The sequence below is a fragment of the Pipistrellus kuhlii genome, unplaced genomic scaffold, assembly GCF_014108245.1.
Source record: "Pipistrellus kuhlii isolate mPipKuh1 unplaced genomic scaffold, mPipKuh1.p scaffold_m20_p_8, whole genome shotgun sequence".
NCBI lineage: Eukaryota > Metazoa > Chordata > Mammalia > Chiroptera > Vespertilionidae > Pipistrellus > Pipistrellus kuhlii.
In genome coordinates this window covers 68,426,011-68,538,987 of record NW_023425584.1, presented here as the reverse complement: position 1 = coordinate 68,538,987, position 112,977 = coordinate 68,426,011, and the positions used below count along the sequence as shown (strand labels likewise).

Below are 112,977 nucleotides of genomic sequence, written 5' to 3'. Positions count from 1 at the left end.
CCACAACCAGCTTATCTAGAGTTTCCAAAAATTCTTCAGCTGCTTTCACATCAGCACTTGTATTTTTACATTATGCAATAAATGACAATTCCCGAATCATTGGAACCACCCAGAGCTAGCAGTGAATTCAACACTGTGGTCTGGCCCAGCCTCTTCTTTCAACATCGCAAACAATGTGTTTGCTTTGGTTGTGATCATCCTGGTGCTGAGAGGGACACACACACTTCAGTGTCTGGTCTTCAATCCAGGTCATTAGAAGTTACTCCACGTCGGATATACGCCCTTCTCAAATTTTTGTTAGTCAGGCTTTTCAATGGAGCCGATCCTCTAACAGCTTCTGTTGCTTTGTTCTTGTTCTTCAAGATCGCAGCAACAGTGGAATGAGGCATGTCTGACTGGTGAGCAATGACCATCACTGATTTTCCACCTTCATAAGCCCTTAATCGTTTTAAATTGTTTCCAGGTCAATCATTCGAGGTGGCCTCTTACAGGAAATGCTGGCAGTGAATTTTATATGGATAGGGGCCATGATGGACAAAACAATATGAGATTAAATCAAGTATAAGAGAAAATTATGCAATCAAGAGATGAGGTAAACATGAGATGTATGAGGCTGTTGATGGTATAACGGGCGTACGGTTTACAGTAAACTTAAATATATATATATATATTTTATTGATTTTTTTACAGAGAGGAAGAGAGAGGGATAGAGAGTTAGAAACATTGATGAGAGAGAATCATCGATCAGCTGCCTCTTGTACACCCCTTACTGGGGATGTGCCCGCAACCAAGGTACATGCCCTTGACCAGAATTGAACCTGGGACCTTTCAGTCCGCAGGCCGACGCTCTATCCACTGAGCCAAACCAGTTTCGGCTAAACTTTTTTTATAAGTAGAAAAAGTGCACTTTGAAATAACAACCATAGTATAGCGTAACTAATGCATAAACCAGTGGGTATTAAAAGTTAAGAAAGCAGCATTCTTTGTCTCCAGGAAGCTCTCCATCTAGTGGAAAAGACAAGATCATGACAATGTGGTATTAACATTATCAAGTGTTATGTACTTTAGATAATTGTACGTGCTATAGTTTTATATGACTGGCAGCACAGTAGGTTTATTTACGTAAATATCAACACAAAACATGACTAATGTGTTGCACTATAATGTTATGACACCTATGGCATCAATAGGTGATAGGAAATTTTGAGCCCCATTATAATCTTATTAGAGGCCCGGTGCACACATTTGTGCACTGTGGGGAGGCATGTCCCTCAGCCTGGCCTGCACCCTCTCCCGGTCTGGGACCCCTAAGGGGAAGTCTGACAGCTTAGGCCCACTCCCCACCTAAATCAGACATCCCCCTTAGCACTGCTCCAGAGGTGGGCGAGGCTGTCAGTGTGTTAGCCAGCCATGAGCCCGGCTTCTGGATGAGCAGCACTTCCCCTGTAGGAGCGCACTGACCACTAGGAAGCAGCAGCTCCTGCACTGAGCACCTGCCCTCTGGTGGTCAATGTGTATCATAGTGACTGGTTGTTCTGCCGTTCAGTTGATTTGCATATTAGCCTTTTATTATATATGATGGGGCCACCATCGAATATGCAATCAATTGTTGGCATAAACCTAGCTATGTGGCACATGACTGTATTTGGATCAGGGATGTGTTCATGATAAGCTATGAGTAAGAATGGGACAGATCCATAGGCTGATAAATATTTTTTGATTTGCTAGAAAGCATTGATGAGCAGGATAGCACTCCCCGCTCCCAACATGGTAACATAAATGTCAGTGAGGGCATGAGTCTAATTTTCTTACCCTAAGGAGTTCCTATCTTCTTTCGTGGTAACGAATGAGGCACAAGGTGGTATCTTTATAAACTTTCCACCTCTCATTGGAGAGCCAGAACCATCACAGGGAAGTAACTACGTCTTAAATCTCTCAAGTGTGACCCCTTATCTCCACACCTGTGGCCATGGCTTTAGCCCATACATGAAGCTTAGAACCCAACTCTACAATTTAGTAGCTACATGACCTCAGGCAAGTTAGTTAACTCCTCTGAGCTTCAGTTTTTACCTCTGTAACATGGGACTAATAATAATTTACTCCTCATAGAATGCTGTGAGCATGTAAGGCAGAATAAAGGAAGCACCTAGAAAATATAAGATAGATGTTCGATGTTCAATAAGTATAGTTCCCTTTCCTTTCTCTTCCCTTCCTTCCTTCCCTCCTTCCTTCCTTCCTTCCTTCCTTCCTTCCTTCCTTCCTTCCTTCCTTCCTTCCTTCCTTCCTTTCTTCTTTCCTTTTTGACCCACATTCTTTTAAAAAAAATAAATATTTTTTTATTTCAGAGAGGAAGGGAGTGGGAGAGATAGAAACATCAATGATGAAAGAGAATCATTGATTGGCTGCCTCCTGCATGCTCCTTACTGGGGACTGAGCCCACAACCTGGGCATGTGCCCTAACCAGGAACTGAACTGTTACCTTCTGGTGCATGGGTCAATGCTCAACCACGAGCCACACCGGCCAGGCCCACATTTTTTTATATTCCATGGCAGAGTCAATTACTGACTGCTAAAGAAGACCTAATGGTAATGATGTTTGTTTAGGGTCATTGTCCGTAACACCAACCACAGAAAAGTTCTTCATTATTCCACTGCAATTTTTCCACTCCTTTGGTTTGCACTGATTAATACCACATTGTCATGATCTTGTCTTTTCCACTAGATTGAGAGCTTCCTGGAGGCAAAGAATTCTGTTTTCTTAACTTTTAATACCCACTTTCCCACGTTCTAGAACTGTACCACACGCATTCAGTTTGAATGAATTCATTCTCTTTATTGTGAAAAGGAATGGATTCATGCCATCCAGCTTGTAGAGGCAACATGGTACAGCTATAGGTTTAGATCTGATCTTAAGTCTCAACTTAGCCACTCATCAGCTGTGCCACTTAGGGTTATTTACTATCCTTTCTGAGGGTCACTTTCCTTATCTATAAAGTGGAAAAATTAACCTACAGAATTGTCTTATGACTCTGTTATAAGTACTTACTACATTTTTATTTATCTTAGACTCTAAAGGAGAGGAGAGCCAATGTTACTTATTGATGTTTTTTAAAACCTTGACTTTTTTGCTTATTTGTCTAAATGTTTAAAAATATAACTTGGTCTAGAAGAAATGGTTACCTTTGGTGGCTATGTGTGAATAAGAGAGTCCCTAACAATGACTTGACAAGTTTTTAAAATTTTTAAAGAGTTTGAAAAAATTTCCCTGCAGTCAGAGTGGGAGAAGGATTCAGGGAACTGAACCGCCTTCGCAGGAGCTTCGGAGCGTGTTCTGCCTGGTGTGGGCTGGTGGAGAGGGGTAAACGACAAAGCTTCGGTCGGTCAGAAGCCCATCCCAGCTCCAGAAAGCTAATGGTGGAAGGGAAGGAGAGGAAAAGAGGGACGAGAGAGGGGTACCTATGAAGGGCTGAAGGCAGAGCTAATTAAAAAAGACAAAGACACATGCCTTAACCTGTTTGGCTAAGTGGATAGAGCGTCAGCCTGCGGACTTAAGGGTCCCAGTTTTGATTCCCGTCAAAGGCATGTCCCTTGGTTGTGGGCACATCCCCAGTGGGGGGTATGCAGGATGAAGCTGATTGATGTTTCTCATTGATGTTTCTAGCTCTCTATCCCTCTCCCTTCCTCTCCGTAAAAAAAAAAAATCAATAAAATATATTTTTTAAAAAGATAAAGACATGTGAATAGCCTATTTGACATTTTACAGAAATGTTAGGATAACTGGAATAAAACAATGTGGCTGAGGAAACTAAGGGGTGCCGATGGTGGAGAAAGCTGGAACCCCCTTCCACAAAGCATGCCCCCTAGAGTGGGTGGTTTAACTACAGCACCTGCAGGCCCTGAAGGTGGCTCCTCAGGCATTTGAGCGGAGGACACAGGTGGTGCTATGTAGACATTAGAGAGGGCAGGACAAGAGGGGGCTGGTTACAGAATGGGAGACACTGAGATCTGGGGTGGGCATCGCCCGGCTTTTGAAAGGAGACAACTAGGATGTCTCCTCTGTGGACTTCCAGAAATCAAATTTCCTCTCTTCACTTCCATTACCAATTTATTACGGCCCACAGCAAGCCCGGGGCCGTTAGATAGACAAGCCCAGACGCGCCAGCTATGAGCACGTGGCAGGACTGCGCAGAGGCCTGGGTCATCCGCATGCACCACTCAGGTCCCGAGCCTGGGTGGCCCTGCCGCTCAGCAGGGGGCGAGGCTCCACGACTTCACAGACCTGGCACCCTCATCGGGACGATCTTCTCACGCGTCAATAGAACTCCAGGTGGAAGCACATGTCTAAGTGAAACTTCTGGAGATGTGAGGAAATAGACAAGTGTTTTGCCCTTTATGGACTACAAAAGCAATTGTTTTAATGACCGGAGCCTTGGTTACTGTTCTGTTGCTTGGGACCCTTTCCTAGGTGACCAAACAAGGCCTGGGGCGTGTCCTTGGTCTGTGTTGTTGATTGTCCTCAGGAAGTATTAGGCACCTAATGATGTCCATTCTACCACGGTCCCCACCGAGAAGTGCTCCCACATCTCCCTGGGTTTTCATGAGAAAAAAAAGTGAAGCAAAGCGCGTCAATGACATGTTCTTAACTTTATTGCAATTCTTTCTTACAAAGGGTCTGATGTGTTTTAGGCCAGGCCTAATGTCCTTTAGTCCCTGCAACATAGGCCCATGGGGATTTCCACGTCCCCTTAAGTAGGTATGTAAACTAGTAGACTTATTATTTTTTTTAAGGTTCAACACTTATCACCATCATTTTTAGTTGATGTAAGACAAGGCTTGTGTTTTCCCAAATGAAAAGACCAAGTAAGAACGTCATGCGGGTCTTCATCGCTGGGGTAACTGGCTTCTTTGCCAGAACCACTTTGGGAATCTATCCCATTCCATGTGACATCTTTCCACTTTAGTATTCCCCCCCCCAATACAAACATTGCAATGTGCTCAGCTATGATGTAAACAGTGCCATGTTTATATATGCATACATAGATTGGCTCTGGAAAAAGTGCATGAGTACATGCGAGTTATGTAAACATAGCAATGGGTCAGAAAGAGAGTCTCTGATCGTTAGAGGGCATTAACGAATAACAAGCATATTGTAAGCAAATAACAACCAATAACACATATTGGTTTCGTTGTCAGCGAGGAGCTTGGTTGGGCCCACCCCTGGAGGGTCCCTTTCCCCAGTCAGGCTGATGCTCGCCTATGCCCCCACGTGAGGTGGGTCTGTGCTTCCTCGCTGGTCCTGGAACACACAGGTGGCCCATTTTGATCTCCCTCTTGTGTCAAAAGCAGAATATGATGCCCCTATCACCAGGAGAGGGTGCGGATGGAGGATTTGCAGAAGCCCAGGGCCTTTCTTCCTCATTTCCTTCTCCTCTTACCCATCAGGACACACCCAGGCGGCCTGGAAGGTTCAATGTCATCACCTCCAAACAGCTCTGAGATGGAGGCGACTTGGCTTGAACCCTGACTGCCGGATGTATGAGTGTTGGTCTCTGTTTAACCCCGACCACCCCCACCTCACCCTCCAAATCACCCTTCCTTCTCTGGGAATGGTTGGCCTGGGAGCCAGTCATGTCTTCCCTTGCATGCATCCTCCATATGTTTGGGAATAAGTAACCTTTCTAGGCACACAGGTCTTGCACCCGAGCTTCTTGCTCAAGCCTAGCAAAGACACACTAAGGTTCACGTGGACACCATGGTCTCCATCATTCTCCCCTTTTATGACTTCTAGGCCAGGTGAATGCAGGTAAGATCTTACTTACCTGAGCTAACACGCCTTTTAGAAACGCCGCAAAGTGGGTACATTTAGTACCCAAGACACTTTAGCACACCTGGTGATCATTCAGTAAATGTGAGTTTCACTCTCCTTTTCCAAATCCAAATTAATTCCTGCAGGTGATTCGATTTCCCTCTCATTCCTACAGCCGTCACTTCCCCAAACCAACAAAAGGATGCAGAGGCAGCGTAAAGAGGGGAAGCCGGATTGTTCAGGATTGTCTCTTGCTGGGAAGGAAGATGTCAAAACTCTTGGATGAACTGAGGTTTGGGAATTATCCGAAGAGTGAATGATCCGTGATATCTCCCTCCCATCTCCACTGCGGCATTTGTCTCCAACATAGTGCCAGCATCCACCTGTAACTGACAGACCGAAGGGAACATGGATGTTGAGGCCTGAAGCATGGTGCTTCGAAGGCTGGGCAAAATGGCGATCCAGTCCACTGGGATTCCACCCTCAGGAGCTCTGGTGGAAGGAAGATCCAGGCTGTAGGTCCCAGAGATACAGTTTGGAGCAGATGTCCAAGAGGAGAATGATGACAGGCCACTGAGGTCTTGGGATAGGAATGGGGTGGGGGGGAGGATGCTGGCTTAGACAGGGCAGAGGTGTGGTCAGAGGTGCCCCAGCGATGCCCCCACCCTAGGAAGGCAGGAAGGGGGCTGGGCAGTGGGGCCCAGACCTTGGCTGTGTCCACTTTCAGTGTCTGATGCACGTCACTCCAGCGTCCTCAGCGTGCCCGCAGTTTGTCACCCCCCACTTGGAGAAGGTGCAGCGGAAGATGGTGTCTTCTGTGCCCTTGCAGGCGACATCATCCATCCAAATTCTCCCTGTACCTATGGAGACAATGCAACACGGTTTCTTTAGCAGGCATGCAGGAGAACAGGACAGAGAGAAATGAGAGCATTGCTGTGTCTGTCCTGGACCAGGTTGTCCAAGGCTGTGCTGGCAACTCTGTGCCATCTCCAATGCATCAAGACAAAATACTTATTTTCTGAGCTACATCTCTTGAGGGAAGAATAACAGTGATTGGTAGTGGTGATGGTAGTATTTACTGAGTGCTTCCTATGATCTTCCTCCATTCTCACCATGGTGTGGCCAGACAGGTAATAACAAACCCATTTCATAGATAGGAAAACTGAGGCCCAGGAAGCAATCAATGCAAGGTTGCTCAGCTTGTAAGTGGCAGAGTGTGAATTCAAGCCACATACAAGCTCACATTTTTTATGAGACCTGTGTAACTTCTGATGTTCGGCATGTTGCAGTCTTGTTGATGAATACTCAGGCGGGGCCAGATCAGAGAGACCGTGCCAGACAGAACCTGGATTGGGTAGATCCAAAGGCCATTACCAAGTACTTCAGTGCCAACATTATCTCCAGTCTTCTGAAGTTGAACCTACATGGTTCCTATTCTAGGAGTCCCAAACAATGGTGCTGGAACAGCAGAGAACCCCAGAATTTCACATTGCAACTAGACATATATTTGATGGCAGGCAGAAGCCTCCCTAACTATAGTTATTGGATCAGTCCCCAAAATTCAATTTGAGTTTTGCCTGCAGTCAGGTCTGCTCACTCAGATCTCAAGGGGACAGACCTGCAGGTCTGAAGCACCCATGCAGGCAGCGGTTAGAGGGCTTTCCCAGACCTACACCTGAGAGACATGAACTTGGCATTGAGGTCCCTCAATAAATGTCAGGGGAATTGGGCAGCAGGTGAGGCTCCCACAGGGGAGGGAGAGGGCTTGTCTGAGGTCACAGGGGTCAGTGGAGAGGGGAGGGGCTACACCAGAAGTCCCTGGAGTCCCCACCAATGAACTGGTAGGACCGTCACCCCTGGTTCTGGTGGGCTCTCTGGGCTGGGGCCTGGTATGGCCATCAGGGCTGAACTTCGGGGCTGCTGTGGAAGCGATGCTTAGGGCTCTGCTTCTCACAGGGTGGTCCTGGCCCACAGCATCGCCGCCATCGCCAGAGCTTGTTAGAAACCCAAAACCCCAGGCCCTGCCCTGGACCCGCCGAACTGGACTCTACCTTTTAACCAAGAGGTTGTCATTACAGTGTGAGGAGCTCCAGCACAGCAAGAGGAGGGCTGTGCAATACGTACGATGGTCCTGGATTCAAACCTTGGTCCCATCTCGGGGGCCGTTTCCATGTTAAAACGGGGATGTGAGACTTTTTATGCGAAAACTGGGTAAGTTCTGGGTAAACTGGATGGTTAGTCACTCCAGCACTTTAACTTACTAGGTCTATGTGCTGGCAACCAAAAGCATGAGGTTAAAGGTCATAACATGGGTTTCAACATGACTGAACTATGACAACCTGAGCAAACGAGATCGTAAACCATCCCTACATTCTGATGCCAGACCTGCCTCCTCCCCGTCCCCTCTGTCAGCAGCCACACAACCCCTCCATGGACTGTTCAAACCTTAAAACTGCCGCTCGCTCTCCAACTGCCTGGGAGAAACCCTACATCAGTGGCGGGAACTAATATTTCTGTTATGCAGAAATCAGCCCATCTGTTGTCATGGGACGGCTGAGTGGGGAGCTGGGGGTGGGGGGCGGGAGAGGGGGAGGTGGGAGGACAGGCCTCCTTCCGCTGTCCTTGGACGCTGTTTCTTCACCAGAACCTCTTTCCCGGCCGGATCCCCTGTGCCTCTTACACAATAAACCATCTGAGGCCGAGCAATGAGTCTCTGATTAAATGTCTCCTGGAAAACATATCAGCTTACAAATTACCCGGGAAAAGGCTGCGGGCCCAAGAGCAGTGTGGGATTAGTCACACCCAAAACAAATAAAGAAGGAAGTCAAGGGGACTGAGGAACACCGAGCAGGCCCCAGGTTAGCCGCCCAAATGCGGACAGAGGATCACGAAGCTCCAAACCCTAGTTGGTGCTTAGCCAGGGAGTCCGGGCTAATGTTCGCCAGGGATGAGCTAATAGAATGAGAGCAGGGTCGCTAAATCAGCAGCACTGAATATCTGCCGTTAGTGAGAGGGTGAGGGGCCCTTGAGCCCGCAAACCGTCTCTCCTCACCGTGTCGGAGAAGCGAGCACTCCCTCGGCTCCAGGGACCAAGCACCACTTTAGCTTCAGAACCGAGCTCTGATTACTCCAAGTGTAGCCTGAGGACCAGGAGCAGAGCATCACCGGGGAGCTTGTTTGAAAGGCAGAGTCGTGGGCCCACCTGGTCTGAGTCGGAGCCTGCCTCTGAGCAAGAGCTCCAGGGCACGGTCTGAGAGGCCCTTCCCTACCCCGGGTCTGCACTCCCACGGGTTTCTCTTTGAGCTTCCTAGCAAGCCCCATCAGGCGAGCAGGCTAGGTACGCTGCTCCCCCTATACAGGTCAGGAAAATGGAGCCCCTGGCTGACATTTGATCTTGGGGAGGCAAAGCTGGGACTAGTGGCCAGGTCCTCTGACAGAGCACTTGGGGCTGTTTGGAGCTGATATTGTTGGAATGAGTCAGAAGAGATTTTATTTGACCCTTATCATTCATCATTCAACAAATATTTAAGGGCCCATTCCATGCTCAGCACTATTCTGGGTATTTGGACTATGTTATTGAACAGAAAAGGATAGAATTGACAAAAATCTCTCTGCTTCATGGAGCTAACGTTTTAGCATCTGCATGTTTATGTAGAGTAACATTAAAAGACAGAATAGCCCAGCTGGTGTGGCTCCCTGGTTGAGTGACAACTATGAACCAAGAGGTCATTAGTTTGATTCCCTGTCATGGCACACGCCTGGGTTGTGGGCTCGATCCCTGGTAAGGAATGTGCAGGAGGCAGCCAATTGATGTTTGCTTTCACATAGATGTTTCTCTCTCTCTCTCTTTCTCTCTCTCTCTCTCTTCCCCTTCCTCTCTTTCTAAAAATCTAAGGGCAGAGACTAGGTTTCTCATCTCCGTGGCTCTGCACACACTGAGCCCAGCTCTGGCCCCCAGGTGATGCCTAGAAATTGCCATGGAAAGAAGGGAGTGCAGCCCTGGCTGATTTGGCTTGGTGGATAGAGTGTCAGCCTGCACATGTAGGGTCCTGGGTTCGATTTCAATCAAGAACACATGCTCGGGTTGTGGGCTTGGTCCCCAGTAGGAGGCACGTGGGAAGCAGCCAATCAATGGTTCTCTCTCGCCATTTATGTCTCTATCTCTCTCTCCCTTCCTCTCTGAAATCGAGGACAGGGAGGATGAGAAGCCCATTTTGGCTTTTCTAAAAGTTTATCATCCTCTCCCCCCTGCCCCTTTTCACACACACACACACATACACACACACACACACACACACACACACACAAAATGTTTTACTTTCACTTATTAGGAACAAGTCCTCCTTAGACTCAAACACTGACAGTGAGGACTGTCTCTACTATTTGTTTCTTATGCAACCAAAAATGGCAGTTTTTGTTAAAGAAAACAGGCTGAAATTCAGCCCCACATGTTAAATGGGAGGTGAGTGCTCTGCCCGGTGGCCCTGGGGGCTGGCCTCCTGGGCGGGGCCCTGTGAGCCGCTGCGCACGCTGGCCTTTGAAGTAGGGAGGCTGGTATGCGTGGGGTCAAGTGGCCGCACCCCGCCAGCTGTCACAACAGATTTCACCAAGAGCCACTTTCGGTCAGTGCGATTGTCTTAGGCAGCCCGGCCGCTGTAGCAAGGCCCCACAGGCACTTATTTCTCCAGCTCTAGATGCTGGAGGTCTGAGACCAGGAGCCAGCAGGTCGTCGGGCTCTGGTGAGGGCCCCCTTTTGGGTTTAGACTTCTCTGTGTCTCCTCACAGAAGGAGGGAGAGGGAGCTCTTAGGGGCCCCCTTTAGAAGGGCACTAATCCCATCAGAAGGCCCCACCCATGTCCAAAGGGCCCCTCTCCTGATAACATGTTGGGGATTAGCATCCCAGCACGTGAGTCTGGGGGAGATACAAATATCCAGTCCGCAGCAGTGACTGAGGTCTAAGGGACACGATGCTGAGCAAGAGCTGCAGCAGCCCATCATGGGGGAGTGAGCAGGACAGCAGCTGGGAGCCGTGGAGGGCTCCACAGCCAGTCTGGATGGGACCTGGCTCCGTTTCCCTGTCTGGACAGGACGTGGCCCCTCCTCTCATGTATTTCCCACAAGTCCCTGCCGCGGTCCGCACGGTCAGCACTGTCCGAAGACGGGCTGGCTTGCCTGGGGGACAGAGAGCTTCTCTCTGGGCAGAGCCAGGTGGCCATGGCAGGAGGGCTGCAGACGGGACGCGGGCTATGGGAGAGGAGACCAGTGCTAGGCTTCCCGGGCCTTTTCCCCGTGGCCTTCTCCTCCGGAGTGCCTTACCTTGCCCGAACCGAGCCGTCCGGGCCACCTCCTGTGCGCCCCGGAAGCCCAGCATGCGGCACACCACGTCCCCGTCCTTCTTGTCCCAGCCGTCGTCGCACACGGTGCCCCAGCGCCGGTCGTGGTACACCTCCACCCGGCCCTCGTGCGGGCCGGAGCCGTTCACCAGCCGGATCATCAGGGACTCCAGGCCACCTGTTGGGAGCAGCCCACAGTCACTCCTCTGCTCTGGGTATTAACCCCCTCGCTTAGCTCCAGGGATCTTCCTGGACTCCCCTCCACCAACCCCTCCTGCCCAGGGAAGAGGCGCTGCGGCTACAGCCACAACCCAAACCGTGACCGGCCGAAACCATGCTGGGTGGCCACGGCCCTTTACCAGCCTTCTTCTCGCCCCCTCTTGTTTTCTTTGAATGGAATGTATTTTTTTTATTTATTTTTTTTAGATTACAGTTCACATGGACTATTATTCATATTCATTTCAGGTGTATAGCACCTCACAAAGGGCTCCCCCGATGTTCCCAGCGCTCACCTGGCACCAATACAGTTATCGCAACAACACTGACCGTCCTCCCCATGCTGTACTTTACGTTCCTGTGAATATTTTGTAACTACCAATGTGTACTTCTAATCCCTCACCTTTGTCACCCAGCCTCCTGGCAGCCATCTCTGTGAGAACAGACTTTACTTTTTAAGAGCACTTTTGGGTTTACAGCAAAATTGACAGGAGGGTACAGAGGTTCCCCACACCATCCGCCCACATGCACAGCCTCCCCCAGTATCATCATCCCTCACCAAAGTGGCACATTAGTTGCAATTGACAACATTGACATGTCATCACCACCTGAAGTCCATAGCTTCCATTAGGGTTCACTCTTTGGTGTTGTACATTCTTTGCCTCTGGACAAATGTATATAATCTCATACAGCTTAGTTTCACTCCCCTGAAAAGCCACTGGGCTCTGCCTGTGAAAAATGCAGATTCCTGAGCCCATTCAGACCTCCTGGGTCCGAATCTTGGTGGCAGCAATCAGAGACCTGTATTTTTCACATGCCCCAAACGATTTTGAGGTCACATATGTGTGGACTGGTGCCAGCAGTGACAGGCTCAGATGCTCTGTAATATTCCTTTCAGCTCCAGTGTTCATGATTCTAAGGCCAGGGAAGATGTCAAAGTGGTATTTTTATTTATTTATTTTTTTTTGCAGCCAGAAGTCACCTAGGACGTGTAGGGTGGAGGTGGGACACAGTGACAAGTGGGTGCCATGATGCAGGAGGCCCCCATGTTGAACTGCCAGAGGAAGCAGTTCTGCTCCCATAAGGGCTGCGGCTTTGGACTACATCTTCTGTGGGGCGCAGCTACAGAGTTTGGACAGGTTCAAGCCTTGAATTGATGAGAGGGCACAGTCCTCTCGTGGCCACGTACAAGTCCCAGCGTGGAGGGCAGAGCCCTCCCAGCACAATGATAGCCAACGGCTGTAGCTGTAAGCTTGAACCTACGGCCCGAACACGTGGCCCCACCTGCCTGAGTGATACAGGCTGCAAGTAAACAAAGCTGGATCAGGTGCATGTGGTTGAGTAGGATTGAAACTCCCGAGAATGTTGAAAACATCTTGATCACGCCCTTACTTTGCCTCGTGGCATCTGCTATAAAGTACAGAGATGGCTTGTCGTTGGTGGTGCTGTCTCTCCGTGAGGAAGCAGCGTCCTACCAAGACCCAGCTTTCATTCTCTTGTCTGTCTTTTCTAAGCCTTTTAGCCACCGTCACTCAGGGTCACTGAACCTGGCTGAGCTGGGGCGGCCCAGAAGGTGTCCTGGGGCTGAGTATGCCATGGCCATGCCAGCCTGCCACAATCTTCCCTCCCTTTTCTTAGCCAGGTGGGCTGGGGGATTCTTCTAATGACTGTGCCTTGCCAAAGACCTTCACAGATCCCTGAAGATGGCAGAATTGATAAACCCCACATTTGTGCCACACGAAAAAGGAGAGGAGGCAGAACTGGCCATGTGTCTGCTACATGCTGCCTGGGCAGGGAAAACCCCACAATATTCTGCTTGGGGGAACCAAAGAAGTCACCAGGATAGCACACTGTTTCCAAGCTGCTGAGAAATTACGGGGTGACAACTTTAATGCCATTTTGTATGCTTCCCGCATCTCTCACTGTTCTCTCCATGCACATTTACTGCAAGTCCCCCTAAGCCAGTAGTCGGCAAACTCATTCATCAACAGAGCCAAATATCAACAGTACAACGATTGAAATTTCTTTTGAGAGCCAAGTTTTTTAAATGTAAACTCCTTCTAATGCCACTTCTTCAAAATAGACTCACCCAGGCTGTGGTATTTTGTGGAAGAGCCACACTCAAGGGGCCAAAGAGCCGCATGTGGCTTGCGAGCCACAGTTTGCCAACCAGAGTCCTAGGTTGTCGAAAAAGCCGAGGATGAGCAAAGGAACACAGGAAATCTGGACAGAAGGAAAACCTGGAGAGAAGCTGGAAGGCAGAGGCAGGGCCTGAGACAGAGAAACCCCCTGCATGCTAACCTGGAGCCAGGAGCCACGAAGGCCTGGCCGCTGGCTGGCTAGGGGGTTGGCCCTGGGTAGGTTTGGCTGAGGCCAAGACGTCAGCCTTGATTTCTCACAGACCTGCCTCGCCTCTGTCAGCACCTGACAAGGAGGCAGAGGGCCACCGTGGCCGGGAGGCCTCCAACAGAAGCCTCGGGTGGGATCATAAGCAGAAGGAGGATGCAGTGGGTCCAAATGACCCAGGCAGAGTTCAGAGTTCAGGGTGTCAGGTGAAAATAATAGGAGGAGACTGGGTCAGGGGTGGGCAGCCAGGGCTGATGTTCGGAGGCTCTCCCTTATCCTTTCTGCTCCGCCATCCTGAACTCACTCTGTTTGCTTCTTTGTTGAGCAAAATCAGTGACTGACCATCTCTTAGGGGCCTGCTCCTGTGCTAGATGGGTACATCTAGGAACAGTCTCTGCCTTCATGGACTGCTACTTTAGTGGGAAAGATGAACAAGAAAGCTGAAAAACAAATACAAATATAATTACAGCCAAGTGTTGATGAGCGCATCGATGGAACAGAAGCATGGAAAGGGGAGGGAGAGTGAGTGGAGGCACCCTTTGGATGGGGAGACTTGGGCAGAGCTTTTGCCTTGTGCCCCCACAGTAGGGACACCCAGATGTTCACAGATGCACTTAAGGAATTGCTACCATATTCCCAAATTGGGCAGGGTATTAAGGATGCATGGGTAAATAAGCATTGTATTTGTCCTTGAGGTATTCTGGATAAGAACACAGAATGTCAGAGCTCGTAGAGACCTCAGTGACTGCTCCATCCAAACCCCACATCTAGAAACGAGGAAATTGAGGTCCAGAGAGAGTAAGCAACCAGCTGTTACAGGGATGCCAAGTCCCGCCCTTTTCTAGATGCTGGCTCTTTCCAATGCCGGCCACTTTCAGTACTGCCTAAGCTGTACCAGAGTTAAGCTGGTTCAACCAGTAGGTCCAAGATGGAGGCAGGCTGGCACTCCTCAGACCAGAGGGCACTGCTTGGGAGAGCTCAAGCCACGCTCTGTCCCAGAGGGCTACCTGTACATATCAGATTTCCCCCTGGGGAGAGTTCCCTGCGAAGAGAGATGATGATTTATTTGTCCACGATCCCTCAATACTTAATATTATGCTTGGCTGGCTGAAAACGCTAAGTAAATGTTTGAGGAATAGATGGGCTGGAGACCAGATGGCTGGTTGGATGCATGGCTTTTTTAGTCAGTATGACTGGAATCTCCAGCCGAATGCCTCAGATTTCTCTGTCTCTCTGGTTCCAGGCTTACTCTTCGGTGCCTGGCTGTTGAGAATGGGTGCTGTGCCCACTCACGGATCCCTCCAGCTCAGGCAGGAGTGGTGGTGCTCCAGGATGGAGACCAGGCACTCACTGTTCACATAGTCACTGGGGATCTCAACTCTGGGTTGCATCTCTTTGTGCTGCCTTTATGTAGGTCATTGTAGACTCCCTGTTATTGGCTGATCTTTAAACATGTATTGACCCAGCCTTAGGGACACAGAGGAATAGGAACCCTACATACTTCTTCTCTGGACATAAAAATACTAGGAGACAATTCCAAGATGCCACTGCTAAGTGCCATTGGAGTGGATCTGGGCAGGCAGTGGGGATGGTGAGGAGAGCAGTGAGCAGGAGGGGACTCGCAGGGAGCTGGTCAAGGCATGCTGCCAAGTACTCTTCTTACGTCTGAGGGGCACTAAGACACACTCTCTCCCCCATTTCTTCACTGGTCACACTCACTTCCCAAGGTGTTCAGGGGATCAGTGACAAAGAATCTCTCCTTGCTCAAACCCTAACCAGGCTCTCCTGAGCCTTCTCATCTACAAGGCCCACACCTTGGCCTGTGCAGATGTGAACAGAACACTAACATAGTTGTTAACAGCTCAAAACCAACGCATGGCCCTCCCCTCTCCTAAAGCGCCTGCCTGAGAAATCTCAAGATTATCAAAAGAATTTACTGTTCGTCCAGCCAACGCCTGAAGACAGGTCCCTGCCTCACAGCCTTTCTGGGAGGGGAGAAACCGAATGGGACAAGCGCCAGATGGCTTTCATAGGGACCAAATCCCTCCTGCTTTTTGTAATTTTTCACTTCCCTGACTCTACTGAGCCCCCACTCACCCCTGCCCTGTCTCCGCATTGGCCCTTTAAAATGCCCAGTCACCTCTGTACAAATAAAATTTTAGTTCCGTCCATGCTGGTCTCTTTTTCCTATTGCAATTGTGCATTACTGATTCAAGTGCATCCCGAGCACTTTAACTACCAGCTGGTTTTGTTTATCTCTAATGTCAGATGTGATAAGACTGCTCTTAGTCAACCGGCCAAGGTGTAAGCCATGCTCTCTGCACATGCTAAGGACATGGAGGATGGGTCTGGCTCAAAAGTTCTGTCCAAACTGCTGTGACGATGGTTGTCAGGACCACCCAGCTTCTCTCAGGAATCTGAGCTGGGGAAATGGAGAAAGCCGAGCAGAAGCAAGAAGAGGCAGGGGCAAGAGTGAATAAGCCACGTTGCAGACGAGACACTAAAGTGAAGACATGAACCCCTGGTGCTGTCTTAGATCTGAATGCCCTCCCCATTCCAGGCCCACTTATATCACGAGACCTGATTTTCTAAGGAAGGTGTCCTGATCAAAAGCCCACATTACTTAAAGAGGCCCACCGGATCCCTGGTCCTCTCCAGCAACAATCCCCAAAGAGGCGCCTGTGAATCCAGCACACCAGCCTGAGAGCTTAGCTACTTACCTCTTGGGCCGAGGGTGGATTTGGGGGTTTGGATGGAGGAAACAGCGCGGGGAGGCACCAGGGGAGAGTGGAAAGAGACTGGGTCTGGACTTAGGCACAGGGCTTGAACTCTGGCTCTGCTTCAGGCCAGAGGTGACCCCTCGACCCCTACCCTCTTCTTAAAACGGGTGCAATGGTGGTGGGTGCAAGCAATAGCACGTGGCACATTATGGGCAGCCCCTACCTCTGGCAGGTCAGCACTTTGCACAGCAACACATGGGTGAGCTCCGCGGGGTCGTCAGGAGATGCTGAGGACGGCTGGATACCCTTGAAACCCTCTTTGCAAAGCAACCCTGCTGTATGGGGAGGAGGAGCAAAAGGGGGTTCATCCTTCCAATTGGATTCCTCTCCTAACTTCCTCTCCTCTACCCAGGGCACAGTTCCCAGGATCCGGATCCGTAGCATATTAGGGGAGGGGGACAGGGGCTTCGGCAGAAGTCCGGCTCCTGCTGTCAGCAACTGTCTGCTCTCTCATGTGAGCTGGATGGGATTCCTTAAGCAGAGCAGCTCTGGAATGGCCCGGGAATGTGGTGCGAGGGCTGAGGCCACGGTGGGGCTCCTAGCACAGATCTCCCAGATCTCCTAGGTGGGGATTCTCTTCTCAGAATGGGTGTTTCTTCATTCTCTGTGCCTTGTTTACATATCTATAGGAAAAACAAGGTCATGGACAAAGCAGGCTGGATCTACCCCAGACTCCCTGGATTTGAATCTTGAGCTCCAGAGCCGTAAGGGGCTGTGCCACCCTTGCCCACTTCAAACACAGGAATCCTCTCCACCCAGCATCACGCCCGGCAGCTGCTCATCCTGCCTCTAGGGATGGAAGGGAATGCGACACTATCTCTTGGGCATCCGTCCCAGGATTTTGAAACCAGCATCTGGTTCTATTCACCGGGCGCTGGTATCTCCAAGCGGCTCCAGTGTTTCTTCATCTAATGATTCCCCACCTTTGTTTTGCTCTATATGCTTTGGGTTTTGTGCTTATAATTGGGAGAGAGGGGGCGAGATGTCAAATATCTCCCTCTTTCTCTGGCATCGGGAGGGAGCACAACTGAGGGAGTGGCTTTATTACTGAGCCCCTCAGTGAGCCCGGGAAGACAGCCTAAGGGCCAGTGGCTACCATCTCAAGAACCGATTTCCAGGGCTGGGGTAGCTTTCGAACCACCTACTCCCTGCAGGGCTTGTCCCTCAAACCCAACAACAACAAAGCCAGGTCCTGGGAGCTGCCTGGGAGAGATGCCAAGTTAAGGAGAGAATGTGCGCTCAGTTCTGACTGCATTAGGCATGTGCAAAGTGCTTCATGCATACATTTCCTCATGCTTCTTCACTGAGTTAGTGATGGCTCCCCCTTACGAGAAAAACGAGCCCAGAAAAGTCAAGTAATTTGCAGCTGGTCACACAGCTGCTACAAGGTGAAGCCAGGGAGAAGAGCACAGTCCTTTCATTTTCAAACCACAGACATGACTGTCAGACTGAATACCCAAGACAAGTACTTAACAACAGCCCTCTCCATGCATGAAACACCTTTCATCTATGTCCCGGCAGCCTTATGGGGTCTGCAGTCATTAGCGTCTTTAACAGGATGGAAAAGAGCCTTGGATGACAGCAGAGATTCTCAGCCCTGGCTACATGGAAGAATCGCCCTGGGCGCTTTAAGAGGAGGCCAGGCTAGTTGCCAACAGCTCACAGGTGATGTAATGCACGGCCAGGGCTCGGAGTACTGTTTGAAGGGACGGATCTGGGATCAAGTCCCAGCTACACAGCTGTCAGGCCTTGTGAGTAAGGCCTATAGATGTCACCTCCTCTGGAAGGGTTCCCCTGACCTGTGGCCCCAGGAAGTGCTCTGCACACAAGAGAAATATTACACTGCCCCTTCCTCTTCCAAGGCTGTCCACACTCACCAGTGTAAGCCCTGTGAAAGCCAGGGTCATGGCCATAGCAGCCCCATGGGTCCCCGTAGCAGGTGGAGAGTACAGTGCTCAGCCAACTGAGCGGGTGAGTGAGTGAGTGAGTGAATGCGTGAATGAACAGAATTCACAGCCCTTTTGAGGGGCTCTTGGAACAGATCTGATCCACAAATAAGCCTCGATCCTGCTTGGCTGTGCATCAGGGAGGGCCCCCAACCCAGAGAACTTTGCTTCTCAAGAAAAGCAGAGAAGGGAAACCCACCCAGCCTGAGCCTGACACATCGCAGCTCCTTTAGGTTTGTTTATCCTGACTTCCCGGCCCCCGCCAAAGCAAAACAAGTCGAAAGAAAGGAGGTTGTGGAGAATAGAAATAAACACACGGGGGTGGGAAAACAGGCTCTGATTTTCTGCAGCTGCAGAGAGCCCGGGCCATAATCTGGACCAGCTGCCCACGAAGGAAGTTGAACTTTTATTCTCTTGAGCAGAAAGAACTCCCCAGGCACCCAGCTGCCCTGCAGCCTGGGGTCTCAGAGCCCCCTTCCTGAGGTGGGGAGAGTTGGGCTGTGTCCTTGTGTGGACCTTTCTTTCGCTCTGACATCCACAGGAAATGGAGTTCACATGGGAAGGACAGCAGTCATCCCCTAAGCAAACTGAGGGATTTCTGGTCAGGCATTGCTGGAGGGCATCGCTTTTAAAATGTGGTCTGGCCTGGGGGTGTGCTTTACAAAATGCTATTTCCCAATGGCAATTAGGAAACTTAATATGCTCTTAATATGGCGCTTTGTGCCTCTTCACAGACATTTTGTCAGATGGTCTCATTTGACCTCTGCAGTCCCCCCTCTAAGGTGGAAGAGATTGCACCCTTGAACAGGTGAGGAAGCTCAGCCTTAGAGAAGGATTCTCAAGGTCACCTGACAAAGCGGCCACCCCTGAGCCTCCCACCCACAGCCCTTGGGGCCACTGCACAGTGTCTTTGATTGCGAGTCCCGCTGGGTGCTTGGCATCTCTGCGTAAAAGAAGTAGCAGAAATGTCTCCCAAGTCAACACCGCATTAGGCTTGCTGGGTGGGTTTTAAATGTTGACTCACCCGCTGGTCTTCCCTCTCCTATTGCAGGTCCTTTGGAAACTGGGAGTTTGTCTTGGCTGATTTTGTTTCTCCGACACCCTGCTCATGGCCGCCTGGCTCCCAGTTTTCCCAAGGAAAACGTGTCTGATCAAACAGGAAACGAAGCACTTTTCCTGCCCAGCCCTGAAGCAGGAGCCCTCCCCATTGCAGCGGGAGGACATCTCCATGGCCCAGAAAGTCAGTTCAGAGCTGGATTTGCAGGAAGTTACTTGGCAGCCAGGGGCAGAGGTGAGACCTTTGTCTTGCTTTTGCTCCTGGGGCCCCTCAAAGGGCAGTGAGAGTCGACAGGCTTTTGGGACGAGACAGAAATGCTGTGGATCCAGGAGCAAGTTACTGATGCCGAGCTTCATTTTATATATAACTGAGGAGGTGCGATGCTTATACAACAGCCCTGTAAAGGCTTCGTGGACCCACTGCCTGGACCTCTGAGTCCAACGTCTAGAACTAAGGGGCCTTTCCTAAGAAGGCTCTTTCACACCCTCTGCCTTCACTCACACACTATCCTGTCTTGTTTTTTCTCGAAGTTCTGCTCTCCTTCAAGTTAAAAGCCTTCGAACCTTGTCTGGAAGGCTTCCCTGCCTCCATACTTTAAATCCTTGAAGCAGGACCTGCCTTTAGCACCATATTGATTACCTTCTAGCTCATGACATTGGGCAAAGATTTGAACCTCTCAAAATATGGAGTTTCCTCATCTGGGATAACCACACATACCTTAGGGAGTTACTCTGAAATATACTTGAGCTCAGTGCCTGGGGTGGTCGCTTCTCAAGAAATAGTGTTGAACCCAAGATAAGCCCCGAAGATCATGCTGGGGGACTGAGGCACTGCTGCCAGGACTCACCCAGCTTTTGAGTCAGTGAGGAAACCAGCCCCGACACCCTCCTATCACAGCACCCACAGACCTCAGAGGTGTCCACAGGCTGTGCCTCCCTCTTTCCTCTCTTTTCTTCCATTAGAATTCTACAACAGGCTCTTTAGAAGACAGGCTGAAATCTGGGGCAAGGGGAAATCAGCCCATGTAGAGAACTGGCTCCAAGTTCACCCTGAGGGTGTTCCCCATTGTTAAGGTGGACTGCGAAGCAGCTAAAGCTGATTCCATTTACATCAACAAAGACACTGTGGGCCCTAGCTGGTTTGGTTCAGTGGATAGAGTGTCAGCCTGTGGACTGAAGGGTCCCAGGTTTGATTCCAGTCAAGGGCACATGCCCAAGTTGTGGGCTTGGTCCCCAGTAGGGGTTGTGCAGGAGGCAGCCAATCGGCGATTCTCTTTCATCATCAATGTTTCTTATCTCTCCTTTCCTCTCTGAAACGAATAAAAATGTATATATATGTTTTAAAGACACTGCGGGGACCTCCCTGATGGAATGAATCTGCAGTGAATTCAGCACGGCTCTCTCCCATCCTCAGAGAAGAGAGTGCAAGGTCATGGGGGTAAAGATCAATTCCTGAGTTTGTTAGAATTGCCTTCTGCATAAGCAGTGTAATCATCCCTGGTTTTAAAGTACATCTCAACTTTAAACTTTCTTTGTACAAACCCACATCAAAGACCAAAACGCCAGCTCTTCCGTAGTGTTGAGGCATTTTTGTGTTGTTTTTTTTTGAGGAAATTCCTTGGTCACCTTCACTGGGAAAGTTTGTCATTGAAGGAGTTTTCTTGCAGGGCACATCCCAGAGGCCACCGCACGCTTGCCAAGGGGCTGGGAATGCCAGCCAACGGGGGCTGCCCAGGCCCTTCTGGGAAGGACGGGCACAGCAGTGTCAGCTAAACACAGGGAAGCAGGGACACGGGGATGGCATGGGACGGGCCCCCTTGCTCACTCACCATAGAAAGGATGGGTGTATAGGGCACAGACTGGTCACCTCCACTCGAAAGCGTGAGCTATACCCCACTAGACGAAGGTAAAAAGAGCAAACCTTCTCAAATTCCACTTACACACTTGGCTGCTAATCCTTAACATAAACTCCAAACACTGGCATGTTTATTTTCTCCCAGTTTGTCCTCAGTTTTGGCTTTCAGTGGGTTCCTGCTTTCACTTAGCATGTATTTATAAAACAAGCACTCCTGGGCCTGCTGGTGACCTCCGAGCACCGCCGGAGCACAGATTCCCAGGGGCTTCCCTTCCCCTGCCTAAGCTATTTCTCCTCGCGAGGGCCCACGCTGCAGCTCTTCTTTCTGCGATTTTGTAAGGCACCAATGTAACGGGCTCACTATCTCAGCTGTTCCTAGAAACAGGAACACTATTTGGGTTCAACACTGTTTCTCAGGCACTCCCCTCCCCCCCATCACACAGCCACATTTTACCACCTGGCTTCTTAAAGGAGCCAGGCCTTTTGTGTTTCCAGCCCCTCTGGAATCTATTTGAGGTCATCAGACCAAGGGAAGCGTGGATTAATCGGAGCGGAAATGCTTTCTGCACACAGCCATGTATGTAAAAGCTCTCTTGGAAGGGGTCACCAGGACGCTCTCAGGAAAAGTCACTGAATTTGTTTTTGGAAGGCTTAAGATAGGCTCTTGGCAAACCAGAATGTTTCAAAGGCCAGATTCTGTTCTCTGCACAGTACTGGGGAAGAGGAGATGGTGGAGGCTGAGGGACAGGCCTCAGCGCTGGGTCAGCAGGGGACTCGGGTCTCAGGATTGCTACTCCATGGCCTGTGCTGCTCCCCAGAGCTCACATGTCATCTTCCCAGGAGCTATGTTTCTGCTAAGGACAGACAGAATAGCCCATAAGGACCCCATGCTGTCAAAGGCCAGGAGAATAAAAGGTAACTCAAGATGGTAGCAGAAGGGCTTGGGCCAGACAGGCCCCATCTATGTCCCCTCCACACCTTAAGGACTCAGTGACATCGGCCAGGTTCCTTCTCCTTCTTCCCCAGCCTCCTCCTCACCTCCCTGCCCTTGAAAATTACTGTGAGAATTCAGTGCATAATACACAGAAGCTTTCCTCCCCATAGTGCCAGGTACACGCTTGTTGGTAGTTTTATCTGAGTGGTTCATTTTCCTTGGGAGTAGGGTTTACTTTTAAGTCATGTTGTCAGAGGGGTATCCAAACTGTAGGAGGAAAAGAGGATGTCTACGCACTAAGTGAATAAGGAAATATGATTATATATAAAAGGTCTGGTAGCTCTGTCTCTCCTTGCCTGAAAAAAAATGCTAACTTCCGGTGCTACATTATCCTTAACAGATTCCCGGAGGCACTGCTTGCAGCTAGCTGTAGGTGCAGGGAGGGGAGGAAGAGAATTCACAAACTCTGAAGGACTCTCTTTGCATCCCTTATTCTAAACCAGATCAAAACATCTCAGTAGCTAGGGAGGAAAACTATCTAAAAGCCAACATCCTGATAATTTATTTTGAGCTCATGCAGCACGCTGGGGTGCCCACTGCTTCCCACCCTTCAAACTTACATCCCTAAATATTAAAAACACACATAAGATGTTGGATAGTTTTCAAGTTTTCTGAGATGCCACTGGTAAGTATCCACATGTGCTGGCTTAGAATTAACCCTGGGTCGTCCTGCATATATTTTCCATGTGAAACCAAATTGAGGAAAATATTTTAAACAATCTGAACTTAGATCCTGCTTTAAATTCATGCTGTGGGGCTTAAACAAAATCGAATCCTTTCCCCACCCCCTAGCTGCAAAAGTACTATTTATTTTTCTTGCAAATGGACCATAGACGAAGGTAAAACAAATGTCTTTCTGTCTTGAGATGTATATATCTTTTCTGGCCAAGCTCCCCACAGCCAAACATCTAACAGAATGACTAATATAGCTCTTGCCTGGAATAAAAACAACAACTTTACCTCTCATCGAGCAGAAATCGGGAGGTCTGGATTCTAGACCCAATTTGGCCATGACCTAGCCTGGGCACTGTGGCCAGTCTCTCTGGCTCTCTGTTCTTGCTCTCTGTTTAGGGAGCGGGTGGGGTATGCTTGGGCGTAGGAGAGGAGTTGATCTGAAACCCCACCCAGCTCTAAAATCCTATGACTCCAGATCAAAACACGGGTAAACAATGGCAAGATCTTGAACGAAAGTATTGTAATATCAACTTAAAACATGGGTGGTGAGAAGTCTTCTCTAGAATGCCCTCTTCAAAGGGAACCCCCCATTTCCGATGTTGACCTGAGGCATGTCAATCTTGTTTTTCTCATCAGTTCCTGTCACATAGTAACATCTGCACCGGCTGGAACCTTAGGTTTGCGCTGCTAAAGGTCAGAGGTGTTTGGTAAAGGTTCCATGGCCTCAGTCCAAGCTGGGGTCCCGGAGGAGGGTCCCTCCTCCACTGTACTCCTTTTTGAGGGAGGGTAGAGCTCCGATGCTGAGAATCCTTCCTCCCTCGCATCCTCCTGCGCCGGCCCAGGGAATGACTAACAACCCCCATCCCCCACCTCCTGTAGCGGGCAATCAGTGTGGGTCAGAATTTCTGCACTTTTCTGAAAGATGATCCTTGGCTTCCTCCTCAGAGCCTCACTCCCAGGGATATAGTTTATGCCTCTGGGATTGGAGTTCCTTGGAAACACAACCAGGAGTCTCAACACAGCATGGGTTTTATGTGGTCAGAGGCAGGCCGGGGGTAGAGGCCATGGGAAGGCATAGATCTCCACTCTACATTGCTGCAGTGGCCCCCTTCAGCCTAAAAGACCCTGAAATCTGTATGTCCTGCGAGGGAGTCACTGGGGGTTTTAGGGAGCCCCCAACCCTACTCTTCAAGACCAGGCCTAAGCTCTCATTGCAGAATCAGAGAAGTCGGAGGCCCAGGTGTTTGGTTCTGCCTCTGCACGTGCCCTGGGAGAGTCAGTCAGTGCCCCACTCGGGCCTCTGAAGGCAGGGAGATGGATGAATGGCGTTCAGCTGTGTGGTCCTACAGTTCCTGTAGGTCTCCTACGTCCCCTGCCCGCTGGGTAAAGCATCCCATGATAGAGCTGTCTCCGCTGAGCCACCTCATCTTCCAGGTCCATCACCCACGGTGACGCTTCTGGGTCTCATCAGGGGGCAGGGAGGAGAGGCACAGACCCTGTGCAAGGGCTGCTGTCTGACCTTTGGGCTCCAGGGAGGGTGTAGCCGCCTCAGGGCAGGAAAGGATGCCAGCAGTCCCCGAGGAGGGGCTGTCCAGAGCTGACGTCAGCCTCTTTCGGTGCAGTCAATAGGCTCCAGGGCCAACTGGATTAATGGTCCTTCTCCCAAGCTCCCCACCCACGCCCCGGGGAGCCCCACACCACTGTGGCTCAGCTCCCACCTCCCAGACTGTGGCCCCAGCTTCTGAGCCCAATCCAAGCACAAAGCCCAGCCAGCTGGGCCCACGGAGGTGAGTTATAAACAGTGACCAAAGCAGCCGTGGGACGAGTGGTGACTGATGACCACCGCCTCTCCCTGGGCTCGGCGAGCACAGACCTCCTCTCTCCTCTCAGGCCTGTGGAAGAACGGTTGCCAAAGAGTTCCTGACAAGCACCCCTCTGGTATGTGAGCAGTGCTTCTGATTTCCCTCTAAAGGTCATCTTTCCACAGTCCCTCCCTTCCTGCCACCCCATCAGGAGTTGTTTATTTCACACAGCTGAATGCCATGGTCCTTCTCAGCTCCCTTGGCAGCAACCCAGAAGAGCGCAGTCAACAAAGAGAGCGGGAGGAGGCAGCAACCCAAAGGCAAAGTATGGTGCCCAGCCCAGTTCATAAATGTGACTCTGATATGTCACAGATGTCCTAGATCATAGCCAGGCTCCCTTCCTTGGCCATCCACACTTGCCTTTTGGCTCCTGCAGGGCCCAGCAGATCTCCTCATCTAGCCAGGACACTGCTAGCTTGGCTGTTGGCTGCTCTAGAAAGGGGCTCCAGATAATGCCAGAAAGACTCTGAAGCACATATATTGCTTTGGGAATCACAGCATCGAAGGGGAGGTGGATGTGAGAAGTCCACGGTATGTGTAGGCACACCTGTCCTCAGGTATGTCCATCACTTTAGTGACAAAATACTGTCACAGATGTTTTCTCTGATTCTGAGTCACTGCCCCGGGGAAAGGGAAGGACCGTGGAAGGAGGAGGTGAGTTGAAGTTCAGGACAGACACCTTGGAAAAGGGCATATTAAGGAGCGAGGCCTTCTGGTCAAGCATGACGAGGAGGAAAGTACTATTTTAAGGATCTACTGAAACCAAAGATTGGCTCCAGGGAAACCCATCCATCTGGGTTCCAAGTGTGAATCTGAAGAGGTGCCTGTTCCTGAGTGTCTGGGGCAGAAGGCAGGCGTTCTTTCCCAGCAGTCTCCCTGCAGAGCCAAGGCTGCGGTACAGAGGCCCTGGGAGAGGATAATCCGTCTGTGTCTACACAGGGCCGCAGCATTTCAGAGCCCAGTGATACTAGATGCTGGCATTCTTTTGCAACTTGGTTAGGAGACACTATTCATGGAGACTTGGCTGGGAGGCTCATTCTCCTCTGGCAATCTCGCCAGGGTTCTACATGTAGCAGGGAGAATAAACCCAGGGAAAGAGTGCTAACTAGATAAGCTGGCTAGCCTTATAAACATTTTAGGAAGTACCCTTGTCAGGAAGATGCCCTTTATGAGACGTGGGGGCCTGCCAGGTAATGGAGATCCCTCGCATCTCTGCTCAGTTGGTGGCAAAGAAGGAAAACAAAAGGAACCCTGCTTTGCCTCCATGCCTTTCCCCACGCTAGTACTCAGGGAAGCCATGCATGGTTTAATGAGGCCAGTGACTGAATTTTAGCAACCATCTCCAGTGAATCAAGGAAGTGTGTATTACACAGGATAATAATGGACCCTTACTGATTTCTAACCTCATGTCCAGGCCCAAGCACTTGATGTGATTAACTCATTTACTGCTCACAGTGATCCTGTAAGGCAGTGTTTCCCAAACTTTTGACATATGTATACCCCTTCTATAATTTTCGTAATGCTGAGTACCCCTTGTACTCATGAGAACGTAGAATTAGGCACAGCTAAGCATGGTGCAATGCGTACCCCCACCAAACTCTTCCCATACCCCGGGGGTACGTGTACCACACTTTGGGAAACACTGCTAAGCTATGGACTCTTTTATCCTCATTCTACAGATGAGAAAACAGGGGCCTGGAGATGGCATAGCTGTATACTGAGGCAGCCAGGAGGGAGCCCAGGAAGTCTGCCTCCAGGTCCTTCTACATGGCCACGGGGCTTATGCCACCCTGGAAACTCGTGGTCTGTGTCCCCGGAGCACACCTGTCTCTTGGTGGAGCCCTGACACAGGTAGGGGGCTCCTTTCACATCAAAGCCCTGGCCCACGGGTCCAGCCCTTGAACCCCCCAACTGGTGGGGCTTTCTGGGTGATAGCTATTCCCGTGCTGACACAGAATCCAGTGATCCCAACAACGTTTCCTTACTGGCATCCCCTGCTCTGTCTCCTTTATCTCCTTTCTCTCCTTTTGGGCCTCGGTCACCTGAAACAGAGGAGAAAACTGGCATTAGAAACGGAAGTAAACCCTAATGGTAAATAAAGTATTATCTGCAGGAGACATTTTTAAAAATAGATTTTTTTTAAATTGATTACAGAGAGGAAGAGAGAGAAACATCAATGATGAGAGAGAATCATTGAATGGCTGCCTTCTATATGTCTCTACAGGGGAATGAGCCCACAATCTGGGCATATGCCCTGACCAAGAATCAAACCCATGACCTTCTGGTGCATAAATGACCTTTGACACTCAAACAACCACTGAGCAACACTGGCTAGGCTGCAGAAGACTTATTAACCCAATATCAGGGAGAACATCATGCAGGAGCCAGCAGCACCGAAGGGCAGGCCATGGCAGGAAAGAGCCACCTGCTCTGTCACCTGGGGAAGGAGAAGGCATCCAGCTGAGAAGTTTCATTTCCTCCTCACTAAAGCCTCACACACCGGCACAGACCGAAGGAGTACGTGGTATTCAGCAGAAAGAAGACAAAGCAAAGCTATTCCTATGAAACACTCAAGGTTTTTGAAAAGTCTACACCCAAGTTCGCTCTAATAAGCAGAGGAAGAGAGAAGGAGGGAGGCTCTCAGTTACAGAGAGAGACATGGGTTCTGTGTTAGGCAGCTTTACTAGTGGGGGAGCCAGAACACATGGAGGAGAGTTCCCAGGGAACTGTGGTATTCCCTTCCCAGGATACGGTCTTTTCCCCAGCTAACATCTCACTCTACAAAGAAGTAATGGATCCTGACACCACTTGAGCAGGCGATACAATGACCTGGCAGAGCTATTCCAACCACCTTCAGAAAGCTATCTGCAAATTAAAGGCCCAGGCATGATGTCTGGTGAATATGAGCAAGCCAAGCAAATTCCAGGAGAGAACACCAAGGATGATCCAAGTTTTGGGAACACACACACACACACACACACACACACTACAAAACAAAACAAAGGCAACCATAAATGTAAATATAAATAGGAATGTGTTTAGAAAAGGTCTGGCAGGATATGCCCCAAACTGTTTATAGTGGTTATTCTACAAAATAAGAGCTTAAGGGACTAAAGGGTGGGGGGTTGACTTTTGACAGTACACTCCACACTTCTGTTTTGTTAGTGGTTTTTTTTGTTTTGTTTTTTTTGTTTTTTTTTTTTCCAAGAAGGATGTTTGGTTTTGGTACTCAGTTTCAGAATCCATTTAAAACATGTGGATCCTACAAGGAAGGAAAGCCTCAGCTTGTTTAATCACCAACCGGAAGGTAGAGTAAAAGTTCCCAGTGACGGAAGATGAGGAGACCATCCCAGACATGGGGTGGGAGTGACTAACAGCACGTTTTTCTTAGATTTCATGTTAACAAGTGAGGAGGTCAAGCCCGCGGGGGGAAAGTATCATCCTATTTCCTCGTCATCTTCTGCCACGATGCTGGGCTGGGCACCCTTGAGATAAACACGGAAAGACAGGGACTGCCTATAAAGTGGGCTCCCTGACAGTGAGCAAGGTGCCTATCAGCAGGAGGAAAAACGAGAAGCACTGGGCAGTGGAAAGCTGAGGACTGATTCCAAGTTGGGGAATACAAAGAATATGGCGGACTGGGAGGGGGTGGCAGTCCTGGGTTCCTGCGAGCCCCGCTCCCAGCTGAGCTTCCTTGTAGAGGCAACAAGCAGGACTGCTGGCTCTCCCATGCATTTCGATAGCTCTTCCGAGCACCAAAGTGCCTTCACACACATGTATCCCACTGAATCCTCAGGACAGCTCTGCAAAGTGTGGCATCCCCAGAGAGTCTCGTGTGGGGATGAAGAAACGGATGATGAACGAGGAGATGAAGTGATTTGCTCAGGGTCACTCTGAGCCCGTGGCACAGCCAGAATTCAGAGCCAGTCCACCCGCTACGATGTCTATGAGGGTGCCCGGGGGCCAGTGTGAGCGAGGTGCTCTGAGATTCATTATTACCTTTGATCCCGCGCATGCCCATCACGCCCATGGCTCCCGGCCTCCCATCATCACCCTTGGGGCCAGGCAGTCCTGGGGTTCCTCTCTCCCCTGGAAGACCTGGGGAGACAAGAGACACGTTGGGGCCTTTTGTGGTCACCGTCTGGCTCAGCAGTTGACTTCACCCATGATCCCTCCCCATGGCCTCTGCTTCCTGCTGCCTCTCAGGTAACCTAGAGGCAGTAACCTGAAGGCCAGCACATACCTGCCCCATTGACACCCTTTATCCAGTGAGGCCGGACACCTCTCCCCGAAAAATCCAGTTCTACTGAGTGATGGCGGTGGTGGTGCCAACCCCATTTGGGAGCTGTCCCTTTGCCTCTAGCTGTGCTGGAGATTTAGATTTGGCAACATTTTTTTTTTTTCTTGGAGCATTTTTTATGTGACAGGCACTGTTCTGGATGCTTTGTATAAAGTGTCCCATTTAACCCTCACAATAAACTAAGGTATTATTTCACTCTGTGCTACAAAGGAGGAAACTGAGGCCCAGAGAGATGGAGTAACCTGCCCACGGTCACACAGCAGTGTCGGAGGCTGGATCTGAGCCCTGGTCTTTCTGAGCTAAGAGCTCAGGGTGAGTTGGCTTCATCTCACACAGACGAACAGGGTTTCCTGGTACTGAGAGTAGGAGGAAGGTGAAATAGCTCCCTGCACAGGGGAGTGTAGAGACGGGGACAGTAGGCGAAGGAGGAGGAAGAAAGGTCAGTAAAGGGGGTGATGGCTGAAACCGGTTTGGTAGAGCGTCGATCTGCAGACTGAAAGGTCCTGGGTTCTATTCCGCTCAAGGGCATGTACCTTGGTTGCGGGCACATCCTCGATAGGGGGTGTGCAAGAGGCAGCTGGTCAATGTTTCTCTCTCATCGACGTTTCTAGCTCTCTATCTCTCTCCCTTCCTCTCTGTAAAATATCAATAAAAAAATATATTTTTTAAAAAAGGGGGGGTGATGGATGGCCTGCTACCGGGTCAGGCCTGGGCCTCCTGACCAGGAGGCCCCACAGCCACTGCTGGTGTGCCACCTGGGAGAGCCAGAGTCAACACACGTTTTCACCCAGTGATGGCCCTGGGTCCCCCGTGGCCTGACCTTAGCCCACAGTTATCTCTGCAAAGCAGTGCAGCATTGTTCTTTGCTGCTCTGAATGTTAGTTTTCTTTGGGGTTTTTCTCTAACATAAAGAAACCTGTCTCCCAGGAATTATTCCTCCAGAGTTTATGACAAATGGCTGGAGGGGGACAGGTGGTCCCAGGAGGGTGGCAGGACCTCAGAGAGGGGCTTAATTTCTTTTTCTCCTTCCTCACACATTTTCCCAGAGTCCAATGGCCCTGATGCCACGGAACTGTGAGTATGGGGCAGGATGCGCCCAGGAATCCCCATCCTGTCATTTTACTAAAGCAGGAAAGGAGGTGCAGTTTTGAGTTTAGGGAGCGTCCCTGAGAAGGGAATGAGAGCCAGGCCACGGGCTCTCCCTCCACCAGCCTCTGCCTCCACTTCTGCTTGCCACCTCCTTAGAGAGTTAGGAGGGAGGTGGTTTGGAGGTATGTTTCCTGATATAAATAAACAGACACCTGTCCCCTGAGAAGCTCTTCTTTTTCTTACATTATTCAGAGGGCTTTTCACTCTGCTAGAGAAATGCTGCTCACAGTAGAGGCTCAGGAAGGGACAGACTGGGATGCAAAGTTTGATAGAGTAATGAAACAGGAACCTCCAAGACAATGAGAGTAAGAAGACCATATGGCACATCCTGGAATGATGTCATTTCATTCAATGTCATTTTGTTATAACATTGATGAGATGCCATGGGAACTTAACTCATTTATATCCATTAGCCTAAGGTAAAATAGGTTCGTTACATGTTGCTTCACTTAAAATCACAGAACCCATCAATGATGTTGAGTGAGAACTTACTGTACACTTTCCAGAAGGCAAAAAAGTACCCTCCCTACCAGCCACTGGATCTCCAGGGCTGTCACCCATGTGTGTGGCAGGATAGAGAGGTAGGAGAGGGGCAGGCGTTCATTGACCTGCATAGGTTCAGAGGTACCTGGTGATTCACTGAGGGGGCACAGCATGACTGGAGGGTTGGTCTGGATCACAGAGCACCCTCAATTCCTTCTGAAGACCCTGGTCACACAGAGCCTCTCTCCTGGGGTGAAGAGTCTTTTCAGGGAACTGTGAGCCTCTCGTGAGCCTTTTCCTTCAATTCCTGGTACTTTCCATGAAAGAGTATTTGCTCCATCCTATTGTCACACGCATAACCCGCCAGTCTCTTAACAGAGCAGGGCACTTGAGGCTGAGTTGATTGGGCACATGACCGACCCCAATGAGAAAGCACAGGGGCGGGAATGGATCGGTGGCCCCTTCCCTTCCTGGTATGCCCAGGGCCCTCCCGGGGGTTTCCCCATTACCTCGAAGTCCGGGTAATCCAGGGATTCCAGGCTCGCCTTCCTTTCCTTCATCGCCCTGATCGCCTTTGGGGCCCGGCGGTCCTGAAAGGGTGACAAACAGCACCCAGATTAGAAGGTGGCTTTCTGGAACAGGACCCCTAGGGACTGGTGTCCTTATAAGAAGAGGACGCACAGACAGACACCTGGCGAGAATGCCGCATGGCGTTGGAGGCAGACATTGGAGGGATGTGTCTACAAGGATTCTGGTAGCACCAGAAGTTGGGAAGAGGCCAAGAAGGATCCTCGCGCTTTTGGAAGGAGTGTGGCTCTGTGGGCCCCTTGATGCCAGACCTCTGGCCTCCAGGACAATGAGAGAATACATTTCTGTTGTTTTAAGCTCCCGAGTTTGCGGTGCTTTATTATGGCAGCCCCAGGAAACCAAAACATGTATGCTCACAGCATAGCAGTAAATGTCTTGCACAATAAATATTTGATGAATGAATGAGTTTATGAGGTCAGAGGGTGTTAATACATACAAAACAACCAAGAGGCCAAGATCAAGATGTACTGATATTCTAGAAGTTGGCACTGTCCTCAGACCCTAACCGGAGTAGACAGCTGTTTAATAATTCAATGGCACATGCACAGAGGAAAAGTAATCAACAATTTAAAAATGCACGAGTTCCACAAATCATTTGAGGACTGGCTTTTGGAGCCATTGTCCTCTTTTCTCCAAAGAAAAGCAAAGTCAGACTGATCCCAGTTTTCAGGTGACAGAGTGCAGACACAGAACCTGTTTAGAACACAACTAAGATGATAGGTGGAAGGCAAGTCATATTAAAGAGTCCAATCAGCTTCCCAATGCCCATTATAGCAACCTCTGGCCAAGGCTGAAGAAAGGAGACTGAGAGAGGTCCCTGGATCTCTGTATTCCGTGGGCTGCCACAAGGGTGGGCCGCCTGCCTGCCCCTAGCCCAGCACACCCCACCTTTTATCCCTCTCCTCTGCCCTTCCACTTCTCCCTAAATGGAACACAGAGCTCCAGGAACTGAGCAAGTCAAGGATGCAATGGAACAGACACTCCAATTTGTTCTCTTCACTCTGGTGAGTATGGGTCTTCCCTAGAGTAATTCTCACGAAGGGAAGACACTACCCAGCAGAATGGCCCTGATGGTGGGCGTCAGGGTGGCAGAGACCCCTTGGGGTTGATTGTGGATATGGAGCATCTTGAGTTCCAGGTCCTGGTTCTAGAAAATCTAAATAAAAAATTATTTTCTTGGGCATTGGTAGCGATGCATAAGTGGATTAAATGACATAATGGATGTAAAGGGACTTAGTAATCTTTAAGTGGCAAAGCCATCCCTGACAATCTGTACCCTACTTTCCACAGCGTTTCACCAGAATGATTTAAGATGACTGTGTGTGAAGATCCTAACCCAAATTTGGCTGGGTCATTCAGACAGTCAGGTCTGAAAACATTTTTCACATGGACATCATTTTTTAAAATACTTTTTTATTGATTTCAGAGAGGAAGGGAGAGGGAGAAAGAGATAGAAACACCGATGATAAGAGGGAATCATTGATTGGCTGCCTCCTTCCTGCCCCCCTCTGGGGATTAGCCCCACAACCTGAGCACATGTCCTGAGTGAAATCGAACCCTGACCTTCTGGTTCAACCCCTGAGCCATGCCAGCTGGGCTGCATATACTTTTTAAGACACAAATAATGGGTTTGTGAGGTTCTGTATTAGAGATTAATTGGGAAGAAATTGGGACGGACAATAAAAGTGGGTTAATGACTTCCAAACCTTAGTCACTTCCTTAGGTGGTCTTGGCCCAGCAGACTCAGAGGAGCCTAAAACGTGCCCAGTCTGAGTCTTGGGGGCCAGACTGCTTATTGTTCTGCCGATTAAGCTTTTCTTCAAATCATTGGTGCCCATGCGTAATGTCCTCCCGAGATCTGACATTGTGTCATTTTCTCAGGAATCCAGGCTAAAAGTCTTGAGCTCACTTTGTCACTCATCCCTTTGCTCTGCCTTCCTGGGCTGTTACTCTTCAAGGCTCCTTACTGAGGAGACTCCCGTGTTGGATCTGTCTCCTTCCTCCCCGGCATCAAGCTCATCAGGGTCCTCATGGTCTCGCTTCCAGCCATTTGAGAGATCTCATTGACTCCACTTTCTCTCTGCAACCCTGTTCCTGCTCATTCTGTTAACTAATCTCATCAGAATCAAAGGAGCTCTGTGTCCTCGGGCTCCCCTCTCTCAGGATCTGCGCTTCTGCACACCCACAGTCTGATGCTTCTTCCACCTCAGCAAATGCGTTCTCCTCATGGTGCCTCCCACCCTGACCCCCAGTCCCTTCCTTTCTAAGAGTCCTGTCCCTCAGCCCTGGAGCTCACCTTTGTGCACACCCTTCTGAACTCTTAGGACAACAGAGCAGAGATCCCACATTTCAGAGCTGGACAGAGCCTCAAGCATTACTGGGGGCATGGTCAGGCCACTGTGCCCAGCCACTCACCTCCAACTGTGGTCCCCAAAGAGGACATGCCTCTCTGAAAGGCTATAACTCCCCTCTCTGTGGCCCCGCGTCTCACACAGCACCTGGCACACAGTAGGGACTCAAAGAAGGACTTTTGGGCAGTCATAGAAGCTGTTCTGGTATCCATGGTCTCAGCAGTATCCAGATTAGCTTTTTAACTTCTCATCTTTTCTACCCCCGGAGCAGGCGAGAGCAAGGAGGTGGGCTAATATAAGGAGGAAAACAGTCAGGAAAACAGCCCCAGAGCCCCAGAGCCCACTGTGCTTTTGGTCTGGTGTGCCGGCTTCTCCTTCCTGCCTGCCTCCTGCGGGGGCCTGAGGAGTAAGACACCTGTGCCTGGGTCCCCTCCCAGAGCCTGCCCACCAGTCTAGCCCACTCCCCCCACCCCACTGCCCCCAAGGCCGTTCTGCCCTTGCCTGGCTGCCTGAGAGCCACTCCAGCTGGAAGCATTTCCAGAACAAAACAAAGTGTATGTGACCCAGCGTTTGGGAGAAACACCAGGATTCTTCTGGGAACCAGCCCACAGGGAGGGAAAGCAGTCCTGTTCTCTCTTCCCGGATCCTGGAACTGGCGATGGGGCGGGGGACTCGCGTGTGCCGGAATCTGGACAGGGACCTGCCAAGAACAAGTTCTCATGACAGCTGATAAAATGGGCCCGACGCCAGCATAGCAGTGACCCACATCACAACGTAAACACCACCCCAGAGCCATGCTAATTCCGGGGCAGTTGACGGGGTGGAGCTCCTCCGCTAGTTACTCTTCTCCCACGTGCCTGAGGTCACTGGGCACAGCGTTTTCCATGCTATCACCTGTACACTTGCAAGCGCTCTCACTTCCCTCATTCCCGGCCTTCTCTCAGCACCCTGAGCATGCCGATGGGGCAGGACTGTCGACCCCATTTCACCACCCAGGAGACTTGAGCCCAGAAGTGTGGGCGGTCCTGCAAGGCCAGCTCTCCTCTGAACCTCGAGGGAAAAGGAGGTGGTGGGCAGGGCTGGGTACAACTGCTGATTTTCACAGCATGGTCTCCGGCTCCATCTCAGCAGAGCCAGACACAAAAGGTGAAATGACAGAGAGTCACACAGCCCCCACCCAGCCCCTGCTTCCCAGTCCTTAGCGGAGGAGAAACACTATGTCCATGTCGCTCTGATCAGAGACACGCAACACCTCCAACACATCCCTGCTCACTCAAGGCCAGAGCCCAGTGTCCAAGCCTAGAATCCAAGGCTCCACAACATTTCAACGATCCTTTATAAACATTTGTTGAACTGGACTCTCTACTCTACTAGATGGTATTTTTCCTTGGGAGGAAAAAAAGCAGCCCGCAGATAAATTTTCTTTGCCAACTTGTTTTTATGAATGAAGGGATGTGTTTTCTAGTCCCAGTGGGGCCACTGCTTTGGGATTTGACTTGGGCAAGTCATTCCCCACCCTCAGCCTCAGGGTCCTCGGCAAGAGGAGCAGTCTATGTGACTTCCGAGACCTGTTGTCACTCTAATGTTATGTGATTCTATAAAGGACCAGCTAGCAAACAGAGCCATCTGAGTGTGGCCGGGGTGCTTCAGGCCTTTGCTCTCTCCTTTCCCCTCCTGGTGAGCCTCCTCTCTCCCATTACCTTCCCCCCATCCTGATATGCCTCTTCTCTCTGATCATCGAAGCTCTCCCTTGTTTTCAAAGCCACCGACAGATTTCAACAGACCCGATGAATGCTGAAAACCATAAGCAGAAAACAAAGTACCGCTGTGAATGTATACAAAAGACAAACTGGAGACAAAATTTATGGAAAACTGTATAACAAAGCGAGAGAATGAAAACCATTTGGGGTCAAGCTCAAGAATAACATAAATAAGCTCATATTTGAAAAATATACATAGCTGAGTATTTGTGGATCCTGAGCCAGGAAGGGCAAAGTGTGTGAGTGTGTGAGTGTGTGTGTGTGTGTGTGTGTGTAGACTAAGAAAGAGACTGGACACAGTGTGGGCAGAAAGACCACTCTAGACAGCAGGCTAGAAATGCACAGCAGCTTTCGTGACAAAGCATCTTTTACCCGAAAGCCTGGGGAGAGTTTTGTCTCATTAAGGTTGAAAGTAATTACATTTGAATATGCCTGACAGCATTCTCTTTACTTCTACCAATGGGATCCCTAGCAACCATGAGAGAGGGGAATGGGAAAGGGAGGCACCAGATGCAGGGTTGATCCTGAGAGCCAGAGGGCTGAGTGGTGATCACCTCTGAAGAGCCAGCAGACCCTCAGGAATGCAAAGCATGAAGACTGGAAGGCAGGCCTAGGCAGGGCCGAGATGAAACTTTTAGTCCAAGAGAACTGAGTGTGAAACTTACTTTAAGAACCAAAGAAAGATGACTTGGCAGATTTCACTGGAAGAGCGTTGGCAAATGAATGGCCTAGGGCAGTTTTAGTTGGAGCCAGGGAGAGGGGAATTGGAAATTAAAGAACCAGGATGTAAAATATTCAGACAGGCGCAGGAGGGTGCACCAGAAGGAAGCACGCTGATGTCTGTTGACTAAGAGGGGAAGGAAAGAGGAAGAACCTGCGAGGGACTGTCTCCCAAGTAGAGGGATGGAGTCCAAGGGACCATGCTCCCTTCCCTCCACCGGAAAAGCAGGATGGTCAGTGACAAGAATATGGCTTCTGAGCCAAAACAACCAACACATTTTCAGACCTTGGCTTTGCCACTTGCCAATTGCTTAATGAGCAGCAGGGAAGTTATGAAAATGTCTCATCTATAAAATAGGGATGATAATACCTTTTTGTAGAGTGAGAGGATTAATGGTCTTTAATGTCCTGGAAAATTAATTTAGAGAATTAATGCTGACAAAATGTCTGGTTCATAGTAGGCCATGATTCGGTGTAGCTTCTGTTATTACTAAGTACCTGCTATGAGCAAGGGAGGTCCAGGAAAAGAGAAGACAGGAGAAGCGAAGATGCCCATGGTGTGGATTTGAGAGGAGACATTGTACCTCCAGTCCTCCTTTGATTTCTGAGAGGTGAAACCCAAAATGACCCAGGACAAGAATCCTCTGATTGCCCAGGTTTGAGATTTACTGGTTGTTCCACAAACATGGACTGAGTCCCAGTAACACATATTGCCCTGCTGGGCGCTGGGGGAAGCAGGAATGAACAGATGTGGGTGGACGGTGGTGTAGCAGAAGGAGCACTGGGCATTGGGCTAAAGTCCTGGCTTGGACATTAAACTGTACAATTGACATAGGCGAATCTCACAGCATTTAAATTATGCCTTATTAAAGCTGTTGAAAACAAAAGTCCTGGGTCGGATCATTACCAGCTGTGTAGCCCTGAGCCAATCAGCTATTTCCTCCTGGATCCTCAGTTGTTTTTCTGCAGGAATCCTACCCCACCCTCAATAATGAAACCTGCCTCCACCAACCTTGCCACTAGTCATGGGGATCCACTTAAAACAAAGTAAATAACGTGCCACCCAACCTTCTGTGACCTGGAAAGTACTATGCAAATGGGAGGCCCCATCTTTACTATTTTCTGTTCTGATACAGGTAGAAGCTCTGAGGAGGGAGACTTGGGTGAGCTGGAGAGAGCAGTGTGGCTCTTGGAAGAGGTGGGCTGGAGTGAGAGCTGAAGGATTTGGAGGAGGAGGAGGAAGAGGAGGAGGAAAAGGAAGAAGGAGGCATTGCCGTAGGAAGCACGGCTGGAGGAAAGCCAGGGCCGTGGGAAAGGCGGGCTGTGTCTCTGGGCCAGTGACAAGATGTGTCCCACCGGACTGGATGCTTCACGCAGGACAGGGGGTACAAGCTGACTGTCTAGGGACCATACATGGCCCCCAGATGTGTTGCATTTGGCTCACAGTGCTAAACAATGAAACATTTCTAGAACATTCTGTGTTTCTGTTTTCTCTTGGAAAAAAATGGGATGCCCTTGTCAGCCAGCCTGGCCCATATGGGCTGGACCTGCCAGAGCTCCTACTACTCCCGGACACTGAGGTCACTTTAGTTACTGACATGGCTCCACTGGCCCCTGCAGGCAGCTGTGTTTGCAACCCCTGCATCAGGGGAACAGCTGGAGGAGAGGGCAGGAAAGGTAGGCCGGGGACAGGTATGCGGTGTAACCCTCACCACCTGTAGGCAGAAAGGCCTGCTGTAAATCCTGGCACTGTCACCTCCTAGCCTGCAACTGTGAGCAACTTTCTGACTCTCAGTGCACTTGCGTTTTTAAGGGACATTATAATGAGATTCTCTTGGCACCATGCCTGACATAAGTGGTGTTCAATAATGAATTGGGCAGAAGTTGGGGATCCATGGAGAGTTCTGAGCAGGGGGTGATGCAGAAAAAGCATTTCATAAACGCTGCCTCTGACAGTGATGTGCAGGGTGGACTGAAACAGGAAGACATGGGAGAGACGCAGGGAGAGGCCCCAGCAAGTGTACAAACAAAGGCCTGCGCATTCTTTTGCCATTATCCTTAGGAGGTAGACATGAAAGCTGACAAATTGTTAAATAAAATACGTTCTTCAGATGAAACTGGTTTTGCTCAGTGGATAGAGTGTCGGCCTGTGGACTAAAAGATCCCGGGTTCGATTCCGGTCAAGGGCATGTACCTTGGTTGGGGGCACATCCCCAGTGGGGGGGGGGGGGTGTGCAAGAGGCAGCTGATGGATGATTCTCTCTCATTGATGTTTCTAACTCTCCCTCTCTCTTCCTCTCTTTAAAAAATCAATAAAATATATTTAAAAAAACAAAAACAAAAACAAAACATGTTCTTCTACCTGGATGAATACAGGGGCAGGCAAAAGTAGGCGAACAGTGGTTTGCATGGAAAATAATACAGTAATTAATATATAATACAAGAATAAGCTCTGCACTCGCAACTGTAAACTTACTTTGTGCCCCGCCCTGAATTGCTTTATAACCGTCTGGAAGGCCAGGTTCACATTTGGAATTCCAACTCCTTGTAGCTCTACCTATTGGAACCTCTCTCTTCCCAGCCTGAGCCTGCAGCCTGACCCCTAGACCCAAACTCTTAGCGGCCCCAGTTCCTCATTAGCCACCCTTGGCCATTCTCATCGCCAGGGGAGTGGACGCTGAGGGCACTCTCCGAGGAAGGCGGTGCACAGATACGGGCCTGGAAATGCACATTGGCCATTTAGGCAGAAATCCCCAGGGTCCTCTAGGGCAAGACTTCATCAGGGAGGCGTGGTCTCCCCATGCCAAGCCACCTTGCAGAGGGTGCCCAGGGAGAAGTCCTGAGCAGGAGGGGCCCAGGCTGCCTTGTGGGGGTTCCTTACCTTTGGCGAAGGAGATGTTCCTCAGGGCAATGGAGTGCTCCCAGTCCTTGAGGCGCAGGTCCTCCGTGATGGTGTTGAGCACGGCCAGCTCCTGCTTGAGCTGCAGCTCCATGCCCATGTGCACCAGGCGCATGCGGCGCGTGTCCTCGCTGGCGTTGCTCACCAGCACCTGCAGGTCCCGCAGCCGCGTGCCGTGGAGGGCCACGTCGTAGGACAGGCTGTAGTTGAGGCCGCGCAGCGCGCCGCCCACGTCGGCCAGCTCCTCGCCCAGGACGCCCACCCTGCGCGCCAGCCCGTCGAGCAGGCCGGCGTGGCGCCGCAGCAGCAGCTGGCTCTGGTTGCTCTCCACCTGCAGCTGGTAGAGCTCCAGCTGCGCGGAGTCGCTCTGCTGGCCGGTGCGGTCGCGCAGCAGGGCCACCGCCTGCTCCGTCTGAACCGCCTGCGCCTGCAGCCCCCACAGCGCGCCCTCCAGCCGCTGCACGGCGCCCGCCAGCGCCAGCAGCGAGTCCGACTGGTTCTGCAGCGCGTCCTGCACCTTCCACACCTGCTCCGTCAGGTCCACTTGCAGCGGCGCCTGCAGGAGCCGCAGTTGCAAGTCCCTGAAGCTCTCGTTCAGCCGGTTCACGTTCAGAGTTAGCACCTTCAGGTCATCAGGGGAGCTCCGAGGCCTGGACACTGAGAATGAGGAGGGCGAGACGTGAGACAGGAGTGCCACCAGGGAGGTCCTTGGGTCCCCAGAGGCAGGCCTAGCCAAAACCTGGCATGCAATAGGTGCTCAATAAACAACAGAGGAAGGGCAAGCAGAGGTGGCTGTGGTTGAGCGCCTTAGATAGAAACCAGTCACTGTGCTAAGACACTTGTCCGCCCATTAGAATCACCTGGCCAGGTGTCCCACCTTCAGACACCGTGATTGAACTGGTCTGGGTGTGACCTGAGCTTTGGAATTTTTAAGAGACTAGAGATAATTCCAAAGTGCAGACTAGTTTGGGCACCACTGTGCTCACTGGACCATAGGTATGAGGTTGATCCATATGGCTTGGTCATTTCTCTGCGTTGGAAATGGTCAGATATCAGCTGTTTCATGCAGCTAAGCCTGTGATCCTGTGTGCTGCTATCCTCTCAAGTCGAGGAGGCGGCGACCATTATTGTGCTCTTTCAGGATGAGGGCTGTTCAAGGGGCCCAAGGGAGCACGCGTCTGGCTCCACCAAGGGAGCCCAGCAGGTCAGTGGTGGAGCCAGACGCGTGCTTGCTCCAGAACCCGGGTGCTCCCCCAGCAGCCCGCTCCGGAACTGCCTGCAGGACCCATGCCCGCAGCGGACTCAGCTAGGCTCTGGGCAGCAGTTTATTTCCTGGCTCCTGAATTCGGGGTCCCTGTCCCTCTGGCTCATCTCCTGCAGCAAGGGCTCCTCTGGGTGGGGACACACGCTTTTCTATGATCACCCTCCCTTCTCTGCCTCCTCCGATCCTTCTGCATCCCGTATTTCCCTCTGCAGGCAAACACCTTATGTCAGTGACTTCCTACGATTCCTCGTGGAGAGGTTCCTTCTCTTGGTTGTAAGCGGCTATTTCACAATCTAAGGGGAGGGGTGAGCATCGTAAGCATTAAAATCTGGCACCCGGTGTCTCCTGGAAGCTCACGGGCTGCACTGGCTCGGGCACACCGGCGCTGGGATGTCTAGGGGTCCTCGCTGCCTGTTTGCTGTGTGCTGTCCATCGCCATCTCCCTCTCTGGTCTGCACGCTAGAGAAATGACAACCAGAGTGGCAGGTGGGGCAGATGAGGCATGGAGGGCATTCTGCCTTGGCGATCTTACAACAGAGAGAGCTGGGAACTTGGGTTACAGTTTGTTAAAACAACGAGCGCATTCAGATAGAATGGCGTTCTTCCAGAGCTTCAGGTTGGGAGGGGGGAAGATTGGTTGTGGGGGTGCTTGGGCCACGTGCAGACCAGCTGTGGCGATCCTTCAGTGAGCCTTCTGGAAGCACAAGCACTTATGGTGGCCCCTCTGGAGGAGATAAGCCACCTCAGGTTAGACCCAGCGACTCATTGGGCCAGATGGGGCCTCAGAGCCCCACTGCAACGTCTCTCTCCCCAAAGGAGCTGCCCAGTGGTCACCCAGCCTGTGCTTCTACTAAGGTGACCAGACGTCCCACTTCTGGCAGGACAGTCCCGATTTTTAACAATTTGTCCCGTGTCCCACGGCGTTTTAAAATTGTTAAAAATCGGGACTGTCCCGCCAAAAGCAGGATGTCTGGTCACCTTATTCCAACCATCTTTCCACCTTTAGTTGGTTCAATGAGAATGTTCTGCATTCTGTTCAGACTTGAATTTGCATCCCTATAGTTTCTATCCACTGATCCTGCCTTCTAGGGTCATGTAGGCCCAGTGAAAACATTTCCCCCATAAATTTGTTATGTGATAAGTTTCTGGTTTAAAACTGCAAGTTTCTACAATGTTCTCTTGTGACGAGATCCTAAGCGTCCCTACATCCTGGCTGTTCTCTTCTGCACATAAAAGGTGGTGCTTGATCTACACGTGGTTTTCCAAGATGTAGACAGTTTGGGCAAAATATGGTAGAAGGATCAGCTCCTTCATTATGGACACGATACTTCTATTAATGTGGCCAAAACTGAGCTCTGTTTTAGCTTCATCTGGGTTTTTTACACTTTCACCATTGGATTTGGGTCTATGTAGTCTTTGGTGACAATTTTCCCCAATTTACAGATGAAGAAACTGAGGACAGGAGAGTATATGTAATCTGTTCAATGGCCTGTTTTCTGACTCCTGGTTCAATGATTCATTCCACTGCTCTGCCACTCTGGAAAATTAACGAGAGAGTTGTCAGTACAAATAAAGGTTCTGGGGAAATGGATCCATGACTCAATCACAACCCAAGTAACCACAAGAACTGTCTGCTTAAGAAATCTTCATAGGCCTGGGTTCAATTTGTTTGTTTGTTTGTTAATCCTCACCCTATAGTGCCTCACCTGAAGATATTTTTCCATTGATTTTTAGGGAGACAAGAAGAGAGAGGAGAAGGCAGAGAGAAACATCAATGTAAGAGAAACACATCGATTGGTTCCCTCCTGCACAAGCCCTGATGAGGGTTCGGGCTGGGGAGGATCCTGCAACAAAGGTACATGCCCTTTACTGGAATCGAACCCGGGACCCTTTGGTTCCCAGGCTGACACTCTATCTACTGAGCCAAACCGGCTAGGACCCAGGGTTCAATTTTAAAGCTGGTATGTCTGTCCAGTATTTGACTCAGATTGGTTGATAAATGTTAGCGACAGGACAGTTGAAAAACAGCAAGTCTGATACTGTGTCCCTGGAGTTCAAAGAGAAACTGCAGTGGATCAGAACTAGTGAGAGTACTCTGAGTTTCTATAATTCTGGTTTTCAAATGGGATCGTGACTGAGGTAACAGTGCATCCCACTTGAGTTAAGTCACAGGGCTGATTTAAGTCTCTATTTTCCCAGGCCAATCACAGGCAACACCATGAAGCAGACAATTTCCCTCCCTGCAACTCTCTTCCAGCTCCCACCAGTCCCTCCTTCCCCCTCCAGGTGGTCCCCACACCCGACTGGTACCCTGTACCCTACGAGGCCCCTGGCCTTGCCCACTGGCCCCTTCCTCTAAGAACCTACCAGCTCTAGGGCCCTCTCTGTGTCCAGGAAACTGAACTGAAACTTGCCTGCATATTGATGGCTGGCAATCAGCCACCCCTCCCTAGAGGGTTCTCTTGGGTCTTTCATTATTGCTTATTGCACAACCAACATAAACATGAATCCAAATAAAAGAAAGAAAAAAATTCTTCTACAATCCCACAACCTCCAACAAAGCACTCTGGTTTCTTTCTGTCTTCTTTTTTTTTTTTTTTTTTTTTTTTTTTAGATTTTTAAAATTGATTTTTAGAGAGAGAAAGAGGGAGATAAAATAGAGAAACATTGATTGGCTGCCTCTTGCACTCCCCCGCCCCCCTTACCCTCCCTGCTCAGGCATGTGCCCTGACCAGGAAACTTTCGGTGAATGGGATGATGCCAACCTACTGAACCACACCAGCCAGGGTCTGTTTTTATTTCCTGGTTCCATCCATATGCAGACCCAATCTTCACAATTTAACCTAATATGATCATTTCATAAGCATTTTCACTTTCTCTGCCTTTTATAATTAAAATTTTGATGACTATATTCGAGTCTCTCGGGATGTGTTGTAATTTACCCATCCTCTTACTATTGAATTTTTTTTTCTATCTTAGAAAAGACATGCAGAAAGTTCTCTCCTTCTTTTGAAAAATTTTCCAGTAATAAAATTCACAGAAGTTGGATCTACTGATCTACTAACAAAAGGTATAGACATTTTTTTACTCGAAAATTGCAGCCAAAGCACTTCCCTAAAGTTAGACCTTCGTGGGAGAAGGTATGTGTACATTATAGATTTTGAAATGTTCCTGTTTTAGTGAAACCTCAGTGCGCTGAGTATTACAGTTTTCATATTGTGAATTTTACAGATATAAAACGGTGCCTTGTTATTTTTTTGTAAGTGTAAGTGCATTTTGGAAGTGGCCCTTTCAAGGCAATGCATTAGCTCAAATGAATGAGATAGACGTTTGTTTTTTTAATTTAATTTAAAAAATATTTTTATTGATTTCAGACAGGAAAAAATAAAATATTTTTATTGATTTCAGAGGAAAAAACATCAATGACTAGAGAGAATCATTGATTGGTTGCCTCCTGCATGCCCCCTACTGGGGATTGAGCCTGGAATTGAACCCAGGATCCTTCAGTCTTCAGGTTGATGCTCTATCCACTGAGCCAAACTGGCGAGGGTGACATTTTAGGTATACCGGCTAATCATAACAGAAATTATCTGGAGAGACACTCTTTGGGACTCCAATCTTGCTGAATAAGCCCAGAGCAGCCTCCCTTTTGGGGGATCACTTATCCCAGAAATGAATGATCTCCTTCTAACACTCACAGTGTGTTCTCAGCCCACATCACCACACCACCCACCATCTCCCCCCATTTAATTTCTTCCAGATGCTTGCTGTTCTCAACAGGGAACAATTCTTCTTGAGTGTGACTCTCTTAATTCATGTTTATGCAAACACTCCATTTATCTCTCTGCCTGGTGTATTTATTTTTTAATGTGCTTTAATTATTCTTCAACTTTCATGCTTTCACGAAGGGGAAAATAAATCAGAAACTGACAATACTTACTGGCATTTCTTGAGTCCTTACTGTTGTGCCAGGCACTGTCCTAAGTGCTTTCCTTATTCCTACACGAAATCCCATAACCGCCCTGTGAGATAAGTGTTATTATTACCCTCATATTCCAAATGAGGAAACTGAGGCGCATTCTGAGGTTAAGTAAGTCACCGGGTCACACAGCCAGTGGGTGGAGGAGCCTGACCAAGGCCGGGCAGTCTGGTTCCTGAGCTCTCAGATCTTAACCACTGTGGATACTATTGAGAGGGTGGAAGGCACATATCAAAGTTTTTGAAGAGACACACAAATATCTAATGAGCTATGAAGTGAGTGAGCTCCCCATCATAAGCTGACGCTGAAGTCAGGCTGCTTGGCAGGAATCACATAGAGATTCAAATTTGGATTCTGATTCAATATTAATTGCTGACTATTAATTAATGTATTCCTATAGAATTTGCAATAATATATGAGTGATGTGTTAATGTCAGCCTCCAGCCATGCCCTGGGCTAAGGGACTTGTATATAACTATCTCACAAGCCAGCCATCGCCTTCCCACCCACACCTTGGTGCCGAGTCAGCTTTCTGTTCTGTAACTGTCTTTTATGTTCATGAAAAAAAAATTAAAAAATGATCACGTGCTGGTTAAGTCAAGGCGCTCCAGAGGTGACTGGCCAGAGAGGCTCTCTTCCCCCAACACACTGGCACACCCGTATGCCAGCGAGGCAGATCTGCCTGTGGGCTGGGAGGAAGAAAGCAAAGTGCTCTGGTCAAAACCGGTTTGGCTCAGTGGATGGAGCGTCACCCTGTGGACTGAAAGGTCCCAGGTTCAATTCCGGTCATGGTATGTACCTTGCTTGTGGACACATCCCCAGTGAGGAGTGTGCAAGAGGCAGCTGATCAATGTTCTTCTCTCATCGATGTTTCTAACTCTATTTTTCTCCCTTCCTCTCCATAAAAAATCAATAAAATATATATATATATATTTTTTAAAAAGAAAGCAAATGTTCTGTTTGATGTTTAGTGACATAAATCTGGGGCATTGGTATTAATAACCTTTAGTATTAGGTTCACATCTATTGCTTCGTTTTTCAACATAACTAACCTTGGGAGGTCGGCAGGGCAAGTACATACTCATAATCTCATTTAAGGATGGAAACAGAGCTCAGAGAAGTCAAGAGATGGGCCAGAAGCATAAAATAAGGATGAATTGGGTCATCGGTCCCTTAATCCATTCATATGCTGAACTCCAAAATTTATATGTGGAAGCAGGGCAGGGGATGACATTTATTAAGCACTTACTGCATGCCAAACTCAGTCCCAGTCTCTTACGAGAGGTGGGGATTACCTGGTGAAGTGAGGGTTATTAAGCCCATTTTCAGATGAAAAAGTTAACGTACTAGTAGGTGGCAGAGCATGAAAGCGGGCTCAGGCTGCACAGTATCTGAAGGCCCTGCTGGACCCCCATTTCCCTCCCTTTGGGAGAACACTGTTGGGGACCCAGCAGGCCCCGGGGCAGATGCCCTGCACCAGTTCCAGAAGCAGGAGGGGCTTGTTAGAGGTCTGGGAGAGCAGGAAAAAGGGGCGTCTGAGATGTCTGCCCGGGGTGCCCAGCGGCAGGCAGCGCCTACAGCACTGCCAAACGCCTTACGGTGCTCACATGGTCCCCCCAAGCCTGCGGGCAGACGGTGTCACCATTTTGCAGAAGGAAAAAATGAAACCAGAGCAATCAATTAGCTCAAGGCCATCCTGTCTGGCTCGAAGTCCATGCTTATTTCATGGCCTCACGTAGGCCAATGACGCTGCAGGCAGGAAGGCGGCATCAGAATTCACTGAGCATCACTTTAAGGGCAGAGTGTGGGAACGGATGGGGCTGAAATGAAACTGCAAAGCCAGCACATCAATAAGCACCAAGAAGTAGATCAGGGGTGGGAGCGTGGGGGGAGGTGGTGGTGGGGGGGGGGATGAGGGGAGGGCTTTTCTTAGGTGGTCTGCAAAACTGGGTTGACTTTTCTGAGATCTGGATACAAGAGACTTGAATAGAAAATTGAAGTAAAAAAGGAACATCATATTCATCCAGAATTGCCTAATACAGAGGTTATCAGTGCATCTTTAGCACTTAAAGTGATGCGCATTTTCATTAGGGTTCCCCTGACCCCAGATGCCGGCCTCCTGGTGTGTGGCTGTGCAGCCACCAGGCTCTGCACTCAGAGGGCCCCGTGCTTGGGGCTTAATGCTCTGTGGTCCCGCTTTTGAGAAGATAATTCCACCTTTGATAAATTTGTGTTTTTTTAAGTGAAGGGCTGAGGCAGGGGCAAGGAAGTGGATGGGGGAGGGGGGAGGTGTTAGGGGACGCTCATAAGGACTCAAAGAGGAGGGCAGCAGATGGGTAAGTTCTGGGCGAGTTCTTATTTTGTTTTTGTTTTTTATTTTATTGATTTTCCACAGAGAGGAAAGAAGAGGGATAGAGAGCTATTAATAGAAATGTCGATGAGAGAGAAACTGCCTCCTGCACACCCCCTACCAGGGATGTGCCCGCAACCAACGTACATACCCTTGACTGGAATCAAACCTGAGACCTTTCAGTCCACAGACCTGCTGAGCCAAACCCGTTTTTGGCCTGGGCGAGCTTTTATGTTGTAGTACCACATGCCCCTGCTTCTAGCTCGGCAGGATGTCCAGGACAAACACGTACAAACTGGAGACTGGCTTCTTGGCCTGTGGCCCCATCAGCCCCTGCACATACACAGGAGGGAGCCAGGAGCTTCCAGAAGGGGCCCCTTTGAAAAAGAAGCCAGACGGTCTCTCCGTCTTTGCACAGGTGGCCTGTGCTTTTTGATGCCAGCCTGGGGGCTCACCCACAGTGGCTCCAGGGCCACAGGTTTTGCCTGTGTCGGTATGGTATCCTGAATGCCCACATGCACTGGCCTTTGTCGGTTCAGAGGCTGTAGGGCTCTCCAAGAGAGCAAGCGAAGGTGGCCAATCCTAGGTCTCAGAGGCAGGATCCGACAACAAAGGATGAGGACTGCCTGCCCCCTGAAACGGTGGGTTGGCTGCAACCCAGATGCCCATCCTTTGCAAACAGACCCTTGGCACATTAGTGAGCAGAGCTGTGAGCTGGAGGATGCACAGAACACATGCTGGCTGGTGGCCGGCTGCCGGCCATGGTATCCACATTCAGATGGCCTGGCACAACCTCAGAGGAAGAAAACCCCACCACTGTGTGTATTACTTTGCCCAGAGGTGTGGCTCCATCCTCGGTGCGCTTGGCACAAGCGTTCCCTTTGGTGGACCAACCAGGCGGAGTCTTCGGTAATTCAGTGTTTACTGTGGAAATGGGATCCAAGATGAATTATAAATCAAAAGGCTCCTGTTGAGGATTCCCATTTCAGGGACTAGAGTGTCTATCTAAAATCATTTCCAGCAACACTGGCATACCTAACATTTCAGCAGAGCACATCATTCTAATGAATAGGAAAGAGTCTGATTCTTTGTGAATTCACAAGTGGAATTAGGAACTTGCTATTTATGTTTTTAATTTTTATTGATTTCAAAGAGGAAGGGAGAGGGAAAGGGAGAAACATCAATGATGAGAAAGAATTATTGATTGGCTGCCTCCTGCACGCCCCCTGCTGGAGAGCGAGCCTGCAACCCGGACATGTGCCCTTGATTGGAATCAAACCCAGGATCCTTTAATCTGCAGGCTGACACTCTATCCACTGAGCCAAACTGGCTAGGGCAGGAACTTGATATTTAGATTAATGTAGAATAGGGGTGTCGAACTCAATCAGAGAAGGGGCCAAAATCTAAAATCCAGGCTAAATCGCGGGCCGAATGGTTTACTGAACAGTCATAAACTGTCATTGTGATGGAAACGCAGAGGAGTGCAGTGATGACAGCGCAGTGCGGGCCACATTGCAAGGCCTGGCGGGACGGATTTGGCCCGCGGGCCTTGTGTTTGACACATGTGATGTAGAACCTTGAACCTTGATAGTGGCCAATAAATAGTTGTTAGGTGAATGATTGAAAATGGAGAGTATTATGAGGCACAGAAGTGCCTGCATCATTTCTTAGAAATAGAAAAGTTTGGACTAGTAGAGATGGACAGGCCAGCCATTGGTCCTGCCTCACACTCTCTCAACCCACTTCAGCCAGGGTTACAATGACCAACTTTTAGTGGGTATATCCTGGCAGTCTCTTACTTTATCTAGGCCTTTTATGACTTCTCAGGGTTCTGGAACTCAGCTGGACCTTATGCATGCATGGCCTTGAGCAGGGACTGGTGCATAGTCCTCTCCACAGAAAGGCGATTCTGCAGCACTTGATACAAAGCTCTTCAGAAGGTCCTGGCAGGAATGAACCCAAGTGGCCACACTGGAAACCAACTCAAGCTCATGTCCTTGGTTTTCTTTTCCTCCTTTCTGATCTCCCCAGACCCCTATTCCTGCTCCCCAGATTCACTTCTTAAAATAAACTTCCAAGCCCACGAGTTCCTATTTCGGTAGAAATCCCAGATCATGACAAGAAGCATCCCTTCCTCCCACAGCACAAAGAGGCCCGCTGTCTTCCCACCTTCCTTTTCAGCTTTGCTTCTTCACACCTTGATTTCCCATCGTCTTCAGAGACCACAAATAAGTTTGAATTTAGAATATTCCTTTGTTCATTCACACATTAAATCATGAGTACATGTATGTGAGGTCTGGGCAGTGGTAAATACACTTGGCCTTCCATATCCTAGAGTTTCACATCCACAGATTCAATCAACCACGGATGGAAATATTTGGGGGGTGGGGGGTAGAAATCCCAGAAAGTTTCAAAAAGCAAACTTGAATTCGCCATGCATGAAGCACTGCACTGAGTACATGCAAATGAAGTGATGTAAAGGTGTACCCTACTGTAGCCTATATACAATTGCCACACATCTATAATAATAAAAGCGTAACATGCTAATTAGACTGTATGTCCTTCCAGACGAACTTCTGGATGAAGGCACAGCTGCGAGGGCCGAGCCCCTTGTACAAATTTTGTGCATCGGGCCTTTAGTTTTAAGTAAGGGATGTGAGCATCCGAGGGGGTCCTAGAACCCATCATTTGGGCATAATGAGGCGGATTATACAGAGTAGTCCAAAATACAACCTTGTCTCCCCATTTACTTGGAAGAAAACTACACACACACACACACACACACACACACATATAAGGAACCTGTTATAAATGTGTTTCAAAATGTCCATTGGGGGAAAAAACAAAAAACACCAAATCCAACATTAATACTATCTGAAGAGGGTGGATACAATTAGTGTAACTGGTGACTATTCTTCAGTAGTCTGGGAGGTGGCGTCTGTCTGTATTTTTGTCAGATGCCTTGTCAGGAGAGTGTAGAATGGACTGGAAAGGACAGGAATTAGAGGAGGAAAGTGGGTGGGAAGCTGTGGTCCTGGTGACAGAGGAGGGCCTTGAAGCAGGGCCATGCCTGTTAGGATGGAGAGGGGACACACACAAGACATGATAGGACATCCCACTGTCCGGACTCAGGGCCTCCTGGAACTGGAGGGTGAAGAAGAGAGCTTTATACTTTTAAATATATTTATATATATTTATATATATTTATATATATTTTATTGATTTCAAAGAGGAAGGGAGTGGGAGAGAGAGAGAGAAACATCAATGATGATTTGCTACCTCCTGCATACCCCCAACTGGGGACTGAGCCCACAACCACTGACTGGAAATTGAACTGTGAACTCCTGGTTCATAGGTTGATACTCAACCACTGAGCACACCAGGCTGGCAAAGCTTTCATACTTTTGAATGACAAGGCATCCAGTGAAATGGATCCCTCAACCCAGTTGAATCGGTATGCCTTGGTGACCAACAGCAGATGGAAAGCTAGCAAGCGTAATACTGTAGATGACAAAGTTCAAAAGTATCTTCACTGACGTGAAATCTCAGCTGGAGGTAAGAGGATCTGTACACAAGGGACAAGTGTGGTACTTGGCATTTGCAATCAGACTCTAAAAGAGATCCCTGGGTTTAGCATCAGATAGCTTGTGTTTATCTAATTGCTACCTATACTTCAGACCCTCCGTGTGCCTCACACCACTCAACCCTCAAAACAACCTGTGAAGTAAGCATTAATAGGAGGAGGCTAAAGCTCAGAGAAATTAGGCGCATTTTCAAAGGTCTTGTAGCTAGGAAGTCACAAAACCAGAATTAGGCACAGGTCTTCTGATGCCAACTTCAGCGTCTCTCCGCCAGATTCTCCTCCTGGCCTTCACATCACGGTGGGGGAAAACAGCAAACATACACGCGAGAACAGAGCGGTATGATGTTATCATCAGCCAGTGTAAATAAGATGACTGACTGCTTGCGGTTTTTCTAATCCTGCATCTGAAATCATGCTGCTAAGCTTCAATAGGTCATCCAGGGCTAGCTGATTCTTAGACATCTCCAACAGTCCAGCCGGGAGCATGCCTTTGATATCCAACCCAGAGCCATACCTGCCCTATTAGGCCAGAGAGGCAATATTCTGAAGCATAGCCGAAACCTGTTTGGCTCAGTGGATAGAGCATCAGCCTGTGGACTGAATGGTCCCGGGTTCGATTCCGGTCAAGGGCATGTACCTTGGTTGCGGGCACATCCCCAATTGGGAGTGTGCAAGAGGCAGCTGATCGATGTTTCTCTCTCATCGATGTTTCTAATATCCCTCTCCCTTCCTCTCTGTAAAAAAATCAATGAAATATATTTAAAAAAATATTCTGAAGCATAGTAACCTCCATCTTGTATAAAAAATTGCTGTTTGAATCTCTGCTATTGTTAGATAATCACTAGTCCTGTGAACTCTGTCATTATAAACTCTGTCACTTTAAGACAGCTGGTTATTCTGTAAAATGACTTTGTTTTTAGTTCAAATAATAGAAAAAGATAAACTTAGCTGTCTGACCTTGCCAGCTAGCCATCCAATGTAATAGACTCATACTGATAGTAATTATGCCAAGTACAATCTCATTATGTATTCAAGGTTACACTGTCTGTAACAACAACTCACACAGAGCCCTTTGTAATATCTGCAAACAAAGAGGCCCGAAACGTAAAAATACGGAAAAACTTCCTGTATGGGTGGTTCAGAGATTTGGAAAAGATACCTCCCTCTGGGCCACATGCAATAAATGACTCCTAGTCAATTGGCTTATTAAGGCGTCTTGTATCTCAATCAATGATTGACAATACACTAATTCCTCTGCCTTAATCATCCCATGGCCAGGTACCAGGCAACCAGAGACCACCTCTGTAGTCTAAAACTCACCCTGCCTTGCCTTTCCCACACAAACTCCAATAGAGGCCTAGGAGTTCCCCTTTATTCCTGCCTTCCGCCCCCGTGGCCCTGTGTGCTGTGCGGCCTCCCGTCTCTGTGAGTGCAATCAACTCTGCTTCCCGAAGCCTCTCCTCTGGCTCCTCTGTGGCCATGCTTGACTGACCCTTTCATGAGAAAATACAGAACCTGTTCCTGAGCCCAGCTTTACAGATGAGGCTTAGACAGACAGCAGTTTATTTAAGACAACATTACTCGTGAATGGCAGGTCCAGACATAAACCCCAGACTACCTGTTCTATCCCAGTGCGCAGTCCACCCCTCTTGCTCTAGCACAGCAGTCAGCAAACTGCGGCTCAAAGAGCCACATGTGGCTCTTTGGCCCCTTGAGTGTGGCTCTTCCACAAAATACCAGGTGTGGGCCCGCACGTACAGTACGATTGAAACTTCGTGGCCCATGCGCAGAAGTTGTTTTTCGGCTCTCAAAAGAAATTTCAATCGTTGTACTATTGATATTTGGCTCTGTTGGCTAATGAGTTTGCCGACCACTGCTGTAGCAGGAGCCCACTAAGGCTGGGTTAGAGGGCCCCTCTCCATCTCTTCACGTGTCTCCTGGCACAGTCACATGAAGGTGGTGAGGTTGGGGGGCATGTCTCTCTGTATCTATCTTTCTGGACACTTGTTCCCTAAAGACAGAGACAGCTCAGTAGGCATCCCCCAGAGTTTCCACGTGGCTTTGGGTTGGAGTGGTGTGAGCTCTCCCCATTGGCCCTTTTTCTCAGATGCATCTTTCTTCACTGGTTGAGCCTGTCATAAAGTATTTTAAGGAAGTTGGAAATTATTCTCTCTAATAAGCATATAAAAAATCTGGGCCAGATGTGCCAGGAATCTAAGGACTTATAGAGTTTCCTCTTTCGGAACATGAGGTTTGCAACCCATGCATCAAATCTCTCACATTGCTGTTCCTCAGCCAGTAGACTCCTGGTACCAAGATCATAGATGCTTGGAGCTGAAATTGACTTTAATAATCATTTACATCTTATTTTCAGATGAGGAAACAAAGGCTGAGAAAAGTAAAAAATATTCTAAGTCATCTAGATTGTTGGTGGTAGAACCAGGCCTAGCACTTATATTGTATTTCTTAAAACCTAGTTCATCTCTCTTATCTACTATCCCACACAACTGCCCAGAAAACCAGAATTAGGTAAATATCCATCCGCCCACCCATCCACCCATCCATCCATCCATCCATCCATCCACTCATCCCCTCATCCATCATTCATCTATCCATCCACCCATCCATCTATATGACTCCATGGACAATAATGCAAAAGTCAATCCCATCCCAACAAGCAGAGATTTTTTTTCCCATTGAAAATATTGACACTAAGCGTGAGAGTTATTTGAAATGTTAATTGGTCCCAGGTGTATCTCGCATTATTAGGTTGGATATCTTTAGTATTGCACAAATACTTAGTATTGCAAAAGAGTAATATGAAAGTATGCCAGTGATAGCCATCAATCACAATATGGTATTCTGTGGTCTTAGAACATTTTCTACAAAAGGGAAAAATTTTAATAACATCTTTCAACATACTGTAATTAAGAGCTGCATGCATCTCACGTTTCCAATTTTTAAAAAACTGACAGGGTGTGTGAAGTACAGAAGATTACATAAAGATTCAGAATTTCATAGAGTGAGAATTAAATGGTCCTTAGACATAGATTAGAAAGGAAGAGATAATGAAGTTAGCATCCTAAGGCCTGGTTTTAGTAAATCCTACCCACCACTTAATTTGTTCCTCTTGGACAAGGGAATGCATCATTTTGAGTCTCTCCCTTTTAATCTAAAAACAGAATGAATAATACCTACTTCAGGGGTTGTTGTGAGAATGAAAGGGAAGAGTAATTGAGCACTTACTAGGGCCCAGGCATTGCTATGTGGTTTGTGCAGGTGTTATCTCATTGGAGGAAATAAAATACATGGGAAGAAAATCCCCGTATATGTTGCAAGACCTTATTCAAATTCATACTATTTATGTTCATAGACATCCTCTACCCAGAATGCCTTCCCTTTCTTTATTATTACGATTGTTTGCATTACTACTCATAATGCAACGTCTAACAGCTGCATCGAATTTTACATTTTACACAGCACTGTTATGTACAGTATCTCATTTGAAGTTCAGGACCAGCATTTAGTATAATCCCCACTTACTAGTATATTGGGTAAAGAACTGAGGGCCGTGAGAAGAAATGTTTTTTTTTCACCACTAGCTGGTGACAGCCAGGCCTCGAAACTCAGTCTTGCTCCTCTCAATAGTGTATTCCACCCACTTTTATGCTTCGTCTTCCTCATGTTTGTGACTCTCCAGCAACCTGAAGACACAGCTCTTCAGCCTCTTTTCCCCCAGTGACCCCAGGCCTATTCCTCCTACCCCCTGGTAATTATTTGGTACTTTCCAAAGAGATCCAGAAGGCTGACTCCTCTCTTTTCAACCACTTCCACCAAACTTGTCAGCTCTCTCATAAGGGGACCTGCCCACTGTCTTCCATGGACAGGTTGACTCTATAACTTAACCTTCCCCATTGGCTCTCCTCTGGCTACGTCTGAATCACTCTTGTTTCTGGATTTAGAGATGACTTCAAATGCCCCAAGCCTCTTGGGAGATGACCTACTTCTATACTTATCAGTGACAAACCTGGGCAGCTACAGCCCCCCTCCCTTTTTCTTTGCTCTACCTCCTAGACCGCACAGCACTGCTGAATACTTGTGCTGTCTTGGCCCACTCTTGTACTGTTTGAGTGCACCTGGAGTGAATTGGTGGGCCGGGGTAAAAATTCCCTTAGCCTCTCTTCAAAACCTTCTTCATGACCCTACCACCCAAGCCTGCTTCATCCCTCTCATTCTTAGAGGTAACTCTCTGTGCCCACTTTGCCAAGAATATGAATGCCGGTTAGCAGGAACTCTATGCTTGCACCTCCCATTGCCCATATCCGCAGTGTTTCCTCTGGGGCCAGAGTGAGAAGCATGCCTTTCCATTTTCGAGGTGACCTGCAGCCTCTGAATTGTTGGCCACCCCCTGCCAGCTCCCACAGGAAAGCACGTGGTGGGAGGTGGGCAGGTCTCTGATTCCTGCCAGGACTCATGCGTGACTGCGGCACCAAGTGGGAAGGAGGGTGGGGTGTTAGGGAGTTACCTCCTAAATAGTGAGGATTTCCAACAAGACAGTTATTTAATATTTGAAGACAGATCCAGCCTTGCCAATGTTGCTCAGGGTTTAGAGTAATGGCCCTCCCACTGAAGGGTCACAGGTTTGATTCGTAGTCAAGCACACCTACCTGAGTTGCAGGTTTAATTCCTGGCCCGGTCGGGTTGTATGCGGGAGGCAACCAATCCATGTGTTTCTCTCATATTGATGTTCTCTTCTCTTTCCCTCTCTTTTCCTTTCTCTCCCTCCCTCCCTTCCACTTGTTCTAAAAATCAATGGGGGAAAAAAATCCTCTGGTGAGGATTAACAATAAAAAAAAGAAAAGAAAACAGATCCCCTTTTCTTTCTTTTTTTTTTTTTTAATATATTTTTATTGATTTCAGAGAGGAAGGGAGAAAGAGAGAAACATCAATGATGAGGGAGAATCATTGATTGACTGCCTCCTGTACTCTCCTCTATTGGGTATTAAGCCCACAACCCAGGCATATGCCCTGACCAGGAATGGAACTGTGACCTCAAGTTCATGGGTCGTTCAACCATGAGCCACACCGGCCTGGCCAGATCTCCTTTCCTTAAGGAAAGTCCCTTCACTACCCAAATCATCTTCTTTAAATGTGTTTCAGTTTGTCTGCCTCCAGCAGCAAATGTTTAACAACTGGTTCTCCAGGACAAAAGCTACCATCCCACTTTGCAGCACTGGCCCATTTCTGAGGTGCGAATACTTCCACCATGGCCCACACCAAGCTGCCAACGTGACATCCCTGAATATGGATTTGGAAGACTGACTTCAGCGCACACTGCTTTCCTCCACCTGTAACTGCAGCGCCTTACAGGGGAAAAAGGACACTGAGCCAGGTTTGAGAGAACACCATTTTATGACCAGTTTTGTAATAACCGATTCAGGCCAAGAATTACCAATGGATGCTCAATTCATTGAGGGAAAGCTTGTTGGAAAACAGCGCATCTCTAAGCAGAATCAAAGTGTCTCCCACAGATCACTTCTTCTGTAGAAAGGGACCAGCAGGGACCTTTACAGTAAAGACCTGAACCAAGCGATCAAATCTGACATCGGCGATAAAGGAACAAAGTGACACAATATGCCCCCTGAGTGATGCTCGGAGCAGGATGTAGGAAGGATTTCTGTCAGAAATGTTTCACCTGTGTCTAATCTAGTGAAACAAATGCAAATGGAGGGATATTCTACCAAGCAACTGACCTTTGTTCTTCAAAAATATTGATGCAGTGAAACACAATGAACGGTAGGAGCCATTCTAGGACCACAGAAGCCATTCTGGATCACATAACTGGATATATGATCCTGGATTTCATCCAGCATCAGAGTAACAAAGGAAAAAAAAAAAGGCTATAAAGGACATTACTGGAGCACTGGAAGGAAGTAAATGATGGACTATCTATGTATCATTGTACCAACATTAAATTTCCTGAATGTAATAGCTCTAAGGGGTGATATAAGAGAACATTCTTGTTCTTGGAAGTGCACACTAAAGTACTTAGGGGTGAAGTTTGCAACTGACTCTAAAATGGTACCACAATACAAAATAGTAATTACAGCCCTAACTGGTTTGGCTCAGTGGATAGAGCATTGGACTGCAGACTGAAAGGTCCCAGGTTCAATTACAGTAAAGGGCATGTACCTTGGTTGTGGGCACATCCCCGGTAGGAGGTGTGCAGGAAGCAGCCGATCAATGTTTCTCTCTCATCAATGTTTCTAACTCTCTATCCCTCTCCCTTCCTCTCTGTAAAAATCAATAAAATATATATATATATTTTAAATAGTAATTACAGTATTGCTGAGGAGAGAGAAAGAATGTTGTGAAATGTTAATAATTGATGAAGCAAGATAGAGGGTATCTGGGTGCTTATTATGTAATGTTTCCAATTTCTCTGTAGGTTGTATCCTCAAAATCTAAGAAAAATGAAAAGAAAAAAGAAAGACCGACACTAAGAGTTGTGGAATTGTCTAATCTGCATGGAGCCAAATGGGACTGTCACTTCCCTTATGCTGCACACTACACCTCTATTACTATAACTGTGATTGCAACAGCTTTTGGTTGGCAGCCACATCATGCAGTTACTCATGCTGCCAACCTCAAACCCTAAACTTTGCTTTAAAATTGCTGTCAAGTGTATCTTCCCTAATGTTCTCACACAGGACCCATGCTCATTCATGTTAGACTAGAGGCCCAGTGCACAAAATTCGTGCACGGTTGCAGTCCCTAGGCCTGGTTGGCAATAAAAGAGCAAGCATCTGGCATAGAAGTGCAGATCCCAACTGACTTCTGGGTCCTGGGCAGCACCTGGGCCCCCAGACCCCCATGTGCCTCCTCCACCTGAGTCACAGTGCCCGAGTCCCCACGCAGAGATGCACTGAGTGTGGCCAGACACTGAGGCTAGGGTGCAGCATGAGCCTCTGGGCCACCCAGTGGGGCAGGCAGCATGCTCTCTCCCAGCTGGCTTTGCAGACCAGGTCCTATGAGAACCCACAGGGAACCTGACTGGCCCCAGTGGTCCAGTTGGTGGCTGCAGCCGGGCTCACCAGGAAGAGGCCACGTGGGTGTGGATCAGGCTCCTCACGGGCTCCCTGCACCTGAGCACAAGAGCTTTCCTGCATGAGATCCCTGGCGCCCCAAGGGAGGGAAGCAGGGGGAGTGAGAGCGAGCTGGCAGACACCTAGCATTCTCACCGCATGTCCATCCCTGTCACCCCGGCCCCCACATAGCTGGTTAGAGGTCACAGCATGTCGCCACCACCCACCATGTTCTGTGCTGTCCCCTGGTGGTCAGCGCACATCATAGCAAGTGGTCAAACTCCCAGTCTTCCAGTAGAATGACTGCCCAAGGGGACAATTTGCATATTAGGTTTTTATTAGATAGGATTGTCAGGTCCAGGCTATTTCTCTGGACTTCGGGTTCATTTTTGATTCTTGTTCTGCATTCCTTTGAATTGAATCCAAACCTCTGTGGACCACAAAAAACAAAACAAAAAACAACAACAAAAAAAAACAAAGACAAAAAAAACCAACCATAATGTCTTTACTGGGGTTGAACTATATTAAAAAAAAATTTATTAAGCATACATAATGTGCAAAGCAATAGATGGGGTAAAAAGAAATCAGCAATAACTAAAAACAATGTGATTGTTGATTGTAGCCTTCTGGAAAATAAGAACTAAGCCTTATACTTCTTAGGTCACCCCATAGCACCCCATGGGGATGAGCATGTAGTAGATGCTTAATAAATATCTGGTTTGGGCTCACCTGGGTAAATAGGCATCAGGCTTAGAGAGCCAGTTCCCTTAAGAGATGACATAATTAATAATCAAATGTATGAACAACTTTATAAGATCATTAGCTATCAAAAGATGCAAACTAAAATAAAATGAAACCTCTCTAAAAATAATGAGGTAAGTGCTACATCATGCTGGCAAGCCCATGGTGAAAACTAGTGTGTTTATACATTGCCGATGACATTGTAAAATACTTTTGAAAGGCAATTTGGCAAAATGCATCAGGAGCCATAAAAATGTTCACATCCTCGGTTCAATCATCTCGCCCCCGGGAATTAAGCCGAAGGAAATCATCCAAAAGAAGGAAACCCTATAGCACGAGGAAACTCGTTGCCCTCCTCTGTGTAGCAGTGAAAAACGGGAGCGTCATGAATGCACAATTCAGGAATAATTAAATCGTGGCACATCAACTACATGGACTCGGATGAAGCCCTCAAAAGGACAGCTGTGAAGTCTGTTATATAACAATGTAGGAAATGCATGTGTTGTAATAGGAAGCACACACACACACACACACGCACAGATGCAAGGATTAAAAGAAAACTGGCTTCTTGAAAATAATTGACTTTTTTTTTTTTTAGAAAGGTGAAATGATGAGTAATGTCATTGTATATTTCCTGATGGTATTATTACTAGTATGTTTGAGCAACATAAATCATTTGAAATAATCACCTATTGAAAGAAGGCGAGAGGGATAATGTTATGGGCTAAATTGTGTCTCTCCCCGCTCCCAAATTCCTATGTTTTAATCCCAACCCCAGTACCTTAGAATGTTAACTGTATATGGAGATGAAGGCCTGAAAGAGGTGGTTTAAGTTAAAATGCACTTGTAAGAAGAGAGAAAGATGCCAAGCACCTGCATGACCAGAGAGGCAATTTCATCAAGAGGAAGCAAGAGGGTGGTCATCCACACACTCAGCCCAACTCTGCCAGCACCTTGAGCTGGACTTCCAGGCTCCAGAATTGTAAGAAAATAAATTCCTATGATTGAAGCCACCCAGTCTGTGGCATTTGATTGTGGTGGCTCTAGAAAACTAAATCAGACTGTAACAGACAACACAGCCAGGCAGGTTCCTGGCTCTCCACAGCCACGGATCTGATAACCAGAAGACTGGGTGCATGGGACTGATCCCTACCGACCCCTCAGGTGGCCCTAGGACCACAGAGCATCTAAGGAGGTTCCTTTTGCCATCTTCAGCCCAGTGAGTGGAAGGTCAGGGGGTTGTTCTCAAACTTTCTGCCAATCAGAAACACCCAGAAATGTTAGAAATCTGCATTTCTAACAACTTTGCCCTCATTCTGTTTTAGTGGCATGGTTGTGCTGAGAGCTGTGGGATGATTCACGTTCACTATCCCCCTAGCTTTTGGGTTTCTTTTCTATTCTCCTTTAAATTCTTCTGTCTCTGCCAGCAAACAGAGGCCCCCGGTGGTCAGAATGTCTGGTTGGGCCTTCAAATCCCACCTGACTTAAACACCCTAAGGGGAAGCAACCCCACGTCTGGATATACACCCAAAAGAATTGAAAGCAGGGATATGAATAGATATTTGTCCAACTCTGGGGTTCACAGCGGCATTGTTCACAACAGCCAAAAGGTGGATGCTACCCATGTCCTTTAATGCATGAATGGATAAGCAGAAAGTGGTATATACATCCAAAGGAATATTATTCAGCCTTAAAATAGAGGGAAAGGCCCGGCCAGGGTGGTTTAGTGGTTGAGCATTGACCTATGAACCAGGAAGTCACAGTTCGATTCCCTGTCAGGGCACATGCCTGGTTGCGGGCCCAGTCCCTAGTGTGGGGCGTGCAGGAGGCTGCTGGTCAATGGTTCTCTCTCATCGTTGATGTTTCTATCTCTCTCTCCCTCTCTGAAATCAGTAAAAATATATACAAAAATAATAATAAAAGGGAAGACCTATCACATACGACAACATGGGTGAACCTTGAGGACAGAATGCTAAGTGAAGTAAGCCAGACACAACAGGACAAATACTGTAGGATTCGCTTGCCTGAGGTTCCTAGAGTCGTTACATTCATAGAGATGGGAAGCACAATGGTGGAGTCCAGGGGCGGCGGGGAACGGGGAGGGAGTGTTGGAAGGGGCCAGGGTGTCAGTTTGGGAAGATGGAAAATGGTTCTGGAGATGGCTGTGGGTGACGGCTGCACAGCTTGCGTGCCCTGCACGTCACAGAGGTGTGCATTTAGGATGGTTAGGACGGTACGTTCCATGTTATGTCTAATTTACCACAACTGAAAACATTTCTCAGGGAAACCAAAGAGGAGAGCTGGGGTGGGATGGGGCAGGAAGCTGGACTAAGCCTCCCTGGATCTGGGGACTGGCCCCCTGGGGTGAGGGTGGGGCTGAGGGGAGAGTCTGGCAGGGTCTGAGCATGCGCTCCTGGCCAGCATTACTCAGGCTCTGCCCAGTCCCACCCAGGCCAGATGATACATGGGCCACCGGGGAGCTACTCAGGCAGGCCCAGCTCAGCTTTCACAACCCAAGTTTCAGGCCCTGGCCTGGGGCCCGCGGGCTGGAGCCTCCTTTCCCTTCCCCCACCTGCTCTGCCCTCAACCATGTAGGTGAGGGGGGCTGGGGCTGGCCCAGCTCTCTGGGGCCATCAGGATCGTCATCAGCCAGCCTTTCGGCCCACTTGGAGGAGGAGTGTGGCCTGGGAGCTCTTAAAACTGCCCATTCCTCTGGGGTTTAGGGGATAAGGTTCCCAAGTCCCTCTCTAAGGAGGAAAAACAAACAGTTGAGAGCAGGCGGCTCCAGCTGTGGGACATGTTCCAAGACTGAGAGGTAAAAAAATCATTCCGTCTCCACACGCCTAGTTAAGTGGAAGGCAACGGCTGCCGAAAGGAATGGCAACTTCCCCACGACCTTCAGTTTCACCGGGGAAATTTAAAACTCCATCCTCGAGGGTACATGTGTTTCACGTGGTAAATTGCAATATGGTGCCACAGCCCTTTCTGTGGGTGTGTTTGTATACTCCGTGCTGTCACAGCGGACATCATAAAACGCACATGGCCAGGCTGCGGCACAAATGGCAGGGACAGAGAATCGCCTCAGGACTGGTCTTCTTGGTGGGAAAACCACCCTTCTTCTCCCCCACCAGATGCCTCAGTTTCCTCACCAACTTCTGGCCCAGAGGCCATGCGATGTGGTGGAGAGAACAGTGCCCTTGGGCAGACCCAGTCTCAGGCCTGTTTTGATTGTATGAGCCCCTCCTGCCTGGCCCAGACTCTAGTTTCCAGCTGATCTGTGTTCCCTGGTGGGGCCCCGGTGGGAACATGTGTGAGCAATGGGCATTTGTGCAATGAGCTTGACTAGGAACCAAAGTCCGAATCCAGCTCAGACCCTTACTACCTGTGCCATTTAAATTTAAATTTAACACCTGAATCCTACACCTGCCTGGCTAGTGTGGATCAGTGGTTGAGCATCAACCTATGAACCAGGAGGTCGAGATTTGATTCCCGGTCGGGGTATATGCCCTGATAGCGGCTCTATCCCCAGTGTAGGGCATGCAGGAAGCAGCAGATCAGTGATTCTCTCTCATCACAGATGTTTCTATCTCCCTCTCCCCTCCTCTCTGGAATCAATAAAAATAAAAATAAAAATAAAAATTTAACGAACCCCTGTTCACCTGCGAGGATGATCAGTCTCACTGGGCCTCAGCCATCTTATCTGTCAATAGGGATGGTGGTGGGAAGATGGAGTGAAACAGCGATGTGAAATACAATACTCCTATGATGTAGTGGTGGCCTTGGTGGCCAGGATGGGAAGGTGGGGCGTTGAGCACTACAAATGGGGCAGCTTGGGAATGAGGCCATGGTTGCCCTGTGATAAGTCAGGGTGTGAAGAAGGCAAAAAGAACGGTGATTGGCAGTAATACTAGTACATGACTCCCCCTGACTGACCTCCTCCAGTCTGACCACATCCCTGTGGAAACTATTATGCTCGAGGGGACTGGAGCAGGGTGGGACAACCCCCTGCCTCACCACCTGTTCCAGGTCTGCATCCTCCACTGCACATGGCCTAGGAGAGGATGGGGTGTGGGCATGGGTGTGGCTCCAAAGAGGAGCTGGGGGCTGCCATGGGGGGGTGGTGCTGCTCTCACCAGAAAAGAAGTGCGCTGTGGGAAGTGATGGAGCTGGAGCTGGTGGGCCGGTGGGACTGCTGTGCATGACCAAGGTCTGAGGGCACCAACAGGGTCCTGAGCAGAGTCCCCGGAAGGCACAGAAAACACATTCAACTTGTTGATTCCTCATGGTGAAACCTGGGCTGAGAGAAACCATACTTTCTGGCTACTTTTGCACTGAGTCCTTGCAACAGGGGACGGCAAGAAGAGAAGGGCTTGGCACTGCCCACTGGAGGCCAACCCTGGTCTGAGGCAGTGACACCAACACATCCGGTGCTATTAAATCACTATGTCTGGACTTTGAGGAGAGCCAGGACTTGGAAGTTCCAAGAACAAATTGCCTACCCAGGACCTGGCCCAGACCCAGCCTTGGGAGGAAGCCTTGCCCACCCCCTCTCACCTCCTGTGCATCCTGTGCCAGGTGGTCCTTATGCCCACGCTTGGGGACATCCCAGCTGTACACTGCCCTCATTCTGTCTTCTGCCTCCTGACCATGTTCCCCAACCCCTGCAAACAGCTCCTGCCTTGCCACTCCTGGCCAGCAATGGGATCTGCCCTCAGCACGTGATCCAATGGACCCGGAAGAAAGCTGGGCCCAGAAAGAGGGGCTCGCGCCCTCCACCTGGGCATGTTCTCTTAGTCTAAGGTGACCAGACATCCCACTTTTGGCGGGACAGTCCCGAATTTTAACAATTTGTCCCGTGTCCCGCAACATTTTAAAAAAGTCCCGATTTTTGGCCACCCCAATAGCCCAAAAGTGGGGACGTCTGGTCACCTTATCTTAGTCCCAAGGACTCTGCCTTATGGGATGGGATGGGATGGCATGGGATCGGATGAGATGGGGCCAGATGAGGGACTGAGTGAGGCCCTCTAAAGTATGGGGACAGGAATGATGCTGATTTCCTCCACTTGAATATATATTTATGCACCATTTATGCACTCATTCCATCAATCCCACTGAGATCTGTGATAAAATGTTTAGTACCATTTGAGTGCTTTTCTTCATGAAAAAAAAAAAAAAACCACAAAAAAACAGATTAATGTGGACTAAGCTGCTTAATTTATAGACGACTCCAAGAACTAGGGTAATATCATCATTGTGTACTGTGACCCCTTCCCAAGAGAAATGGCTGGGGCTTAAAGACACTGTCTCAGTTCAGGGCCACCGCATCCCTCAGAGGATGGCTACGATCCCCATATTACAGAGGGGCAGACTGCAGCTCAAAGAGCTTATGTAATTTGCCCAAAGTCATAGAGTGAAAATGGCGCAGAATGGGACTCAAACCCGAGACTGTGTAATCTAGGCTAATGTGGACAATACAAAGGTATTCAGATATAGTCTCTGTCCTCCCCGAGGTCAGCTTAGTCGGCAGTCAGGCATAGAAACCACCAGCCTTAGTACAAAAGTAAATGAAAGCTGTGAGAAATGAATGCAAAAGAAGAGCTGTGTGAGAGCAGGTGCCACGGTCATTCTCTGGGACTTAGACTTTTTCGGAGCTGACGGGATTGTCCAATCATTGTCAACCTGGACTCCCTGATGTAACTCTAAAGAGCCCCAAAGTAGACATAGGTTTTCCAGGCAGAACCACTGGTAACCATGGATACGCCAAAGGATCAGGTCCCAAGGCTCTTAGGGGCGGCCTCCTGTCCAAGGTTACACAACCAGTGTCAGTGCTGGGACCTGGAGCCAAAGGCCAGACCACCAGTGCGGCCATCTGTTTTCTCCGGTACAGCTGCTGACTTGCTCATGGCCACATGGGAAGGCAGGAGAAAGAGCCCACCTAGAATGTGAACGCATCCCACTAGACTAGACAGTCAAATGGCTGCATGGGTGCCCGGGAGCAGAGCTGGGACAATGGAAAAGAGTCTTCCTCTTCCCCATGAGGGTGGGGTGGTGGTGGTGGTGAATTATTTATATTTGAATGCTTCTATTATGATGCTTGACATCTTAAAAAATCTTCCTTGCTGGGAGAACTGACCCTCCCTGGGCTAGCCAATTCTTAGAGAGAGCAAGGAGCCCAGCCTTAGCATGGCTTTGATATGCAAACTAACCAGTTCAGAGCTGCACCTTCTCTGTCCATCTGTGCACCCCAGGAGGCAGTTTTTCTCTGTCCTAATCATTCAGGGCTAAGTACCAGGCACCAGAGGCCACCCCAACAGCCCAAATCCCACCCAAAGTCTTCGAACTAGCCAATCCTAAACTGCTTACTCTGCACTGCCTTGCCTTTCCTGTGCAAACCCCAGTGAAAGCCTACATGCTCCTCTCATTCTGTCTTCTGCCTCCCGACCACCCCGGAGCTTCCCGGTTGGCCCAGCGTGGTGAGCCACGCCTCCCGTCTCCAGGTCCTGTTTACTGGAGCCTCTCCTCTCTTTCCTCTTGTGGCAGCACCTGACTAAGCCTCTCATGAGAGAATACAAAACAGGGAGGTCCCCTAAAATGCAGGGGAAGAGGAAGCCCACAAGGCTTTTACCCTGTCAATGCTTTTTAAAAAAGAATACTTTTTTATTGATTTCAGAGAGGAAGGGAGAGAGAGATTGAAACATCAATGATGAGAGAGAATCATTGATTGCCTCCTGCACGCCCCCTATTGGGGATCGAACCCACAACCCGAGCATGTGCCATTGACTGGAATTGAACCTGGGACCCTTCAGTCCACAGGCCAATGCTCTATCCACTGAGCCAAACTGGCGAGGGCCCCGTCAATGCTTTTTACCAGGAATGGCCTCTAGCGTCCTTTCAGCCCCTGGCATATGAGCGTGAACAGTGTTCCCCTCTAAGGCCATGTCTCCCCGGAGCCTGTGAAGGTGGCCATATTCAGGAAGAGGGTCTTCGCAGATGCACTCACAATACATAAGGTCATACAGGATTACAGTGGGCCAAATGCTGTATTATTTCCCTGATGTGGGAAATCTGAAAAGTCCAACTCACACAAGCGGAGAGTAGAATGATGGTTGCCAGGGGTTATAGGGAGGGAGAAGTGGGGAGATGTTGGTCAAGGGTGCACAGTTGCAGTTATTCAAGATGAATACATTTTAGAGATCTACAGCACGGTGACTAAATTTAATAATATAGTCACGTACCACATAACATTTCTGTCAACAACAGACCGCTTGTATAATGATGGTCCCATAAGATTATAAGGGAGCTGTAAGATTCTTGTTGTCTAAGGACATCGCACTGTCACACTATTGCACATTCCTCACATGTTTGTGGTGGTGCTGGTGTAGATACACTGACTGCACTGCACACACGCCCTGGCCGGTGGCTCAGATGGTTGGAGTGTCATCCCACATACTAACGGGTTGCAGGTTCAATTCCTGGTCAAGGAACACACTTAGGTGAAGGATTTGATCCCTAATTGGGGTGTGGACAGGAGGCAACCGGTCAATATTTCTCCTTCCTATCTTTCTTTCTTTCTTTCTTTCTTTCTTTCTTTCTTTCTTTCTTTCTTTCTTTCTTTTTTTCCTTCCTTCCTTCCTTCCTTCCTTCCTTCCTTCCTTCCTTCCTTCCTTCCTTCCTTCCTTCCTTCCTTCTTCTCTCTTTCCCATTTCCTCTCTGTAAAATAAATAAATATATCCATGGGTGAGGATTACATTTTCAAAAAAAAGTGTAGCACCTATGTATGATGCCAAATGGGCACTAGACTTACCAGGGGATGATAATAATGACAATAATAAAGGACTATGTTACTGGTTTATGTAATTACTACACTATATTTTATGGTTGTTTTAGAGAGCACTCTTCCTACTTATAAAAAAAAAAAGTTTGCTGTAGAACAGAATACTGTGTTATACCAGCAGCAGCATCTCTTGATTGCATCATTTTGTTTTGTGCTTGCTTTAACTTTTTGTTGGGTACAGTAACATGTTTGTAGGCATGTAGCCTAAGAGCGATAGGCTATGCCTTATAACCTAGGAGTGTGGTGGGCTATACCATCTATTTTGTAAGTGCACTCTGTGATGTTCACTCAATGAAACAACGCATTTCTCAGACCGAATTCCCATCATCAAGTGGTGCATGACTGCACTATATTGTATGCTTGAAATCTGCTAAGATGTTACATGTTCTCACCACACACACACACACACACACACACACACACACACGGTGGTAACAATGTGATGTGATGGTTATGTTAACTGGCTTGATTGTGGTGGTCACTTTACAATGTATGCATATATCAAAGCATCACATTATATACCATAAATACATGTAAATTTTATTTGTGAATTATAAAGCTGAGGGGGGGGGAGATATAAGAAAAAACAGTTTAAAGGGAAACTTGGGGCATTTGACTGACTCCCTTTACTCCCAAATAATGCCTTTACTGCCAAAGAAGGTAGAAGTTATAAAAAAAAAACAAAACAAATTTTTAAAAAATTTAGCAAAGCTGTGAGCTTCAAGAACCAGAGGAGGCACCAGAGAGCACGTGTCTGGGTCTGAGTGACATCTGGGACCCCTGAGGAAGACAGGCCTTCCAGGAGAGCAGGAGTGTAGGGGGATCTGGAGCCTCTGAGTACAAGTTCCCATTTGGCTAGAGAGGCCCGGAAACCCCGAGCTGGACATGTCCCCTCCCTGGGCAATTCCATTTATAACTGTTGAGGCCAGAGCCGAACCTTCCCAGCGCCGGTTTATTTGTCATTGAGCCCCTCCCTTGCTGGACGCCCTTGGGGTTCTTGCCCAGCTTCTCCTTGTCTGTGGTGGGAGAGTGCTCTAGCCCCTGCCTCCAGGAGCCCCTGTTGGTAGCATCTGAGACCAGGTTGGGGCAGCACACCCAACCAGGAGAAGGAGTAAGGAAAGCCCTGCTTGCTCACCTGGGAGGGTGCCGGTGGCTCTGGGCAGTCACCCCGGTGATGTGTCATCAGGGTTACAGAAGGATACCCGTGGCTTTTTGAAAGGGCGGTTTTATTAAAACACCGAGGACATGAGAGAAAATTGACCACAGTTGTTTTCCTTTCTCCAAGTTTCCTTCCGCCCTCCCTCCCTTTGTCTGCATATCTGCTTGCATAATTGCCCTCGGACTGCACACACGCAATGTGGGCAATCTTTCTTCCCTTAACATTACTTCATAAACATCTCCCCCCGGGGCTCCACAGTTCTCACTTGGAAAGGCTGTGTAATATTCCTTTGTGTAGAATTGCCATCAGTTAGCTAAACAACCCCCTCAGGCATGACATTTATGGTTTTTTCCAGTTTTGAGTGATGGTGAAAAGTGTTGAGTTTTGTAACCAGGCCTGACTTTCTTCCTTGAGAGCAGTGGAGTAGGTTTTTTGAGATCAAAGGTATAAAGAGTTTTTATAGATGCTGAAAGGACCTGAACTTCCTCCAGGCAATCTGCTTGTTTACTCTTGCTCAGTGGCCACTGCTAATTAACGGTCAGGGGACAAGTGTTCATGGGAAGGAGACCCCTTTCCTCAACTCCTCCCAGGAAGATGCAATTTTTCCAAAACCCTGGCAGATGATGTGTCGCACAGAGGATAACCGGCCAGATCCCACGGTTATTAACTGCAGCAAGAAGGAGAAACAGCGTTTTGCAGAAGGAAATCCTCCCACAGTGAGTCTGCACAGCCAGGGTTCTGTGGCTCCCCTGTTTCCCACCTTGGCAACTGGCACCGTGGCCTCCAGCAAGTCACTTTGGGACACCTTCACAGCCTCCGCCATGTTCATGCAGGTGCTAAGTGTGCGTGTGTGTGTGTGTGTGTGTGTGTGTGTGTGTGTGTGTGGGAGGGGGATGGAGGAGGGACACGCTCCAAGGACCCTTGGTAGAGATAGGATCTCTGCAGCCAGGGTAAGGGGTGCTGGCTCCAGGCAGCCCCACTAGACAACACTGAGCTCACGTCGCTGCTCTTTTCAGAAAGAAGCCTTTGGTAATGTGGCTAATGGAAATAAATGAATATTCTAGAAAAACTGATTGTACTGTACAAAAAGCTGTTCCTAAAGTGTTAACAAAAATTCTTATTGGCAGAGTGTCTCATGGTAAAATTGCATAACATGTTATGAACCTAAAGCAGTCATAGTTTAGCACAAATAATTAAAATGTAAAAGCTATCAAGACTACATTATAAAATTTCCAAAAGTCTCCTATTAGTTAAATTAAAAAAGGGGGTGACAGTGGAAGAATATCATATAAGGAAATATATCCTGAGAATAATTTACATCTAAAAAAATTGTACTTTAGAAAATTAACCTTCATTTGAAACACTAACAGAAAGATACCCATGAAAATACACACATGGTGTCAAAACAAGCCAGAGGAAAATCATTGGGGGGAGGGAGGGGGGCGGAAAATGAAAAAGGATCCCAAGTCAAATTTATAGAAAATATCCCTTTATTAACTTTTGGTTGAGAATATGTTTGTATATTTTCAGAAAACAACTCCGAGACCATCTGGAATCCTGTAACAGAGAGGAATAGACAGAAGTGCTCCAGCCATGAAGACAGAAGAGAAACAATTCAGAAATGGAAGATGCTGACGACACCTCTCCATACCAGCAGACAGCAGCTGCGTGTTGCTGAAGGATGCCCAGCACCAAACCAGAGACGGTCAGACCTGCATTACCACTGTTTGTCCACAAACCAGATCTGAAATAGCATGGCTGACAAGTATACATAAGGAACTGTTTGACATTGAAATTGGGACTCAAAAGAACTGTTGGTCCAGAAAGGAACTCACTACAGACTGTTTCATTTACCTCTCAGCATAACCATTATGGCTTTTCTCAGTTTAGGTTCTTACAAGGGCATTTCTTAGATCACATGATCTCACACATCTAGAGGAAACGATGAACAACATAGACTGATGAACAGAAACAGACTCAGAGAAAGAGAAGCACCAAACAGACTTCCAAACCTCAGAGGGAAAGTAGGGGAGGATGGGGGTAAAGGGGAAAAGATCAACCAAAGGACTCATGTGCATGCATATGGGCCTGGCCAGTGGCCATGGACAACGGGGGGAGAGGGGGGAACACACACATATGTAGGGAGGGGTTTGGGATGGGATTGGGGGGATGAGGACAATTATGTGATACCATAATCAATAAAAAAAAATGGAAAAAAATTAAAAATACTAAAATAAATAAATAAATATTTAAAAAAGAAAGAAGCCTTTGGGAGAGACCACTCATGTCTCCTGAGCTGGAGCAGAGCCCGGGCCCACATCTCTCCTGGGGTTTCCTGATGGGGGCGGGGAGGGGCGGGAGGCTATGGATTAGGACCACACAGCAGGGTGAGGTGGGAATATAGGAAGTGCCCGACCCTGGTCCCCTATCCCAATCCCTGCATCCCTTAGATTGCTCCGTAAAGGACCTCAGGGAGTGTGGGGCTCTCACAAAGGAGCACAGGGAAGACAAAAGCCCTGGGGGCTCCTGCTGGCCATCAGGCCACACTGGGCTGCCAGCCAGAAGGGCCACTGGGGCCAAGAAGATTTGGGTTTTCCATCTCTGAGGACATTATCCTCATAAGACCATCTGCCTGGAGGTCACAATAGTGGAACTGACCGCCATCACCACGTTGAGACCCAGTGGTCATGTGTGAAGCTCTCTCGGCCTTGTCTTCCTTCTTCCCAGGCCCCTCCCATCGCATATGTGAGACATGCTTCTACGGGAGAATTATTCATTGTTTATCTGAGATCCAACTTGATCAGGGCATCCTGTTTTTTTGTTTGCTAACTGTGGCAACCCTACATAGGGGCAATTGGAAGGGTCCAGGTGCAGATGATGGAGCCTGTTGTGGTTTGCTGATGAAGTGAACATGGGAGGCAGGTGAATAAATCTGGGAGGATTCCTTGGTTCTTGGTTAACACAACTGGGTAGATCGTGGTGTCATCTATAGGAATGGAGAAAAATGGGGAAGGAAAAATCAAGAGTTCTGTTCACATGCTGATTCTGAGATGCTTATTAAATGGCCAAGTAGGGATGATACAGGTAGGTATCATATTAATGATATTTGAGCATATTAATCTGAAATCCAGGGCAAAAGTTAGAAGTGGAATGTGATGGAATTTGATGAAGGTCACCAGGAACAGAATTCAATTAAAAAAGAGAAGAAGACCAAGGACTGAACTCCTAGTCACTCATAGATTTAGAGGTGAAGCAGGTGAGGGCAGGCAGCAAAGAAGGCCAATCAACTGCTTCTCTAAATTACATCGAACTTCTCAGAATGTGGTGCCTATAGTTTGAGATTTATATAGAAACATTTATGGAGCCCCTGCTATAAGACAGGCATCGTGCAAGGCCCTTTATGTGTTATTTCACTGAGTTGTCTCAGTACCAATAAGTGATCATTATTATCCTAATTTTAATGTTTGTTTTTAAATGAGACTTAAATAATTTCCCCAGTCAGAACTTGTAAATGATCAAGCTGACATTTTGAACTCAGGTTTGCTTGGTCTCAAAATGTCTGTTCTTTTCTCTACACTGTGTTTTATAATTTATTTTTTGCATATCTGTTCTCTAGCTGGTGCAATCTAGCTGGCCAGGACCTTTCTTTAGTCCTCTTCATATCTTGCTGTGTATAACACAGTGATAGGCCTTTGGGTGGGAGCAGATCAGGCATGATGCCTACAGGATGGCTGCAGAAATTCCAAGAGTTTATGACTTCTTTCCCAAAGGGTGGAGAACAAGAGCTTATTAGTTGCTCAGCTCCAGTCCAAACTCAAAACCACCAGTAAGTAGTAAAATCTACTTGATAGCTCTGGGCATGTGCAGCAGAAGACAGGACCAGGGAGCAGAGGGAAAGGTATGGTTTGAAGATACAAAGGCTGAGCCATAAAGAGGAAGATGCAAGGTGCAGAAGAAAAAAAGAGACTAACGCTAGCATCTTTGCTTTCTTTCTTTTCTTAATAAGAAAGCTCCTTTTCTTAGCAAGATCTGGGTGCCTCTAAAGTTTCCTCCAGTCCTGGCTCCTGGGATAGAAATAGAAGCAGTTGACAAGTCTCTCTTATTTCCTGTTCAGCATGGTTAAGTGAGGGCTGGATTATAGTACGGTTGGTGGAAGTTATAGTCAGTGATAATCACCTAACAAACACCAGTATTACTTAACTGTATGCCATGGATATTGTAGGCAGTTTACATGGATGAATCAATTAAATCTCACCGTTGCCGAAACCGATTTGGCTCAGTGGATAGAGTGTTGGCCTGCGGACTGAAAGGTCCCAGGTTTGATTCCGGTCAAGGGCATGTACTTTGGTTGCGGGCACATCCCAGTAGGGGGTGTGCAAGAGGCAGCTGATCGATGATTCTTTCTAATCAATGTTTCTAACTCTCTATCCCTCTCTTTTCCTCTCTGTAAAAAATCAATAAAATATATATTTTTTAAAAATCTCGCCGCAATGCTTCGAAGTGGGGAGGGCCACCACTTCTGCTTCATAGATGAGGGCATCGAAGCTCAGGTAGGCAGCTTGAATAACTCACCCAAGGTTTGCAGTAAGTGGGCAAGCCAAGATTTGGACCCTGGCAGTCTGACAGTGCCCATTCACCTTGCCACAAAAGGTCCAACCAGCCAGGGTTGGCGATAGTTACTGTTTGCAACAGGAGTCTGGGGAAGAGAAGTCCCAGCCGTGGGACCATGGGCCAGCACTGGCAGCTCCTCTCAGCCTCAGTTTCCTCATCCCTATGCTGTAAACTCTTTTCTGATTTTTTTGATGTATATGAAAATTAATTAAAACTGTGAAGCACAGGTCAGAGGTCAAAGATAAAGGACGAATTAATGGTCAATATAAGCCTACCAGAGGGGAGGGGTTCGACAGACTTTTTCTGTAAAGGACCAGGGAGCATGTTAAGCTCTGTTAACTATGCTAAACTTTGCAGATTATATGGTGTCTGTTATAACGACTCCATGTTGCCACTGTAGCACAAAAGCAGCCATAGCAACACATAAAAGAATGAGCATGACTGTGGGCCAATAAAACTTTATTGATAAAAACATGCAGTGGCCAGATTTGGCCCTTTAGAGGAAGGATTCCAGCAGGATGTAGCTGAGATTGGTCCTCTGCCTGGTCCTAATTATTGTAACAATTGGAATGAAGACCCAGAGAGACTTATTGCCAAGTTTGCAGGTGACCTTCCCTCCCACACCCCTGCCCATTTTTCTTATCTAAGGGGTGGTTGGAGGCATTCATCAAAGTCAGAGAGATATGAAATGTCCTTTATCCCGGGCAATGGAATCTTTTGTGGAGGAGTCAAGGTGTCAAAATTCTCATCTTCCTTTTCCCTCCCACTCCCCTGGAGCTAAGGTGGGACTGGGTCACCTTTTGCTGGGAAAGCTCTGATAGCTCAGAAAGGTCCAACCAGCCAGGGTGGGAAGCAGAGGGAAAGGTAGTTTCTCAGGTGAGCGAGGTCAAGGTTGGAGGAAGAACGCTGGTGGAGGGCCCTTGAGGTGATCCCATGGGCTGACATGCCCTTAGTCATGTCCTCCTGGGAGCTGTACACGTGGCTGCATGGCTTGGAAGACTGGCTCAGGCATGTTCAGACATGTTGACACAAGGCTGAGAGGAAAAGCTAAGTGACAGATGCCCAAATCCAGATTGAAGCTGATCCAACAGGCTGCAATACTTGGCAGAAACCAGAGTGATGACATATAACTAAGAGGACTAACAAGAGCCACATTAAAGTTCAAGCAACAACAAAACCAACAAAAGCCTATTGTACTGACATAGGACGAAGGAGCTCTCACTGGGCAGCGTTTCCTTTGAAAGAGACCTGGTGCTGGGGTGGGGTGGAGAGTGGACATGATTATTAAATGACTGCATAGTATTCCATCCGTTGGATGTGGTCCCATGTATTGCTACGAGTTACCACTGGAAAGGCTCATGCAAATTTAGGTTACATCGGCATACATGGGAGTCGAGATCAAAACTGGTCACAGCCCAGCACACCCTGCCCTGGCCAGACCACACTGGCTTTACTGGGTCTCATCTCACTGATCTCTCAAACCTGGAGCTTGTTGGGTGAGGATGGGGGATGGCCACTATGTTGAGGTGTTCAGTGTAGGTCAAACATTAGCGGAGCACCTACTATGTGCAGGGCATTATGCCAGGTACTGGGAGCACACAGGGAACAAGACACAGTGCCTTCTCAGGAAAAGAGCTTTCTTTTGGACTAGAAAGGGATAAGCACATACTTGGATAATAACTTCAATATAATGTAGCAAAGGTGCAGATAGGGACAGCCACAACAGAGGTCTCCAAACCAGGATTAATGAGCCGCTGTTGGAGGAACTGGTGTTTGCAACTCACTGGAGAGCATAAGAATGAGGAGAAAGCCTTATTATGAGTGGTTCCTGCAAGGGGACCTAGAAACCTCATGTACGGGATAGTCGAGGAAGATTAGGAAAAGGCCTGTCCTTTGCAGCTGTTTTCCAAGAGGAGCACAACACCTCGTCTGTCTGGGAGAGTGGGAGGGAGGTTCTCTCCCTTGGATGGAGGTTGTACAGGGCATCCTCCGAGGCCCCTTCCAAGGCAAAGATCCTGAGTGTCATGAGCGGGACCAGCACCACAGAGCTGGCTCGCTCACTCACTCTCTCCCTGGAGGAGCTACAGTGCTGGAAACAGTGTCTGTTTCTTAACTGGGCCCTGCACTGGCACAGCAAGCACTTAATCTTCACTTAATCTTCACAACAGCCCTATGGGGTAAGTACCTTTAGGATCCCATTTGATAGAAAAGGAAACTGAGACTTTGAGAGGTTAAATAATTTGCCCCAAGATGATAGAACCATCCAGTGGCATAATACAGATTTGAATACAAAAGTTTACCTTCCTAACCTACTAGTATATTCTAAAGATAATATAGCTATTAACTTAGAATGTAAAGACACATAGAATAATAGAACTATCATTAGTCCATTGTTTTTCAGACTATGGCTTGTATCCCATTCATGAATATTGAAATAAATGTATGGGTTGTGACTTTTTAAAAGAACGAATAGAATAGAATAGAATAGAATAGAATAGAATAGAATAGAATAGAATAGGATATCATCAGCATGCATCACATGTTTAAGACTTTTTCTTGTGTGTATGTGTAAACCAGTTTCAATGAAAAATATATTTCTTAATTTAGGTCATGATAAAAAAGTTTGAGAAACGCAGTCCAACCTGCTCATTTTACAAATGAGTGTATTAAGGTTCAGACAGCAATGTGATTTCCCCTCAAGATTACAGAGTGTTAATGGATGAGCTGGGACTAAGCCCAAGTTTTTCTAACTCTCCGTTCACAATATCAAGCTTAATTGACTGCAAAGAAAGCCAAGAGAAAACGAGCAATAATACTGACAGAGGTGGTAGCACTAATACTACAATAACAACAATAACAATGGCTACTATTTTTATCGTGCTGACTGTGAAAACAGCCCAATGAGGCAGGCATACTTATTTCTCCCATTTTCAAAAAAGGAAACTCAGGTTCAGAAAGGTCAAGTAACTAGGCCAACGTCACACAGCTGGGAACAGAGGGTAGGGTGGAATTCAAACCCGGACAGGCTGACCTGAAAGTCCATGGCGTTAGTAGTGTAAGGTAATACAGGATCATGTCCGTCTTAATATTCTTCCTAAATGCTATAATGACAATACAGTATATATGATGTGTGTATTAATTAATATATGTAATTAATTACATACCTACTAGCACATACCCTTGAGTGGAGATTCTATACTTATCTGTATTTACAATGATACTTGGCTAACACTGAAATAATCATCTTTTTCCTACCAATAAGACCCCCTCCAAGGTTCCTTGTCTCTTTCATTCACTTATCCATTCACCTAAATAGCACACACTTACAGAATAACATAGAGTAGGCAGAATTTTTTTAGGTGACAAAACTGTGCATAACACCCTTTTTTGTTCCAAAAAAAGATTAAGGCAGTTTATAAGGAGACATAAAATACACTAAAAGTAACAATAGACAAAGGACGGATGAAACCGGTTTGGCTCAGTGGTAGAGCATCAGTCTGTGGACTGAAAGATCCCAGGTTCGATTCCGGTCAAGGGCATGTACCTTGGTTGTGGGCATATCCCCGGTAGGGGGTGTGCAAGAGGCAGCTGGTCGATGTTTCTCTCTCATCGAAATTTCTAGCTCTCTATCCCTCTCTCCTCCTCTCTGTAAAAAATCAATAAAATATGTTTGTTTGTTTGTTTTTAAAAAAAACAATAGACGAAGGACGAATTACTGGTCAATATAAGTCTACCAGAGGGTTTTCATGTGAATTTCCTTCGAAGTCACACATCTTACAATGGGATGCCAATGAACTACCTGTTTGCATTAATTACCTCCTTGAAAGCAAATTTTAATTACTCTCTAATTATAGTCCCAGGTCCTCCTAGTCGACATGTGTGATGGAATGAACTGTGTTCACAACAGCACCCTTAGGACAGCCCAGGATGGGATTTCACCACCTGTTTCTGACAGCGTCCCCATAAAGGCCAAGGGCCTGGTGATGGCCATTCCAAGATGCACAATGAGACCAGTGATCTGAGTACCAGTGGACATGGGCTCTGAGCGCACTGTCCTCTGGCTGTGGCGTCAGGGACACACCTGCCTGGAACAAGGTGATCCAGAACAGGGGTGCTCGGTTCAAACCGCATGTGGGCCACTTGGTGTTCAGATCTCCCCGGATGGAGCCCACCCCAAGCACTCCAGCTCTCTGGAGCCGCGCTTTCCTTTGCAGAATTTGGCCCATAGCATTGGCAACGTCACACGGCCCTAATGTGTATGTGCGCTTATAAATTTAAACACTCCCAGAGCAGGAACCACGACTATCTCATGATCCTCTTTATTCCCATGCTATAGATGGAATGTTCGCACCCCACCCAAATTCATATGTTGAAATCCTAACCCACAAGGTGATGGAATTAAGAGGTGGGGGGCGCGAGGGGGAGGGCTTTGGGAACTGATTAGGTCATGAGGGTGGAGCCTTCATTATGGGATTAGCGCCCTTATAAAGGAGACCCCCCCGAGAGACCCCTTGCCCCTTCTACCACGCAGTGGCACATCGGGAAGGTGGCTGTTTACGAACCAGGAAAGGAACCCTCACTGCTCACCAAATCTGCCAGCATCTAGACTCAGACGCCTCAGCCTCCAGAACTGTGAGAAATAAGTGTTTGCTGTTTAAGCCCCCAGTCTCTGGCAGTTTGCTATGGCAGCCCGAATGGACTGAAACCCCGGGCTTGTTTGCCCGCTAAGTCCTCACGCACAAGTGAAGCACCTTCTAAGGGTGCTGATGGTGCTGTCTAACTGCTGCTGTTAAGAAAGAACTAGCCGAAACCGGTTTGGGTCAGTAGATAGAGCATCGTCTGCAGACTGAAAGGTCCCAGGTTCGATTCCGGTCAAGGGCATGTACATTGGTTGCAGGCACATCCCCGGTGGGGGGTGTGCAGGAGGCAGCTGGTTGATGTGTTTCTCTCATCGATGTTTCTGGCTCTCTATTCCTCTCCCTTCCTCTCTGTGAAAAATCAATAAAAAATATATTTAAAAAAAAGAAAAGAAAGAAAGAACTAAACGAAGATGTCAGGGAGCCCATTTCTCTCCAAGGAACTCTCCCAGGTCCAGGTCTGTAGTCTACATTGCTGTAACACGTCCCACCAAATGAGACCCCCAGCTGTCTGCATTTCCCCTTTCTGCTGTTTCATTTCCACTCGTGGGAATTCAAGTTCCTCAATGACAAGAAAGGGGAGGAAGAGGTAGTTCCTGATGACCATCTTTTGTCACCACAGTGATGTCCCAGAATAGTCCTGGGTAAGATTGAACCTCCTTTAACCCTTGAACTCCATCAAAGAACATCTTTCCTAAAACGCTGGACTGAGCACCTCCTAACCACATGATCACCGAATCTCAGTTCTCTTGTTCGGGATGTTAGGTCCCCTATTCTGTACTGTTCAAAGATGGCTCTGGAACAGAATAAGAATATCAGCCCAGGTAATAAATAAAATGGGTTGAAGAGATAAGAAGGACAGACTGGTGTGGCCTCCTTGGTAGATGATGGACAGCTGTGGTCATAAAACCCAGTGATGGTGTGGAAATATCAGAGAAAAGATTCCCAAGAGGATGATGGTCAGGAATGAATAGTTAGATGGTGGGTAGCAAGCCCAATTGTTGAAATAGCTTGTGCAATGGCTGGATTAACCTTATGAAAGGGGAAGTTGGGATGATGCCTAAACACAAGGTACAGTGCCTTTTATTTTGAATGCTTGGAGAAAGAGGTGAATTGAGGGGAAAAAAAAAGTAAGGTTTTATAGAGTAATGGTTTTTTTGTATAATTAGATGATAATTTCATAATATTGGAAAGCAGTAAGAGCAAGCATTTGTACTGCAATCTGATATTACTGATTAGATAGTTAGACATGGCACTGGGTTTCAGGAAATAACTCTGCCAACCAGTTGTAAGATGTATGAGCTTTTTATTGACGAGAAGGTTTTGAAATCTAAGAATGGTTCAAACAGAACTCCTCCTGTCTTAGTCAGCTAGGGCTGCTAAAACAAAATACCACAGACTAGGTGGCTTCAACAACAGACATTTAGTTGTCACAGTGAAGCTGGGGAGTCTAAAATCCAGGTGTGTGATTTGTTTATTGTTGAGGGCACGCTTCCTGGCTTGCAGATGGCCCCTTCTCACTGTCTCCCCACATCCTAGATCTCTCTCTCTCTCTCTCTCTCACGACCCACCTTCATAACCTAATTACCTCCCAAAGGCCCCACCTCCAAATACTATCACACTTGAGGTTAGGGTTTCAATATATAAATTGAGGGTGGAGGTAACGCAATTCAGTGCATAGAACATCCTATTCAAGGTGACCTCAGCAGGGCACTGGAGAGCATGTCCTGCACAAGATGGGGAAACAGCCACAACAGGCTACCTGCAGGAGGCCAGGCAGGCTCTAGATTACTCTGAACCATGTATCTCCCCATCATCTTGATATTTTCTAAAAGGAAGCATCCCTGGAGGTCTTCAATCAGGGTAATCTGAAAAAACTAAGGTCAGGCAGGACCTCCTTGAAAACTCCCAGACTTGTCCACTGCATTCCGAAGTGAGGAAACAGCTGGTGACTATTTCTTTCATTGGTCACCCTCACCATATCTTTCCCAGAGGCCAACATGATTTCCCAGACAAGAACCTGGACAAGTGACAGTGGGTATGCCATGGAGCCAAGAGATAAAGTATGATGCTTTGTTTCATCAGATCACTTCCAATCCAACCAAAATTTTTATTCCACACAGGCAATTTGGTACCCAGAAACTTTAGATTAAAGGTGATAAAGATCAAAATTCTCCCTTGCCTTCCACATAGAACAACCAAGGAAGCGTGGCAATGTTTTCATTAGAATCAGAAACCATGTTCCTCCCTCCTTTCTGAAACTTCCAGATGTTATCATCATAAATCCCATTCAAATGCCAAGCCAGGAGAAAAGTCTTCCTTTGTCATTATGGACAGCACACTTGTTTGAATGGGAATCTGTCTCTTTATAAAACTCACCCGTTGGTCTCTCTCTTTCTACTTTCAGAGGCCACATAGAATATATCTGCTCTTTTCAACATGGCTGCTCTTCAGACACCAGAAAAGAAGTTCATCCCCCTGCAAGTCTTCTCTTTCCAAGAGAGGGCGGCCTTCCAGGCCCTCTGTGCATCCAGAGACCTGCCCCTGGGTTCCTGCCAGCCTGACTCTCTCCTTTAGACCCATTCCTTAAAAGTCCCCATTCTCCAGATAAGTTGTAACACCGTAGCCTAGATTTCCTGCTGGGCTGAAACACTTTCCAAAAATTGTGGGAATTTGTTATGGCTGTGGCTGCTAAGCCCACAAAACCCAGATCCCAATCTCTCACTGGAACAGCCCAAGAACATGTTCAAATCATCCTCTGACTGAACATATCATCCCTGAGATGAATCACCAGTTTCCCTCATTGTTGCTGTTGGCTGTTCTCCAGGCCAACGTTTGATGGGCCAGACACCACCCCTAAGGAAGCCCTTTGCCCCGAGTGTGGGAACCTGAGGGCAAAGGCAGCCTTGAACATCCCATCCCAGGGCCCAGGTGACTACTTTCACTTGACACAAAGCGAGACCAGACTAGCTAAGCATCTGCCTCAGGATTGCTAGCAAAGGGTCATCTGCAAGGGCTTAACCTCCAGATTCCTTCACTAGAATTAACCCGAGGACCCACCCTCAGCACTACAAGCCAGCTCTGCCTGCCAGCAGCCTGCTCTGGCCAATCCCTCACCCACCACACCCACGCTTCCACTGGGTGTGCTTTCTCCTGATTACCACAGCACTTGTTGTGTCAACACACAGTCCCCATCATAGTCCCTATTGCAGGGCTCTATCTGTGTGTCCCTGCTTCATCCCTGAGACTGGGAGTTCCTTAGCCCCTGGGTCTTAATTATCTGTGTCTGCAATCCTAGCATGGAACCTGGCACGAAGTAGGCACTCACGTAGGATGAGAGATCGAAATAAACTGATGCTTTGTCTCACTTTGTCATGCCTGCTCTATCTCCAGTGAGAAAGGTGGGCATTGAGCATGCTTCCCTTTGGGTGGGAGTCAGCCTATATTCCTTCACTGTCTCCCTCGTGGTGGAATGACAGTGGGTGGTGAACGGGGAAGCTAAAAGCATGGGGTCCTCCATTTGATCCCTTCCTGTGTCTATACTCTTCTCCTTCCTGATTAGAGAACGTGCTCCAAACTTTAGCCATTGCCACCAACCTGTCTCACAGACAGGAATGTGGAGAAGAGCCCAACGAATGGGGGAGACCCATCCCAACCCATGAATAGCAAAAAGGCAGCACACTGACCCTGTCCCTGATTAGGTTGAGCAGCAAAGTCTCTCTTGACTGTTTTCATCACACTCTAGGACAAGGGGCCCAGCCTGCTCTGTGCGAACCACAGTGCAGAGTCCAGAGAGGCCCGGACTAATGCACAACGTCACACGATGATTCGTGGCAAGTCAGACAGCTCTCTGAGCAACCAGGTCTCTGTTCCTGGGCTCAGAGCTTTCCCAAGCTCACACAGTCCCCGCCAACAACTCATCCCCAATGAAGCAGGCAATGCTGCTGACAGTGGTACCAGCTTACTCCTCCATGGTTTCCATGGTGAGAAGGGCAGTGTGTAGGCTCACAACTGTGGCATTCAAGAGTGGAGGCTCCAGCTCTCCAGTTCCTCTCTCTCTCACGTCCCACACAGCTCCTTCTACATCCTTCAAGGCCAGGACAGAAAAGGGTGCTCTTACCAGCTAAGATGAAGATTCCCACGAGAATCAGGAACACCAGCAGGTAGAGCCCGAGGACAGCATGCTTCAGGGCCGACAGGGAGCCCAGCTGGGTGCAGCAGCCACCTGCCCGTCGCTTGTGGCATGGACCTAGACAATAAGGTAAGGAGAGGAGGAAAAGAAAAAAGACACATGAGAACCTCGTAAGCTTTTTCTCTCCTCAGTCTCGTCTCTCCGTGGGGCGCGCAGATGTTCCTGTGGAGAAGCCTCGCACATCTGTAATGCATCTGTAACCATGAGGAGCTTTTCAGAACCATGACAAGCTTTCGGCTCCCAGCTCCCCTCCCACCCCCTGTGCTCTTATAAAATGATTTTTATTACAGCCTGCATTCAATATTATTTTGTATTAGTTGCAGGTGTGCATCATCGTGGTCAACTGTGCACTTCCCATAATGCTCCCCTCATGTTCCCAGTTGGCACCGTATATGGTTATGACAATATTATTGACTGTATTTCCTGTAAAGTATGCTGAGCTTCACATCCCCATGCCTATTTTGTAACTACCAAGTTGTATGTCTTAATCCCTTCACCTTTTTCACCCAGTCCTTCAACATCTCTCCTCTCTGGTGACCATGAGCCATTCCTCTGTGTCTATGAGTCTGCTTCAATTTGGTTTGTTCCCTGATTTTGTCCTTTAGGTTCCACATATAAGTGAAATCATAGGGCCACTCCCTGAGCTCTTGAACATGTCAGATAAGCATGTCCTCTGCTCATGTGCCCACAAATCCCACTTCCTAGAGCCAGACCTAGCAGCAGAGAAAGCTCCAATAGGCTGGAGTCCGTGTCCTTTACATGACATTGTCCCATGCGATCTGGAGGATATGGAGAGAATTTAAAAACAGGGTTGCAAACTTCAACCTTGACAGTGGCTGGGAAGGGATGGAAATGAGCCAAGTAGGCCAGGTGGGCCCGGGAAATCCGACGGCGCATGCCTGGTGTGGAAGAGGTTTCGGTGTAAGAATGAAGGCTGACGGTTTCCAGATTTTCAAGACAAGTCAGAAGTCATTTAGAGAAAGCGTCCTGTTTTTAAGTGTGAACAACTCATTTAAAACAACAACAAATGAGACAAAAAGTATAAAACACCAGGGAGTATAAACCAAACACATTAGCATGCTGGATCTGACTGCCGGTTTGCAACCTTGAGTTTAGATTTACAGGAAAACGTAATAACTTCATCCTGTGAAGCTACCCAAGGCTCATCAGCTTCTGGCACAAATGGAACAGCATCATATCAGTGCTCTACTGGACCTTATGCATTTAGTCCAACCCCTTAAATAATAACACAAATAGAGGATGTCGAATGTTTGTGGTAAACAGAATACTCTGACTTCTGGTCTTGTTCAGCTGGACTTCTCCTTTGAGTCACTTCTCTGATTGCTATGCAGAGGCCAGGATGCTCAGTAACCTTTGCCCGCTAACCTTCAACTGACTGTGGAAAGGAAGGGATGCTCACCCGCCTTGATCCCCGGCAGGGCATGTAAAGAAGCATTGGAGGGCGTTTTTCAAAACATGCATGCCCTATCACGCTTCTTCTCAAATTTAGCACCTGGTGTGGGTGGTGTCTGGAGGACGGTGTGGAGCAGAGAAAGGTTGACAACCAGATGTTGAAATAATTGATATTCAGGAGATGTTTTAAAAGGTGGTGTGAGGTTTATAAATCCTTGGTGACTCTGGGTTTGCAAGGGCAGTATGTGGGGACTACTTATTACCTCTTAGCACCTCTGTGGCCTCCAGAGGTTGGAGGGGAAATGTTGGTGACTAATTTGGGGCCCTGTCTCCCCAGAACTATTGTTAGGTGAGGAACATTTTCTCATTCATTTAACCCATTTTATTGAAAGCACTGCTGTTATAACAGCTGAGTAGACAATGATCGCATGATGTTTCCATAAAACATTGGGTACAATTTGGAACCAGTTGTCAAGCAATACAAATTCTTGTCAACCCTTAAATATTGGCAGTTTTTGAAAAGTTAACCTGATTTTCCACTAAGACTGGCACAGAGTACAGCTTTCTAACTTGTCCTAAATCTTCATTTCCAGAATTTTTCATCCCTTTTCATGCACTAGGATCTATAACTTGTTTTACTCCTAAATATGTGGGCTCCTTGTATCATTCTCTCTCTCTCTCTCTCTCTCTCTCTCTCTCTCTCTCTCTCTCTCGTGAGAGTTGCTGGCTGTCTGGTTGCAACATATTAAAGTCTGTTTCCTTTGAGAGTTAGAATGGTGGGCATAGTATTGAATATTATACAAATACTAGAGACCTGCAGGGATCGTGCCAAAATAGGCTCTCCAACATCCCCTGAGGGCTGCCAGATTGTGAGAGAGTGCAAGCCAGGCCAAGGGTCCCCACTGGTACACGGGGCTGGGGAGGAACGGTGGGAAGGCTCCAGGGCATGTCCAGCCTATCTCATTCAGTCCCGATCGGCTGTACCTCGGCAGCAAGCTAACTATACCAGTCAGAGCGTCTACTCCCTGGTGGTCATTGCGCATCATAGTGTCAGGTCAAACGGTAAACAGTTGGACATTTAGCATATTAGGCTTTTATTATATAGGATGAGTTATCATGAAGGCTGGTCCTGCTCTCCTGCTCTAAGCCCAGCTTCCTCTTTAGATGATGATGAGAATGATGGCAGAGAACTGCTAGGATGGGTCAGAAGATACCCTAGCTGAAATGTATTATTCATATACTTATCCCAACCACTATGGGCTTCTCCACTCATTTGCTTTCTTTGACCTCTTCTTATTTCCTTTGGAGGTTTAATTAAGTTAAACTATATTCTGTTAACTGTTTCAGTTATGGCAGAATCTTGTTTTTCTGGTTCATTATAATAAGAATTTATTCTCTCTCTCAAAAAAAAAGTTGATGTATTTTTTACATGCAATGTTTTTATTGAGACAGAGGCACTCTAATTTGCCTGAACTTGAGACAGTCATCCAATAAACTGAATGTTAATTCAGTTAAGGGTTAAATGCAAACCATATACAATACATTCACAGCTTGACTACATCACAATTTATAAAGTGCCAGATTAGTGCTAATTGTCATTCAGCTTGAAATTTTTCACCAAAAAGTAAGGCCCTCTTCATTCCTTTAGGAATGAAAACATTTTCCTAAGCCAATCAGTCACAAGGGCAAGGACTGTTTTTTCCCCCTTTAATCCCACGTATTAGAATACCATCCTTTTATTTAAAGTCTGTCAGAACAGGAAGAGGAAAATCACACCGCCAACAATGCTAACTTGAACCTTGCCTTTGAGCTCTGCACTTGCGTTGCTAGCTCACTGTAAGGAGGTGGGGGGGAGGGGCGAAACGCAGGCGCAATGGCCTGGCTCCATTTCATTCCCATCAAAAAAGAGGACTTCCCTTCCCCACTCCCTGAATCTTCAATTTAATACAATAGAAAGCACCCTCTGGTGACAGATCCATTCGTCAACTAACACACACCAACCACTCAGACCTTCCTGAAAGCGCTTTGTTCTTTTAGCAAGACTCGCTTACATTCTATATTAAACAAAAATCCATTTTCAATAGAACATAATTAGGGTTTCAAATGGAGATTTTCCACAACTCGTTAGACGAGCAGAACATAAAGGGTTCTGGCAAGATAGCTAGAGAATATGGCTGTATGGGAAAGACAAGCTACTAAGTCTGCCCAAAACACATGTATTGACTTTTTAATTTAACATGGCAGGCAGCATGTTAGCTGGGTAAGCCATTCAAATTATTTAAGCCGAGTGGAAGATTAAAAACACTCCGAAATAATACAATCGGTAAAACCAGAGCAAAAAGCATACTCACTCATTTTTTAAACAAAAACAAAAACAAAAGTAAAAGAAATGAGCCATCAAGCTGTGAATAAACATCTAGGAACCTGAAATGCCTATTGCTAAGTGAAAGAAGCCAATTTGCAAAGGCCAGATCCTGTTGGAGTCCAGCTGTATGACATCCTGGAAAAGGCAAAACTATGGAGACAGTGATAAGAGAGTGGCTGCCAGGGCTTGGGAGCAGGGAAGGCTGAACAGGTGGAGCACAGAGGACGTCTTAGTCCAGGGAAACTATTCTGTATGAGACGCTAATAATGCACACGTCACTGTACATTTGTGCAAACCCACAGAATGTCCGACACCATGAGTAGATCCTTATGTAAACTATGGACTTTGGGTGAGAATAACATGTCAATGCAGGTTCATACACTGTAACCACTGTGCTAAAAGATGCTGATAGTTGGGGAGGCTGTGCCTGTGTGGGGTATATGGGAACTTCCTGTACTTTTTACTAATTTGGATGTAAACATGAAACTGCTCTAAAAATCAAGTGTATATATATATATATATATATATATATATATACTCTCTCAAGTATATATATACTTGATTCTAATGATCTAACAAGCATTTATTGAACACCCACCACCTAGTCCCCTACAGTGGAAGGCAGCCTTCAAGGGCTCTGGATGACCCCTGACCCCTGTGTCGTCTCCTTCTGCATCATACCAGGACTGGTTTGTGTGACCCATGGACACAAACAATGGTACCGGTAGTAGAAGCGATGGTGGGTTGCTTCTGAGATTAGACAAAAGACACGGCAACTTCCTTTTTGCTTACTCTTTCTCTTTCTTGGAACAATTATTTGGAGGGAGGCCAGCCACTCTGCTATGAACACCCTGAGGAGAGGCTACATGATAAGGAACAAAGGCCTTCGGCCAACAGCCATGCGAGTGAGCCTGGAAGCAGACACCGCAGCCAAATCAAGCCTTCGGATGGCTCCGCCCTGGCCGAACTCTTGACAGCAGTCCCATGAGAGATGCTGAGCCAGAATTACCTGCCTAAGCTGCTCCCAGACTCCTGCCAGATTGCATTACACATAAATAGGTTTCCAAGCAAAATTCTGATGTGAAAAATTAAACAAAATCGTGACTTTCCTTACACACCCATGGATTCCTCAGAAACTGGGTGAGGGGATACATTTTTGTTGTTTGAAGCCTCTTGGTCATTTGTTATTCAGCAATTGATAGCCAATACAATTATGTTAGACGTTAGGAAATGCAAAGATAGCAAGTCACATGCAGAACAAACTTTGCTCGTTTGCAAATTCCCAGTGCCCAGGCTAGTGCCTCGCACATAGTAGGCACTCAGGAAATATTTGTTGAACAAGAAATTAAAATATGGCCACCGTCCTTTGGGTGCTCACAGCTGAGGGGAAGAAGACATGTGAACAGGTAACTATTAGGTGTGAAGGGTGTATGTGTTTAAGAGAGATATGGCACAAGCCATGTGGCATTTCATTCTGTGCTGGGAGGTGGTCCCGGAGCCTGCACAGGGGATTCCGCAGCTCGGCAGGGCACTGAAGGACAGGCCTCTCTCAATGGGCTAAACCCACGAGCCTTCCTCACCAGCTTTATCGCTGCTGGGCAGCGATCTATGGGAAAACTGTGACTTTAAGAAGAACACTATCCCCGAAACCGGTTTGGCTCAGTTGATAGAGCATCAGCCTGCAGACTGAGGGGTCCCAGGTTCGATTCCGGTCAGGGGCATGTACCTTGGTTGCGGGCACATCCCCGGTGGCGGGTGTGCAAGATGATTCTCTCTCATCGATGTTTCTAACTCTCTATCCCTCTCCCTTCCTTCCTCTCTGTAAAAAAATCAATAAAATATATTTTTTAAAAAATTAGAAGAAAACTATCTTCCTCCATGTGGGAAACATTCTGTAGAAAACACCAAACAAGGCTGCTAGCTATTAAACATAGCTGTCTGTGGACACGGTCGCACAAGAGAGCAGATCGAGGGAGAAAATGGCACAGAAAGACAAAACAGAAACAAAGACAAACGCCACCAAGACGTAGGGGGGCCAAGGGGGAGGCGTTTCCACCTGCAGCGGCCTCCAGAAATGCTGGTGGCATCACAGGAGGTCAGAACGCCAAGAGAAGGGGGCTCGGGAGGCCTGCAGAGGGTACGTCAGTGGCTCCAAGCGAGTAAATGGAAACTAAAAAAAAAAAAAGCAAAATGACTTGCAGAACAAGCCCCATCGCCCCTGGGCGATGTTTATCTCAGCGCGGAGCACATGCGTCCTGACGGGCGGGCAGCTGTCAGAGAGCACCCATCCACATCTGGCCTGTGTGCTCTTTCCACAGCTTCGCATCCCTGGGCTATGACTCCCTTTGTCACTCCACATTTTTTAAAACTTGAATTTATTTGGGAAGGCAACTTGATAGCATCCTCGTAAGTGGAAACAGTATCTTCCTATTACCCATGAAAATAAATACCTAACCACTAAAATAACAAATTTACACCCATGCGTCACTTCACATCCTCTTGAGGACCCGCTGTGTTGTGTGTAGCGAGAAACACTTTCGAACGCGGACTTCAGGGAGGGTCAAGAAATCACAGCTCAGTGACAGCTTGCAAGAAAAAAACGTTGATGTTCTCCTCCAAGGAGATTTTATTTATAGAGAAGCAACACCAAACTTTTCAGATGCTCAAGACTTAGAAGATGCTAAGGGTAGAAGGTAACACATGAGGGATGAAGTCCCATGGAAAAGAACCTCGCCAGAGGACCTGGGACACACCTCTAGCTGTAACTTCCTTATTCACTAGTGTCTGTTCACATCTCCCTCTGCCCTGTGTGTCTGAAAGGTCCTCTGGGGCTGGGTGTGTCTCACTAATCTCTCTCACCCCATCCACCAGCACCCAGCGGAACCGCAATAACGTTCTTTGCAAGGACAAAGACATGTGCAAGGCATTTATTCTTGCTGCGAAGATCATCTCTTACATTTGTCTTACGCAAATAGCTGACACATTTTTTTTTGTTGGTTGTAAAATCATTTTTTGTGTGTGTGTGTGCAAAATGTTGGTCTGAGAAAAGTAAATAAAATCTTGGCTTTGCGTGCTCACCAATGACTTCGGATTGGCACTTGTTGCCCAGATAGGTAAACAGTGAGAGCAAGCCCTTGGGATTGAACCGGCATTTTAATCCTGGCTGCAAAGCATCAGCATACATTGGAACGTCTTAGACATCCTGAGGCCTGCGCCCTAGCCCTGGACGTTCTGATTTTGATTCGATGATGAAATCACACTTTGATGGCACAGAGGTACACAGTTTGTGGCGTAAGGCATTTGTCATATCGACAGAGAAGGCGAGGACACATTCTTGGAAAAAAATCGATGACACGTCTGGCTGTTATCAGAGCCTGGTTTATTTTTTAAAATGTTGATCTCTTTTTAACAAGATACATTCAAAATGGAGTTGTCTCAAACTATTTTATTATCCCCAGAGGCTAACATGGCAAAGGGTTCCTTTTAATCATGGGAACAAGAGTACTCCCTAAAGAGCTTTTGCTCAGATGTTGTCTGCGGAGGGTGGGGAGGTGCTTGGGAGCCAGGAGTAAAGATCAGAAAAGGAAAGTTTATCTGAAAACCACTCAGGCCTAGACAGCTGAGCTGAGGAGGAGTCAGGAGATGCCCTACCCCCAGTGCCAATGCCACAGTAATGTGGGAGCCTCAGAAACTCTGCGCCTGGTTTCCCTCACACTCCCACAGGGGAACTAGCACGGGTTTGGGGCTCTGTGCAGGTACAGTCAAAGCCTGCCTCTGTCACACACGGACAACTGTGAGACCACGAGCGACCGACCCCCTTCGTTAATTTAGCGCTTCCTTTTTTTTTTTTTTTTTAATATATTTTATTGATTTTGTACAGAGAGGAAGGGAGAGAGATAGAGAGTTAGAAACATCGATGAGAGAGAGTCATCGATCAGCTGCCTCTTGCACACCCCCTACTGGGAATATGCCCGCAACCAAGGTACATGCCCTTGACCGGAATCGAACCCGGGACCTTTCAGTCTCCAAGCCGACGCTCTATCCATTGAGCCAAACCGGTTTCGGCGAATTTAGCGCTTCCTTGACACACTAACTTTTCAAGTTCTTAATCTGTTCGAGTTTTATTTTTCCTCCATTCAAAAAAACAAAAACAAAACAATAACCAACTCACAAACTATATCTGAGTGGGTATTTGCTTATTTCCAATGAACCTGGGTCTACACAGCTTAGAAAACAGGATTCAATGATTCAATTGTCACCTAATGGGGTTTTACCGAGAACAGTCATTTTCTCTTTGTTCTCTTTGATTCCACAGCTGGTAAACAGCAGGTGGAGATAAGACTTTGGGTCTGGAAGGGACCACAGAGCTCCTCTCATCCAAGGATCTTCTTAAAACCCTCAAGGCTGACTATACCACCCTCACTCTGGTTACTCACCACTCACATTGTCCCTTGTCTTAACGCAGCCCCAAGTAACCTCTGCCTCCAGGCTGCCCTCCCTTTCTGGTTTTAATGGGGACCTCTGTTTACTTTCCCTCAGCAAAGGGAAGAGGAGGGAGGGAGACCGGGACACTGCAGAGGGCCGCCACCCACTTGCAGTTTCATCGGAACTGAAGGTGGGAGGGTCCCAAACCACCCACTGGGGTTACATCCAACACCGGTCATCTCTGCCTTGTTGGACCGTAGACTTGAGTCCTCCAGGCAGACGGCCCCTGTGAGGGCACCAGACGAAGGAGACCACTGTCTTCTGCAAAATGGGGTGCGCCTGAGCCTTCCACATCCAGTTCTGAGAAAGGAAGAGGGGATGGGAGGAGGGATGGCCAGAGCTTATTCATCTTAGATGTTATGATGACCCAGAACAGTTTCTCCTGGTCTTCCTAGAGACATCTTGCAACTTTACAACTTTCCTGCAATATTTGTTATTTTTCTCAACCCCTATTGGTTTCCCAAGTTACTCTGCATAAAAAATAAATAAATAAATAAATAAATAAATAAATAAATAAATAAGGAAAACAATCAAGGGCTTGTGAGTTTGTTTTCTGCAGGAGGACAGAGGAGGAGAAGGGAGTCTGGGTGGTCTGCAGATCACGGTGCAGCTGAGGCTGAGGGGTGGAGAGAAAGCCAGGTGGGGGGGAGACGGGGGCAGTCAAGGTGAGCTGGAGTTGCTGTCACCTGGAAAGAAGGGGGGAGCCAGGGTGTCCTCAGGAAGAAGAAGCTGTCCTGGGGCTGGCAGGAGATGCCCACACTTGCCCAACATGGGCAGTGCATGCATTGGAGGAAAAGCTGTCTTCGTGCAGAGGGACTCAGATAACAGCAGGCTAAGGGCTCTGCCTACATTCAGGACAAAAGACCCACCTTCTGCAGGGCGGCCCTGGATCCCTCCGAAAAAGACTCCCCATTCCTCTCCTGGCTCCTTGTCAGAGGAAATAAATCATTCAGAGACGTGTTTGCAGTGTGGCAGCCAGGGCTCAGCTATTTTATTTCCATCTTTAGACCCTACTCTTTCCAAACCGCTGGTGCCACCTCCTCGCCCTCTCCCCGTGAGCCCGGTTTGATGAATTGGTCTGCCCTCAGGAGGAATGGATACCTTAAATACCCCCGGTCTCACTCCCCCAACGTCTACCACCAACTGAGCTGGAAGAGCCATGTGAGTATCTGGTTTTGAAGACAGGGCGTCTAAGGTCCCAACCTGTGCCAACTGTGTGGGAACAAACTGCACGTGTCCCTGAAGCCTGCAGGCTCAGAAGCCCCAGTGTGGTGGCCTGTGCACAGAAGGCAGAGCAGACTGAGCCACAGGAGGAATTTCGGTGGATCTAATGAAAGACGATGGACCTCTATCACCTGGTAAGGCCTGGCGCCAACAGTTACCAGGTATGGAGCTTTGTTGAAAAGTTATAGCAATGGCGGCATAGCGAATAATGTGAATGGAACTGCACCAGTAAATCAACAAAAAAACAACAACACAGATTTGTTGAGTCAGCTCCCAGAAGGCAGGGTCTGTGACTCATCTCTGGAGCCCACAGGTCCTGGCATGTAGCAGATGCTCAATTAAATCTGTTGGCTGTTTGCAGGTAAATGAGACGAATAACTAGACACAGACTTCGTAGGAGGGCCATTCGCAGAAGGTGGCCTTGAGCCTGTAAACACCCTCCCGGTGAGGATCCCCAACATAAATCCACATGCTTAAGTCAACTCCCCTGGAGAGGCTGGAAATGCTTAGAACGCTTATGCCATTACATTTCCGTTTTAATGGAGGCCAGGGCTGAGGGTGCATTCCCGTAGTTGGGAGAGTATCCCGAGGCCTTCGAGACCTCGGAGAAGAAGATGCTGACATAAAACTCCCCGGGGAGGGGGCAACGTCACGCTCATTTTTATTCGAGGGCAAGCTCTGCCATCACTTTCACTCGGAGACACTTTTAAGAGGGGATCCTCTGTGAAGCAGCATTCGGGGAGAGCGGGCACACACCTTCGAACGGGGAGGTGCGGCTTCCACTGGGGAAGCGTGTCCTCAGTTTCCCCTTGTCCTCGTTAGACCTCTTCAGTCTGATGCTCCTGATCTGATTGCTGCCGTCTGCCCGCTTCGAGTTTCCAGTCGGTCCTATCTTCCTAGTCCCTCCTCCATCCGTCAGGTTCCCTGTGCTCCCTCCTACCGACCCCCTCCCCTTTCTGTAGAGGACAGAAGCTCTAACTCTCTGCGAGGCGTCAGGAGAGGAGGCGAGCAGCCAGCCCCTCCCTGCAGCCCTCAAGGGGAGTAATGTATTTATGTTATTAAAGTACAGCTGGCATACAGAACCATATTAGCTTCAGGTGCACAACCTAATGGTGTTACATTTGTATGCCTTACAATGTGACCACCGCCCAAAGGCGAGTGACCATCCCAACAGGACTTCCTAAAGGTCTGCCTGCTGTGAACCCCTTAGTCAGTGGTTGGCAAACTCATTAGTCAACAGAGCCAAATATCAACAGTACAACGATTAAACTTTCTTTTGAGAGCCAACTTTTTTTTATCCACGAGCTAGACCAGTTAGGGCTGAGAGCCAACTTTTTTTAAACTTAAACTTCTTCTAACACCACGTCTTCAAAACAGACTCGCCCAGGCCGTGGTATTTTGTGGAAGAGCCACACTCAAGGGGCCAAAGAGCCGCATGTGGCTCTCAAGCCGCAGTTTGCCCACCACGGCCTTAGGCTGTCCTGGCTTGCACGCACTGTGTCTCAAGCCAGACAGCGGAAAGAGAGATGGTGCCCCAGAGCGAGCAGGCTTTGGCATGCCGTGCAGAAGGCTGGCACCATCATAGGCACCTCAGCTCTGTGGCTGGGTTTTCCTGGTCACTGGCAACCAGGTGTTCGGGGTGGGGAGCCAGGCCAGCGTGGCTCAATGAAGGGGAGCCATGTCTTATCATCATTTCTGTTATTATCACTGCCAACAGACCCAGCCGCCCCTCCCACCACCTCCGCCGGCCTCCTGGCCTCACTAGGGCCGGACCTGCGCATGGACATTAGACTTGAGGCCGGAGCCCCACAGGTGGTGGCGCAGGGTCGCTGGTGGGCAGAGCATTTCTCTGCCTTGAGGTTAGTGTTGCCAGCTTCTCCCAGGAGCCACGTTAGACCCTGTCATAGCGCTCCTCCCCAAACCTAGCTGTGTTTATAGCTATTTCCTGCCAGCGGCACCTCACAATAATTCGTTCCGTCTGTCCCCTGCCTTTCAGTCATTTATTCCCACAGCCCCACCCGAACTTTATCATCCGCCAGAACATCTCCACCCCTGAAACCCTAAACTCCAAGAATCCGTTCTCATAGCCCCTCAAGGTCACCAGGGACTCCAGGCCTGGCGCCGAGGAGCGAGTGAGAGCTGTGCGGAGGGGTGGGGTTTAAGGACCAGGCAGCTGTGGCTTTGAATCCAGGCTGTGCCTCTGACTATGGAGGTGACCTTGGGCAATTTACTTCACCTAAGACTTCATCTTCTCATGGACAAACTGGGAACAATCTATATACATAAAAGCCAAGTGACTAGAACAACAGAATGACCAGAATGACCAGATCGACTGGTAGCTATGATGCACACTGTGGCCTCAACCACCTTCGGCCCCTCACCCCTGCAGACCCACCCTCTATTGGCCCCTCCACCCAGATCGGGGGCAGGGCCAGCTGGGCAATTGCCCGTGTCCCCTCCCCCTGGCCAGCCCCACCCCGATCAGCCCCCCCACATCTTAATCAGTGGCAGGGCCAGCTGGCCAAGTGCCTGCGGCCCCTCCCCTTGGCTGGCCCCACCCCAATAGCTCCCCCAACCCATGCATAAATTCATGCACCTGGCCTCTAGTAATGTATACTGAGGTTTGATGGGAAAATTTTATTGAATCGATGAGCACAGTGTTTGCTGTCAATTTTTAAATATGTATTTTTATTGATTTCTGAGAAAGGAGGGGAGAGGGAGAAATAGAAACATTAATGATAAGGGAGTCATTCTGGCCACATGCTCAATTAAGGGGAGCCATTATTTTTATCGCTTCTATTTAATCACTTTTAATGGACCCAGCCCCTCCTCCCACCACTTCCGCTGGCCTCCTTGCCTCACAAGAGCCAAGTGAACTCCAGAGCTCCTGCTGCTGTAAGACAGCCTCCCTCCCCAGCCCCCTGGCCACATACCACTTCAGAAAGGAGTGGGGACTAGGACTCCGTATGCTTCTCACAAGACCCCTATCACAAACTCAGCCTTACCATCAGTCTCTGCCCCGAGGTCAGCCTGAGCACCCCACTGAGCCCTCAGCCTGTCCCAGAAGCCCCAGGATTCCCCATCACCCACTCTAAGCCCCACATAGCCTGTGTATCCTCTTTTGACCCCCATCTTCTTCCCCAACTGCTGAAACCTTCCCACCGTGGCCCCTGGACCTCCCAGCCAGTCTTCTGCAAAATCCCTGATTTCTTCAACCTCTGAGCAGAACCTTTCTTTTACTTCCTTATTCTAACTGAAACCTGCTCCTTCGTGGTCCCAAGTGGGGGTTCTCACTCACGTGCTCATACCATCAGCCTAAGGATATAGAAGGTGGGTGTGTTTTTTTGCTACTCATTGCTACTTTCAGAACTTTCTCTCTCTCTTCTCTCTAAAACTTGAAGGCTTTGAGTTTCGCATCACAAGACTGTATTTCTCCTCGTTGCTAAGGGAATCAGCTCCCCTCTCCCTCTCCGGGCTCACTGTGCTCTCTCAGTCTCCCGTTCTAAGTCCTGACCTCCTCTCCTCTCCTCTCCTGATTTTGCCTCCATCCCGACACTTCTGAAATGTGGCCCCAAATTCAAAACACACACTGGAGTTTGAAGGCTCTGCATGAGAATAAAAGATATAAATACCTCCGTTATTTTTTTTTATAATGATTACATATCAAAAAGATAATATTTTGGTTGTATTAGGTTAAAATGTATTACTATCTCTAAATTAGTTTCATCTGTGTCTATTTACCTTTTACACGGCTACTAGAACATTTAAAATTTCATGTGGGGTTCGCATTACATTCCTATTGGCTTTGCCAATAATCAGGACTCTTCCTTAATCCCGATTTCAAAGTCCCCTGTTGTAGGCACCTGTCCTGCTGCCCTTCCTCACCAACTCTGAATCGGGTGCTGCCTGACCTCACCAGGACCTACAACCATGGGTCCGCCTACCTTTCCTCCATCTCTCCCCACCAAGTCCTTCCTTCCCTTTTTATCCGATGTGCATTCTTTTTTAAATCCTCACCTGAGAATATGTTTTTATTTTTTTTGTTTTTATTGATTTTTAGAGAGAGGAAGTGAGAGAGAGAAAGAGACCCCAGCTTGGGGTCTCACATCACAAGACTGTACATTTCTGTGAAAGAGAAACATCAATCAGTTGCCTCCCATTCGTGCCCCAATCATCCAGAGCAGTGAGTACTGGCCAATGGGCTGCGCCATTGGAGGAGAGTGGTGACTTGATGTATGGAACCTACAACCTTTGGTGCACCTGATGACACCCCAACTAACTGAGCAACTTGTTCAGGGCCTGATACACATTCTGTAATCTATGTTATTCACTCTCTACTCCCCCCCTCCCCTCCCTTGTCCTCCTTTAGCTTCCTCATATCCCAGTGGCATCACTCTAACCCTGGTTAGCTTTAATTCTGCTGCTCTGTACTTCCAGCTGGGCGTCGCTGGAGAAGCAAAAACACGCTGCCATGTTGATTGGTCTGACTTGAAGCACCTGATGACTACACCCAGGTGGGCCCGGTCGCCTGTCCAGCAGGCTGGTCAGCTGTTTCTAGCCCATTCACACGCTCAACTCCCAGGTGCCTGTTCCATGCCTCCTCCTCCTGCTTCACATTCTGTTTCCTATTTGACTGAAAACACAGAAGCAATGAGGAAATGCTTCCTTAAGTTCCCACCACAATGAAGCCATTGACCCGTGTCCAGGGCCCCACACTTTGCCTTCCTGTTATCATTGTGATCGCACTGTTTGTGCTCGTGGCTGAGCCAATACCCCTGACTGCACAACAGATTGCTTCTTTTCCTACTTATTTAGGGACTTAACTCTAGCAATTCTGCTTCATCAACATTTCCCTCCACATGGTATTGCTCCATCAGCATAAGTCACACTGCGGTTTCTTCCATCTTAAAAAAAATAAAAATAAAAATCTCCCTTCATTCCCCATCCATGCTTATCCTCTTGTACAGAATTTTTCCAAAGAATTGCCATACCCACTGCCTCCAATTCCGCTCCTCACATTCTCTCCTGAACCCACTCTAATCAGCCTCCTCCCACCCGGCTTTACTGAAACTGCTCTGGCCAGGTGTGATGGGCTGAACTGCGTCCTCCCTCCCCCCAAAATTCCTGTGTTTAAGACCCAATCCCCAGTACCTCAGACTGTGACTGTGTGTGGAGATGGGCTCTTTAAATAGGTGATTAAGAGAACATGACTGGGTGTCTAATTTGATGTCCTTATTAGAAGAGAACATTTGGATACACAGAGACACAGCAGGGTCACATGTACACAGGAAAAAAAGATCATGTGAGGACACAGCAAGAAGGCAGCCGTCTGCAAGCCAGGGAGAGAGGTCTCAGGAAAAACCAGGCCTGATGACACATTGATGTTGGACGTCCAGCCTTTGGAACTGTAAGAAAATACATGTCTACTGTTGAAACCACACAGTCTGTGTGGTATTTTGTTACACAGCCTGAGCTGACTGATACACCAGGTCACCACTGACCTCCAATGGCTCAGCCCATTGGCCGGCACTCACTGCTCTTCCAATGTGACCTTTCAACAGCATTGGCACAGTTGGTCGCCCCCTCCTCCTCAATACACTTCCAGGGCTCAACCCTCTTGCTTGTTCTTTCCCTGGTTGCTCCTCCTCAGTCTCCTTTGCTGCTCCTCCTTACCTCCTAACGTCTTACACTGCTCAGCATGGCGCGAGCCAGAGCTCTTTCCTTGGGCCTCTCCTCATTTTCACACACCTCACCGGCTTGCCAGCTCTAACCTAAAAGTATACAACCAGACCTGAGTCACTTCTCACCTCCTCCACTCCTTTGAGGCACCAGTCTTTCTCACCTGGATTATCCTACCTACACTCGACCCCAGATGCCCTCTATCAGTCCACTGATTCTTTTCCCAGCCTCATAACCAGGTGCCTTAAAATCAGAGTCTGTATTCAAGGTACAGGGGTCCTCTTCCTCTCTTTCAGGTCAAAACCTAATCCACTGTATTCTGGCTTCTCTCCACCCAATCCACGACATGGCTTTGCTGGAAAAATCTAACGTCCTGCTGCAGCCAGAGTAGCGGTTCTAAAATGCAAATCAGACTTTAACCTTTCACTTCTGTGAAACCATTTGCTGGCTTCCCAGTGTCTCCAGAAACCCGACTCCTATGGATGGTACAGGAAATCTTTTCACAATTTGGCTTTAGATTCATATAATTAAGAATGTATTGCCTAGCCGGGGGTGGCTTAGCAGTTGAATGTTGACCTAGGAACCAAGAGATCACTGGTTTATTAGTAATTCCCAGTCAGGGCACATGCCCAGGTTGCAGGCTCCATCTCTACTAGGGGTCATACAGGAGGCAGCCTATCCATGATTCTCTCTCATCATTGATGTTCTATCTCTCTCCCCCATTCACTTCCTTTCTGAAATCAATAAAAAATAAAAAATAAAAAAAAGAATGTGTGAGCTGTAGAGTCAGTGAATCTAATTCCAATTGCTATAGATTGAATGTTCACGTCCCACCGAATTCATATGTTGAAACCTAAGCCCCAGTGTGATGGTATTAGGAGGTGGGGCCTCTGTGGGGAGATTGGGTCATGAGGGTGGAGCCCTCATGAATGGGTTAGTCGCTTTATAATAGACCCCAGAGATTTACCTCTCCCCTTCCACCACGTGAGCACACAGTGAGAAGACAGTTTTTATGAAGCGGGTTCTCACCAGACACCTAATCTTCTGGCACCTTGATCTTGGACTTCCCAGTCTCCAGAACCGTGAGAAGTCAATTTCTGTTGCTTATCAGCCACCCAGCCTGTGGCATTGAGTTACAGCAGCCTGAGTGCGCTGAGACACCAATCCCTCCTAACACGGAGATCTTGGGCAAGTTACCAGGTCTCTGCGCCGTGGTTCCTTCATATGTCACTTGGGTATAATAAGGAGAATCATCTCACTGGGTTGATGTGAGGATCAAATGAGCTCATACTCGTAAAATGCTTAGCGCAGGGCCGGGCCTGGCCTGGCGGAGCTCGATAAGTGAGTGTTTATTACCTCCCATCGTTATCCTCCCTCCCTGGGCTTGGAAGGTCCTTCCCTGCCCCTTCTTACAGGCACCCTGGGCCCTGCCCTCTGATAGTTTGCTCCTGTGTCTATTCCTGCAGGAGGCCTTCCTTCCTCCCCAGGGCAGACTGGGGGCTCCTTCTCCTCCCCTCTAACTGTACTCTGCTTGTTCTTCCCTCTGAGTATTAATCAAATTATAATGCAACTAGAGGCCCAGTGCGTGAAAATTCATGCACTATACCGCCAATGTGGAAGGAGCTCTCGGGGCGTCTGGGCTCTTGTCACTCTTCCCTGTCCCCTCTGCATGAACCCAGGCTCCAGTCGGGGACAATGAAACCCATCCCTCCACCCTCCTGGTAGCAAACCTCAGGAAAGCCCCCGGGAGCCAACTGCTCTGATGGGGGTGGGGGTGGGAGGCTCCAGCCTCATGCACGCCACAGAGCCGGAGCCCTCAGGACCCAGGCTTCCTTCCCTTAAAGTAGGGGTGTCGAACTCAATCAGAGAAGGGGCCAAAATCTAAAATCCAGCCTAAATCGCAGGCCGAATGGTTTACTGAACAGTCATAAACTGTCATTGTGATGGAAACGCAGCAGAGTCCAGTGATGACAGCGCGGTGCGGGCCACATTGCAAGGCCTGGCGGGACGGATTTGGCCCGCGGGCCGTTTGTTTGACACATGTGCCTTAAAGGTTCTTCTATCTGAGAACTTGGACTAAAAGAATTTGCTCCATTACCTTATCTATCTAGGCTTCCTGAGGAAGTTCATTAACTAAAACAGTGCTTTTTAAAAAAATAAGTTTTTATTGATTTTTTAGAGAGAAAGGGAGAGGGAGAGAAACATCGATGTGAAAGAGAAGCATTGATTGGCTGCCTCCCGTACACCCCGAAACTGGGGATTGAACCTGCAACCTGGGCATGTGCCCTGACCCAGAGTCAACCTGTGACCCTTGAGTGCACAGGAGACACTCAGCCAACTGAGCCACACCGGCCAGGGCAGAAACAGTGCTTTTTCTCTAGCAGAAGGTTAGAGCCAGGCCGGGGTTCCTGGGACATGGCATGGGTATTTCCCAGGAGACCCTGGGTGGCAGCTGCTCCTGACTCTCCTCCTCATCTCTCACTCTCCTTTTTCCCTGTGTTCCCAAGATTGGCATGGAATCCCTCCATTCCGCCCCCCCCCCCTGCAAAGGTCAGGGAGGTGAAACACATATGTTTTGAGGCTCAACTGTGCGTGAGGCGCTTTACGTGGGTTATGCCGCCTGATTTCTCCACTGCTCCCATGAAGTGAGTAACATTATTCCCATTTTGCTGATGGGGACACTGAGGGCTAGAGGCCAGAGAAGCAGATGGCCCACTCACACTAGGAACCACAGGGTTGAGTAAAGGGAGTGGTCAGGGTGTAAGGAGCCCACGGGGTTGGAGTGGCCCTTGGGCTGTAACCACTGCCAGCCCCAGGGTCAAGGAGGGGCCCAGGGGCAGAGAAAGCCCGTGTGGAGAGGGTGGCTCCCACGGAGCTATGACCTTGCAGGGAAGGAAGGACACAGCAGCCTGAGGTGACTCCACAGAGCGGGAGCCGGGCAAGTAGATACCCCAACCTCCCTTTCTCCTGTACTCCCACCTCCTCCCAGGGCGGCTCCCCAAAAGCCAACCCCAGCCCTGCAGAGCCCAATGGTGGCGAGTAGGAAGGAGGGGCAAGCAGAACACACCCCATCCCAAGCCCAAGCCCCCCGGGCCACTCCGTCTATGGATTCTGTCCAGACCTGCCAACCTTCAAAGTCCGGCCTCCTGCCCCCTCCCGGCTGTTCCCCAACTTGTGGGGCGACAGTCCTACAGGCAGAGAGACCCACGACCCACCCCCCAGGGGCCACACGTGCATCCAGCCGTGCTTCCCGTTCTGCTCTGGTTTCCCAGGAACAGAACCTGGGAGCACCTTGGTGCCACCCAAGTTCATTCCCTGCTCATCGCCTGCTTCTGCGCCCAGGTCTCCAACCTGTAGAGGGCGGTGGCCCTCCGCAGGCCCCAGCAGACCCTCCCAGGAAGTCCACTCCTCCCCTCGGGCAGCTGCCCAGCAGCCCTGGTCTGCGCCGGACGCACGGGGAAGCGTGGATTGATGAGCGAGTAGAAGCGGGGGTTCCCCTGGGAGAACAATTTCACTTTACGGGGAAGGAGCACCGGAACAGGGAGCTCGGGCTCTAAACCCAGCAGGCGGGCGTGCAGGCGCGGCCAGGAGCACGTGTAACTCATTACCGCGGCGGGCCTCCTTTTGTGGCCAGCGGAGGGGGAGGCCACGAGTGTGGTGGAGGGTCTGAGGCTGCGGGGCGAGCTGACTGCAATATTTTTCTGACATTAACGCCTCTCTCTGACCCTTAGAAAGGGCCAGACCCAGCCAAACACCACCCGCCCAGGCCTCCTCCTCCTCCTCCGCCTCCTGGCGCCAGACTGGAGAGGCTTGCCACTATACAGGCTAGCAAAGAAAGGCCCAGGGAAGGTGGGAGCGGACGGAGAGGAAGGGGGAGAGGAGAGACGAGCGAGGCAAGGAGGAGCAGGCCCGGCAGGTCCCTGTTGGGTTTCTGTTCAAAGGAGGTGAAGTGGGCATCCAGGCCAGAGGAGGCATGGCTACAGGACCTTGGAGGCCCAATTCTGCAGTCACTCCTTCCACGTTCGCCCAGCAAAGCAGGTACAGCCAGTGCTTTGCAGGTGGAGATACGGCAGTGAGGCGGTCCCGCCCTCGGGGCCTTCCCATCACCAGGGGGCTCCGCTGGGGATGCTGAAAGCTCAGACATGGGGAGGAGGCAGGTCCTGAGAGGTGCTCCACCAAGGGGTGCAGAGAAGGGAGAGGTCCCGATGAGTCACAGAGTGGGGTGTGGGATGGAGCACTGGAGGACGCAGGAGTGGGGCGAGGTGGCTCCTTGTGGAAAAGGCAGAGGAACCCAGGCACTGAGCAGCCCTCACCTTCCCTGTTCACCTGGTGAGTGGAAAGGGTACAGACAAGGGCCAGGTGGGAGGGGAAAGGAGGGAGAGCAGAAGAGGGGAAGGGAAGCTGTTGGTGTGTGACCTGTGAAATACCACGTTTGCCCCCTGACCTCTTTAAAGTGCCACCCCCATTAAAGTCCAGGTCATACCCTGCATCTGGGCTGCATTTCTGCAACCTTGTTCCCCAGATCCCAGTATCCCCATGGCCAGAGGAGGCACCCCCTCTCTTCCCCACCTCCCTGCCTTCAAGGGAAGAATCTGGAAAGAACGCAGACCCCCGTGAGGCCCACCAGACGGTACCGTTTTGATTCCATCAATGCCCATGAGGGGCTGTGCTCTCCCTCCCTGTCCTGCCTCTGCCCTCCATCTTCTTTCCCATCAACTTACACCCCCCCCCCCCGCCCCCATTCCCACTAGCCCCACCTTCGTTTCCCTCTCCTGTTACACTCTCCAGGGATGAGGATCAAGAAAAAGCAAAATCCTGGGGAAACAGATCAAATCTGGCTGGAATTTCCTCAAGCCAGAGCCCATCACTTTCCTCCCATAAACAAAAGGGAAGGGACGGGGGGAGCAAAGGAGCCCACCAGCTTTTAGGTAGCTGGCTGCATCTCAACACTCTAGTTTTTTTGGGTTCCTGGTTCTCCCCTCCCCCCTTCTCTCCCCCTCCCACCTCACACCTGGCATCCAGGAATGAAGAGTTGGGAAGACCCAGATGATTTGGAATTCAGATTTCGAAAATATTTGCTTGGCTACCATTAACTTTCAAGGACCCTGTTTTAGTTCGTTCATTTATTCATTCATTCATTCAACAAATACTCAGTGAGCACTCACGATGTGCCAGGCCGGGAGACATCCATGAACAAAACAGAGATGCTGCCCTTGTCCCGTCGTTCTTCCCATGAGAAATAGACAGTGAGTGACACACGCAGTCAATAGGAAAATTACAATGTAACGTTAGAAGGACGTAAGACTGTGGGAAAAAATGGGGTCCGAGTGCAGGGGTGGCTGGAAGGCCTACCGGGGAAGGTGAGGTTTGAGCAGAGACTGGAAGGGGGTGAGGGAGTGAGTTGAGTTAGTTAGGAGAGAACCTTTCTGGGGAGCAGAGGCCCTGGCGGGCATGCCGGCAGGTTCAACTTGGAAGACAGCTTCCTCCGCCAGGGCAGCGCCTGGGTTTTTACTCCCGTTGAGGTGGGAGCCTTTGCCTGGTTCTGCTCAGGGTAGCGGCAAGTCCCAGGTTAGATTTTAAAAGGACCACGCCCTAAATGCAATGACCAAACCTTCTCTATATGCAGGGAGTTAGAGCGAGACAGCACCTCAGAGACACCCCAATGCCCTCACGTGGCAGATGGAGACACTGAGGCCCAGAGGCGGGATGTACCTTGGTCAGGTCACATGCTCTGGGAGATGTGAGTCAATCTCGATCCCACATCTTCCAACCTCTCCTGGCCATATTGTGTGGGGTGCTGGGCCTCAGGTTACCCCTGAGAAGATTTGCTCTGATCAGATCTCCCCATGGCTGGGGGTGAAGGGGGTGGGAGTGGGGAAGGGGACTGGAATGCACAGTGGCTAGGGTTATTGCTACTTTCCAATCCTCTGCTCCCAGTAATCTTTGTTTTTTAATTTGGGGTTCAGAAAAATGGAGAGTAAGATAAGGTACGAGGAAAAGGGTACAATGGCCCAGTGGCACTTCTAACCCCAGGCCTCTTCTCTCCCTGGGGTCTCCCACCCTGCCCTTCCCACACTGGCACCCAGGATGGGCCCAGCGGTCCTTCAGTCACCACCACTGTGCTGGACCCCAGGTCTCTCTTGCTCTACCAGGCCTCCCTACTGATGGGCTGTGGGAAGAGGGCTGGAGCAGGGACACAAAAACCAACTTGGCCTTTGCCGATGTGCTGGTGGGGACAGGTTGAGCCTGGCCACTGACCGAGTGGCCCCGGTCCTTCCTCTCTTCCCGGGTGGCATTAGCCTGACAGAAACACTGGCCTGGCTTGGTGCCGCTCAGCCGGTCATCCTTCCCCCACCTACCTCTTTTCTCAGAGAGTTGTATTCCACCTGTACGGCCTGTTCCCGAGAGGCTTCTCCCTGCTTGACTTCAATCATCACACATATTTTTGCCCACTTTGTATGCTGGGTAATCCTCCACACGCCAGTCTTTCCCCTGGGGTCATAAAAGCTCAGAGGGCAAGGATGGTTTAATTTCTCATGGGAGCGTCCTGGCACCTAGCCAATAGCTTGGCACATGGTGGGTTCTCAAAATATGTTTGTTGCCTGGGGTCCAGAGGAAGAGATGTGATGGTGGTCAGTTGACTAGGGCAGCAGGAGGGGGTGTATTGGTCCCAAGCCCAAATTTGCCTTGTCTTCCCTCCCGGCGGAGACTGTCCTCCATCGCTGCCTTTCTAAGCCACGCAACTTCCCTTCCAACACTTAGCATCTTTTGGGAGAAAAAAAAGGCTTGGAGCATGAAGAAGAGTCGTTTCTATTTTGAGTGATTTCCCAACAGAGGCGGCTCGCAGAGTGGAGCACAGTGAACATAACTTTGAAAAAGGGCCCGCGTGATGGTTAATTTTGCGTGAACCTGACGGTGCCATGACAGTGCCCAGGTTAAACATCATTTCTGGGCGTGTCTGGGAAGGCGTTTCTGGGTGAGACTGGCTTTTGGATTGGTGGGGCTCAGGAAAGCAGATTGCTCTCCCTCATGCGGGTGGGCCTCATCCAATTAGTTGAGGGCCTGAGTTAGAATAAAAGAGTGGAGGTGTTTGCTTTTTGTTTCCTGCCAACTGCTTGAGTTGGGCCATCTCACCTCATGCTTTACAACCCCTCAAGATGCTATTTAGACCACTGACTCCTCTGGTTCCCAGGCCTTCTGACTTGGACTGAATTACACCCCGGCTCTCCCGAGTCTCCAGCCTGTAGATGGCAGATGGCAGGACTTCTCAGCCTCCAAAGACACGTGAGTCAATTCCTCACATTGTATCACACCGGTTCTGTTTGTCTAGAGAACCTGACTCATACAGACTCTCTCTACTTCACTCTTCTGTGAGCTCCGTTCTATGCATCTTTGATGTGGGGAGGAGGCTCTCCACTCCTGCACTCAATGCAAAGAGAAGCGTGTGCATTCACGCAGCAATTTATGCAAAGCACCTACTAAGTATTGAGCTCTGTGCTGGCTTTGTGTGGAAATGGATTGTTGGCTCCTAACCTGAGAGGGTCCAGGCTAATTGTTTCGGGTGTCTTTGTCTGACCGCAGTCTCACTCACTCAGAGGAGAGAGGTGAAAGGAGTCAGGAGACCTCTATGACGGATGAGCTGAATTATCCCTAATGCTTTTCTCAGCCTCCATAAGCTCGTCTGTAAAACAGCTCCTCATCTTGCTAATCACAAAGAGTTGTTGAGATGTATGAATGAGAGGACACTTGGAAACGACCCCTCAAAGCACAAAGTTTGCCACATGCAGTATTGGGCAGGAGGTCCCCGCACCTGGGGGCAATGCCCAGGTTGGGTGTGGGGCCCGGGGCAGATCTTTCCCCTGGGCCTGCGCCGCATGCACTCACCGTCCTCACACAGGTTCAGCTTGGACAGGCTCCTGCCATCGAAGGGCTCCTCGAAGAGGGAGCCGGTATCGCGGTCGCTCACAGTGTTCAGGTACATGGCTTTGTTCTCCATCCTGTCCTTCAGCAGCGGTGGAGAGGCAGCGAGAAGAGAGGGGAGGGAGAGAGAGAAGGAAGGGGGAGAGAGAGAGAATAAACTGTAGGTGGGAACAGAAGCGAGCGGGTAGAACAAGGTGTCCACCCTGTGGCCCTGAGCCTGATTACTGGGCTGCTGTCCTCCACCGGTGACATCTACAAGGATCTTAGGACTCCGATTCCCCCTCCCCGGTTTCCTCATGCTTCAGAGGGCCACGGCTCTGTGAGCCTTTCTGATAGTGGGGATCTGTCTTCTTCCTTCAACAGCTCTCGGTGGGGCTGGCGCCCTGAACTGGGGCTGGCACCCTCCAGAGACCCCTGACTTCAGGGCTGGGAAGAGGCCGTAAATGAGCAGTTGTCAACCAACTGCCCTTCTGACAGCCAGAGGAATGGAGAGCAGATTCTGCTCTTGTCTTTTCAAGTAATGAGATGCTACATCTCCTGCATACCCATGTGTGCATACAATACACACGTGTGTGCACACACACGCGACATGTGCTCAGACACACACACATGCATGTGTACATTCACACATACATACATGCAGTATTCACACACACACATGCACTTACACGCACGCACACACACACACACACACACACACACACACACGCGCGCACGCACAGTCAGGGTGTTCACAGTCTCTGCAGGCCTTTCTCCCAGCCTTTGGGAGAAGGGGCTGAGAGGAGCCACATCTCTACCATGGTCTCTTTTCCCTGCACCAGGGGCTTCCCGGAGCTCCAAGACAGCTCCTACTCAGCTTCTCTGGGCTGCAGTTGTGTCCAGTTTGCTAATCTCCCAATAACCTCCATCCATCCAAGTCCTCCACCCAGTAAGGGCCTCTAGGTGGGTCCCTGAACAGCTCCACGGCTGCTAAGCTGCAGGGGACCCTCCCTAGTTTCAGAGCACTGTGTGCAGCACCCCTCCCTCTGTCTCCGTGGGATCCAGCAAGCAGGAGGCCAGTGTCCTCTGCATGCGGTAACCCATTCGTGGCCAAAGGCAACAGGCGCTGCTGCCCTGGGTCGCAGGGAGCCAGAGCCGCCATGCTGGAGGGAGGTGTAGAGCTGGGCGTGGGCCAGCGTGGCCCCATCTTCACTTTCACCGTCCCCTCTGGTGCTCAGCTCCTGGCAGAGCTAGGATGCACTTCTAGTTATGTCGGATGTGTCTGTAGGGCGGCCCCCTCTCTGCTCCTTCCACACCCCTCAGCTGGCGGAGCAGGATCCGGGGGAGCTGGTTGGGGAGACGGGCTGGCCGAGCAAGAGGCCAGATGTGAGTGAGATGAGATCGCAGATGCTCAGCCAGCTCTGCTAATGTTTGTTACTTGGGAATGAAACCTAAGCATGTTCTTTCAAACCAAGGTTTATTTTAGACCCTTCCATCGCTGGTCTCAGAGCCATCTTTGGGCCGAGTCTGTGCTCTCAGGCCAGGAACGGCTAGCCGCCGAGTGGGTGATAATAGAGCGAAACCCTTCATGTGTGCATACATCCCACAAACTGCAGTCCATTTGCCATCCGGGGCCTCTCTGCCCTCCCAGGAGCACAGTGGGGTGGTGTCAGTCTGTCATTCCCATTTTAAAGACACACAGAGGCATAAAGAGGCAAGAACCAAGGATGTGGGAGAGGGGCGAGGGGCCACATAAACGCTCCCCACCCAGGGCTCAGCATGAGAGTGCTTTGTCCCGGACGGGTTAGACATCCCTTTCGGTGACCACCTTGAGGGCCCAACATGAGTCAGTTGAGGGGGACAGGTGGGGCTCTGACAGCTGGGAGGGAGGGGACAAGGCCATGGAAACATGGGAGGTGTGGACACCCAGGTGCTCTGCGAAGGAAGCCCAAGGAGCCCGCACCTCTGTGTTGCCAGCCAGAGTGAGACCTTCCTCCCCCACTTTACCTCTTAGAGTGTCTCGCTGGTGCATTTTATTTTATTTGATGGTGCATTTTAGGGCTGAGGCTCTCAGCCCCACCCCCGGCGCTCTGAGCAGGCCAGCAGACAAGGGGTCCTTTCCTGGCACCATTCCTGTTACTCGGGAACTTGGCCCAATCAGCTGAGCTCGTGCAGCCTCAGGCTGCCCTTTCTGCGATGGGGAGAAGCCCATCTGCCTGCCACGCGGTTACGGAGAGCTTCGTGTGGGACCGTGAACATGGACGGGCTTTACGAACGAGGGCACGCAGGAAGTCGGTGGCAGTCTGGTGAGAGCCATGAGCCCCCAGCATCTTCTGATTCTGCCTAGCAGCCAGCTAGGAGGGTCTGCAGGTTCCTGAGGCCTCCTTGCCACTTTGACAGGGTCAGGAATAATGCTGTGAGGGCGCCCTTTGCAAAGGCGATCGTGAATGCGGGCCAGAGCTAAGATCCGGACCCGGCTCTCAGAGTCCCTCTCCAGGCAGCAGAAGGACTCGGTCAATTCTCCCTGCTGAGGAGGTGGCATGAGCCTCGCTTGTTGCTACAAAGAGGGTGTGTCTGGGACCCAGCACCTCATGCTGCAGGGCGCACAGCTTTTCTTTGGATCCTTAGCTGTCACATGGCCTCTCTGGAGAATGGATCTCTAAGTGGGTCTGTAACACTCTCCTCCTCTAACTGTACTTAGTTAACCTCAATCACAACCCCAAGCTGGAAAGGTGTAGATGTTTTATAAATAAGCTCTCCTTTCATATATATTCCACCACCAGGCATGTGTGCACAGACATAGAAGCACACGCATGCACACAGACATACACACGCACACATACACACACACATGCACGCACACACGCACGCACATGTAGGAAGACTGTCACCCATACCATCTGCTCCCCGAATCAGCTCTGGAGCAGTGTTCCACGCCTGGAATGCTTGTCCCTAAGGCAATAGCTTCCTCTGGCACCCAAATGCAGACTCTCAGTCGCCAGTGCAGACAGCTGGATCAGGGCCCCTGGTTCTCCTCAGGCTGCCACGAGGGTCTTCCCACCTTGGGCTGGCCCCTCCCTGCTCCAAGGCCTGAGGATCCCTGAACACCGTGTCCTCCCGCTGCCAAATACTGGGACAACGTTAGTGTCAAAGTGATAAAGACTCACCTTAGGGCCTCCACTGAGGCTGCAGAGGCTGTCCCCTCAGTTCCCGGCGCCCATGGTGGCTGGAGAGGTGGCTGCTACTGCTGCACCGAGACCCAGGCAGCCCCTGGGAGCCTGTCCCCACAGCCAGCCCAATCCAGAACAAATCATAGAAAGAGGCTGAGGGGGTTCCCAGTGACTTGTCTTGGGGTCACTTTTCCAGGAGGATCAGGTCAGGAGGTAAGACTCAGCTTTGTGCCCGAGTGGAGGCCTGGGGCTGGGGAGCCCTGTCTGGGTACCTCGCCTGTTTCAGCCAAGGCAGTGCTCAGGAGATGTCCTGTGGAGGCACCAGCCGCTCTGCTAGGTACTGACTGGGATGTGAACTGCAGCTGCTCTGGCGGCCAGTCTTTAAATGCAAAGTTTTTTGGAGCAATTGTGGAGGCCCACCTTGGGGTCTGGATCACGTCCCCCCTCTAGTGGCCACTTTTGGCATTACAGCCCACTCAGGGAGGGCTGCTAGGTCCAGAGCAGAGGAGCCAGCCTTGATCTTCATGTGCCTATTCCAAAGGCCCTGCTCAAAGTACCTTTTGGAAATCGTCTAGGGAAATGGCAGGTAGACCTGGCTTACAATCCATGCAAGGAAACCAGCCTGGTAAACTTATTTTGTAGGACAGAATTGGATTGTATAATGCATTCACCAAACTTAGCTTAAGATTACTTCATGTTTTCCTAAAGTCACATCTACCCCCAAAGGACAAAGACTGGCCACAGTGGGGATAGTCATAAGAGCACCCCGTAATTCACAAAGTCAGTCTCAACATAACTCAGCAATAAATCCAGCATGAATGGAGAACTGACATTGCACAGAGGCGGGGAACGGGGGCGGGGTGGGGGGTGGGGGTAGGGGGGAGGTATGGGCATGAATAAGACGAGTTCACTGTTCTCAAAAATGAGAGGTGGGCCCAGGCAGACATAACTATATCCCTAAGCAGATTGATTACATTTAGAAAAGAAGATCTAACCAAAAGGTTAAGAGAGCAATAACATTTCTATTGGGATGGAGATGGGGGAAGGCACTAGGGAAATTCCAAAAATAGTCTGAGCCATGGCAATACAGCCCATTTATGTGGACAGCCCCTCTCCCCTGCCCCCAGGACAGAGCTCTGGAGGAGGCATTTATGCACAGGCTCCCATTCCTTGGTTAAAACTTCAGCCTCTATGCTTGAGGGTCAGATCTCGTACACGAGAACAGTTTGCCAAGGCTCAGCTCTCTTCACAGTACAGCTGCCAACCCACAGCTGGGTCAGAAATGTCTTAGTCACTTTCAATGACTACGCTTCAGGACCATCCCTGGGAGGCAGCTCCAATGTGAGGCCTGTATCATAGAGGAAAAAAGTAGTAATGATATAATAATGACAATGATAACAACAGTAATAGGAATAATAGAAGGAGGAGGAGAAAGAGTAAGAAAAAGGAGAGAAGGGAAAAGAGGAAGAAGAAGAAGGGAAAAGAGGAAAACACTTTATTGTATATGCCATGTGCTAGGCAATTCCAAGTGCTTTTCTCACAGGAACTCATTTAAGCCTGACAACAGCCCTGTGAGGTAGGCACTATTATTATTCAAATTTTAAGAAGACAACAGAACTTGTCCAAGATCAGGCAGCCTGAGTGCACAGTTAGCAGTAGTGCCGAGGAGCTTCATGTCGTTGTACAAACACCACCTCCATCCATCTCCAAAATTCTTTTCATCTCACAAATCTGGAACTCTCTACCCATTAAATAACTGCCTGTTCTCCTGTGTCCCCGCCCCTGGAAAGCACATTCTACTTTCTGTCTCAATCAATTGGACTATTAGGTGCCCTGCTTTGTTTTCTTTTGTGTCCTGCTCTACTATATATATATATATATATATATATATATATATATATATATATATATATATATTCTTTACAATCACCTTTAGTATTTTTGTTAGTTTTTAACCTATTTCATATCCAATACAAATATTTCAAGAATTATTTATTATTTATTTATTTATTTATTTATTTATTTATTTATCTGAAGTTTTACATATGTCTCTTTTTTTCCCAATTGACACTCCACACCCCCTGCTCCCCACAAGTCATTTCCAATCAGCCTCCAGTGCCCCAGTGTCTGTGTCCATTGGTTATGCTACTATGCATGCATATAAGTCCTTTGGTTGCTCCCTAACCCCCTGACTCCTATCATTTGTTGTCTCTGGATCTATTCTTGTTCGTCAAATTATGTTGATCATTATATCACACATATGAGTGAGATCATGTGATATTTCTCTTTCTCCAATCAGCTTATTTCGCTTAGCATAATGCTCTCCAGTTCCATCCATGCTGTTGCAATTGGTAAAAGCCCCTTCTTTTTTTATAGCTGCATAGTATTCCATTGAGTAGATGTACCAGTTTTTTAATCCACTCATCTGCTGATGGGCACTTAGTTGTTTCCAAATCTTAGCTATTATAAGAACATTTTTTATGCAGTGTTCACAGATCAGTGTTTATCTTTTTCTGCTGTTGGAATATCCTGGTGAAAAGTATGTAATCTCTCAAAATCTTGAATTTAGATTTACCGTTTTAAAAAAAGTAATTATTGTTTATTTGTACTATGAACTTCATCAATTTAGGTCTTATTCAGGAGATAGTTTTGGTAAAAATTATTGTACATACAAAATGATATAGGAATTTAACTCTTGTGTTTTTTATAAAATTTTGTTTGATCGATAGTATAAATGTTTTCTGATTTGTCATTTCCCCCCCAAAATAATTAGGCAAAGTACAATAACATCTCCAAAAGATGACTCAGAAGTAGTTAGGCTGACTTAGGGACAAAGCCTCAGATTTATAGTATCAAATCCTGGACTTTAATCTGACCATTCTTAGTCCTGTATCCTTGGGCAAATGAATACATTCTTCATTCTTAACTGAGCGGAGAACAGGGCTAGCTTTCCACAGGGCACAGGGTGGAAATGATAAGCTAAGGTAGCAAGCAGACTTGTTTACAGTTCAAACAAAAACAAACTTTAGAAAACCGGAAGGCTGAATCCTGAGTGCCAAATAGAGAAAGATGTATCATGCTATTGGAGTGTGGTTGCTGAGGCAGAATGCACGGGAGAACGTCCAGCCAGCACTCTGAGGGAGGAAAATTTAACTTTTATTGCTCCGATCTGCTAGTCCAGAGGAATTCCAGATCCAAAGCCTGAACTGAACTCCTGGGGAGGCCCTGACCTATATATCTCCCCCTGTGGTGTCCCCAGCCCCACCCAAGTCAGTCCTGGCAGGGCCTTGGGGGCATGCTCCGCAGCTCCACCCAGCTCAGCTGTGGTGGCAGAGCCCTAGGGTGAGGCTCCGCAGCTCCTCCCATCAGTCGGACTACAGTTTTAACCAGATACTGAACTAGGTCCCCCTCCCCCTCCATTTTCCTTTTCATGGTGAGGAGCCATTCATTCCAAGATGAAAATAAGGCAATCCCACCTGTCCCTTCCTGAGGGAGGGACCCCGCCCCAATTGTCATTGTCCTGAAGCATAGCCCCTTAAAAGTCAGGTGGATACCTAAAAGATGGGCCTCACCTCCTTGCTCAAGGTCATTGGTTGGTCATTGCCATGGGATCACCCTCTCCATCCTGCTTTCTTTCATCTTGACTCCCACGCTCCCTTTTGTTGGCACTTAGGCAAGTCTCTTCTTACAATACTCTACACTCACACCTATCTCCTGAGACTTTTCTCATTGCCCACCCTCCACCCCCACCTTCCCAGGCTTTCCAACACAGTTCGCCCTTCAAGACCAGCCCAGCCCTGTCCCTCCCTGAAGCTTTCTCCACTAATTGAGCAACCTCAGCTTTTGGTGGCTGGAGTGCTCAGGGACTGCTCCACCTGCTCAGGGGCCTGAACAAAGTGCTTTAGGTTGCTCAGAGCTCACTGAGGTCAAGGTTCATGTGTGACATTGTTCCATCTCTCCCCACTCTACCTCCTAGCAGCTAACCAGTGACAGGTCCAAGGCAGGTGGTACATCAACATTTACTGATTGTTGACCTGGGCAGTGGGCTTCAGAGATGTCTTGTGGGGAGGAGACTGGATTCCAAGCCAGGGCACCCAGCCTTGACTCCCAGCTCCACCTTCCTAAAAGTTGTGGGTATGAGCAAGTTACTGAACCTCTTTGCATCTTCACTTCCTCTTCGATATAACTGGGTTGCTACCTCCTGGCCTTCCCATCTTAAGGGTTATTACAAGGGGAAGGAATGTTGAAAACTCACTTTGCAAGTGCTAGCCATTGTTATTATTTGTCAGAGTTGACAGTCCCCGACAGATGGAGTATTAATCACAATGTGGTTTCTTCTCTACTGTCCAGCTGTTGACAGCTGGCACTGAGTGCGACACAGTGGGATCAGGAGCCTCTGCCTTGTGGAGTTCTCTGCTCTTCATCCATCATGGAATCTACCCAACCATCTGCTTCATCTCCATGTGCTCAACTCATTATCATTCATTCCCAGAAGGCATGGGAATGATGGATTACAGGAGACAGCCCAGGTTGTCTGACACTGGCCCAGGGTTAAAGGTGATTATCCCCCTCCCCATCATGTGCAACAGGCCAGAGACCCAAAAGCAGGGCTTCTTTTGTTGTCATACTCAATGGTCCAAGCTACCCGAAATGGGTCACCTAGTGAGGGGCTCCAAGGGGATTGCTCTTGGAGCTGAGATTACATAAATTTTGTTTGGAGGTTGGATGATGAAGTAATTTTAATGTGAGGAATTTATAACTGGTGGCCAAGCATGTTCATTCAAGTGAATCATAAGAAATTCTCTAAACAGGGTGGAAATTTGGGCCAAAACTCAGAAGAGGAGATTTCATGGGATAAATGTAAAACACACAGCAATGTAGGGAAAACTCATTTGCCCACACATAAGATATAAAATAACTAGGATTTTCAGGGGCACATCTAAAATTTTATATGATTTTGAGGTTGATGTAAGTCAGCAAGAGTTAAAAGAAATGGCTACTTCAAAACTTAGGCTGCATTGCCCAGCTGGCGTAGCTCAGTGGTTGAGCATTGATCTATGAACCAGGAGGTCACAGTTTGATTCCTGATCAGGGCTTTAGACTCAATCCCCAGGGTGGGGCATGCAGGAGGCAATCAATCTTTTCATTTCTTCTTGGCTCTTCATTTTCTCTTAATTCTTACACATATTGTCAAATTTGTCTTCCATTCTTTTCATCCACCTTATGACTATTTCTCTGAATTCTTTCTCTGAAAGTTTGCTTGCCTTCATTTCATTTACTTCCTTTTCTGGTAATTTCTGCTTTTCTTTCATATGTGGGCTATTTCTTTGTCTCCCCATGATCTCTCTCCTCCGGGTGTCTGGTTATGTAGTCCTCTCTTTCCTTTCTGTGAGGGAGTGTAGAGCTCCTCTGAATCTGTGTGCTTGTGCCAATTAGGGATTGGTGTTCTCGAGTTCTCGGCTGTTCACTGGATGCCATAGTTATAGAGTCCCCGGGCTTTTCAGGCTCTCAGTAACATCCACTTTCCCCTTTAAGGTGGTGTTGTCTCTGTGTCTGAGCAGGTCATTCTGGGAGGGAACCCAGCAGAGTGGGGGCTGCCCTGTCAGGAGAGCCCCGTCGGCAGTCCCCCACAGTCTCCTGGAGTATAGCTGTCCCTCAACTCACCAACAAACACTCCCTGTGCAACCACACACTCTCCCTTTGTTTTCTCACTCACATACTATCTTGCAGTCTGCCTTCCTGTCCACAGCCATCTTCAAAACCTCTCAGGAGGCAGGCAATCAATGATTCTCTCTCATCATTGATGTTTCTATATCTCTCTCCCTCTGCCTTCCTTTCTGAAATCAATAAAAAAAAAATTTTAAGATTAAGTTACAGCTTACAGTGTTCCATGGGAATGACTAGGGTGGTGAAGGGTCCAGAAAATAACAGGAAAGAGAAGTAATTAGCTTAGAGCAGAGATCTCTCAAGGGGACGTGATACATTTCTGTAGATACATCAAGGGTTGTCTGTCATCAGGAGCAGTGTTGGGTTATTTTTTAACTATCTGAGAAAGGGCAACTTTCATTCAATAAATAGAAGCTCTTATTCACTGTTGGGCTGTCTGGATCTGAGTGTCCTGGCTGGTGGCTCAATATTCCACACATTCATTGTTTAATCAGAGCCTGGAAGATGTATGCTGGACACAG

At 48.6% G+C, this 112,977-nt stretch overlaps 1 protein-coding gene across 3 annotated transcripts; it reads right to left on the bottom strand.

Annotated features, from left to right (window-relative positions):
- Window positions 1-4,974: 4,974 nt before the first annotated feature.
- SCARA5 (scavenger receptor class A member 5) lies at window positions 4,975-107,173 on the bottom strand. 3 transcript variants are annotated; one of them, XM_045576481.1, is made up of 9 exons: window positions 106,787-107,173; window positions 103,605-103,731; window positions 80,483-80,611; window positions 39,102-39,776; window positions 31,311-31,391; window positions 28,869-28,967; window positions 26,855-26,911; window positions 11,123-11,317; window positions 4,975-6,666 (listed from the first exon to the last, which is right to left on the bottom strand). In XM_045576481.1, exons 2-9 carry the CDS (start codon window positions 103,714-103,716, stop codon window positions 6,530-6,532), a joined length of 1,485 nt encoding a protein of 494 aa, XP_045432437.1. In that variant the 5' UTR covers window positions 103,717-103,731; window positions 106,787-107,173; the 3' UTR covers window positions 4,975-6,529. The 3 variants fall into 3 exon arrangements, with proteins under 3 accessions (XP_045432437.1, XP_036280217.1, XP_036280218.1); XM_036424324.2 differs by having other exon boundaries at window positions 103,605-103,722; XM_036424325.2 differs by having other exon boundaries at window positions 103,605-103,717.
- Between the last annotated feature and the right edge of the window lie 5,804 nt (window positions 107,174-112,977).

What these genes read in the sequence shown, in the direction of transcription:
- SCARA5 (XM_045576481.1), bottom strand. Translation starts at nt 103,716, where the DNA reads ATGGAGAACAAAGCCATGTACCTGAACACTGTGAGCGACCGCGATACC. An exon ending in GCTGAACCTGTGTGAGGACG is followed by an intron (nt 80,612 to 103,604) that starts GTGAGTGCATGC and finishes CTTATTGTCTAG; the next exon opens with GTCCATGCCACAAGCGACGG. An exon ending in TGGATTACCCGGACTTCGAG is followed by an intron (nt 28,968 to 31,310) that starts GTAATGGGGAAA and finishes TTGTCTCCCCAG; the next exon opens with GTCTTCCAGGGGAGAGAGGA.